Source organism: Schistocerca americana, chromosome 2 (assembly GCF_021461395.2).
Source record: "Schistocerca americana isolate TAMUIC-IGC-003095 chromosome 2, iqSchAmer2.1, whole genome shotgun sequence".
In the NCBI taxonomy this organism is placed as follows: Eukaryota; Metazoa; Arthropoda; class Insecta; order Orthoptera; family Acrididae; genus Schistocerca; species Schistocerca americana.
Window position 1 is genome coordinate 256095672 of NC_060120.1, and position 144179 is coordinate 256239850.

The window sequence follows — 144179 nt, forward strand, 5'->3', positions numbered from 1 at the left end:
GCCTCAGCGATACAGATAGCCATACCGTGGGTGCAACCACAACGGAGGGATATCTGTTGAGAGGCCAGACAAACGTGTGGTTTCTGAAGAGGGGCAGCAGCCTTTTCAGTAGTTGCAGGAGCAACAGTCTGGATGATTGACTGATCTGGACTTGTAACACTAACCAAAACGGCCTTGCTGTGCTGGTACAGAGAACGGCTGAAAGCAAGGGGAAACTACAGCCGCAATTTTTCCCGAGGGCATGCAGCTTTACTGTATGATTAAATGATGATGGCGTCCTCTTGGGTAAAATATTCCAGAGGTAAAATAGTCCCCCATTCGGATCTCCGGGCGGGGACTACTCAAGAGGATGTCGTTATTAGGAGAAAGAAAACTGGCGTTCTACGGATCGGAGCGTGGAATGTTAGATCCTTTAATCGGGCAGGTAGGTTAGAAAATTTAAAAAAGGAAATGTATAGGTTAAAGTTAGATATAGTGGGAATTAGTGAAGTTCGGTGGCAGGAGGAAGAAGACTTCTGGTCAGGACACCACAGGGTTATAAACACAAAATCAAATAGGGGTAATGCAGGAGTAGGTTTAATAATGAATAGAAAAATAGGAATGCGAGTAAGCTACTACAAACAGCATAGTGAACGAATTATTGTGGCCAAGATAGATACGAAGCCCACGCCTACCACAGCAGTACAAGTTTATATGGCAACTAGCTCTGCAGATGACGAAGAAATTGAAGAAATGTATGATGAAATAAAAGAAATTATTCAGATAGTGAAGGGAGACGAAAATTTAATAGTGATGGGTGACTGGAATTCGTCGGTAGGAAAAGGGAGAGAGGGAAACATTGTAGGTGAATATGGATTGGGGATAAGAAATGAAAGAAGAAGCCGCCTGGTAGAATTTTGCACAGAGCGTAACTTAATCATAGCTAACACTTGGTTCAAGAATCATAAAAGAAGGTTGTATACATGGAAGAAGCCTGGAGATCCTGACAGGTTTCAGATAGATTATATAATGCTAAGACAGAGATTTAGGAACCAGGTTATAAACTGTAAGACATTTCCAGGGGCAGATGTGGACTCTGACCACAATCTATTAGTTATGAACTGTAGATTAAAACTGAAGAAACTACAAAAAGGTGGGATGTTAATGAGATGGGACCTGGATAAACTGACTAAACCAGAGGTTGTACAGAGTTTCGGGGAGAGCATAAGGGAACAACTGACAAGAATGGGGGAAAGAAATACAGTAGAAGAAGAATGGGTAGCTTTGAGGGATGAAGTAGTGAAGGCAGCAGAGCATCAAGTAGGTAAAAAGACGAGGGCTAGTAGAAATCCTTGGGTAACAGAAGAAATATTGAACTTAATTGATGAAAGGAGAAAATATAAGAATGCAGTAAATGAAGCAGGCAAAAAGGAATACAGACGTCTAAAAAATGAGATCGACAGGAAGTGCAAAATGGCTAAGCAGGGATGGCTAGAGGACAAATGTAAGGATGTAGAGGCTTATCTCACTAGGGGTAAGATAGATACTGCCTACAGGAAAATTAAAGAGACCTTTGGAGAAAAGAGAACCACTTGTATGAATATCAAGAGCTCAGATGGAAACCCAGTTCTAAGCAAAGAAGGGAAAGCAGAAAGGTGGAATGAATATATAGAGGGTCTATACAAGGACGATGTACTTGAGGACAATATTATGGAAATGGAAGAGGATGTAGATGAAGATGAAATGGGAGATACGATACTGCGTGAAGAGTTTGACAGAGCACTGAAAGACCTGAGTCGAAACAATGCCCCGGGAATAGACAACATTGCATTAGAACTACTGACGGCCTTGGGAGAGCCAATCCTGACAAAACTCTACCATCTGGTGAGCAAGATGTATGAGACAGGCGAAATACCCTCAGACTTCAAGAAGAATATAATAATTCCAATCCCAAAGTAAGCAGGTATTGACAGATGTGAAATTTACCGAACTACCAGTTTAATAAGTCACGGCTGCAAAACACTAACGCGAATTCTTTACAAACGAATGGAAAAACTAGTAGAAGCCGACCTCGGGGAAGATCAGTTTGGATTCCGTAGAAAGATCGGAACACGTGAGGCAATACTGACCCTACGACTTATGTTAGAAGCTAGATTAAGGAAAGGCAAACCTACGTTTCTAGCATTTGTAGACTTAGAGAAGGCTTTTGACAGTGTTGACTGGAATACTCTCTTTCAAATTCTGAAGGTGGCAGGGGTAAAATACAGGGAGCGAAAAGCCATTTACGATTTGTACAGAAACCAGATGGCAGTTATAAGAGTTGAGGGACATGAAAGGGAAGCATCGGTTGGGAAGGGAGTAAGACAGTGTTGTGGCCTCTCCCCGATGTTATTCAATCTGTGCATTGAGCAAGCAGTGAAGGAAACAAAAGAAAAATTCGGAGTAGGTATTAAAATCCATGGAGAAGAAATAAAAACTTTGAGGTTCGCCGATGACATTGTAATTCTGTCAGAGACAGCAAAGGACTTGGAAGAGCAGTTGAACGGAATGGATAGTGTCTTGAAAGGAGGATATAGGATGAACATCAACAAAAGCAAAATGAGGATAATGGAATGTAGTCGAATTAGGTCGGGTGATGCTGAGGAAATTAGATTAGGAAATGAGACACTTGAAGTAGTAAAGGAGTTTTGCTATTTGGGGAGCAAAATAACTGATGATGGTCAAAGTAGAGAGGATATCAAATGTACACTGGCAATGGCAAGGAAAGCGTTTCTGAAGAAGAGAAATTTGTTAACATCGAGTATAGATTTATGTGTCAGGAAGTCGTTTCTGAAGGTATTTGTATGAAGTGTAGCCATGTGTGGAAGTGAAACATGGATGATAAATAGTTTGGACAAGAAGAGAATAGAAGCTTTCGAAATGTGGTGCTACAGAAGAATGCTGAAGATTAGATGGGTAGATCACATAACTAATAAGGAAGTATTGAATGGGATTGGGGAGAACAGAAGTTTGTGGCACAACTTGACTAGAAGAAGGGATCAGTTGGTAGGACATGTTCTGAGGCATCAAGGGATGACCAATTTAGTATTGGAGGGCAGCGTGGAGGGTAAAAATTGTAGAGGGAGACCAAGAGATGAGTACACTAAGCAGATTCAGAAGGATGTAGGTTGCAGTTGGTACTGGGAGATGAAGCAGTTTGCACAGGATAGAGTAGCATGGAGAGCTGCATCAAACCAGTCTCAGGACTGAAGACCACAACAACAACAACAAAATTTTTAACACTGACAGTCATATCTTATGTCAGATAGCTGTCTGTGTGACATAATATGAGTGTCAGTATTCTGAGACAAATTGTTTGTACAAACAGCAGTCTTTTTGACGTAAGATATGACTGTCCATGTTCTAAGAGAAATTGTTTGCACAATTTCACTGGATATTTTCGGTATTGTCCAGCTTCAGAGGAATTTGGGATGCTTTTAACTAATCTGTTGTACCATACATTCTTGATGATTGTCAATAACCGAAACATAAATAACTAATGGAACAAATAAACAGTAGATTGTTAAAATGCATATTATAAAAAACTGAGATCGAATTCTGCCATAGCTGCAACCTCATTTCGATCGAGATCTCCCACTGGAATTCATTGGAATTTTTCAGTGTCTGTTCGTTTATTGCTGGAAATAACGGCAACATAAAAACCTAATTCGTGAGGATATTTTTGTTCTGTCGTTGCAACTACAAAAATGCGTGACTTTTTTTCACCAGACGCGTTTCGCTGTATCGAGGTAAAGCATCATTAGTGGTCTGTATTTAAGTTATTTACATTTTGATTAGATTTTAGATCGAAAAACAGTTCGTTAAGAATAAGTTAATTTGTACTTACGGTGATTTTCGGTTGGTTTCTCGCTTACATCGGGAAATGCCGTCCGCTAGCACATCGTTTCGTATGTACGTTAGACACTGATAATTTTGGTCTAATTGTTAGTTTTTCTGCAGCACTATGCGTTTCTTACGTTTTTCACCCCACACTTGTATGCACGCCACTGTATTCTGTTTGTTTTTGTACATCTAAGTATATGTTGTGGTTTGTAGTTTGTAGTGTTGCCAACTTCGCCTTTCCACAACTTTGTTTTTGACCTACAACTTTTTTAAAATTATATTATTGTATATGTGTAATTATATTTAATTATGTTTCTGTCTGTTTATGTACTGTGTAAGAGTAGGCAAGGATGAGCTAGCAGACGGCATTTCCCGATGTAAGCGAGAAGTCAACTGAAAATCACCGTAAGTACAAATTAACTTATTCTTAACGAACTGTTTTTCGATCTAAAAGCAAGTGAAAGTGTAAACAACTTAATTATAGACCACTGATTATGATTTACGTCAGCAAAGCGAAACGCGTCTGGTGAAAAAAAAAATCACGCGTTTTTGTAGTTGCAACGGCAGAACAAAAATACCCTCAGGAATTATAAAGCAACTACGGACACCGTGGCCACACAAATGAAGAATTTAAAAACTTATATTAGGTAATTTTGGAAGCCGGTTATTCTGAACAGTTTTTTTAAGTCAGGTTAAAGTGGAGACGAAAAAAAATTAACGGTATCACCGGAAACTCCAACTTTAAAGCGAGCAGTGCGCTTTCTCAGTGATGTGTCTCAAGTGTGAGGACGGGACAGGTTGTGGTAATGAGGAGAGTAGACGGCGGGTGGTTTTAGCAGTTTTATTGGAAACAGAGCTAGACGGGCCCCTTGGCGGGCGGCTTGTGCGGGCGGAAGCTCCAGTACTTCTCGTCGCTGCCGAACACCTGGGCGTCGCGCAGCGTCTCGGGCAGCTGGCAGTGCAGCGTCTCGGGCAGGAAGGACGCCAGCAGGCCCCCCACCACCAGCGTCGCCCCCAGCACCGCGTACGGCAGCCGCGGGTCGTACGCCGAGCCCTGCAAGCGCCAACAATCGACTCTCTCAAATCAATCGACTCAGTCGCATCTTGCAGCACAATTGACTCACTCGGTCGTAGTTTTACTACAGTCTAACACATACAGTCGAGACACTTCCCGCAGCGTGAGTTGTTAACGTCCGATAGTCGGAACGACACTAGCACCCCTAGCGGCTAGAAAGCAGCCGTGAGATTAATGTTTGTTTTTAATTATTTTTTCACTTAATTAACATAATGCTTACTATATTTTTGCATTCCAAGCATCAGTAAAATATCAAGGGAGATGAATTACCTACAGCAATAATAAAAGTATAAAAACCGATGTGTGTGTCTGCTTGAACACACTAATCTCCAGAACTACCAAACGAATTTTCACCAAGTGTTCACAGGTAACTTTAGCATAGTCTGAGGCAACGTATAGGCTTTATTTCATCAAAATTGGTTCACACGCAATTTTTTTTTATCTACAATCGTCTGTTCAGCTTAGTAATTCAGTTGTTTAGTCATAATAACGTAGTACACCACAAAACGAATAGATGGCGCTGTTACTTTCATAGTCACCAAAGAATGAATAGCTCTTTTTTAACTTAGTGACACATGTCAGTGACATATTTAAGTGCCGCAATCTTATCTTTACAAATTTTCAGCGAATTTACTTAGCTAGGATATATCGATTTATTGAATTTGCTTTCTATATTAATAACTTACCGACATTGCCTTGCTTCTTTCAACACGTTTTTTTAATGTTCGACTTGTTTCTCCGCATAGTGTTTAGACCTCAGTTACAGATATACACTCGGAAGTTTACATCAGTGACTGAAGTGCCATAATCTTATCTTTACCACTAAAACTATATTAAACTCCGTCCGAACAAGCCTTCGAAGACCCAACGGTACCGACCGGCCGCCGTGTCGCTTTGAGTCCACAGGCGTCACTGGATGCGGATATGGAGGGGCACGTGGTCACCACACCGCTCTCCCAGACTTATGTCAGTTTACGAGACCGGAGCCGCTACTTCTCGATCAAGCAGCTCCTCAGTTTGCCGCACAGGAGCTGAGTGCACCCCGCTTGCCAACAGCGCTCGGCAGACCGGCTGGTCACCCATCTGAGTGCTTGCCCAGCCCAACAGCGCCTAACTTCGGTGATCTGATGGGAGCCGGTGTTACCACTGTGGCAAGGCCGTTTGCTATCTTTACAACTACAAGCTAAAATTGAATTTAACTTGCTAGGGTATATGGATTTACTGATTCTGCTTTGTGTGGAAAGAACTTAACGAAATTTCTTTCGGTCTTGCGATAGATTTTATGCGTATTTGGTCTCTTGGCTAGGAGAAATGAATTTGAGTTTCCTTTTTAATTTGGGTGTCTAACTTATTACATTTTGATTTATGAATAAAATGCCTATAAAATGGAAGGGGCTTTCTAAGTACCCTACAATGGCTAAAAGACTGAGGACAATACGGTCTCAAAAATTCAATGAAGATCACGAGGGAAGATTAGTTGTGACTCAACCTCATCTCTCTCTTACTCACTCCTTGGAAACTCCGTGCGAAAGCGAGGCATAATGTAGCTCTGGTCGAGAGCGTCTTGCATTATCTCTCTCCCTCAGAACCCTTTACTCAAAGGAGCTTAAACTTACTTCTCTCCAAGGTAACATAAAAAATATGTTCAAATGTGTGTGAAATCTTATGGGACTTAACTGCTAAGGTCATCAGTCCCTAAGCTTACACACTACTTAACCTAAATTATCCGAAGGACAAACACACACACCCATGCCCGAGGGAGGACTCGAACCTCCGCCGAGACCAGCCGCACAGTCCATGACTGCAGCGACTTAGACCGCTCCGCTAATTCCGCGCGGCTAACATCACGGATGCAGAAGTTCTGATGGGAAGTGGCATAGGGTGCGAGTTTTTATACCCTGAACCCTGTTTATTCCTAACAATTTATCTTTTTACTTTAAACACGCACAATTCTCACTGAGTTTGTTACGCCATGATCGTAAATAAAGTACAAGGCCAGACACTGTGTCTTGTAGGCGTGAACCTTAGTTGCTTTACAAATAGCCAGCTCTACTTGGCTGTCTTTCGTGTTAGCAAAGCAAACAAGCTCTTCAGTCATGCTCTCAATCATACTACTTCGAACGGTGTGTACAAAGGAGCTTTATAAGTCAAAAATAAATCCCATATTTACAGCTACAAATAAATAACCAGGCAATGCTGAGTTTCTCAGCTAGTCATGAAATAAATGCAGAAACAGACGAATCTCACTACTTCAGTGGCATAAGCTACACGTTATTCACGAAGAACTGCTTTCGAATATGTGCATAATTGCAGCTAACTACGCTGAAAGCAAGAGAGCATGAAGTCATTGATCATGCACGAGAAGCATGTATTTCTGTTTCGTAACAGTTTTGTGAGGTAACTAATAATTCACACATTTTCACACCTCACTCGAATTTCCAATGCTCGAATTTTCTTGCAAAAGTAATTTCTTGTGCATCAACAAGGACGTTCTTGCCGCTTTGGCTCAGATGTAGCAACAAATGTGGAAATGATTTCTTCTCTGTTGGGAACAAGTTTTATTGCTTTCAACGTCTTACTGTCACATGTGAGTAGTTTTCCCTTGAGCTACAGTTGAGAGGCCTTATTTGGTACGAATAAAGTAGGTACTGCTTTCCATACAAGTTTCCTACGTTCCACATTCACTGATTTGACTGAAGTGTAGTGAAGAAAACTTCCCGTTATTGAGCCAATATACGATGTCTTTCTGCAGAAATTATGTCTTCTGATGTTAATTAGCTATTTTCTATTCTTAAGACAAAACTACATTCTTCAGTAAACGTCTGTTGTCTGCAAGAGAGTCGTAAATGGCTCAAATGGCTCTGAGCACTATGGGACTTAACACCTGAGGTCGTCAGTCCCCTAGAACTTACAACTACTTAAACGTAACTAACCTAAGGACATCACACACATCCATGCCCGAGGCAGGATTCGAACCTGCGATCGTAGCGGTCGCGCGGTTCCAGACTGAAGCGCTTAGAACCGCTCGGCCACACCGGCCGGCAGAGTCGTAAATAAAATGTCCTGTGATGTATCATTTCATACCTCTCAGGTTCCTTAGGAAAAAAAGAACAAAAAATCCGAATGTGGTGTCTTCTTCTTGTTGCTGCAGATTATTGCGCTACAGACGCTCACATTTGCATTAACAATTGTACGAACTAATATAAACAATTAAGATTCGCTTTCACTTTCACAAGACCTGCCGAACTCAAAAGAATACAACTCGTAGGCCGGCCGCGGTGGCTAAGCGGTTCTAGGCACTGCAGTCCGGAACCGCGCTGCTGCTACGTTCGCAGGTTCGAATCCTGCCTTGGGCATGGATGTGTGTGATGTCCTTCGGTTTAAGCAGTTCTAAGTCTAGGGGTCTGATGACCTAAGATGTTGAGTCCCATAGTGCTCAGAGCCATTTGAACAACTCGTAATTTTTTTCCATAGTGGGAGCGGGGAACCAGGACACAGATTTTCATTGTCATTTCATTATACAGCTGGTGCTGTCCATATTCGCAACTGCGAATACATTTAAGGTAAGTGAATTAGCGAAAGAGGAACCCTTACAGAGCAGGACGGAAACAAGACTAAAAAACTTGACATGGAGATGCGAAGGAAACGACCAAGAGGAAGACCAAGGGCGATGGCTGAAAAGTGTGGAGGAGTGTGTTGCAAAAAGAGCCAAGAACTGTACCAGAGTTGACATAGAAAGACGGTAAAAAATAAATGTTGTGTGACTAGGGCCTGCCGTCGGGTAGACCGTTCGCCGGGTGCAAGTCTTTCGATTTGACACCATTTTGGCGACTGGTGCGTGGATGAGGATGAAATGATGATGATTAGGACAAGACAACACCCAGTCGCTGAACGGAGAAATTCTCCGACCCAGCCGGGAATCGAACCCGGGCCCTGAGGATTGACATTCTGTCGCGCTGACCATTTTCTTTCTTTTTTTTTTGTTGATCTTATTTTGTTCTAGATAATTCGTTGAATTTGTTCGTGGCGGACGTCCGATGACACCCGTTCAGGTTCTGTGTTGAACTCAGTTTTTTATTACAGAGGGTAGCTAACCCTCTGACCAAGCACGCTGAGCTACCGCGCCGGCAGCATTCAGCTACCGGGGGCGGCAGAAAGACGGTGGGAAAACAGGACTAGATGACGAAGCTAATGTTCCAAACAGACCCAGCCAGGGGCTGGAAACTGTTCAAGATTATGATGACGATTATGATCGGCGATCAGATGGAGCTTAGGAGCCCAGCCCGTGAACTCTGTTCTGAGTCTGCAGGCAGTAACTGTGCTGTGTTTAGAGATGAACAGAATTTGCAACATTAGTCTGACGGTACAAAGAGCCGCCACAGAGGAGTACATACCCCTATTGAAGAATTTCAGCCATTTACACGGTGTCGCATTGCGGACCAGGGTAAGCTGGATGAACGTATCGACGGGTTGTTGCACATGTTGGGCACAGTGTGCTATTGGTGTGTCGCCCTTTCAGCGGTGGGTCTGTGGGACATTTCCACACTCGAAGATCGAGATCGGCTTATGGCTGTCGAGAAGTCGACAAGGAGGTCGCATTATCGCGAGAGGACAAGCATTTACAACCAAATAATTTTCCTGAGTACTACTTATAAAGCAGAATTAATAATACCTATACTGATGACATGACCAGCTGGCTGCTGTAAGTAACAAAACTCCTACTATTTTCATCACTGTCCTAAAGAAATTAATAACTCGATAAAATAAAAACATAGAGGAACTTAGAAAGATTTTGATTAGTCGATGATGTGTGTCACTCATTGGCTATGTTTGCATGTATTACAATGAGCAATTTTTAGAGAGCTATAAACATAGTTTTACCTGAATGAAATGTATTTTGTTGTATGTTGCCATGTTTTCATTATCAGTTGACTAAGAATATTTGCTATTTTTGGATTGGCGGAAGTTGGTTTTCGATCTGAGACATTGTACAGATCAATTGCTTTCTTTTATCACCACCGACCCTATAGCAAGTATTCCGTTACAATAGATCTTAATTTTCTAGAATTCCCCACAACTTTTGATACCTTAGTTGTCATGCTACTTTGTTCTCTGCCATTGGCTGAAAAATGTCAGATTTGATGTATGTGAAGAGATTTTAAATAAACTCTTCTTTGGGTATTGGGGGGAGAGTGATCACGACTTGTAGGACACATTCCTTGACCCCACACCTGGCCCACAGCCTACAGTGATAGTCTCCAATAGAGCACCTCTTCTAAAATGTCAAAAATTGAGTTGTAAGAACCTTCGCGAAAGCTTAGCTATGTCAAATAAATGACTGTTTACATACATATTAACTTCTGTGGCATCTTTCCCTACTTTGGAACATCTTTGGATAGATTTAAGTACTGGGAGACATGGACACCATTATGCCATTGTACCGATGGTCGGTAAATCAAGAAGAGTAAGCTAAGGGCAACGTTGGCACACATTGTAATAATATCTGGTGTGCTATAGTGGAGTGCCGTACTTTGGAACAACAGTATAAAGAAATATAAAATGCAACGAGTATACACAGTGTGTCCCAGTTCTGTTAGGACTCCAGCTACGAAAAATTAAAAGTGATGGATTATGATCACAAAATCACTGTATTTATTCAAAATAATCTACTTTTGAATGAAAACACAGCTGAAATCGTTTTAAAAGTGTTTTGAAACAATCGCTGCGGTCTTTTTTTGTGTTGTATTTAGTACTGCAGTACAGTTTTCTTGGATGTCCTTTATTGTCATAATGGTGTCCTTTCACTGGCAGCTTCAATTTGGGGAACAACCAGAAGTCTGCTGAGGCCAAATCCGGCGAATACGGTGGGTGATCCAGGACTGTGGTCAATTTGCTGCCCAAAAATTCGTGCAAAATCTTCGCTTTGTGGGCTGGGGTGTCGTCATGGCGTAGCATCCAGGAACCTGCTTCTCGGTATTCGGGTCGAATTCGACGGATTTTCACCCACAAACGTTGGAGGACTCAGAAACCTTGATGTTGCCTCACTGCTGCACTACCGTTTACCTGTGAGTGTCACACGTGTACTGTTGTAAGTAGGCTGTTTAGGTTTTTATGTTGGTAACGTCACGTAGCGCTCTGTGTGAAAATCACTGACTGTGCTGTGTGCAGTCTGTGGCTGGTTGGAATTGTTGGAATATTCGCTATTGTAGTGTTGGGCAGTTGGATGTGAACAGCGCGTAGCGTTGTGCAGTTGGGAGGTGAGCCGCCAGCAGTGGTGGATGTGGAGAGAGAGATGCCAGACTTTTGAGAACAGACGATCTGGACGTGTGTCAGCCAGAAATAAGAAATTTGTAAAGATGGATGTCATGAATTGGTAGATATATGTATGATGACTTTTGAACACTATTAAGGTAAATACATTGTTTGTTATCCATCAAAATCTTTCATACGCTAACTATGCCTATCAGTAGTTAGTGCCTTCAGTAGTTAGAATCTTTTATTTAGCTGGCAGTATTGGCGCTCGCTGTATTGTAGTAGTTCGAGTAACGAAGATTTTTGTGAGGTAGGTGATTCATGAAAGGTATAGGTTATTGTTAGTCCGGCCCATTCTTTTGTGGGGATTATTGAAAGTCAGATTGCGTTGCGTTAAAAATATTGCGTGTCAGTTTAGTGATGATCAGAATAAGTAAAGAGAGAAATGTCTGAGTACGTTCAGTTTTGCTCAGCTGTTTGAAAAACAAATAACGTAAGAGATTTTCCAGCACAGTCGTGCTTAATTTTTCAAAGGGGACGCTTGCACAGCTAAAACTTCAAGGATCATAACGCCGCAATTCGCCATGAGATAGCACTGCAGTTTGGAATTTCTCACAAGGAGTGCTACCGAGCGAGGCGGTGCAGTGATTAGCACACTGGTCTCGCATTCGGGAGGACGACGGTTCAAATCCGCATCCGGTCATCCTGATGTAGTATGTTTTCCGTGATGTCCCTAAATCGCTTCAGGCAAATGCCGGGATGGTACCTTTGAAAGGGCACGGCCGACTTCCTTCCAACATCCTTCTTCCTTTCCAATGGGACCGATGACCTCGCTGTTTGGTCCCCTTTCCCAAAACCAACCAACAAAGCAGTGCTAACGGAACTGGGACGCACTGCGTATAGTCTCAGTTGTGGGTAAAGGAAATGGCAGCCTGGAATTCATTGGTTACGTACTTGGAAACTACGGCTTGACTACAAATGAGATTGCAAACAGAACAATTTTTCGGCCCATACCTGAATAGTTCTCAGGTATGTGACATCCATATGAGGTCACACTAACAGGGGAAATGGAGCGTGTACATACACAGCGGTGTGAAAATTCTCCGCTTCTCTGACTGGTGAGAGAGCGTAACAGTAATGGGGGCACTCGAAGAGAGATACAGTACACCTCGCGAGAAAACTTCATATCAAAATTTCGAATCAAGAACAGCTGCCAACGTAGAAGCAGATATGCACGGAGTAGTGAAGCAACTTAAATCATTTAATAAAAGCAAATCTTCTGGTCCAGATTGTATACCAATTAGGTTCCTTTCAGCGTATGCTGGTGTAATAACTCCATACTTAACAGTCATACACAACCGTTCGCTCTACGAATGATCCGTATCCAAAAACTGGAAAGTTGCACAGGTCAGATCAATGTTCAAGAAAAATAGTAAGTGTAATCCACTAAATTACAGGCCCATATCATTAATGTCCATATGCAGTAGGATTTTGGAACATATATTTGTTTTCGAACATGAATTACGTTGAAGAAAACGGTCTATTGGCGCACAGTTAACAAGGATTTAGAAAACATTGTTCTTGTGAAACACAATTAGCTCTTTATTCGCATGATGTGTTGAGTGCTATTGACAAGGAATTTCAAATTGATGCCGTATTTCTGGATTTCCAGAAGGCTTTTGACACTGTACCTCACAAGCGGCTTATAGTGAAATTGCGTGCTTATGGAATATCGTCTCAGTTATGCGACTGGATTCGTGATTTCTTATCACAGAGGTCCAGTTCGTAGTAACTGACGGAAAGTCATAGAGTAAAACAGAAGTGATTTCTGGCATTCCCCAACGTAGTGTTATAGGCAATTTGCTGTTCCTTATCTATATAAACGATTTGGGAGACAATCTGAGCAGCCGTCTTAGATTGTTTGCAGATGGCGCTGTCGTTTATCGACTAGAAAAGTCATCAAAAGATTTAGAAAAGAGAAATAACTCAAAAGCCAAGATCTCTTAAATGCTGTTTACTGGATAACCGGTTTCAACACATTAAAGGTGCCATAAACAGATCTGAATGTAGATTAACATTTATAAACCATTTGGATATAACGATACATGAGGCAGACCAGCTAATATAAAATCATTGTCACAAAAAATCAAAAAATAACTGCTCTCATGGTCATTCTTTTCCATAAAATATGTAAAACCGAAGTCACAAGATAAAACTATTTGGTACATGACCGCTGCTCGACTAACAACGGTCAGCATCACATATCCAGATGGTTTATAAATGTTAATCTACATTCAGATCCGATGATGGCATCTTTAGTGTGTTGAAACCGGCTTTCCAGTAAACAGTATTTAAGCGATCTTGGCTTTTGAATTATTTCTACAACGGAGTGATCGCCCCACTACGCACTATGTGTTCACTGCAAAATTTAGAAAAGATATCTGTACGGTGCAAAAATTGGCGATTGATCCTAAATAACGAAAAATGTGAGGTCATCCACATGAGTGCTAAAAGAAATCCGTTGTACTTCGGTTACAAGATAAATCAGTCAAATCTAAAGGCCGTAAATTCAACTAAATACCTAGGAATTACAATTACGAACAACTTAAATTGGAAGGAACACATGAAATGTTGTGGGGAAGGCTAACGAAAGACTACGCTTTATTGGCAGGACACTTGGAAAATGTAACAGATCTACTAAGGAGACTGCCTACACTACGCTTGTCCGTCCTCTTTTCGAATACTGCTAGGCGGCGTGGGATCCTTACCAGATAGGATTGACGGAGTACATCGAAAAAGTTCATAGAAGAGCAGCACGTTTTGTATTATCGCGAAATAGGGGAGAGCGTATCACTGAAATCATGCAAGATTTGGGATAGACATAATTAAAACAAAGGCGTTTTTCGTTGCGGAGTAATCTTCTCACGAAATTCCAATCACCAACTTTCTCCTCCGAAGGTGAAAATATTTTTTTGACGTCGACCTACATAGGGACAAACTATCACTATGATAAAGTAAGGGAGATCAGAGCTTGTACGGAAAGATATATGTGATCGTTCTTTCCGCGCGCTGTACGAGATTGAAATAATAGAGAATTGTGAAGCTGATAGAAACAGCTGCATTGTGTAGCCCCTTTAGTTTCTGCCCCGTAGGGATCGAACGGGTGAAACCGGACAAATAGCAGCTCGTCCAGGGGCGTACAAGCAGACATACTTCCCACGCTCAGCCCATGGATGGAACATGGACCACCCTTTTCTATAAGGTGCAATAGGAAGTACCCTCTGCCAAGTACTTCACTGTGGTTCACGGGTCGTATATGTAGAAGTAAATGTAAAAGAAGCGATAACGTAGCTCATTCGGCTTTTCAGTGACACAACTGTAGCCTTAGTGGTACACGAGGATTATCAAAGGTCGACTAGCAGATTGGCGCTGAGGGCTGGGGAGGGGCTGTTGTGATGTGAGTCGAGACCGCCTCCCAAACAACATTCTGCTAAAGGTATTTAATGTTTTACACATATTAATTTATAATTTTTTCAGCTTTCACAGAAGACAGATGCATGAAAAATGAGTGCCAAAAATGACAAGAATTGAAAAAAAATACTAGCTTCGTTTAACATGTACGCATACTGTAATATCGCTGCCTGTCCCTCATGAAGATATCGATAATCACCTCTCTGGTGAGTGCAGAGCGCTATTCAGGGAGAGGTGGCCAAGGCTTCCGTGGTGTGTGTGTGTGTGTGTGTGTGTGTGTGTGTGTGTGTGTGTTTCTTGCAGTGTCGGTGCCACGGTTGCAGATCTCAGTTTACGGTTTGTTGTCGATGTAATTAATATTCATGGCACGGACTTTTATCACTGTTGATGGTTCTAAATTGGTTATTTATTTCAGAAAGATAATTCCAACATCGAGTGCCGTGTCGGATTGACAACAATCAACGCCGCGCGGGATTAGCCGAGGGGTCTAAGTCGCTGCAGTCATGGACTGTGCGGCTGGTCCCGGCGGAGGTTCGAGTCCTCCCTCTGGCATGGGTGTGTGTGTTTGTCCTTAGGATAATTTAGGTTAAGTAGTGTGTAAGCTTAGGGACTGATGACCTTAGCAGTTAAGTCACATAAGATTTCACACACACACAATGATAAGGCGAGTGATTAACTGCTTGCATAAGGGCCAGAGATGGACCAACGCGTTGTTGAGTTGTTCAATTTGTGAAAATTTTTCTCTTGAATTATTAATCCAAGTTTTCTGAAACTGTAATCATTTGTTTGTCTGTCCATGTACATCACCTCTACCGATTTCCGTCCCATCCGGATAATTCCTTCGTGGTCCGTACTATTTTTGGCTTAGACTGTACTAAGAACTGATGTTAACAAATATTATTTGCTTATATGGATATGATGTCTGTTCTTTCGGACATGTCCGAAAGAACAGACACCACATCCATATAAGTATATAGTTCTGGCAATACCGGCCATAACCTTCTTCTTCTGTGCGGATGCACACATATTCCCCGAACTCTTACGGGACTTGGAAAGGATGTCTTCCACGAGTAATGAGTGTATTGGGGTGGGACACTACGAGTGTAGTGTGTGGACATACAAGGTGAGAATGTGGGTCTCGCGGGAGGCGTGCGCGAGATAGTCCCTGCAGTCACACTATCGTCTGTGCCCTCGGTGGCTCAGGTGGATAGAGTGTCTGCCATGTAAGCAGGAGATCCCGGGTTCGAGTCCCAGTCGGGCACAAAATTTCACCTGTCCCCGTTGATGTACACTACTGGCCATTAAAATTGCTACACCAAGAAGAAATGCAGATGATAAACGGGTATTCATTGGACAAATATATTATACTAGAACTGACATGTGATTACATTTTCACGCAATTTGGGTGCATAGATCGCGAGAAGTCAGTACCCAGAACAACCACTTCTGGCCGTAATAACGGCCTTGATACGCCTGGGCATTGAGACAAATAGAGCTTGGATGGCGTGTACAGGTACAGCTGCCCATGCAGCTTCAACACGATACCACAGTTCTTGTGGCGTATTGTGACGAGCCAGTTCCTCGGCCACCATTGACCAGACGTTTTCAGTTGGTGAGAGATCTGGAGAATGTGCTGGCCAGGGCAGCAGTCGAACATTTTCTGTATCCAGAAAGGCCCGTACAGGACCTGCAACATGCGGTCGTGCATTATCCTGCTGGAATGTAGGGTTTCGCAGGGATCGAATGAAGCGTAGAGCCACGGGTCGTAACACATCTGAAATGTAACGTCCACTGTTCAAAGTGCCATCAATGCGAACAAGAGGTGACCGAGACGTGTAACTAATGGCACTCCATAACATCACGCCAGGTGATACGCCAGTACGGGGATGACGAATACACGCTTCCAATGTACTTTCACCGCGATGTCGCCAAACACGGATGCGACCATCATGATGCTGTAAACAGAACCTGGATTCATCCGAAAAAATTACGTTTTGCCATTCGTGCACCCAGGTTCGTCGTAGAGTACACCATCGCAGGCGCTCCTGTCTGTGATGCAGTGTCAAGGGTAACCGCAGCCATAGTCTCCGAGCTGACAGTCCATGCTGCTGCAAAGTCGTCAAACTGTTCGTGTAGATGGTTGTTGTCTTGCAAACGTCCCGATCTGTTGATTCAGGGATCGAGACGTGACTGCACGATCCGTTACAGCCATGCGGATAAGATGCCTTTCATCTCGACTGCTAGTGATACGAGGCCGTCGGGATCCAGCACGGCGTTCCGTATTACCCTCCTGAACCCACCGATTCCATATTCTGCTAACAGTCATTGGATCTCGATCAACGCGAGCAGTAATGTCGCGATACTGTAAACCGCATTCGCGATAGGCTACAATCCGACCTTTATCAAAGTCGGAAACGTGATGGTACGCATTTCCCCTCCTTACACAAGGCATCACAACAACGTTTCACCGATTCATGCCAGCACGTTGTAGGTGTCGCCACCGGCGCCAACCTTGTGTGAATGCTCTGAAAAGGTAATCATTTGCATATCACAGCATCTTGTTCCTGTCGGCTAAATTTCGCGTCTGTAGCACGTGATCTTCGTGGTGTAGCAATTTTAATGGCCAGTAGTGTATATCAACGCCCGTCGACAGCTGAAGCTATTAACATAATTCTAATTTCTTTACAAATATTATTGTTCCAATATTAAAACGTGCTATATATTTTATTGTTATTGTTCAAAAGTGGCTCTGAGCACTATGGGACTTAATTGCTTAGGTCATCAGTCCCCTAGAACTTGGAACTACTTAAACCTAACTAACCTAAGGACATCACACACATCCATGCCCGAGGCAGTATTCGAACCTGCGACCGTTGCGGTCACGCGGTTCGAGACTGTAGCGCCTAGAACCGCTCGGCCACTCCGGCCGGCTATTGTTATTGTTATTAACGCCTTAGACACCTGTGACTCGTTAAATGTGGGGGTGACGATAGTTATATTTTGGAAAGAGACAGTAACAAACTGTGACTCCTTGACAACCGAGCCCTGGACCTCCACCTGGCGGTAAGAGGGCAACGGCAACACGACAGTAGCGGGTAGCTCGTTGGGAGAGCTGATGAGGAGGTCGCCACTCACCAGATGGACGACGTAGGGCGCGACGGCGGCCAGAGCTCCAGCCGCCAGCATGCCGAACGAGGTGCCCGTCTGCCGGATGCACGTGGGGTACAGCTCCATGCTCTGCAGGTAGGCGATGTAGTTGACGATCGTCGTGCCGAAGCGGATGAACACCACCAGCACCGTCGTCGGCCAGCTCACCGACGTGACTGCAAACGAGGCGAAAACTGTACTACGTGCTGTTTAGCGTTTCGTTACAACGTACTCACTGAACAGTGTAAATTATGAGGACAGTCTGGAAAGTAACCTTCATTTTCATATACCCACTGATCAGCCAAACCAGTATGACCACTGCCCAATGCAAGGTTGGATGCCTCCTGCTGGGATTGAGGGTGTGAGAGGTCCATGATTAAGGAATTTGTTGCTAGCGCACTCGAGCAGATGTAATTTCGATGGATTGCTCATGCACTGCCTGCGATATGTAAGGTATAAGAGAATCTCAGACCAGAGAGCGGTGTTGTATGCAGTAGGAACTGTGTGGCAGTAGAATTAAGTAGTAGCTAGCAGTCGTGTGTGTGGAGTTGGCTGGGCCGGTCGTGGGGGAGCGATGACGGTGCCTGAGCATTGTAGTATAAGGTAAAAGCAGCCTCGCGCATATGTAGTGTTGTTACATCAAGTCCCATGTAAATGTTTTTAAAAAGAAATCTCTTAGTAATAATGTTTCTTATAAAAATTATCTTTTTGACAATTATTCATCTCAATTTAAAGAATTTACTAATTTCTCCAAACCATGGTCATTCCGACTACTGTAAAGAAAAATCAGTTGTTTCCTTTTATACATGACAAATCTATCGGCCAACATTGCACTGGGCTGTGCCAGAAAAAATTCTTATAGGAGCAGATATATGCGCGTTATCCGGCGACCATATTGAGGTAAGAATTTTCAATTTATTCAGAATGAATTTTCAGGGCCATGACGCCGCACTGCTGACGTCTAAAATTTACTAGCTTAAATTCACAGTCAATTATTGAAAGGTCATAAGTGAACCACAATTTTATTGGGAGGTTAGTCACATTTTATTGTTCAAAGGTTACGGAATTTATCTGTTGGGTAGTTACACTGAATGTGAATTAGGCTATATAATTATACACTCCTGGAAATTGAAATAAGAACACTGTGAATTCATTGTCCCAGGAAGGGGAAACTTTATTGACACATTCCTGGGGTCAGATACATCACATGATCACACTGACAGAACCACAGGCACATAGACACAGGCAACAGAGCATGCACAATGTCGGCACTAGTACAGTGTATATCCACCTTTCGCAGCAATGCAGGCTGCTATTCTCCCATGGAGACGATCGTAGAGATGCTGGATGTAGTCCTGTGGAACGGCTTGCCATGCCATTTCCACCTGTCGCCTCAGTTGGACCAGCGTTCGTGCTGGACGTGCAGACCGCGTGAGACGACGCTTCATCCAGTCCCAAACATGCTCAATGGGGGACAGATCCGGAGATCTTGCTGGCCAGGGTAGTTGACTTACACCTTCTAGAGCACGTTGGGTGGCACGATGGAGCTCCGTATGCCACGGCAAACTGGCTGACACTGACGGCGGCGGTGCACAAATGCTGCGCAGCTAGCGCCATTCGACGGCCAACACCGCGGTTCCTGGTGTGTCCGCTGTGGCGTGCGTGTGATCATTGCTTGTACAGCCCTCTCGCAGTGCCCGGAGCAAGTATGGTGGGTCTGACACACCGGTGTCAATGTGTTCTTTTTTCCATTTCCAGGAGTGTATTTATCTGTTGGTAGGTTACGCTAAATGTGAATACAATATACATTATATTTTTTATCCTGGGGAGGTTACAAGGGAATGTGTGTGTAAGCCGAGCAGGGACAGATGGGCCAGTATCCTAGCGAAGATATGCGCTGCAAATGGAGAAATCCACTAAGATAAGCGACACTGACAAAGGGCAGATCATCATTACGCAGAGCCTGTGGACGAGTATCTATAAAACGGGGAAGCTGGTCGAATGTTCAAGTGCTATTGTCGAGAGCATCCATGGAAAGACGTAGAAAGGGAGTGCAACTAGCGCTACTCACTAAGTAGTTGGACGTCGACGACTACTCAGAGAACGTCGGGTTTAGAGGCTTTTCTACACTGTAAAGTAAGATAGGTGGTATATTTGCCGAAAGAGAACAATGGACAACCGCTTCGGCGCACAGCGTTCATCGTACATTGCTGGATAAGGAGCTCACCAGCAGACTACACCTGTGTGTTCACATGTTGACCCAACGACTTCGTCAGTTATGACTGCAGTGGGCACGGGACCCTCGGGATTCGACCATCGGCCAGTGGGAATGTGCCAGCTCTTCTTGTGATTCACATTTTTGCTGCACCAGGTCGATGGTCGTCTCCACAAACGCCGTCGTCGAGGTGAACGGCGGCTCGAAACGTGCAGCGCGCCAGGTACGCAGCCCGGTGGGAGCAGTATTATACTGTGGGAAACATTCTCCCGCGCTTACATGGGGCCCGTGGTAATAATCGAAGACACGCTGACAGCTGCGAACCATCTGCACCCCTTCGTGCTTGACGTCTTCCCCGACGGCGACGTCATTTTTCAGCAGTATAATTGCCGCTGTCTGGAGCCAGAACCGTGCTACACTGGTTTCAGGACCATTATAGTGAACTCACGTTGATGTCTCTGCGACCAAATTCGCCTAATGTAAATCGTATGGAACCCATTTGGATCGCTATGGTGCAACATCACGGCCTGCACAAATCAGTGGCCCGCTATTTACGCGAATTGCGTGGTCTGTGCGTATACATCTAATTCCACATACCTTCACAAGCTTACCAAAGAACTGTCGGATACCTGATACACAGAATCATTGATGTACTTCGTTCCAAACACGGACAAAGAATCTATTAAGCACGTGGTCATAATGTTTCGGCCCATCATTGTATACCATCCAACGATACCAAATTAGAATCTTGTCAACATAGTATATGGAGCGGAAATAATAGTTTGGCATCAACATATTTGCTTCATACAAATAAAACATGTATTTGCAAGAGACGGCATTTTTCTCATCGATATGATAAAGAATTATTAACGCGTCTCATTCATTGACAATACTGTAATTCTGAATCAACTCGACTTTCTCGGTCTTCATCTCTTTCAGTCCTTGGTGTCACCTTTCACTCGAGACAGAGGCAACGCTGTAACGTTTTGTCTCAGGCACATAGTGATGGAACCAGTTTCCGTCGCTTATCAGAATACTCATCGAAAACTCTTGGGCATCTTTTCGAAATCTGTAAGTTCCAATGAGCTGGGCAAGTTATGGACAACGGCTTCTGCTGTGGAGACATTTCTAATATTGTGATGGTTCTCCACTAAACTATGTGACCTTCAATCAATAAACGTGAAACCCATTGGGGACAAACTTGTAGACGTTCCAAGTGCAGAATAATATCCTACACTGGCCATCTGCGGCACCTCAGGCGAAGGAGCACAAAGCCTGGAGGGCGCACATGTGTTTTGGAGCACACCATTCAGAGCACACTGTTGAACGAGGGGCTCGGCAGCAGACGACCCCTGCTTCTTCACAGGTTGGCCCAACGACATCGTCAATTACGATTGGGCCGTTTATCACTGGAAACGTGTTGCCTCGTCGGATAAATCGTCGATGGTCGTCTCCTTCCTCGAGGCGGCTCGAAACGTGCACCGCGCCACGGACGCAGTCTGGTTTGAGCAGTATTATGTTACTACTTGTGGTAGTAATCGAAGACACCATGTCAGCTGTGGGCCATCTGCATCCCTTCATGTTTGATGTCTTCCCTGACGGCGATGAGATCTTTCAGCAATGTCACTGTCCTTGTCTCGAAGCCAGGGTCGGGCTACAGTGGTCTGAAGAGCATGACAGCGAAATCACGTTAATGTCTTGGCTACCAGATTCGCCTTATGTGAATCCGATGGTTCCAGTCTGGGTCGCTATCGAGCACCATCACCGGGTACACAGATCAAGGCGAGTTATTTACGGGTATCACATGACTTGTGCATAGGCACCTGGTGCCACAGAACTCCGTAAATCTATCAGCCAACAACAGAATCGATGATACGCAGAATCGGTGATATACTACGTTGCAAACATGGCCCAACAAGCTATTAACAGGTGGTCATAATGTTTTGGCTCGTCAGTGTACGGTACCTGAAGCAAACTTCCGATTATGTGAGTCAATACGAACGCGAGATTGCTTGGATAAGTCATAAAACACGACTAATCCCAAATACACATGTTTCTGCCACGATGTTGTACTTACTGTGTTTACAAAGTACGCTTCATGTCATCTTTGAAAACCCAGTGCTTCAGTTACCTAATGTATCATTTACGGGAAACTGGCAATTTGTTTACAAAATTGCACTTAAAACGCACTGTATTTCATGTCATTTACTTTAAGTTCACTTTCAGAAAATTACCATCCAATTCTGTTCATGTTTCTGCTTTTCATTCCGTTCTTTTTCCTGTCGAAGTTTATCGTTTCCGGGGATCAAACGAATTGTACGCTGAAGCTCCTAATCACAAATCAGTGCATTTCAGTAGCTCGGTGAGGATGCTGATGGAGTTGGCTTCTTCATCACAATTACTTACTAATAAGCTGATAAAATCTCGGTGTTTAAACACTCGCGGGTACTTTCCTCATATCTGCCTTAACAACCAGACATTTGTGTTCGAAAGTAAAATATCTTTTCTAAATATAACAATACTTTAGGTTTCGTTTCTCATTTATTTAATAAAAACGCCGAACTGTGCACCGCGTAATCCGTAGTAAGGATAACAGGGAGCTCTGCGTAATCTGACATCATGGAAGTCAAGCCGTGAGGCAGCAGCACTGTCGCTAGCGTCACGTTTAGTTCATCGTCGTTATCAGCAGGAGGGCAACTCGTAATCCCGCTGGTCGCAACGGCTGTACTGTTACGTTTCACACCGATTCGCGTACAAGCTGAGATTGCTTTGGTTCCAAGTTGTCATCGTAGCTCGTATTAGCAGTCTCTTTTTAACTATTCTGTCAAACACTGTAATCAATGCACGACAGTGCTCTGCCTCACTTAACCTGGCAAACATAGGACCTGCTAAGGGTGTTGAAATGAGGCGTTTTCGAACGTCCACCCGACAGTCCAGACTTGGCTGCACTGATTACCGCCTCCCCAAGCTCATGGATTAGGGGCTTGACTCCCAGTCTTTTTGTCTCTAGCCAAGAACTTCAACGTGTTCTCATGGTCTGGATGCAGTATTAGGCGGCACAAGTTTATGCAGCGGTATTGTTGATGCTCAACCTGGAAATTATGAAAGGTGATTATTCAAACGAATAATACATGAGCGCTGTTTTACAATTTTTCTAATACTTTTTTAAAGGGGCGATATCTTACCTCTTTATCGAAACACTGTCAGTTTCGGCTAAACATCAGACTATCCTCATGCCATAGGTGTCCGCAACGGGGACCAGAAGGGGTACTTGTTCACCAACGCTCAGATCTCGAGTACACAGTTTTTATTCATATACTGAGTCAACAACCATCTTTCAGGTATAGTAAGCCTTTAATATTCATACACTGAGTCGAGAACCATCTATTCTCTCAGGTATAATAAGTCTTAAATATATAAGAAAACAAAAGACGCACTACGACGGAATTATTCGAACGGAATGGAAATCGGTGGAAGTGGTGTACATATTCAGACAAGTAAATAATTGCAATTTTAGAAAAAATGGATGATTGATCCAAGAGAAAGAACTTCACAAATTGAGCAAGTAAATAACGCGTTGGTCTACCTCTGGCCCTTGTGCAAGCAGTTATTCGGCTTGGCATTAATTGATAGTGTAGTTGGATGTCCTCCTGAGTGGTATAGTGCCAAATTCCGCCAGACTGGCGTGTTCAAGCGTAAAAATTCAGATACGGTTGGAGGACAGTCTCCATAATGCTCAAAACTTTTTTAACTGGGAGGGATCCAGGGACCCTGCCGGTCAAGGTGGGGTTTAGCAACTACGAAGAAAAGATCAACTGAAATCGGGACTCATCTGACCAGGCCGCGGTTTTTCAGTCGTCTAGGGTCCAACCAATATGGTCACGAGCCCAAGAGAAGCGCTGCAGGCGATATCGTGCTGTTAGCAGAGGCTCTCGCGCCAGTATGGTCATCAGCCCCCTAGAACTTAGAACTACTTAAACCTAACTAACCTAAGGACATCACACAACACCCAGTCATCACGAGGCAGAGAAAATCCCTGACCCCGCCAGGAATCGAACCCGGGAACCCGGGCGTGGGAAGCGAGAACGCTACCGCACGACCACGAGCTGCGGACTCTCGCGCCAGTCGTCCGCTGTCATAGCCCATTAACTAATGCAAAATTTCACCGCACTGTCCTAACAGATAAGTTCGTTGTACGTCCCCCGTTGATTTCTGCGGTTATTTCACGTAGTGTTGCTCATTTGTTAGCACTCACAACTTGAAGCAAAACACCGCTCTCTCTGTCTTTAAGTGAAGGCTGTCGGCCACTGCGTTGTCCATGGTGAGAGGTAATGCCTGAAATCTGGTATTCTCGGCACTCTCTGCACATTGTGGATCTCGGAAAAATGAATCCCCTAAGAATTTTCAAAATGGGATGTCCCATGCATCTTACTCCAACTACTATTCCGCTTTCAAAGTCTTATTTCCCGCCATGCGGCCAGAATCGCGTCGCAAACCTTTTCACATGAATCACCTCAGTACAAACGATAGCTCCGCCAATGTACTGTCCTTTCGTACATTCTGTACATGACACTAACGCCATCTGTATAAGTGCATATGTTCCCACTTTCGTCACCTCATTGTATAAGCCCGGGATGGCATGCCACGAAAGGCAACAAAACGGGGTACAGAATACCGTCGACGTACCTGGGACATTACTGACTGTTCAAATGGTTCAAATAAATAGCTCTGACCACTGTGGGACTTAACATCTGAGGCCATCAGTCCCCTACACTTAGAACTACTTAAATCTAACTAACCTAAGGACATCAGACACATCCATGCCCGAGGCAGGATTCGGACCTGCGACCGTAGCAGTCGCGCGGTTCCAGACTGAAGCGCCTAGAACCGCTCGGCCACACCAGCCGACTCTCACTGACTGTAGCAGAACGGTCTTCAGTAATGAGTCTTACTTCGAACTGAGCCGCGATGACCAGCCACGCCTAGAGATGCCCCAGACAGTGGCGGGATACCAACCAGCCTGTCGCTAGCCATGCGACCCGACATGCAGGAGTGGTTGTCTCGGGTCTTGTGTCTTTTCATAACAGATCACTTTGGTTTTCATCCGCCTCACCTTTACGGCACAGCGGCACGTCCACAATATTCTAGGCCCCGTTCTGTTGCCCTTCAAGGCGAGCCATCCTGGGCTTACATTTCAGCAAGATAACGCCCGCCCGCACACAGCGACAATTTGTACCGCTTGGCATCGTGCTTGCCAAATCCTGCCTTGACCAGCGAGGTCGCCGGATCTCTTCGAAATTTAAAGCGTTTTGAACATTATGGGCAAAGACGTCCAACTAGCTTGGGATTTTGACGATCTAACGCACAAGTTGGACAGAATTTGTCACGGTATCCCTCAGGAGGACATTCAACAACTCTATCAATCAATGTCATCCGAATAACTGCTTGCATAAGGGACAGAGGTGGACCAACACGTTATTGATATGCTCATTTTATGAATCTCTTTCCCTTGATTACATCATCCAATTTTTCTGAAATTTTAATCATTTGTTTGACTGTACGTGAACACCACATCTACCGCTTTCCATCCCATTCGGATAATCATTTCGTGGTGCATCGTTTTTTTTCTTTTCTATCGTAGAGTGTATGTAATAGTGTGTCACCTATAACGTTTAGGTCTTATGACATGACACGCCTTGAAACTGGCCAACTCATCTTCATTAAACATGCCCTGCCCCCTTCCACCGCAAAACCTCTGTGGACTCTCATGCCACAGTCATCAGGGAGGTCGTCTCAGGTCATGCGTCCAGAAATGATAATTTGTATCATTGTTACCGATGTAGTGTATCAAGTTACGCATGAAGCAATATGTTCGCAGGGTGAAGCATAACGTCAGACTAATACAATGTGAAACGTGGAACTTAGGGAAAGCAGGAAAAGGTGTGAACGGGGCCTAATCAGTTACCGTTGGTTGCACAGTATACACGTACACCTTATTTAAGGAAGTAATTTTTTAAAAACAATCATTAAAAAAATCGACTGTAACACAAGCTACACTGACGGCTGAAGGCCTTATTAACAAAGAATTCGAATTATTTGTCGGCTGAAGGCCACGAGATATACTTCAGAACAACTAACGGCTGAAGGCCTGTATTACAAATGAGGAAGACAATTGCATGTTAAAAACAGCAAATAATTTTTTAAACAATCTTTAAAAAAATTGACTGCAACACAAGCTACACTGGCGGCTGAAGGCCTTATTAAGAAGAATTCAAATTATTGTCAGCTGAAGGCCTTATTAAGAAGAATTCAAATTATTGTCAGCTGAAGGCCTCAAGCAATAGGAATAATTTATACAAAATATTATTTTTAAGCAATTGACACAATCAGACCAAATAAAGAAGGGAGTGATCCACAGACGGTGCTCCAAGGATCGCCCTGAGAAAAAGTCCCTACAGCTGTGTAACCGGTGAGACAGGTAGCCAAGAGTTATGCTCACCTACCATTGTGGCAACTCAAACTAGGTAGAGTTTAAACACTGATCAATGCTCTTACCAAATCCACCTAACATGTGATAACCAGTACGAAAACAGAAAAATTCAACCGAGAATGAAGTGACAGACAGCACTGTGTTTTCAGAATCCAGTGTTTAAAATATCGAAAGGCAGAAGGAACCACTACAACCAAGGTAGACAAAAAAAAACCACAATCCTCACTGCAGTCAAGAAGGCTCTCAAACTACACATCATGCCGGACAGCATCGGCAAGACGAGGAAAAGTACACTGCCACAAAAATACGCTAACCTCCAAGGCATTAGCGGCCACTAGGCAGTAAAATACCGCTGGTTGCACTTCACCAATAATAACACAGAATTCAAAAACTAGTAACAGGCAGTAGAAGACGGCTAATAGATTCCGCCAACTTGACTCGCTCCACTTGTTGCTATTCGTCTCACGGCGACCTCGCGACCAGCAATGCACGAACAAACGGCGTGATCACAAAATAGTGGAAGTTTCACTACTGGATTAATGTTCACTCAACTCAACGTCCTGGGTCCGGTGGACAACGAGGTTGTGGCCCTCGCAACTACAGCCCCTCGATCTGGCAATGCCTGCGTGCCGCCAGCGGTCCCGGCATGTCCTTGTACTGCCGGACCTCTCTGCTGCTCCGTCCCAACCGAACTACCGACACACCCGACCCGGAAAACACTTCACGTCCTTCCAAAGATAGTACGGGTACTAGATATCGATAAACGCTGCTGCTGCCACTCGCGGACAGACAACACTAGCAAACGTATTGGCGCCAGTAAACAGAAGAAGAAAACGGGACGCCACGATCCCTATTACACGATGCCAACCTACCAACGGCACCAACACGAGCCGCACACGGCTCACAATGGTTTTGATTGTTCCAGTATTTTAAATATAGCCTAAACGGAGGTTTCACATTCCAGGCAACCGTCGTATACTGAGAAAGAACTTATGATCAATGAAAGTCAGACTGAAATAATAACTATTACTGTTTAACACAGATAAAGGGAAAAGAAGTAAGTTGTGAAATTTCCCTTAAAAAGAAGGCTTGCAATCTCTTCTACGTTTTCAATTCGACACTTTTTTCAGGTTTCAAATGATTACTGCAACTACAAAGTAACAGTCCCAAAATGGGACTAAGCTGGGAGAAGCAAGGAGATCATGTTGGCTGGTCTGTGGTTTTTCTGTGGACAAGCTGTGTCCTGTTTGTGAAAGAGTTTTGTCGTGTTGAAATGTGACATCAGGAGATTGTCTCGTGAGAGGCAGTACATGACGGCGCAGGATGCCTTGCGGGCCTGTCACTGTGGTGTGAGAGTTCCTTGAATCACTGCTAGGGATAACCTAAACTCACAAGTGACGGTTCCACACACCATGATGGTATTGGTAACAGTATTATGTCTCTCCAAAACGTTTGGAGTATGTATATTATGGCCTGGTTGCCGCCATACTTATATATGATGGTTACCTGAGGCAGTGTAAAACCCAGTTTATCACTGTAAATGATGTTATGCTACTTGTCAACAACCCGTTTTCCAGGTCTGGCATCACTCAAAGACAACATTTATGAGGATTATAAAGTTTAGCAACCAGTCACAAGCATAGCATAAAATGTTTGTTCACGTTTAATCATTACTTGATTTGGATTTTTAAACTACATCATCTGATGGCTCTTAAAACCTTCTATGGTGGAGCCTTGCTTTGTGCTGCTTGTTTCGTGCTCTAAGACAAACAATAATTCTCTGTTTTGTGTTGTGGTGATAACAGAAACGTCTTCTGCTAGACTTGTAACCGTATGCGATGACAAAAGCTGTTGTAGTGAATCAGTTACTTGTAACCAGACGCCAGGTGCAGATGTGAAGGGGTTATGATGTTACTTAGTGCACAATGGATGTGATGTGATCAGACTTGGTCGACTAGAAATTTAGTGATGTGTATAGTTCTCCTCAAATTTGGATACAGTCCAATACCTGGCCGTGGTCACATCTGGACGCCTAAAATGCCCAGATATTCCAAGAATTGTCCAGCCGACCACGCGCAGACCCACAATGGTGATCCTTTTCAACTCTGTCAGGTGCTGACTACATTAATGCATTGCACTCGCATTAGACCTGGTAATATGGAGACGTGTTAACAACACCAACCCAGTCCAATGGCCTATGCAGTCACTACATATGACTGCAACACCAATCATTTACATAGACATGGATGGTATGTATGTTAGTGGAGTTGTCTATAGCGGACAGTTCTTTCTAAGTGCTTAATGTTTCTTTTCACTGAGTGCAGTACAGATGAATAATGAGACAGATGACTATAATGATGTTTGCGAAGTTGTAGAGGGCCAGTAACACGTGCCGCCCTACGTACAGTATCAGCCCAACCACTTCTCACTTATTGATTCATGACGGAGCCAAACGACTATGGATGGGTAACGCAACTCACAGGTGAGGATGATGACGATGGTGAAGTTGGCGAGCGCCATGACCCACTGGCTGCCGGCCTGGGTCCAGCGCCGGCCCAGCCAGTCACCCAGGTAGCGTCCCATCACGAAGCCGGGCACCTCCACCAGCGCCTGGTACAGGAAGTTGAGGTACGGGTTCCCCGACATGTTGCTCACGTTCAGTACCAGCACGTAGAACGTCAGGAAGCCGCTGATCCTGTAGGCGGCAACACGCAAACACGGTCAGTCCGAGGCTTAGTTTCTGTTTAGCTGCTTTGATTTGCTGTAGTAAAGAGATGCCATAAATTTCAATAATCTCTTGTTTCATGTTGGTCTACTTGATCTAAGAATGAGTTTGTTTCTGGGGCTTTTAAAGCTATTGTACTGTGTGGGATTCGTTCGAACAGATGAAGTCGAAAGTTGTCCTATGATGAGATTCTTTGTTTAGGACAGTCGATCACCAACGGAAGGTCACCAAATGTTTGTAAATAAACGTATCACGAGAAAAGACTATGAAGGTAAAATTGGGGAGATTCGCACCCGTACAGGGTGTTAGCAACAATCGTTTTTCCCTCGCACCATTCGAAACTGGAACAGGAAAGGGGGAAGGGAGTGGTAGTGGTAGAAAAAGTACCTTCTGCCACACACCATAAGATAACCTGAAGAGTGTAGATGTAGATGGTAAAAAAAATGGCTCTGAGCACTATGGGACTCAACATCTTAGGTCATAAGTCCCCTAGAACTTAGAACTACTTAAACCTACCTAACCTAAGGACATCACACACACCCATGCCCGAGGCAGGATTCGAACCTGCGACCGTAGCAGTCCCGCGGTTCCGGACTGCAGCGCCAGAACCGCTATGTAGATGGTCAGTTAAGAATCTGCTCATTAACGTTCAACTACGTATTAAGAAATAGGGAGCTCGTTTGAAATGTGGCTGCATTTCTCTTGAAGATGGTCCACTTGAAGGACGTGTGGAACTTGCAAACACAGATGAGAACAATGAAAAAGTGGACTGCATAATATCGAACGATAAGCAAGTAGGGCTTGTTGTTTAGATTACACCACAGGTATGTAAGAAAAAACACCGTGTTACATTTTACGTGAAGATAGCAAATAAAATAATATAGGCGCAAAAGAACTGCAGAATTTTTTGAAAACTGTTTCAAAAATAAGAAATCGAATTTGTCAGGATTGTATGGATCGTTTTCATGCCGTAATTAATGACTGTGGATCAGACATGGATCCGTCGCATCACGCTACAAACAAAACGGCAACAGCTGGAAGTCAGTGATCCGGTAAGAAAAGAGGGGGAGTCAATTTCACCTTCAAGAAGCAAGGCCTGGGAGTCTGGTGGTAAAGCGAGTTTCTGGAAACCGAAACGTCCCAGGATCGAATGAAAATCGGACTGCAGAATATTTTAGTCTGGCTTTAACCTCGCTATCGTCTGTAAATCATGTCAAGATTCACGAGAAACGACACGTGGATCAGATTCCGCTTTACACTGTAGGTCACTTTTGCATCGTTGGCTTACTGAGGTAGGTCAGGGACACACAAGTAACCGAAATGGTGTCTAACTGAAAGACTTGCACCAGGCTGCAAAATATCCGAGATGATCCCAACCAGTTATACTATACGATTGTTTTATTAGCTACTGCTGTCTGTGGCCTCATATGCGTTGACGTGGTACGTGGGACGCATTTATAAAGCAGGTAGGAGTACTGGATCATGTCTTAGGATTACCTCAGGAGATTTTTGGACGTTTGGCAGCCGAAATATCGGAAGAAAATAAGACTTAGTTACGGCTGCACTCCCGTAACTTCATCAGTCGAGAAATACATGGTAAAACATTAAGATACTCCTTTAGATAATTACTGATAATTTTAAGTAAAGGACAATACTGTGGCCGGAAATCAGTACCTGCTGAGGTTTGGGCCAATCGCACTCTGCCTCATCTGTTACGTAGAAGTAGATACCACGCATGCTGATCCACCCTTCAGCCCTTTCTCGCAGTGTATCACACGCTCTTTCAACTACATCTGGCTCCATTCCCTTTGTGTCATATACATTGGTTACACGCTCCTGTAACGTCTGTACATCGTCAATGGGTTGGTGGTACATCAATGCTTTTAAACATCCCTTAGCCAGAAATACAGCAGATGTAGGTCTGGTAAACGAGGAGGCCGTGCCACAAGACTTTCTTGGTAAATCCATCGTCCGTGAAACGTGGTGAGGCACTGTTGTACGATCCGTAAAACAGTGTGTTTGCCCATCCTGTATAAACCACAGTCGTTGACTTTCTGCAAGGGTAACGTTCTACAATACCGCAGGTAATTCATCGTGCATAAATCGGTGATACACAGCACCTGTTAATCTCTTTGGTAAAGTCTGTGACCCTGCGAGTTTTTCGCTGGCAATTCCTGCAAATACGTTGATAGTGAAACGATCCTGCTGTCTCAGGTCCATGACTCTCAAAGATTTGCGTCCGTCCGCATGTGCGTATTGTAGCAATTTGCTATGCCCTCAATTGTGGCCATCCACGTGACCGATTACTATACATTACTCGTCACATGTAAAACGTCCCAAATGTCAACATGTATTGATTTCTTAACATATAGCTATGGAAGTTTTCTCCTTGTCTTCACCAATACTACCTTCTGTTGTAATATGTTATACTTTTTCTTAAAAATCCTGTATATAGAGTTGTGGAATGACTGTCTCTCTCTTTTCCAACTGTTACAGTCTTCAGCCATTTCCATCAGTGTTGCTTCATGTTGTTCCTTGATTCATGTTCGTATTTCTCCTAGTAATTCCCTTCTCCATCTCTCTGGTATAGTGGTTAATGTTATTGCATACTAATGGAAAGGTTCCAGGCTTGATTTCTGGATTCCCCAGACCAACTCAGACTGTACTGTACTGGAAACATATGGAATGTCAGCTCGGCATTGTGAAGTCAAATGAGAAGCTACATGAAAAATTAAGCAATGGAAATGGCAGAAGCTGCCGAAGTACCATGACATCAAGGAGAGAAAATTTTAATGACCGGAGAGGAATCATGAAGGTTCAATTTTGGGTCCACTCCTTTCCTTAGATACGTAACTTTCCACTAATATTCAACAAGCAAAGTTGTGATTTTTTGCAGACCATGCTAACATTATAATAAATAAGTTTAGAGATAAAGGTTCAGAAGAAATTGTAGTGATATTTTTAAAGGATTCTGAAGCGGTCCTCTAGAAATGGTCTGTCCTAAATTTAGGAAAAACACACTATACTCAAATAGTCATACCAACAACTGATGTATAACGGGCAGCCAAATGAAAACCGAACACCCACCATAGTGGAACCATCGAATGACTCCATTCAGAAGTAATCACCACAAACATTAACACATTTACCCCACTGGGAGAGGAGACGGTCAATTCATGGTTCGTAGAACGTGGTCGGCCACTGGCGGACCACCACTCTTGCACTTCCTCGTCCGACTGAAACTGACGTCCACGCATGTCTTTCTTTGGGTCGCCAAAGATGTGAAAATCACGCGGTGAAAGGTCCAGGCTGTACAGAGGATTCTGCAGAGTTTCCCAACAAAATTGCTGAAGCGTAGCCTTCGTCCGATTGGCAGTGTGGGGGCGGGTGTTATGGTGCAACAGGATGATTCCGTCCGATATCATTCCGGCAGCTCGAGGGCAAACGGCGAAGTCTACAGTGGAAACATCTCACATCTCCCCCACCGAAGAAATCAAAAGCTGTTCATACAAGTTCCAGTAGTCATGATGACCTTCTTCTTCGACTGCAGGGGCCCTCTGCGCGTCGAGATCCTCAAGCGTGGAACTACAGTCAATGTGTAGCGCTATCAAGACACTTCGCTTAAACTGCAACATGCCATAAAGTCAAAACGCACAGGAAAGCTGGCTGATAACGCCCTGCCAATCAGACGAAGGCTACACATCAGCGATACGGTTGGGAAATACCACAACATCCTCCATACTGCTCGGATCCTCCAACATTTGATTTTAACACCCTTTCCGACGTGAAGAAATACATACGTGGACGTCGGTCTCAGTCGGACCAGGAAGTGCAAGACGTGGTGGGGTTGTGGGTCCTTCAGTGGCCGACCGCGTTCTACGAAACAGGAATTGATCGTCTCGTCTCCCAGTGGGATAAATGTGTTGATGCTTGTGGTGAGAACTTCTGAATGGAACCATTCCATGGTCCCGTTGTGGCGGGAGTTCGGTTTTCATTTGATTGGGTGAAGTACGAGCGTTTATATTGAAACAATGTATAGAGAGTATACAAGCTACTTTAACAAACACAATAAACTAATCCTGCACATCAGCAAAATTTCCAGAGTATTTAAAACAGGGAAGAGTCGTACCTGTGCTAAAGAAAGATCAAGCAGAGGACACAGAAAATCACTGGCTCATTTTCCCACTGTCACCGTTCTAAAAAAAAGTAGAATCAGTTATGAGACACAGGTAATTGAGTTAATTAGATAAATACACTCCTGGAAATTGAAATAAGAACACCGTGAATTCATTGTCCCAGGAAGGGGAAACTTTATTGATACATTCCTGTGGTCAGATACATCACATGATCACACTGACAGAACCACAGGCACATAGACACAGGCAACAGAGCATGCACAATGTCGGCACTAGTACAGTGTATATCCACCTTTCCCAGCAATGCAGGCTGCTATTCTCCCATGGAGACGATCGTAGAGATGCTGGATGTAGTCCTGTGGAACGGCTTGCCATGCCATTTCCACCTGGCGCCTCAGTTGGCCCAGCGTTCGTGCTGGACGTGCAGACCGCGTGAGACGACGCTTCATCCAGTCCCAAACATGCTCAATGGGGGACAGATCCGGAGATCTTGCTGGCCAGGGTAGTTGACTTACACCTTCTAGAGCACGTTGGGTGGCACGGGATACATGCGGACGTGCATTGTCCTGTTGGAACAGCAAGTTCCCTTGCCGGTCTAGGAATGGTAGAACGATGGGTTCGATGACGGTTTGGATGTACCGTGCACTATTCAGTGTCCCCTCGACGGTCACCAGTGGTGTACGGCCAGTGTAGGAGATCGCTCCCCACACCATGATGCCGGGTGTTGGCCCTGTGTGCCTCGGTCGTATGCAGTCCTGATTGTGGCGCTCACCTGCACGGCGCCAAACACGCATACGACCATCATTGGCACCAAGGCAGAAGCGACTCTCATCGCTGAAGACGACACGTCTCCATTCGTCCCTCCATTCACGCCTGTCGCGACACCACTGGAGGCGGGCTGCACGATGTTGGGGCGTGAGCGGTAGACGGCCTAACGGTGTGCGGGACCGTAGCCCAGCTTCATGGAGACGGTTGCGAATGGTCCTCGCCGATACCCCAGGAGCAACAGTGTCCCTAATTTGCTGGGAAGTGGCGGTGCGGTCCCCTACGGCACTGCGTAGGATCCTACGGTCTTGGCGTGCATCCGTGCGTCGCTGCGGTCCGGTCCCAGGTCGACGGGCACGTGCACCTTCCGCCGACCACTGGCGACAACATCGATGTACTGTGGAGACCTCACGCCCCACGTGTTGAGCAATTCGGCGGTACGTCCACCCGGCCTCCCGCATGCCCACTATACGCCCTCGCTCAAAGTCCGTCAACTGCACATACGGTTCACGTCCACGCTGTCGCGGCATGCTGCCAGTGTTAAAGACTGCGATGGAGCTCCGTATGCCACGGCAAACTGGCTGACACTGACGGCGGCGGTGCACAAATGCTGCGCAGCTAGCGCCATTCGACGGCCAACACCGCGGTTCCTGGTGTGTCCGCTGTGCCGTGCGTGTGATCATTGCTTGTACAGCCCTCTCGCAGTGTCCGGAGCAAGTATGGTGGGTCTGACACACCGGTGTCAATGTGTTCTTTTTTCCATTTCCAGGAGTGTACAACCTTTTAAGTGAATCACAGTTTGGATTTCGAAGTGGTAGAAGTACTGAATCAGTCACAGCGCAATTCACGAAAGTGGTTCTTGATGTTCTTGACGAAGATGAGTATGTCACAGGCACATTTAGAGATCTTACTATGGCTGTTGATACGGTTCAACGTAAGATTCTATCAAATAAACTTCGTGGAAGCATTAGGAACCAGCGAAAAAAAATGCTCCTATCAGAATACAAAAAATGCGAATATGTTCGTGTTTGTTTAAAAGATTCTGACTGAAAAGTGGCGTACCAGCTGCCTCATTGTAACTCCCTCAGCACCTTTAAAACTATTCCTAAAAATTTTGGCATGCGAACAAATTCGAGCTCTTTGTAACATGCAGTTCAATTCTCACTCGCACAAGTTTCCCTAACTGTAACTCGCTCAGTTTCACTTATCCATCGCTGTAAGTCGCTCACACCCATCCACTTCCACTTGGTCATTCTCACTTGCTCATTCGGCTCAAATTATTGTCATTCTCTTTCTCTGTCACTATCCCTGTATCGCAGCCACAGTCTCCTTCGTTCTCTCATACTACTACCGTTTCCTCTCACTGTCACTCTCTCCCCCTTGCTCTCTCTTACTGCTACTATCTCATGTATTCCTTCCCACTGCCGCTGTCTCTTCTCATTATCACTATTCCTCTCTTTCTCGTTATCACCATCATACTCTATGTCTGTCATTATCACTGGCTCTAACCCACTTCTGTTTTCTCTGTATTTCTCCCTCACTCTTTTCCTAGCAGTGTTTTGTCACTGTCAGTTATGTTTCACAACCGATGTCTCCCCTCTTCCTCTCACACTACCTTTGTGTCCTTCGCTCTTTCTGTAACACAACCACTGTCTGCTGTCTTCCAGTATTTTTTACTTTTATGACTGCCACTGTCTCCTTCTCTCTCTCGGCATAAAGAAGCACGAATATTTCGCATGCCGAAATTTTTGTGAAAACTTTTAAAGATGCTGAGGAAGGAACAATGAGACACCTGGTACGCAACTTTTCAGTCAGAGTCTTTGAATCAGGAGCATATTCGCCTTTCTCTTGTTCCGACAGGAGCATTTTTCCGCGGATTCCCTTCTTTTCCACACCACATCAGGGCATGTCACTCTTGTGAAAAGAACTTTATGGGCCAGTAAACTTTTCATACTTTACTTGTGTGAAATTGAAATAGCGCAGAACTATAATTTTGCACCTCAGACCGGATTTAATGTACAAAAAACATTTTGCATCTGCTTCAGTACTACATCATCATAGGGTTTCCAGAACCCTTCTGATGATAACTAACACACTTAGGGCATATTTCTCTGTGTTACGTCACTTTATAAACTACGTTTTCGCTCCGTATCGTATTATATGTGTACAAGTAGGGTATCTCGGAAACGGATAAAGATATCAAAAAATGTCCAAGGGTATCCGACATCGGGATCTTAGGAACATATCGTAACAATTTCAGTCATTTTCTGTGCATAGCCACCTCGGAATCCGAGACTCGGTTTTTCTAAGGAACCATCCATGAACTAGTGGTGCCTCCATAAACACCCTACGGCCCAGCGACGACCACATCAAATGCAAAAAGAACCAAACGATTTGCTCAAGTTGTCTAAGCTAGAGGAAGTAATTCGACCATAATTTGAGCCTGTACTGTGCGATAGTGAAACTAAGACGAGGGGGAGGAGGAGGAGATTAATGTTTAATGACCGTCAACAATGAGATCATTTGAGACGGAGCGAAAGCTCGGAGTAGGGAAGGATGCAGAAGGAACTGGGCTGCGCCCTTTCAAAGGAACCATCCCGGAATTTGCTTGAAGCGATTTAGGGAAATCACGGTAATCCTAAATCAGGATGGCTTGGGTTTGAACCGTCGTCCTCCCGGAAGCGAGTGCAGTGTGCTGACCACTGGGGCACCTAGCTCGGTGAAACTAAGACGATCGTTCTGTTGGTATATAAATGGTCTCTAGCTCAAGGGCATCCAAAATACTTGACAGTACTTTTCTATCACCAACAGAACCCGAGATACGAGCCACGGAAAAATCACGTTTTTATGCGTGACGTTTTGGAACATACTGGAAAGAATGCTGTTGCGTCCGTAGCGAGATATATCTAATGATTGGTTCTGATCACACATAGCAGATAGGGTACAAATATTAAAGATAACACACACCTCAAATAAGTCTAAAGTTTTAGTAAATTTTCTTTTCTTTATTGAAGTTCTTCAGGGTAGCATTTTGTGACCAGTACTGTTCCTGATATACATCAGTGATAGAAGGGAAAAATTCATGCAAGTCCGAAGGAACAGGTGGTGCGGCGGCTACAGCCACCATGAAATACATGAAATGTATTCGCAGTTGCGAATACGGACAACCATTAGCTGTATAAGGATACGACGACAATGAAAATCCGTGCCGGATCGGGATTCGAACCCGAATTATCTGCTTATCACGAGTGACCGCCTTACCACTTGGAAGGAATCGTCGTAGAACTGTTGCTGGAGAGAATAATGAAACTGCGATATTAGCTACAGTGAATCAATACCCCCATATTAGCACTCGGCATCAAAGTTGTAAGTTGGGCATTAGTCGGACTACTGTTTGCCGAATTTTGAACCATAGAAAATATCATCCGTCTAATATTTCCCTCCATCAGGGACTTCATGGCTATGATTTTCAGAACCGAATAACATTTTGCCCCTGGTCGCTTCCGTAAATACAGAAAGATCCAAATTTTTTCTGGAGTATTGTTCTCTGACGAGTGACCTCCAGGAATGTGAAAAACTCACATTGATTACTCCAAGTTGATTGTCAGCGCCTGTGAAAGACGAATGTTTGGATGGAACAATTTTTGTCAAAGTCAGTGGTCCATTCCTTATCGGTGGCACCTTAAGTGTTGATAAATATCGAAAATTCTTGGAGGACAAACTTTCAGTATTACATGCAAACCTTCCGCAGACCTTCCTTTGGACTTGCGAGAAACAATGTAATTTCAACATGATGGTTGCCCATCACATTATTCTGTAGCACCTTCAGAAGTATTAGATTGGGTGTACAATTGTCGGTGGGTTAGAAGAGATAATCTAATGTCTTGGCCTCCAAGATCGTCACATCTTACTTTTCCTGCATTTTGTATGGTAGATTACTTGAACAGTGAAGTGCCAACAATACGCGACAACCTACTTTAGCATACAATAATGTCGAATGATTCCGTCTGCAGATAAATTATTGCATCGAAGTGGGCAGCCACATTTCTGAGCACTTACTGTGAAACAGTTCTCAGAAACAAGCATCCTGTTAGCAAGATGCAAGAAGACATACCTAAAAAGAGCACCCCGTTGGTGAGAGGCGAGAGAACACATGACAAAAAAACTTTTTTCACTATTACTGAACTTATCTGCGTTTCTTTTTTTTATTCAAAGCATTTTTTTCGAGATAACACAATTCGGGAACTCAACTGTGTTATTTGGCGCTTACAGCGCCACCTATCATACAACGACAAGAATGTTACATGCAAAAGTTACGTATTTTTTCCCACTGAGTCCGAGTCTACAACAAAAATGGTATTTTCCTATTTAAGATTTGGAAGTTGCCCCAAACCCAAAATCCTGGGGGTGGGGCATCAGGTCAACATTGGTGTTGCCAGATAGCATTTTTAAAGATATCGAACCTGTATTTTTCGTGTTTTAGTCTGAGATTTTTGTGATATTTTTGTTCTCTCAAGGTGAAAAACTCACCCTGTATACGCAAAATTTAATAATCTAATAAACATAGCATTGTTGTTACAATGAACAATATCCACATCAATCTGAACTCTAAATGGTGAGTGATCAGACAAAGATACAAGTCAAATTGCAAACTGAATCAGCGAACAAGCCAATACAGCACAAGGAGAAACAGTGAGTGAGTGAAGAGCGCAAAAAGCAGGGTGACTCCTGAGTCGCCTTGCGATCCACTCTGCACGAACTCGGGGGCAGTGAATGGTTGCCTGGAGCTGTGAGCCAGGAGTGCACTGACTCATGAGTCAACAGCAATCTGCTCCACACTGAGTCAGGAGTGTTAGGGGAGCCAAGTGCTTCCACTTTGTAGATCATTACATCTTGTGGTGAAGCACTGAATGGGCTACCATGGCAGTTTTTTGGAAGCTGTCTTTTCAAATCAAAAGCAGAAATAAAAAGGCGATAAAGTGCTTTATGCATTAATGAAGTGTTTCTTTGCTTTCTATTATGTTTGTGGCTGATAAAGCTGTTCAAAACAGTAAGATGTACAGTCACATGTAGAACGCATTATACAGGGTGGTCCATTGATAGTGACTGTGCCAAATATCTCACGAAATAAGCATCAAACGAAAAAACTACAAAGAACGAAACTCGTCTAGCTTGAAGGGGGAAACCAGATGGCGCTATGGTTGTCCCGCTAGATGGCGCTGCCATAGGTCAGGGGATATCAACTGCGTTTTTTTTAAAAATAGGAACCCCCATGTTTTATTACATATTCGTGTAGTACGTAAAGAAATATGAATGTTTTCGTTGGACCACTTTTTTCGCTGTATGACAGATGCCGCTGTAATAGACACAAACGTAGAAGTACGTGCATAACGTAACACTCCGCCAGTCTGGACAGTATTTGCTTCGTGATACATTACCTGTGATAAAATGGACCGTTTACCAATTGCGGATAAGGTCGATATCGTGTTGATGTATGGCTATTGTGATCAAAATGCCCAACGGGCGTGTGCTATGTATGCTGCTCGGTATCCTGGACGACATCATCCAAGTGTCCGGACCGTTCGCCGGATAGTTACATTATTTAAGGAAACAGGAAGTAGGTGTTTTAGCTGCTGTAGTGGCTAATCCGCACATCAGTAGCAGACGAATTGCGCGAGAATCGGGAATCTCAAAAACGTCGGTGTTGAGAATGCTACATCAACATCGACTGCACCCGTACCATATTTCTATGCACCAGGAATTGCGTGGAGACGACTTTGAACGTCATGTACAGTTCTGCCACTGAGCACAAGAGAAATTACGGGACGATGACAGATTTTTTGCACGATTTCTATTTAGCGACGAAGCGTCATTCACCAACAGCGGTAACGTAAACCGCCATAATATGCACTATTGGGCAGCGGAAAATTCACGATGGCTGCGACAAGTGGAACATTAGCGACCTTGGCGGGTTAATGTATGGTGCGGCATTATGGGAGGAAGGATAATTGGCCGCCATTATATCGATGGAAATCTAAATGGTGCAATTTATGCTGATTTCCTACGTAGTGTTCTACCGATGTTACTATAAGATGTTTCACTGCATGACAGAATGGCGATGTGCTTCCAACATGATGGATGTCCGGCACATAGCTCGCGTGCGGTTGAAATGGAGTTGAATAGCATATTTCATGACAGGTGGATTGGTCGTCGAAGCACCATACCATGGCCCGCACGTCCCCGGATTCCTTTCTGTGGGGAAAGTTGAAGGATATTTGCTATCGTCATCCACCGACAAAGCCTGACAACATGCGTCAGCGCATTGTCAATGCATGTGCGAACATTACGGAAGGCGAACTACTCGCTGTTGAGAGGAATGTCGTTACACGTATTGCCAAATGCATTGAGGTTGACGGACATCATTTTGAGCATTTCTTGCATTAATGTGGTATTTACACGCCGGCCGGTGTGGCCGTGCGGTTCTAGGCGCTTCAGTCTGGAACTGCGTGACCGCTACGGTCGCAGGTTCGAATCCTGCCTCGGGCATGGATGTGTGTGATGTTCTTAGGTTAGTTAGGTTTAAGTAGTTCTAAGTTCTAGGGGACTGATGGCCATAGATATTAAGTCCTATAGTGCTCAGAGCCATTTTTTTGTGGTATTTACAGGTAATCACGCTGTAATAGCATGCGATCTCAGAAATGATAAGTTCAGAAAGGTACATGTAACATATTGGAACAACCGAACTAAAATGTTCAAACATACTTGCGTTCTGTATTTTAATTTAAAAAACCTAGCTGTTACCAACTGTTGGTGTAAAATTGTGATCCATGTGTTTGTGACTATTACAGCGCCATCTATCACAAAGGGAAAAAAGTGGTCCAACTAAAATATTCATACTTCTCTACGTACTATTCGAATATGTAATAAAAATGGGAGTTCCTATTAAAAAAAACACACAGTTGATATCCGTTTGACCTATGGCAGCGCCATCTAGTGGGCCAACCATAGCGCCATCTGGTTTCCCCCTTCAAGCTAGACGAGTTTCGTTCTTTGCAGTTTTTTCGTTTGATGCTTATTTCGTGAGATAATTGGACCGGTCACTATCAATGGACCATCCTGTATGGTGTATTTTTTGCAGTGTAGTCTATGTCATAGTGACCAATTCAGCATACTGGATGGGATGCCATTGTGGCACCCTGTCCTAGAATCTGTGTTCCGCACGCTGATGTCACTGGAGACACCTTTAGTATCAAAGTGATACTACTCCTTTTTTCTTAGGCACCAATCGCTCACTCCATGAAAGGATCAGTTCAAGAGTGGATCGCACATCACTAGGGCAGATCGCATACTGTTAGATGGGCGAGCTGGGTGTGGATGGCATATGGAACACCAAACACAGGAAGGCGGTGGGTACAGGTGAAGAGCATGTGTGGAGGGAAGACAGTCCCCCTGACATTTCAGCATGGAAGGGAGCACCTGATGATGACGACGAGCTATACTGTCGAAATATTGTGCCAAGAAAATGCAACAATCTAGCAGCATACCTGCAAGAATGTTACGATTTTTCAATGCCGACAAGACGCGAGATCTTCACCTACAGTCGATGTTAATAAACTAAACGACGCAGAGAGAGCTGGGGCAGTACCTGCAGAGTGAGATCATGACGGTGTTGCGGATGATGCGGGCGCTGCTGAAGAGGCCCGCAATGCCGAAGTGTCGCTCCTTGGCGGCGGCGATGCGCTCCAGCACCTCCATGGCGCCGTGCGGCACCGACCGGCCATTCACCTTGGCGATGTGGCGCAGCACCGACAGGCACTGGTGCGTGCGCCCCTTCGCCGCCAGCCACCGCGGGGACTCGGGGAACATCCTGTACAAAACAGCCAGCACGTCGCTCTGCTACTATAGCTCACAGCTGCACAGCACACTCTCTGCTCGGCTGTTATCGAATCATTGTTAGCGTTCAGAGGCTAGCGCAGCTGTGGAGGGAGGAGACAGTTTAACTCGAAGCTTACTGGACACAGGCGTCAAGATGACGTGACTTGTTCAGCGTCTTGTCGACTGCTATGGAGTGTTGTCATCACATCTAGCCGCGCGGGATTAGCCTAGCGGTCTAGGGCGCTGCAGTCATGGCATGTGCGGTTGATCCCGGCGGGGGTTCGAGTCCTCCCTCGGTCATGGGTGTGTGTGTGTTTGTCCTTAGGATAATTTAGGTTAGGTAGTGTGTAAGCTTAGGGACTGATGACCTTAGCAGTTAAGTCCCATAAGATTTCACACCACATTTCTGAACATCACATCGAGTGAGGTGTGTGAGTGGATCCTCGGGAATCGTGATATATTACGAAATAAGCAGCCGAATATTTGTAATAAGCGAGAATACAAATTTCATCGTTACTCATTTCACTGACAACATTTTTTAATCAGACGGAAGTCACGAAATCGAAAAAACTCACTCCTGAGGGAGAGAGTCTTTACATGTAAATAACATCGAAACTGCTGAATATTGTTCTATTGCATTAACAAGAAAGTCCTATAATCTTTTACAAACACGAAGATGTGTAAGAAATATTCGGACATAACAGCACACAAACCTACTTCTTCCGGCTCCATAACTCCACGTTTCTAACTATTACACGGAGGTGAACTCATACAACATTCAACAACAGTGTCTTTCATCATTGGTATTCTGAAAGCTTTAACTGCTGATGAATCATTCACTGACATTTAATTGTGGCACATTGTGCCAAGAGTTACGTGTCTGTGATAAATCTTCAGTGTCTCATTGCCTTGAAACGGTGTAGTGTCATAACACACAAGCGTAGCACGAAAACAACGAAAAACGAGGAAATCCAATATGGCGTCTCACAAGGTCTTCATTTATCGACTGATATTGAATTTCATGTTTCCTTCGAGTTCTGTGGAAGATGCGTCATTTTGACGCCACTTCAATGTTAGTTTCGAGCGACACTAGCACCTCCCAGTTGCGGGCATCTTCGCCCACCACTAGCCTAGGGCAACTAGTTGAGGCGCTTGTGACGTCACTGCTGGTATCGCTAGTAGCCAGAGGATTCTATTCTCTATTTAAGGATATCAGTGGTAATGACAGTATAAGTTTTCTGTCATCTTTAAATGTCAAATTCTTCAACTTTTCCAATTGTTTGGGTACATTAAAAAGATGTAACGTGAATAAACACAGAACTACAAAAGTTTATTTGAACGGAAGAAAAGTTAGTCTACAAACAGCGGTAATTATTCATAAATGTTATTCCAAATAAAAGACGGTCTCTGTGCTCTTAGCGCAACATCAGGTTAACATGAAAAGACAGCATTGGTCATTATTAGAAGCCATGACGGCAGCCATCTTAGTTTCCATCTGATGTTCAAGAAAGCACTGATGATGCACTAAGAACGCGAACCGCGTTATTGGCCAATAAATCTTGCCACAAAGCCTGTCTTTTATTTCGAACGTGGAACCACTGTTGGTGCACTAGGACAGAATAGAATGGAGTAATTTGTCTTAGATATTACTTTATTTTTCGCAAAATTATCTATAATTTTGAAGATTGATTATTGATAGTTAATAACTACAGCAACAAGCAGTAAAGATAAATAAAAACAAACCAAGTAAGTATTTGAACATTCTATTTACAAGGCAAGAAACAATACATTTCTATGAGTTAAAATGCAGTATATTATTTGGTATTTACACATTTATTAAAAATATCAGCACAGTTGTATAAGTAATGTGACTAGTGTCATAAACATTGTGTTGTATTAGAAAAGCTATTGAAAGATTTTGGGGACTAGAGCACATGTTGAAGTCCTGGATAACATTCATAAGCCTGATGGAAGTCTCATTAACCAGGTGTTGTTAATTTGACAATGAATCTGTTAAACTAAATTTGGATAAATATTGTTTTATAATGTAATTCATGTGATTTCTTCCTCGTAGTTAATTCATCCTTGTGGTTGCTTTGCATGTTTGCATATAGTTTGTTGTGATCAATCTCGCCCAATTGATAATCTTTCTTAATTACACCAATACAAGAAACAATGGTTCAAATGGCTCTGAGCACTACGTGACTTAACTTCTGAGGTCATCAGTCACCTAGAACTCAGAACTAATTAAACCTAACCAACCTAAGGAAATCCTACACATCCATTCCCGAGGCAGGATTCGAACCTGCGACAGTAGCGGTCGCTCGGTTCCAGACTGCAGCGCCTAGAACCGCACGGCCACTCCGGCCGGTCAGGAAACAATCACCGATCTTCTAGACTGAAGTACTCTGAGAGCGCAAGACTGTCTTGGATGCTACTAGCCTTCACTTGGCAGGATTTTAAATACGAGGTGGGTCTTCTGTGGAGCAAGCGAATTCGCAGTCTGATTATTTATATGTCTAGTGAGGCCTACATAAATAGTGTCTCGGCGAGAGGAAGTGATGGAGAGACAATATGAAACGGGAACGAAAAGGTAGGTTACAATGTTGTAGAGATATTTGCAGTTTCACTTAGGACAATTTGTTTCCGTCTGATGTTCAAGAAAGCCGATATTTGTATCTTTTCGAGCCAATTACGATGATGAAAGTTTTCTCTATGATAACTCTCCAGTAAAGTTGCAAGTAAATGGTGTTGCTATCATCTCAGTATCTTTGGCCTCGGAAGGGAAGCGGGAGAAAGTCAAAGGGGAGAGGAGACTTCCACCAAGTGGATTCTACAGCGACAGCGTGGTGAGACTTGCGGGATGTGTCGACGCCCGGCAGTGGAGTGCGCAGTGCTGCAGGCTACTGTACTGTACCTGAAGAAGAAGACGACGCCGAGCGAGGGCAGCGAGGTGATGAGCATGAAGGGCACCCAGTCGCGGCACGCCCACGCCACCAGCGGCACGATGCACATGCCCGTGGACCAGCCCACCAGCTGCATCATGGCGATGTGGCCGCGCCGCTCGCTGTCCGACACCTCCATGCCTGCCGCACACAGCGTCCCACTCAGCCGAGTGTCCACACGGAAGGAGCCTGCTCCACGTTCCTGCTGTACTGCTTCTTTACTCCCCCACAACTATCTTCAGTAACTGCTTGACACGCAGACTGAATGGTGTCCGACTATTATAGCTTTGCAGTGAAGTAACATACATGTTTCGGCTTATGCAATTCACTAATTCACTAAGTTTCAATATGTTCTTAAATGGAATATACAGGGTGTCCGAAAAGACTTTCCCTGATTGCATAAATTGATAAATCAGGCTAGATGTAAGATACAAATATGAAACTTGTGTCGAATTGTTTACAACTATCAAAGTTTTTTTCTGTTTTAGGTTCGCAGTACGTAAGTAGTGGATGAGGTGCAGTGCCCAAGAAGCCATGTTAACCAATCAGGAGAAGGCACAGTGTGTCCTGTGGTACCATGAGACACAATCACCAACCACAGTGCAGAGACACTTCCAGACAACATTTGGAAGGAATCCACCTGATGTCAAGAGCAATAAAGCCTGGTATGAGAAGTTCAAGAACACAGGATCGGTTGCTGACCTTCCGAGGTCTGGTCGACCAAGAACCTCAGCAGACAGGGTGGAAGCTGTAAGGCAGTCTTTTCTGCGAAGTCCGAAGAAATCGGTGCGCAGGGCCTCACGTGAATTACAGATGCCAAAAAGCTCTCTCCATGACATTCTACACAAACGTTTATTGTTTCGTTCATACAAAGTGCAAATCGTTCAGGCCTTGTTGCCCAATGACAGTACACGTCGATATGACTTTGCAGTCGAAATGGTATCACGTATTGAGGACGATGATGGTTATCTCAGACGAATTGCCTTTTCCGACGGAGTGACCTTTTTTGTTAGTGAAGTAATGAATCACCATAATGTGCGTATTTGGGGTTCACAACCTCCTGGTGAGGTCATGGAGTGCACTAGAGGCAGTCCAAAGGTGAATGTTTGGAGCGCGCTATTGCACGATCGAATTATCGGGCCAGTCTTCTTCGCTGAGGCTACCATCACATCTGCAGTGTATCTGGACATGTTGCAACTGTGTGCTGTTCCTCAACTGCTTCAGTATCACCCCGATGTCTTGTTTCAGCAAGACGGTGCACCGCCTCATTGGGGTTTGGCCCGTCTGTGCCTATCTCGATATGACCTTTCCTGGGCGATGGATTGGTCGTGATGGGCCAACGGTTTGGCCTCCACGCTCTCCTGGCATAAATCCATTAGACTTCTTTTTATGGGGTTATGTCAAGGACGAGGTCTACCGAACACGTGTACCAGATCTTGAAACCCTGCGGCAACGGATAACCACAGTTGTGGAATCGATCCCTCCAGTGATGTTGGCTAATGTGTGGACGGAAATTGAATATCGCCTAGATGTGCTACGTGCTACCAAGGGTGCTCATGTGGAAGTTTACTGATGTATGAAAAAAACTTTGATAGTTTGTAAACAATTAGACACCAGTTTCATATTTTTATCTTACTTCTAGCCTGAGTTATCAATTTATGTAATCAGGGAAAACTTTTCGGACACCCTGTATTATATCTAATCGTTATTCCAGCTCCAACTAAACTCGACGCAGCACGTTTTCGTCGGTTTTGGCGCTACTGTCAGTGATCTGAGTATTGAAGTCATTGATGTCTTCTATGTGCATTTACAGAATTTAATCATTGAGAAACCCCAGTAGAAAAAGTCCAAGAGCATAACGTCAGGTGATGTAGAAGCCCAGACAATGTCTGCCAATCCCATAACTAAGCCGCTACTGCCTTTCCAAAAATAGATCCACCTCTGACAATCCAAGCATTCAATCATTTGGTCATCTCTGACAATCCCAGCATTCGGGCTGCCTCTAACATTTCAACAATTAGGCCACTTCCGCCAATCTAAAATTTGGGCCACCTCTGCGAGTCCGTCAACAGGGCAGATTTGCAACATTTGAGTCACCTTTAGAAATTGACTGGCTGATTCAGAACGTTTTTCCAAGTGTGGTCATACCATGCACGACCCAATTGTGGTAGAAAGCTTTAGCGTAAAAACAGAAATGGGTCAATAATGTAAGCATTAAACAACACCACACATTTATTTTACGAGTGTTACAAACAAATAGCCTCCAATATGCGTTAGTTGTTCCTTAAAAAGGAACGTTATACACTGTCCAGTCATATTAATGTGACCATCTGTCAAAAATCCAAATGACCACCTTTTGCACTCTGGCCTACTGTGAGACGCGCAGGAGGGGAGTGAGTGAGGCCCTGGAAGGAACGGACAGGCACGTGGACTCCAGGGTGGTGGCCACATGCGCTACGTTTCTCAGTTGACTATCCATGGTACGGACAGCCCTATCGTGCTGGACTCACAAATTCTCAAGTGGGTTTAAATATGTGGAGTTTGGTTGCCAGGGAAGAACGGTAAACTTATCCTGGTGCTCTTTGAGCCAGGAAAGGCACAATGCAAGCTGTGCGAGACATTGCATTGTCCTGCTGGTAGATACCACTATTCCATGAGTCAACTCATGGAACACAAACATGTCATTTCAAAGAGCATTGTTACTGAAATTTTAAAGTCATTATATGAGTTCATGTAACTTTTAACATTCTGATGAAGATAGTCTTAGAACTGTCGAAACCTGGTTAATGCGTTTTTTTAAAAACAATTGTGTGTAAACAGTTGGCTGACTATTACATTTTACATAATTGCATAGATGGTTGCTAAGATCACAGCCAGAAAATGTTTACAATATCAAAATTTTTCGAATATAAAAATAAATAAAGATTCAGGTGTCGTTCACGTATTCCAGAGAATGCACATGTGCAGCTCCTTTGCTTGTTGAAAAATTTCCATCAATGGTTGAATTGGAATGTCAGACACCCAATCTGCTCCCAGTTTGTTGGGATTCTGCCTCCATTATATTCCATTCTGTTCATTGTTTATCGTGTTCCGTAAATCACATCATGAAGGGACAGCTTTCAAGGATGTGAACCGAATCAAGACACACATTAATAGGCGCAAGCAGCCACTGCACAGCACTTGTGTAAAATCTACTAACAAACCATGGCTAGTGTCAATCTACTCACAGCTATAAGTATGGCAATTACTTTTAAATAACTTTAACACACACACGCACACACACACATGTTAATTGCAGAGATACGCCACTACTAAAGGAGTGAAGTGGTTGAATGAGCAAGAGGCTACCTACAAATCCGAGGTAAAGGAAATTTGTGGTAAGTTCCTATGGGACTAAACTGCTGAGGCCATCGGTCCCTAGGGTTACGCACTGCTTAATCAAACTTAAACTAATTTACGCTAAGAACAACACACACACCCATGCCCGAGGGAGGACTCGAACCTTCGACGGGGAGAGCCGCGCGAACCGTGGCAAGACGCCCAAGACCGCACGGCTACCCCGCGCATCTCAAATCCGAAGCCTGAGGTTCAAACTTCAGTCGGTCCTAAGATTTGTTCTGCATTTTGTCCCTTATTTCAACTCTGACATTATGTTGTTAAAGTGGAAAATGCCAATTTGGAGCGTGGTTTCGAGTCCACATCAAACTATAGGTCCCTTATGGGTGGCTGAGTATGTCAGTCAAAAGTTCACAGGAAGAGAAGGGCTTATCACATCCAATAGGACTATGCCTAGTATGGGGCGAACAAGTATACGTGTTTTATAGAGAGGTACCGACAACTCTGTTATGCCTGTATCATTCTGAAATAGAACTGAGAGTGAGCTCATTGGAGGGAAGTCGATGGGTCTGCTGCTTTACCATGTATAGCCTGTGGTATGTAGACATAAGAATGAATTTAAACGTATTCAGTAGATCTTCTGCAGTTTTGGAAAGTATGAGCGAGATACTAGGAGATTGAACCTCACTCGGATGTATCCACTGGCACCAGTTCAAAAATGGTTCAAATGGCTCTGAGCACTATGGGACTTAACAGCTGAGGTCATCAGTCCCCTAGAACTTAGAACTACTTAAACCTAACTAACCTAAGGACATCACACACATCCATGCCCGAGGCAGGATTCGAACCCGCGACCGTAGCAGTCGCGCGGTTCCAAACTGTAGCGCCTAGAACCGCTCGGCCACCCCGGCCGGCCTGGTACCAGTGTTACCCTCTACATGTAAGGATAAATGTTTAAGAGCAGATCTGGCCGCCGGTTAACAATGTATATGGAAGTTTCCTTGTATGGTTTTCTGCGCACTATTTCCCGACTTCCTGCAAAAAACCGCTGGGGCACAGTACTCCTCGCGCTCGTGTCGCACAGTGTGGCTTTCTGTAGGCGTGGTGCGAGGTTTTATACTTACTGAGGGCTAACGGCGCCTCGAAGACAGCGCCGATGGGCGCGCCGCCCAGGATGGAGACGACGAGAAAGAGCGGGTAGATGGATGACGTCGCGACGAGCAGGCTGCGCGCCAGGCTGGCCAACACCATGGACAGGAAGAACTGCGGCCGCCGGCCCAGGCTGCGGGCACACAACAGCCACAGGGCAAAAACCTCCACGCAGGGCAGCCAGTGCTGAGCACTCTAGCACGACTCCAGTACACCACCACCACCAGACACCAGCACAATTATCACAGTGTGCGTCTCGTCGGAGGACAGAGCGACAGAAAGAGAGAGAGAGAGAAACAATGAGCGACGAGGAGGTATGGAAGCATAAAGAAGCATAAAGATCCCTGCGATTGCGGTTTATCGTATCGCGACATTGCTGCTCGCGTTGGTCGAGATCCAATGACTGTTAGCAGAATATGGAATAGGTGGGTTCAGGAGAGTAATACGGAACGTCGTGCTGGATCCCAACGGCCTCGTATCACTAACAGTCGAGATGACAGGCATCTTATCCGCATGGCTGTAACTTATCGTGCAACCACGTCTCGATCCCTGAGTCAACAGATGGGGACGTTTGCAGGACAACAACCATCTGCACGAACAGTTCGACGACGTTTTCAGCAGCATGGACTATCAGCTCGGAGACCATGGCTGCGATTACCCTTGGCGCTGCATCACAGACAGGAGCACCTGCGATGGTGTACTCAACGACGAACCTGGGTGCACGAATGGCAAAACGTCATTTCTTCGGATGAATCTAGGTTCTGTTTACAGTATCACGATGGTCGCATCCGTGGTTGGCGACATCGCGGTGAACGCACATTGGAACCATGTATTCGTCATCGTCACACTGGCGTATCACCCGGCGTGATGGTATGGGGTGCCATTGGTTACACGTCTCGGTCACCTCTTGTTCGCATTGACGGCACTTTGAACAGTCGATGTTACATTTCAGATGTGTTACGACCCGTGGCTCTACCCTTCATTCGATCCCTGCGAAACCCTACCTTTCAGCAAGGATAATGCACGACTGCATGTTGCAGGTCCTGCACGGGCCTTTCTGGATACAGAAAATGTTCGACTGCTGCCCTGGCCAGCATATTCTCCAGATCTCTCACCAATTGAAAACGTCTGGTCAATGGTGGCCGAGCAACTGGCTCGTCGCAATACGCCAGTCACTACTCTTGATGAACTGTGGTATCGTGTTGAAGCTGCATTGGCAGCTGTACTTGTACATGCCATCCAAGCTGTGTTTGACTCAATGCCCAGGCGTATCAAGTCCGTTATTACTGCCAGAGGTGGTTGTTCTGAGTACTGATTTCTCAGGATCTATGCACCCAAATTGCGTGAAAATGTAATCACATGTCAGTTCTAGTATAATACATTTGTCCAATGAATACCCGTTATCATCTGCAGTTCTTCTTGGTGTAGCAATTGTAATGGCCAGTAGCGTAAGTCACATTCTGACAATGTATTCTTAATTTTGCTTCTCATTTAGCACCCAAAGGAAAAAGAGAAAGTCAGCAGCGACTTTAACTCCAAGTATGCATTGAATGTCGTGCTTTCTGCAAAAAACGGCCTCGGAAAGACCAAAAAGAATCCACTTCTTGAGGGAGAGAAATGTTAGCGATAAATTAAGAAAAAGCTCTCTGCTCGTGAAGCACCTATCTCTGGTTTTAGCGATTAACGTTTTCCAGTATTTTCTCCATATTAATTCAATATTGTTTCAGTATCTGTACTGAATTAGTACAAGTCATGGAATATAAACTAACGCAGGTGTCATTTCTGATAAGAGTTATACATCGGACCTGAGGCGCTGTATGCAGCAGAATGATTCACGATGAACAGGAAATGTTCTCTCAACTAGAAGTTAAAGGACAACAAGAGGAAGCTCTCAGACCCGATAAGAGAAATGGAAAGTGTTGCGAATGGTATAATAACGATCTGGATCCGCTTGTCGGAAAGGTGATAGATACCACGAGGCAAAGGGACCCAGAAGAGTGACCAACGGGGTTTGGACCCATTTTCACGATAAAAGTCTCAGGTGGGCCCAATTCATTGTATTTGAATAGGCTCTTCAAGAAGTGGAGATAACAAATGAAAACATCCAGAAATGTGACATTATCAAAATGAAACATCAACCACGTCAGCGCTTAAAAGAAGAGTCAAAGTAGAAACGACATTATCCGCAGCTTGAAGAAATGAAAGAAGTCTCACAAACATCACACTACATTCTCCGTTAAGAAGGTTCTGCGTGACACTCCATTTCACAACTACTTTTTCCCAAGACCCACGCCCTTCGATATGGGATTAGGCCTGTCATTACAAAATTCTCAGGTATTCCTTCATGTCCACGTCGGCTGACCAGGAACTATAATCCGGTGTTCTGGTTCCCGTAGTGAATGATCTCCAGAGCTCTTCCGCAAGTACAATTTGGATATTAAGGTGTGATGATCGTAATTTTTATAATTAACTGCGTCGTTCCTTATGTTCTGAGTCTGCAGAAACGTGACAGTATTAGTAATATTTGCAATTATTTGCACCTATTCACGTTCGGTGTCTTCCGAATCAGAAACAGACTTCATCGGTACGAGATTTGCCGACAGCACTAGACGTTAGCCGTGCTACACTTGCATGAGCTAGATCACGATGATGAATTACAGTTCATATGCTGAACCGCAAATTCACTGGATGTCAGCTATGGTACTCTACCATAGCAAAGTTTGTTAACCACCCCTTGAAAATTGTGTGATCTTTGTATAGGCAACTGTCTACTGCCAGTAAAGGAAGAAGTATTTGCAAAATTCATGTAACGACCAATCATGGCGATTCTACATGGCTAATATTGGTCGATGCAATACTGGCGGTTCGTCATGTGCCCTGAATGACGAGTTTATACTAACTCGACATATGCATTTGGATATGAGAGGCACCGAAAAAAAATAATGTGGAGGGAAGAGATCTTTGGAAAATTTCTTCCAAATAGGCATCAACCTGAAGGAAAACGAAGAAATTTGCTGCGAACTTCATTGAGTACGGTGTATATTGCAATTAAAAGTGAGTTCCATACTCATTACAAAACCGCTGCATTGTTACTTTTGGGGAAAGCCTAGAAGTTGTTGTGCGCCGTTGCAAAAATTGTTGGTCGGGTGTTCGTATTGTGATGTTGGCTCTGACTTACGCTTCTGCATTTTGCTTATACTTCCATGCTCTGCATATCACTGTAACATATGTGGCAGAGGTAGCTCTCTGCCCTGATGCATGATAGTAACCACTGCACCACTGATCCGCCCTACTCCTTGGCAATACGGATTGGTAGGCACTAACTACTGCACGTTTTAGCACTTCCAGATATGGAGGAAGCGCGTGTAAGCTGTGAGGGTTGCATATGGCTCTCGGTAGAGTACAGTGTATGTTCATGAGAGACATGGGTGTAGTCAGAAGCGTTCCAGGGAAGTGTGATAGGACCATTCTAGTTTTCTATATACATAAATCATCTGACGGATAGGGTGAGTGGCCGAAACGCTATTGAAAAAGTTTAGAGAATCGTCGTTTACAGCTGACTGCGGGACGATCCTACTGCCGGCAACGTACATTTCGCGGAAGGACAACGAAGACAAAATAAGAGAATTTAGGGCTTGTACGGAGGCAAAAGGATGGTGGTTTTTCCCTCGCTTCATTTGGGACTGGAATAGGAAAGGAAATGACTAGCATTTGTGGGGGAGACCGAGGTTCGTCGGCACGAGGAGTTAGTTGGCACACACCTTCTATTTCCTGCCGCCGTGGTGCTAGAGCGCTGTCATCGCACTAATGGTGAGTGTATGTAAAGGTGCTTGTTTATTCTTTCAATAAGTGTTTTAATTACTATTCCAAATTTGATTAGAATTTTATTGAGATGGTTTCGGTTTGGTTTCTTATTGTTTAGTTATTATCAAAATGTGTTTTCTGTTTAGTGCAATCGAATTGGTGATGTTGCTATTTTCATTGCGACTGCTTGAATATTAACTTTGGTGGTTGACATTACATTTATTATTATTATATCATCTCAAATTCTTTTGAGACAAGCTTATTACTACGTTAATTGTTTTAGTAACTTAGGTGTGCCTGGAAACGTCACTAAGACAGGACCCCTGTTTAATCGTTTTTCTGACTGGTAAGTAAATTCGTTGATCGTAATTCTTTTTATTCTGGTGAATCTATAGATCACGATGGAAAAGTTTCGAAAGAGAGGTTAACTGTGGTTGCATGCATGTGTCATTTTGTGCCTGCTGTGATTGTGTGGTTTCCATTTTGCTTTTGATGTCCCTTTGTGGCTAACTAGCATAGTTCGGTATGGGGTCAGTTGGCATAACTATGACAACATGGCCTCATCGAAGGCAGAATCGCTGCTTCTTGGGGCTAATATGAAGAAAAAGCCATGAACAATCAAAAAGGGCGACCCGGCTACGGTTGACAAATCGAAGAAGAAAAAACTACCTGTAAGACGGCCAATTTCAACTTTTTTGTACGATTCCCATGATAGTGTGTAAGACATAAGCAATGTCGAAGGTGAGGACGGCGTGGCCTTCCTAATGATAGTTCATAGGCTGAAGAACTTCTCTATGGCAAAGACCTTTCACTTATAACCTGCTGCCAAGATAATGGCGAAGTATCTCTTTCGACAGTCCCCAAGAACCCTAGTGAACCTGAAGAAATACAAAGAGGTCACATGGAACAAAATCAACAACGAATGCCCCACATTCTGCAGGGCCTTTTGATCACCATGAATATATTTAAACTGTTGCGACCAGGTGAAACTACTTTCGTCTGGCCATAAGTGTGGATTCTTTCGCTACTCTGGGAGAGAGCTCATCATACTAGAACGCATTAAATATTAGTTCATTTTTAAACGAATAAAAGATTTACTTAACTCTGACGTACTTCTTTGCCAAAGGAGTACTTGATAATTTACAACTGTCATGGACTAGTAAAGCATCACTCGATGCACTGATTAAAAAACTGTTCTCTTGAGATACAAAACGCAACATTTATGAAGTACATTTCATCATAAACTTTATCTGTTTCTGTCCTACCCGATCATATCGACTGCTGTAGATGTCTCGAACCGGGCGAGCTCTGTCAGTCTCGACGCTATATTGACCTCAGTGTGAGGGCGCTGCAAGACTGATAGGGAAGGTGTGGTCTGTAGAAGCGCCTCTCATTGGTCGTTGCGGATTCCAGCGAACCCTCGCTAACGTCTGTGGTAAGTTGGCAACGCGATCTCTGCACGCTACCACATAAATGACTTTGTTTTGTTGAAATATCAGACCTATCAGAATGCTTGCAATATTCTCGAAACCGATGACAACGAGATTTGCGTGTCCACCAGGGATAAAAGGAGGAAAGCTAGAGATGGCCAGTTGAAGATGATTCAGTTTGGTACGACCAAAGTAAAAATGTGCGAATATTGAACCCTTCAGTTCAAATAAATGAGCGCTCAACTCCAAAATTCGTGGTCAACTCAAAACATTGTACTAACTCTTTTTGAATAAGTACAGGTAGCTATAATTACAAACAGAACTTATTTTCTTGAAGAATTCATTGGTTGTTCATTTAAGATAATACTGCTGTTTATACATCTAAGCATAAATTATTTTTGTTCAAGTATTATTTCTTCCTGACTAATTTATTTTCTGAAACTTTACTCTTTGAAACTGAAGCTACATGAAGTCTTGATAACATAAAATGTTTCTTCCTAGAAAACTGTTGTGTTCTGCAAGTACTCCAATCCATATCAGGTTATGCCACCTCCCCCTAAGGGTGTCTTAACTAACCTCCAACCTGCAGTTAACTGGCATAATTGCAAGCTTTTACCAAAATTGTTTTTGGGATTACCTAAATATATATTTAATTAATAGGGCATACATCATTTTGCAGTCAAAAAGTTTAGTTATCCGCCAGATTCACCAGAATGCCACCAAGTGCTGCACAAAAACAGAGAAATCAAAAACCAAAATTTATGCCAACTAGCCCCTATCTCCCCTACACGGTACCCTAAACTACATGGTGGCTTGCTTAGACGCAGTTGTAGATGTACTCAGTAGTCGCCGAGCTGGCAAAACATACAGATGTACTCATTAGCCGCCCAGCTGGCAGAATATGAAGATGTAGTAACTAGTCGCCCAATTGGCAGAACATGAAGATGTACTCACTAGTCACCCAATTGGCAGAACATGAAGCCGCCGACGACGTGGCCGACCTGGTGGACGGCGAAGGCGTTGGCCACCTTGAGGCGCTCGCCGCATACCCAGCGCTCCTGCGAGGGCACCGTGCGCGTGTACCACGTGTCGTCGAACTGGACCCCGTGCTGGCACTCCACCACCGCCGACTCGTTGCCCGTGCCCGGCGTCGCGAGCCCGTCCACGTACTCCCAGCTCACGTTGTACTGCAGGCAGTGCTCGAACGCCGACTCGCCCTTCACCCTTTAAACCAAGCAACAGCGACCTTCGTAAGGCAGGAGGCTGGGAAGAGGTCGCACAGTCAGCAAGTTTCTAACAAATGGAAAAGGGTCTTGCTGGGGCTGTTGTTGTTGTTGTGGTCTCCAGTCCAAATACCTGTTTGGTGCAGCTCGCCTTCAACCCCGAATAACGGCTGCAACCTACATCCTTCATAACCTGCTTACAGTATTCATCTCTTGGTCTCCCTCTAAAAGTTTTGCACCCCATACTTCCCTCCAGTACTAAACTGGCGATCCCTTGATGTCTCAGTATGCATCCTGTAAACCTATCCCTTTTTTTAATCAAGTTATGCCACAAATTTAGTTCTCTCAAATTCTATTCAGCACCTCTTCACTAGTTACGCGATTTACCCGTTTAATCTTCACCATTCTTCTGCAGTACCATTGAATCTTGATTTGAATTGGAATTCTTAAGGATAGATTGGATATATACAATCCAGAGCGTGTATAATGAAAAGTTCAAAACATGGAGGCTGTTTCACTTGCTGCTACCCATTGGTTTTATGCAACCCACAACGTCTTCAAAAACAACGAGCGAGATTTCCATTTTCTCTAGTTCACTTCCTGTAAACTACTAGTCCTACATAAAAACGTGCGAGAAGGTCACTTTCGTTTGTTATAAGCTTGTAATATAATCCTGGTCGCCATACCTTATCAAAAGCTCTTTCTATATCCAGATATAAGGCTGATCCACAATCTGTGATATTTAAGGCCTTGGTAATACTAATATATATTCTAATAATCGGATCTATAGTTGAATGTTACTGTCTAAAACCTGCTTGTATGTCAGGTATAAGCCTTTGGTCTTCTGCAAATTTATGTAATCGTCTGTTTAATATGGACTCAAAAGATTTTCCAGTAGTTTATAATAGTGTTATAGGGTGATAGGATGTTGGAATATTTAATGGTTTTCCAGGTTTTGGTATCATAATTACTAACGCTGTTTTCCATTGTTTCGGTATCTGTTTTAATTTTAAAACATTGTTGTACAGACAGTGTAAAGTTCTAATTATTTTCTCCCTTGGTGCTGCTCTAAGATGTAGTCTGCTAATTGCATCCATTCCAGGTGAGGTGTTTTTGCCATTATATATTGCTTTATCTATTTCCTCTTCTGTAATTTCTTGAATCAGTGCTGACTATTCCTCGTTTAAAACCTCTGGGGATGTTAATTGATTGGAATTTCTTCTTCGACTTTTTGTTTGTGTGTGTTATTAAAAAGTGGATCCTTAGGTATTTTATGAGTTTCTATTAAAACTTCTCTAAAATTTGTGCTTTTTCTTGACTATCTGTTATTATATTCCCATTATATTGTAGTGGAGCATCAAAGTTTATTTTATCTCCTGTAATACGTTAAAAAGTCTTCCAGAACTTGTTTGATTGATTGTGACCTAATAATACACACGTTTTTGCCCATCTTTGTGAGTGAAAATCTGCTAATTGTCTTTTAACAAGCATATTCAACCTGTTCCATACTATTCTCAATTCTTCAGATTGAAATCTTTTTAACTGTCGATTTATCCTACGTTTTTGTTTTATAGTTTCCAAAATATTTTCGGGTATCCTTTCTAGATTCTCTTTTATTCTTTTTACTGTGGCACTTTCATATTTCGCTTGTTTTATAGCTGCTACAATGGCATCGTTATATTGGTTTAATTCTTCAGTTGTTGTTATATCAATCACTTCTGGTATATTTTCATCAAGCAATGTTTGATATTTTTCTTGATCCATGTATTTTAAATCGTATATTACTTTTGCACTTTGTTGGCTTTTGATAGAATGGTACATTGTAGTTCTTACTAATAGTGGTAGATGATCACTAACAATACTTTTGCTTATCCAGTGAGCAGTGAAATGTCGATACGTATTGTTACTGTATAAAATATGGTCGGGTGTTAATGTACCTCTGTGGTTTATAAGAGTAGGCTCTTCACTGTCGACTCGTCAAATATTAAAATTTGTAAGGATAGACTCTAGTATTCTGCCATTTGTATTCGTTCCAGAATCTCCAAAAGTATTTGATCTTGCATTTAGATCACCCATAATAATGAAAGGACCCAGACTTGTCATATATTCAAAAAATTCTGTAGGTAATCTGTCCTTTGGAGGGACATATATTATTGTTAAAAAACATGAATTTCTTAGTTCTTGTTTGTGTCTTCAACACCACAGGTTGTACATTTTGCAAATTTTCTTGCAAATCAATCCTAAATGCTGGAAAGTTTTTGCTATGTAATATTGCTACTCCTCCACTAACATTCCTTCCACTGGTATTAGTATCATATCTATGGCATATAAAATCCTTGATCTTTATTGGATACTCAGATGCCTTTGTCTGTGAAATACCAATCACACTGACGTTTTCTGAGCCTATTAGATGTTCTATTAAATTAATTTTCGATCGTATACCGTTTGCATTGAGAAAGGCAATAATAGTTTCTCTAGCAATTACATTTTACATTATTTTCTCGAGGATCCATTTTTGTATGCTATCTTCAAAATTAGGGCTGGTTTCTATTCGTTACGGTATTTGTTTTAAGTACTGTCAGCTTTTGGAGAAGGCGTTTCTTCTACTTGCATATTTCTCTGTGGACTATTCTTTTCTAAAGGTGGCCATTGCTTTGGTGCCAACTGTAGTGGTTCTTGTATTGTACGTAATCGGTCCTCAAGATTGTTTATGGGGAAATGCATGGAGTTTAAGCTCTGTGTAATAGCAATTTTCCTGATGAAAAATTTCTTCGCTACATTTTCAGTGGCTGTTTCTATTTTTTTCTTCCTATCAGGTAGTATATTGATCAGAGCTGTAATAACTGCTCTAAGCAGATCATCTACTTGAACATGTTTTTCGTCAATGTCAGCTTCCTTTGTAACTGGTGTATTAATGCAGTGTACTTTGGCCTCTTTTGGTCTCTTGGGATATCTAACATCGGTTGCTAGGTGGTCTTCTCCGCATGTCTGACATTTTGATTTTACGTTTTTAGCTGTGCGGCTACTTGTAAAATGTTGACTTGCACATTTACCGCATTTTGGTGGCTTTGTGCAGTTTTTAGTAGAATGTTCGAAGCTATAACATTTTACACATTGTACTGGCTGTGGAGGAGGAAGCTCTGATGTTTCTACTATATGTACTTTGCAAAACATCTTCAAATGATTTTTTATAAGATAATCTACTATATGTTGATCACGCGTTATCACGCGCATTTTTGCAATTTTCTTTCCCGTTTCTTTGGATTTCATTCTAACTACCGTGACAAAATTGAGGTCTAGTTTCTTGAGAACTGCTTCAACGCCATTAATTGTAACATCAAAGTCAACCTTTGTTACGACTACACTCAAACTTGGAACAAAATTCCCGAAATTTCTTTGCTGTTGTTGTCTAGGAAACTAATAGGGTCTCATTGCTTCAACTTTCACTTCTCGTCGGCAATTTGCCTTTCGTTTTTTGACAATTAGTTCCTCAATATTTAGGCTTTTACTAATGAGAATTACACTACCATTTCGACTTTCTTGTGCCAGAGTTCCTTTTTTTAATTTTGTGTAAAATGTCTTTGTTGTTTCATCTTTTTCTAGATTTTAAACGCGAACTGCATGCTCACGATCAGTATAATTTTTTGAGATTGTCTCTTCGTTGTCAGGCTCAATGTCTGTTAAATGGCTTTTTTCTTCAGTTTCATTTGGGTAGTGTAGCCCTGTTCTTCACTACCTTGAATAACTATGTTATATGTGTGTTGATAGTCCTCATGAATGGAGTCTGTAACATTTGGGTGTTGCTCTCCATTTTGGTCAGTATCTAACACAGTTATATCTTGCTGTATATTTTCAGTTGGCTGTTATGTTGGTGTTTCTTCATTAGTTGTCTCATTTTCAACTAACTTGTGTTTGCGTTTTGGTTTTTGCGTGTATATTTTCTTTGTCATACTAGCATGAGCTGAAATGCTATGTTTGTTTGGTTCTACTCGCGGATTATTCTTTGCCCTGTTCTGCGCCTTGCCCTGTGCAAACGCGGGCTGATCCGACATGAACGGGGACCTGGTTTGCCAATACCCTATCTAACTTCCCTATTTCCGGCTGTCCGGAAAACTCGTCTACTGAATAACGTATATCAACACAGAACACGATAGTTTTGCTTAGCAAATAAATATGCTGATTTGCTTCAACTGACTTTGCGAGTCTGCCTTGCTGCCGTGACTGCTACTGCCTTGACAGAGCTGTTGATAAAATATCAATATATACAATTTTGAACATGGCCGATAGTGCAGCAACCGTAGACGAAATTTATAATATTACTTGAAAATACAGCTCTTCGGTTGCACAGGTAAAAATTTTCAACTTTACCTATGTTTCAACTGCTCTAAAGGCAGCCTTCATCAGAAGCAAAAAATTTTTACATTACATAGAGTAAATAGTTATGAAATGGTTTAGAGCAACAGTGCTCACGTTAAAGATAAAAATATATTAGTACATTATAAAATATTCCTAGGAATGCACAACTTGATTAAGACGCGCCGCTAAGCGTCGCGAGTGCGGCCGGCACTGTAAGCAGTATCTGACGGGGCACCCAGAAACTACAACGTTTAACTCCACCACGCAATTTCGACACTACAACTGCCGAGTCGATGGCGTTAGCAGAAATGAAATAAAAATAGGGAAGTCGACATGAAGTGTTCCAGACTTATCCAACAGGTGACGAAACCGAACGCGGGAGTCCTTTTATTGTGCCACTTACAAACAGTTGCCATTGTTAAGCGGTTATCACCAAGCAAGAGCGTGCATCGTTTTCCTTTCAATTCTTGCTGAAGGAGGATAGGCTTGATGTACAGAATAACTAGTAATAAATCAATACATAAAAATATAGCTCTAAAACCGGCATTACATTTGCATGTTGGAGCTAATATTTTTATAGGTCAGTACGTCGGTACTTCTTCCTTCGATATATCAATTTCTTCGTTGTGTAGAGTGCTGTTAACTATCGATATATCGGATTCCAGATATTTTAACAAGTATCAACAGTCCTAGTGGGAAGACCAGTTGAGCGGCTGGAGTGGTGGAGTTCTCGATGGTGTCATACTACTTGCTGTGATTTTGGATGCAGAAGAGGAAAAACGAGTGAAAATCGGAAGTTGGTTCATCAGGCCTGGAAAAATGAGCAACTCTATACCGTGAATTGATGGACGTAGAGCAAAGTTTTACGAATGTTTACAAATGTCCGAAAATTATTCATCTTTCTAGTGAACAAATTGGAAGTTCATCTGAAGAAGTGGTAGACATACGGGGGAAAAGCCTTCGCACCAAGAGAACAGCTCGCTGTTGGCTTGAGGTTTGTTAGTATATAATAAAATTAACACACAGTTGGACAATTTATTGTTAATTGAGTATATGAAATCAACATTCATCATTATTGGCTTCTGTTGTATAGTCTTGTGTGTTTTCTTCTGATTCGCGCGATACTGATTACTTACAGCAAAGACTACATTTGTTTTTATATCCCTCTACCCACCTTTTTCAGATATTTGCCTACTGAAGATGCGCTAAAACTATTTCATTTAGTAATCGCGTGGGGGATAGTATGGTTGAGATAACTGTACCAGAAACCCACAAGATAATGCAGGTTATATGATGGACGCATTGATGCGTACTACAACAGAAGGAATGTGGAAGAACATCGCTAAGGGTTTTTCTGAAATGTTGCATTTTTCTGACTATAGGAGCTTTGGATGGAAAACACGTTTCTATTCAGGCTCCATCGAGTAACGGAATACTATTCTTTACTTACAGAAACACATTCTCCATAACTTTGTTGCCTCTTGTCAAGTTTCAGTGTAGCTATATTAGTACTGATGTCGGGGCACATGGAAAGAAAATGTTATAGTATCAGCCGTCACTCTTAAACAATAATATTTTACCTAACAGGTTGTATTCATTGAGGCAAAATTAGAAATATACGCGTATGTACTTGTATTGTTTTGTACACTCCTGGAAATTGAAATAAGAACACCGTGAATTCATTGTCCCAGGAAGGGGAAACTCTATTGACACATTCCTGGGGTCAGATACATCACATGATCACACTGACAGAACCACAGGCACATAGACACAGGCAACAGAACATGCACAATGTCGACACTAGTACAGTGTATATCCACCTTTCGCAGCAATGCAGGCTGCTATTCTCCCATGGAGACGATCGTAGAGATGCTGGATGTAGTCCTGTGGAAGCAGCGTTCGTGCTGGACGTGCAGACCGCGTGAGACGACGCTTCATCCAGTCCCAAACATGCTCAATGGGGGACAGATCCGGAGATCTTGCTGGCCAGGGTAGTTGACTTACACCTTCTAGAGCACGTTGGGTGGCACGGGATACATGCGGACGTGCATTGTCCTGTTGGAACAGCAAGTTGCCTTGCCGGTCTAGCAATGGTAGAACGATGGGTTCGATGACGGTTTGGATGTACCGTGCACTATTCAGTGTCCCCTCGACGATCACCAGTGGTGTACGGCCAGTGTAGGAGATCGCTCCCCACACCATGATGCCGGGTGTTGGCCCTGTGTGCCTCGGTCGTATGCAGTCCTGATTGTGGCGCTCACCTGCACGGCGCCAAACACGCATACGACCATCATTGGCACCAAGGCAGAAGCGACTCTCATCGCTGAAGACGACACGTCTCCATTCGTCCCTCCATTCACGCCTGTCGCGACACCACTGGAGGCGGGCTGCACGATGTTGGGGCGTGAGCGGAAGACGGCCTAACGGTGTGCGGGACCGTAGCCCAGCTTCATGGAGACGGTTGCGAATGGTCCTCGCCGATACCCCAGGAGCAACAGTGTCCCTAATTTGCTGGGAAGTGGCGGTGCGGTCCCCTACGGCACTGCGTAGGATCCTACGGTCTTGGCGTGCATCCGTGCGTCGCTGCGGTCCGGTCCCAGGTCGACGGGCACGTGCACCTTCCGCCGACCACTGGCGACAACATCGATGTACTGTGGAGACCTCACGCCCCACGTGTTGAGCAATTCGGCGGTACGTCCACCCGGCCTCCCGCATGCCCACTATACGCCCTCGCTCAAAGTCCGTCAACTGCACATACGGTTCACGTCCACGCTGTCGCGGCATGCCACCAGTGTTAAAGACTGCGATGGAGCTTCGTATGCCACGGCAAACTGGCTGACACTGACGGCGGCGGTGCACAAATGCTGCGCAGGTAGCGCCATTCGACGGCCAACACCGCGGTTCCTGGTGTGTCCGCTATGCCGTGCGTGTGATCATTGCTTGTACAGCCCTCTCGCAGTGTCCGGAGCAAGTATGGTGGGTCTGACACACCGGTGTCAATGTGTTCTTTTTTCCATTTCCAGGAGTGTATGTTAACTGGGGGGCTAGAAACGACGGAGAGGCTCCGTCACCGCCGCAGCCGCAGTGGTCCACAACCCCACGACGACTACCGCAGTCCACTTCACTCCTCCGCCGCCCCGCACTGAGCCCAGGGTTATTTTGCGGTTCGGCCCCCGGTGGATCCCCCCCGGGGACGTCTCACAACAGAGGAGTGTAACCCCTATGTTGGCGTGGTGCACGCGTACTTGGAGAACTTGCTTGCGCAGCAATCGCCGACATAGTGTAGCTGAGGCGGAATAGGGGGAACCAGCCCACATTCGCCGAGGCGGGTGGAAAAACCGCCTAAAAGCCATCCACATACTGGCCGGCTCACCGGACCTCGACCCAAGTCCGCCGGGCGGATTCGTGCCGGGGACCAGGCGCTCCTTCCCGCCCGGAAAGCCGTGCGTTAGACCGCACGTACTTACAAGGGAACCTCCCCATCGCAACCCCCCCCCCCCCCCCCCCCCGCCCTCATATTTAGCTACAAGTTGGCACAGTGGATAGGCTTTGAAAGACTGAACACAGATCAATCGAGAAAACAGGAAGAAGATGTGTGGAACTATGAAAAAAATAAGCAAAATATACAAACTGAGTAGTCCATGCGCAAGATAGGCAACATCAAGGAGAGGGCGAGCTCAGGAGCGCCGTGGTCCCGTGGTTAGCGTGAGCAGCTGCGGAACGAGAGGTCCTTGATTCAAGTTTTCCCTCGAGTGAAAAGTTTAATTTTTTATTTTCAGACAATTATTATCTGTCCGTCCGATGCGAGGTAACTGCGTCGTAGTATGGGGACGCTACACCTAAACGGAAAAAGTTAAAAACGTTAAAAACATATGCTTTGACAGAGCACAGGGAAAAGTGTGCGACTGTGAAACTGTTTCATTCATTTGTTGCAAGTTTATGTGACAAACTCTTATGTTTTCATCACTTTTTTGGGAGTGATTATCACATCCACAAGAAAACCTAAATCGCGCAACGTAGAAGAATCTTTTTACCCATTCGCCAAGTGTACGAGTTGGGTGGGTCGACAACATATTCCTGTCATGTGACGCACGTACCGTCACCAGTGTCGTATAGAATATATCAGACGTGTTTTCGTGTGGAGGAATCGGTTGACCTATGACCTCGCGATCAAATGTTTTCGGTTCCCATTGGAGAGGCACGTCCTTTCGTCTACTAATCGCACGGTTTTGCGGTGCGGTCGCAAAACACAGACACTTAACTTATCACAGTGAACAGAGACGTCAATGAACGAACGGACAGATCATAACTTTGCAAAACTAAAGAAAGTAAACTTTTCACTCGAGGGAAGACTTGAACCAAGGACCTCTTGTTCCAGAGCTGCTCACGCTAACCACGGGACCACGGCGCTCCTGAGCTCAGACTATCCTTGATGTTGCCTATCTTGCGCATGGACTACTCAGTTTGTATATTTTGCTTATTTTTTCATAGTTCCACACAATTCCTTCCTGTTTTCTCGATTGATCTGTGTTCAGTTTTTCAAGGCCTATCCACTGTGCCAACTTATAACTAAATCTGAGGGGGGTGCGATGGGAAGGTTCCCTTGTTAGTAATGGTTTTTATTCCTGCACCTATTTTATTGAGCGTCACTGACCTGGGTATGGTGAGCGCCTTCCACTCGTCGAGCGAGTAGTTGGTGAGCTCGCGGCCGGGCACGTGGCACCAGTGGTCGGGCACGCTCATGGCGATCATGTAGTTGAGCGGCGGCATGGCGGCCAGCACCAGGAAGCACAGGTTGAAGATGAGGTTGAAACGCGTCTGGAAGCGGCCCCTGGAGCCGATGGCGGCGATCAGCCCGTCCAGCAGCGCGCCCGCCTCCTGGAGGCGCTGCGTCGCGCTGGACCGACGCCGCGCGTCACCGGCGCCCACGTCTGGCTCGGGCACCTTCAGCCCCATGGCGCCCTCTCAGCGCGCTGCGCTCCCACCTGCAGGCGGTAGAGTGGAGGCTACAGCGACTTGGAGGAACACTGACACATCCACAGGGTTCGATCGTTATTTGATAAGGAAGCAAAATTAGTCCTGTTTGCAGATCATACCTTATTGTCCAGCAAACAGAGCAATATGCGACAGAAAATAGTAAACGACATTTTCGCTAAAGTTATTAGCTAATTTTGCAAAAAATGAACTATCTTCAATCCTTGAAGAAATACAGCTCATCCAATTTCGTACTTGTAAAAATACCGCACTTATTATTAATTTTGAAAGGTATATGCTAAGGTCTGATCAGGGTAGATCCAGAAAATAAAGTCGATAGTTGCTAACCGCAAGGTGGAATGAGTATAATATCTTTGAGTAGGAGGTTCTTTGATGGTTAAGAGTGCCGAGCGCACGCAGTGAAAAACTGGGGCCCGCATCTCGTGGTCGTGCGGTAGCGTTCTCGCTTCCCACGCCCGGGTTCCCGGGTTCGATTCCCGGCGGGGTCAGGGATTTTCTCTGCCTCGTGATGGCTGGGTGTTGTGTGATGTCCTTAGGTTAGTTAGGTTTAAGTAGTTCTAAGTTCTAGGGGACTTATGACCACAGCAGTTGAGTCCCATAGTGCTCAGAGCCATTTGAACCATTTTTGAAAAACTGGGTGGTCGCAGCTAGGTGCCCGGAGGAAGCAGACGTGTGGTGACAGCTTTAAGGTAGGATTCGCCCTTTGCAGTTTTCAGGTTGTACGCTGAGCAAATTTCAGCACGTTAATGGGAGAAGCTATAAAATGATTTCAAAATGGCTTTGTTAGATAATGGTCAGAGTTAGGATTTGTACGTCCAAGTTTTGACGCAGTAAGCGTTTTGTAAAATTTTTTGTAAGAGTGATTCGTGCCACAAAAACTTTGGAAATGTTAGCTTTCGTATATGACTTAAATTTTTAACAATATATATATATAGAGGGGGAGGGAGAGAGAGAGAGAGAGAGAGAGGGAGAGAGAGAGAGAAAGATCAACATTGTGTTTAAATCTAACAACCTGAATCATAATCAACATCCTTTGCTTGTACTGAATATGAAAATGAGTAGCAAAGTGAAAGAACGTAAAGAAAATGAGGCCTCTATGAAATATATATGTGTGGTTCATAGTTTGAAATCGATAACTAAAGTTATCAGAGCAAAGTTATTTCAAATAACTAATTTTATGCAATTGCACAACTGGCATTATTCGAGTCAAGATATAATTTCATTACGTAAACATCAGGGCCAAAAGTTAATTTTTCAGTACCATGTTAATGCCATTGCACAAACGGCATTATTTTCTTAATCTTGATTGCTGAGTCAAATACATGTTTCATTACTGGCAAAATGGAGGAGTGCACGAAACAAGTTCACAGACGCAGTGAGATGCAGGTTTGTTGAATAATTATTTTGGAACAATTTTATCTTTGCTACTTCCACTAATTAAAAAGGAAACAATTTTGGGTTAGATACTTTCACTTTTAAAGATAATTTTGGACATGATACTTTCAGTGTAAGAGGGCCATTCAGTAAGTAAAGCAATCCATTTTATTCTGAAAAAAGAGTGGTTTTATTCAGGATTCCAATACATCATATTATTCCCAAATCTTTTCGCAACAAAATAATATTTTTCAAAATAGTCTCCCCACAGGGAAGGCCGGTATGCTCGCATGGCCAACTTCGGAGACCATGTCTTGCTGCATCAATAACTTTACCATCAACCAGGTATTGTTTCCCGCTGAGTGCATCCTTCATTCGGTCAAATGATTGGAATTTGGAAGGTGCGAGATATAGGCTGTAGGATGAATGTGGAAGGACAGTCCAATGAAGTTCCTTGAGCTCCTATCTGATGTGCAGATTTACGTGATGGCCGGCCGGAGTGGCCGAGCGGTTCTTAGGCGCTTCAGTCTGGAACCGCACGACCGCTACGGTCGCAGGTTCGAATCCTGCCTCGGGCATGGATGTGTGTGATGTCCTTAGGTTAGTTAGGTTTAAGTAGTTCTAAGTTCTAGGGGACTGATGACCTCAGAAGTTACATCCCATAGTGCTCAGAGCCATTTGAACCATTTACGTGATGCCTTATGTTGTCATGGAGAAGGAGAAGTTCGTTTCCACTTCTGTGGCGGCGAACACGCTGGAGTTGCTTCTTCCATTTTCTGAGGGCAGCACAATCCTTTTTAGAATTGGTTGATTCGGGGGAGGGGACCAAACAGCGAGGTCCTCAATCCAATCGTGTTTGGGAAGGGTGGGGAAAGAAGTCGGCCGTGCCCTTTCAAAGGAACCATCCTGGCATTTGCCTGAAGTGATTTAGGGAAATCACGGAGAACCTAAATCAGGATGGCCAGACACAGGTTTGAACCGTCGACCTCCCAATGTGAGTCCAGTGTGCAAACTGCTGTGCTACCTCACTCAGTCTTCAGAGTTGATCGTTGCACCGCGAGAGAGGACATCAAGCAGAATAATCCCTTCAGAGTCTCAGAAGACCGTCGCCTTGACTTTAACGGTTGTGGGTGGGACTTTGAACTTTTCCTTAGGAGGAGAGGTGGTGTGGTGCTACTCCATGGATTGCCGTTTTGTTTCTGATTCGAAGTGATGAACCCATCTTGCATCGCCTGTGACGATGCTCGACAAAAAATTGTGTCGCTTCGTCTGATAACGAGCATGTAATTAGCACAGATGTTCCTTCGTTGCTCTTTATGGTCTTCTGTTAGACGGCGGGGAACTCAGAGGGCACGCACCTTCGAGTGCTTCAACTGGTGGATGAGTGTATCAGTACTACGAACAGAGACGTCCAGTTGAGCAGCGAGGTTGTTGACTGTGAGCCGTCGGTCACCTCGAATGAGAGTGTCCGGACGTTCTAGCATAGCAGTATTCACAGACGTGTGCTGCCGGCCGGTAAGTGGGAGATTCTATTGGTTTGCGCGGCCTTGTTGCGATAATGATGGACGCTAAATAATTTTTCATAATGCGGGGCCACAGTCATAATATATTTCTTTAAAGTCAGTACCGCCATTAGACTGTTGTTTATTTACAGTGTTATATTCACACTTTCACAATCATGATTTCGGCTTCAAAGTGCCATTATCAAGTTTTTTAATTGTTGTACATTGCGTAAGATGGCATACTGTCGTATTAAAATACAATGTGCCTAATAGTATGTTTTAATACGACAGTATGCCATCTTAGCCAATGTATAACAATTAAAAAACTTGATAATGGCACTTTGAAGCCGAAATCATGATTGTGAAAGTGTGAATGTAACACTGTAAATATACAACAGTCTAATGGCGGTACTGACTTTAAAGAAGTAAAAAAAAAAAAAAAAAAAAAAAAGAATGATAGACGCCTCGCACAACGAGCCATCGTGCTTTTGTTCACTGCCAGGTCTCCCTAGACATTCTCCAAGCGCCTACGAATATCGGCGGTGCTCTGTTTTTCGGCCGAAAGAAACTCAGTATCGGCTCTCTGCTTGGAACGCACCTCCATTACAGATGACTTTTTGAAGGTAACGTACAGTACCGTTACCAAGCGGAAATATTCCACGATGTCCCGAAAGATGTTTCACATTTTCCAATGAAACTAGCCAAGAAAAAATGTATTGCATTACTTACTGAACGTCCCTCGTAGTTTATAATTATGGAAATGTGATTTCTCTTAATATTAAACTGCAAACATCTTGATGTTCTGCAAAATTGTTCACGGTGTATAACAATTGCTGGCGGAAACGTATACGGTTGGAAGCATACAACGCTAGAAGCAACAGTAACGCTCAGTAAACATAGGTCCTGGAGGTGTATTTTCTCGATCACCACACACACTCATCTACTAGCGACACTGGAAATCGCCACTGAAGTTGCCTCATAAATAAAAGAAGCGAAACCCACAGGGAAAAAATATGCTGCTTCTCATTTAGTTCAAATGGTTCAAATGGCTCTGAGCACTATGCGACTTAACTTCTGAGGTCATCAGTCGCCTAGAACTTAGAACTAATTAGACCTAACTAACCTAAGGACATCACACACATCCATGCCCGAGGCAGGATTCGAACCTGCGACCGTAGCGGTCGCGCGGTTCCAGACTGTAGCGCCTAGAACCGCTCGGCCACACCGGCCGGCTGTTTCTTCACAAATTGTAAAATTTTCCATTCTAAGTGATAGAAGTGGTTTTCTGTTGAAGATTTTTTTCATGCCACTACAGGTTATGTAAACTGTTCTTCCTAACACGCATTGTGTCACTGAAACATGTTTGGGTGTTAATCAAGAAAAAATTGTGTTTGCTCAAGGCAGAACCATGTTTCCATAAAAATATATTAGGAAGCAAACAAGGACAAAAAGACATGTTGTCTTCTTTGTTTTCCGGCGTCTTTCTTCCCCAGTCACAGTTATACAAGTTACACAGGTTAAATACAGTCTTTTGGACATTAATGATGTCATACTAAGACATTGGTTTTAATATGAATTTATTACAGTGGCAGAAGAGGGTATTTGACCCATATAGCAAAAAGAGAGCTTCAATGACGGGATGAATTAAGGTATTTTAATTAGTGGATATTAGGTTCCTGTTATGTAAATTCTGTTTTTTCACATCGATCCAAATAGGTTTCATCAACTTTGTGCCATAGTCAGTGGGTTTTCTTTATTCACTCTGTGAAATGTGAAATGTAACTGACGATCTCCAAAAAATAGGCCTACAACAGTTATTGTTTGTTATTCTTAATACTTTAGCCTTATGATATCGCCCGCATCTCGTGGTCGTGCGGTAGCGTTCTCGCTTCCCACGCCCGGGTTCCCGGGTTCGATTCCCGGCGGGGTCAGGGATTTTCTCTGCCTCGTGATGGCTGGGTGTTGTGTGATGTCCTTAGGTTAGTTAGGTTTAAGTAGTTCTAAGTTCTAGGGGACTGATGACCTAAGATGTTAAGTCCCATAGTGCTCAGAGCCATTTTTTGAACTTATGATATAGGGTTATAATAAACTAGGTAGAAAGTTCTAATTTCTAGGGTGTGCATATCGATGAAAACTTACATTGAAAAAAAGTAGTAGACCTGCTAAAACGTTTACGTTCCTCTACTTGTGTATCAAGGATATTAACAACGTCGGGGGCATAGAAATCAACAATTTAATATTTTTTGCAATATTTTCATTCACTGATGTACTACGGGATAATATTCTATGGTAATTCTTCACTTAGGAAGAAAATATTCATTGCTTAAAAGAAACCAATTAAATTATGTGTGGAGACTACACATGTGGAAATTTCTTCCACCATTCGAATTCGAAGCGACTTATCCTCGAGTCAGACGCTACTGCACAGACATGATTTAGCGACCTCCGCAGCGAAGAGAGATTACGCTGCGACAAATAAAGAAGCCACAAGTGGCCCATCGGGACCATCCGACCGCCGTGTCATCCTCAGTCACCGCTCTCCCGGTCGTTATGATGTTTTTTTGACCGGAGCCGCTACTATTCGGTCGAGTAGCTCTTCAGTTGGCATCACGAGGCTGAGTGCACCCCGAAAAACGGCAACAGCACATGGCGGCGGATGGTCACCCACGACCGACAGCGCTTAACTTCGCTGATCTCATGGGAACCGGTGTATCCACTGCGGCAAGGCCGTTGCCGCCTGCCAGAAATAGCTCCTTAGTAAATCAAATATTCTCCTCCCTTGCTTGTCATATCTTCTTGGTTTCACGTAACAATCGATATCAAATGTGAAGCCTTTATGGGCTGAGGATTCGCTCGAGGAAACTGATCGTACTTGAAGCAACATGTATGTCAGAAGTGATGTGAGCGCTGCAGGCGTGTTGTTCTGTCGAAGATATTTAATTTCCTTCTCGAGAATGAGAATGGCTGGTGCTGTTAGTAAGTTGTTTGCCAACAGTGACATTGCAATAGTACGGTTTACTATGAACCTCTCGTGATTGCAGCGATTAACGGTTTACGCAGGATTCTGAGGCTCAGGAGGATCTAACGCGATTTTCATTCTGTCTATAGCACACACGATAAGCGGCACCAAGCGATAAGAAAAGGTCTTATCTCAGTCCCATCGCAATATACCGGAATAGTTTATTACACTGTATGATATGTAAAGCCTCCTGTGTTGCGGTTATGAACATGTGGTTTAAATGTTATCTGTCACATTACGTCAATGAACTGTCATATATTTTCAACAATAGTACTGCGGTAAATCATTTATACTGTAAGTGTATTATAGCTTTAACCTGTTGATGATTGAGACAAGGTATGGGCAACCTGTGGCAACACGATTTCCTATCTCCGTGTCAGGATTGATATGTGATTTATCTGAGCAATGAAGGCTACAGTCAAGCAGCAATCTTTTGGGATCCCCAACTCCATCTGCTACGTCACAGTCATACTAAGAGGTGTGCAGGAGAGGTATCTCCTGAGAATGATAGAAGATATATTGTCGTAACGTACTGGTTACTGCGAAATAAGTCAGATAAAGTACATTAAATGACAGACTCCACAATAAAGACAGATGTTCGAAACTGGACGTTTGACAAATGGCACCGGGATTGGGACAGTGGGAATACAACACGCCAATTACACAGTCTTCTTCCAAGCAACAGAGAAAGACTACCCCAGTGGAGATACAGTTCAGTTTATAACAGAATCCGGACCATAGTTCCAATGCAGAGACAAAGGAGGAAAGAGGCCATCAGCGTCGTGCGAAATGGTTCAAATGGCTCTAAGCACTATGGGACTTAACATCTGAGGTCATCAGTCCCCTACACTTAGAACTACTTAAACCTAACTAACCTAAGAATATCACACATAGCCATGCCAGAGGCATGATTCGAAACTGCGGCCGCAGCAGTAGCGCGGTTCCGGAGTGAAGCGCCTAGAACCGCTTGGCCATAGCGGCCGGCGCGTCGTGTGAATGTGGCGGTTTACGACCGCCTGATGTTGTTTTCGTATGCCCTCTCCAACGACGAGCTGGGATGAATAAGCTCCTTTAGGGCGGAAAGCTGTTAATTAGAAGCACCGATATCTCTGTGTTACTAAATCTTGTACCAAATAACATACCTAGAAATGAACTAAATAAGTTCAGGATAGACATTAATAATAGAGACGGAGTTGCGGGTCTGGCAGGTCTTAACAGGAGAGAAGGGGTGAATCGCATTGAACACGCCAATGAAGGGTGTGGGATTTGACCACATCTCAGTAGCGCCGATGGTGAGTGAGTTTCTGTCGCGATGCACAAGTGAGAATGACCACGAATAAATGCTTCAGTAGAAACGCTGAAGTGCGTCAACTGTATGTACTATGTGCACAATACTGTCGGACGTAACTGTGATTTGTTTACTGTGTGTTGTGCGTATTAAACCGGAGACCTAGAAACGACGGAGAGGCTTCGACCCGCCGCAGCCCTCAGTGCTTCACAAGCCCACAACAGGCTACAGCACTCCACCCACCCCACCGCCGCCCCACACCGAACGCAGGTTTACTGCGCGGTTCGTTTGTGTGGTAGAGTAATTATGGTGTACGCGTACGTGGAGACAGTGTTTTCGCAGCAATCGCCGACATAATGTAACTGGGACGGAATTAGAGGAACCAGCCCGCATTCGCCGAGGTAGGTGGAAAACCGCCTTAAAAACCATCCACAGACTGGTCGGCACACCGGACCTCGACACTAATCCGCCGGGCGGATTCGGGCCGGTGATTGCCACGCCTTCCAGCTCGGAAAGCAGTGCGTTAGACAGCGCGGTTAGTCGGGCGGGCTTATCGTATGTAACTGTAATTTAGTTTAATATGAATACATCACTAACTAGTAACGTAATGGGTCGCTTATCTGCAGCGTAGTGTGATGTTTCGATATTATACCGAATCGCACCATAAACTAACAGTGAATTGTAATTACAGCGCTAAATGTCACTTAGGTAAGTAGTTTCAAGTAGTTAATACACCTAAGCGCCAAAGAAACTGTTATAGGCATGCATATTCAAATAAAGAAATATGTAAACAGGCAGAATACGGCACTGCGGTAGGCAATGTCTATATAAGACAAGTGTTCAAAATGGTTCAAATGGCTCTGAGCACTATGGGACTCAACTGCTGAGGTCGTAAGTCCCCTAGAACTTAGAACTACTTAAACCTAACTAACCTAAGGACACCACACACATCCATGCCCGAGGCAGGATTCGAACCTGCGACCGTAGCGGTCGCGTGGTTCCAGACTGCAGCGCCAAGAACCGCTCGGCCACTCTGGCCAGCTAAGACAAGTGTCCGGAGCAGTTGTTAGAAGTTGTTAGATCGGTTACTGCTGCTACATTGGCAGGTTTGAACGTGGTGTTATTGTCGACGCACGAGTGATGGGACACAGCATCCAAAATGGTTCAAATGGCTCTGAGCACTATGCGACTTAACTTCTGAGGTCATCAATCGCCTAGAACTTAGAACTAATTAAACCTAACTAACCTAAGGACATCACACACATCCATGCCCGAGGCAGGATTCGAACCTGCGACCGTAGTGGTCGCTCGGCTCCAGACTGTAGCGCCCAGAACCGCACGGCCACTCCGGCCGGCCGACACAGCATCTCCGGGGTAGCGACGAAGAGGGGATTCTCCCGTACGACCATTTCACGAGTGATCCTGCATATCAGAAATCCGATAAAACGTCAAATCTCCGACATCGCTGTGGCCGGAAAAAGATCTTGCAAGAACGGGATCAACGACGGCTGAAGAGAATCGTTCAACGTGACAGAAGAACAACCCTTCCACAAATTGCTGCAGATTTCAAAGTTGGGCCAAAAACAAGTGTCAGCGTGCGAACCACGCAGTGAAACATCATCGTAATGCGCTTTCGGAGCCAAAGGCCTACTCGTGTACCCTTGATGACTGCACGATACAAAGCTTTACGCCTCGCTTGGACCCGTCAACACCGACATTGGGCTGCTGATGCATGGAAACATGTTGCCTGGTCGGACGAGTCTCATTTCAGATTGTATTGAGAGGATGGACATGTATGGGTATAGAGACAACCTCATGAATCCGTGGACCCTGTATGTCAGCAGGGGACTGTTCAAGCTGCTAGAGGCTCTGTAATGGTGTGGGGCGTGTGCTGTTGAATATGGGACCCCTGATACGTGTAGATACGACTCTGACAGGCGACGCTTATGTAAGCATACTGTATGATCACCTGCATCCATTCATGTGCTTTGTGCACTCCGATGCACGTGGGCAATTCCAGCGGGACAATGCGGCACCCTATACGTCCAGAATTGCTAAAGAGTGTCTCCAGGACCACTCTTCTGAGTTTAAACACTTCCGTTGGCCACCAAACTCCCCAAACATGAACATTATTTTGTATATCTAGTATGCCCTGCAATGTGCTGTTCAGAAGAGATCTCCATCCCCTCGTACTCTAATGATTTATGGACAGCCTTGCAGGATTCGTGGTGTCGGTTCCCTCCAGCACTACTTCAGACATTAGTCGAGTCCACGCCACGTCGTGTTGCGGCACTGCTGCGTGCTCGCGGGGCCGTATACGATATTAGGCAGGCCTACCAGTTTCTTTGGCTCTTCAGTGTATATGAAACCCGTACGGAGCTGTGCTGGCTGGACATCTACCAAGCCACACACTTACCAGAGATACTAGAATACACATGGTCTGTTAGGAGATAATATTTGTGGGAAATACTAATATGATTACACAAGATTTTTCAGCCCGGTGTAGGTGTAAACCGAAGACATACTGAGGTAGCTACAATTTGAAGTACATCAAAAGAATTGCACATAGCTGCAAAAGTAATACGTTTATTTTTGTTTTTTATTTGGTTATTGTCATGTCAAATTCTTCCTAAGTAAATTGGATATTTATGTAATTATTGTAATATTTTATGAACTGCCATGTCCAGTATTACATTATTATTGATAAGAGCTTAGAAAACTAGAATTGTGTAAGGCATATTAAATATACCGAACGTAGCTAACATACGAAGTGCTGTAGACGGACAACAATGCAAGTTTTCGAAGAAGAATAAAGAAATGTTAAATATAGTCAAGCTTCGTAACAGGGTGTTTCTGTGTTCATATTACAGAATCTCAAGAATGATAGAGAAGGGGAAATGTGTCAATTTGAGTTGAGGAATCGTTGCCTGGAGGCAATTTAGCTCAAAGTTATAAGCGAAAACGAAGAAAAATAAATTCAGTTTTACTATTGATCATCTGGCAATGATAAAAATTGGTGGAACCGCATTTTTGTACTAACAACTAGTTCGAGGTGACACATTCACAACAGTTGTTCAATGTGGTGGCTCCCACCCTGCATGCAGGCATGGTAACGTCGCACAAAATTCTCTAGTACGTGTTCGAACAACTCCGATACCGCTCGACCAGTGGAGTGGCTGTAGAAACTAGTGCCAAGAAAACCAATTGAGTGTGTGAAAGATATGCACTGAGCGTCGCTAACGAGTTTACTAAGTTGTTTCCCGATTTGACTGATAGTGCGTATTTATGTGTTTCTGACTCGAGCATAAATAAAGTGCTCTTAAGGTGTAACGTCAGTTGCGCGTGCGTTCGCACAGTCAGCGGTCCCATTAATACGAAAATTAGCATAACTATCACACGAAAAGTACGCCTCATGTGTGGATAGTTACGTTAGTTGAGAATAGTGAAACACTTTACTGTGACAAACCACACGCTATTGACGAAATAATTGTTTCCTTATTTACTTCTGTAAAAATTTTTCTACTACGAGAGTGGAACGGTAGAGGAACACCTTGAAAGTGGTTCATTGAACCCTCTGCCAGGCACTTTATTGTGAACAGCAGTGTAATCACGTAGATGTAGATGGTTCAAATGGCTCTGAGCACTATGGGACTTAACAGCTGAGGTCACCAGTCCCGTAGAACTTAGAACTACTTAAACCTAACTAACCTAAGGACATCACACACATCCAAGCCCGTGAGAGGATTCGAACCTGCGACCGTAGCAGTCACGCGGTTCCGGACTGAAGCGCCTAGAAACACTCGGCCACCACGGCCGGCAGATGTAGATGAATACTGTAGTATAGTAGAATAAGATTAAAGGAATATGCGAATGCACAAGCCTAAATTCCCTGATATTCGAGTATTTAATGATCGTAGACTAAAGAAAAATCAAGGCAGGATTTGTCGAACTTGGAAAAAGCGTTCGACAATGTAAAATGGTGCAAGATGTTCGAAATTCGTCCGCAGCTCGTGGTCGTGCGGTAGCGTTCTTGCTTCCCGCGCCCGGGTTCCCAGGTTCGATTCCCGGCGGGGTCAGGGATTTTCTCTGCCTCGTGATGACTGGGTGTTGTGTGATGTCCTTAGGTTAGTTAGGTTTAAGTAGTTCTAAGTTCTAGGGGACTGATGACCATAGCTGTTAAATCCCATAGTGCTCAGAGCCATTTGTTCGAAATTCTGAGAAAAATAGGGGTAAGCAATAAGAAAACAGCGGAAATATACAATACGTACAACAACCAAGGGAGAATAATAAGAGTGGAAGAGCTAATACGAAGTGCGCTGATTAAATAGGCTGTAAGACAGGGATGTAGTCTTTCGCCCCTACTGTTCAATCTGTATATCGAAGAAACAATGATGCAAATGAAGGAAAGGTTCAGCAGTGGGATTAAAATTCATGGTGAAAGTGTATCAATGACATGACTCGCTGATAAAAAAAAAATGTCGTGTGACTAGGGCCTCCCGTCGGGTAGACCGTTAGCCGGGTGCAAGTCTTTCGGTTTGACGCCACTTCGGCGACTTGCGCGTCGATGGGGATGAAATGATGATGATTAGGGCAACACAGCACCCGGTCCTTAAGCGGAGAAATTCTCCGACCCAGCCGAGAATCGAACCCGGGCCCTTTTTTTTAAAAAAAAAATCTTATTTTGTTCGCTATCGTTCGTTGTATCTGCTCGGGGAGGATGTCTTAAGACACTCATTTTATTTAGTTGTTGATCGGTGAACACAGTTTATTTTATATATATATTTTTTATTACAGAGGGCAGCTAAACCTCTGACCGAACACGCTGAGCTACCGTGCCGGCAACCCTTAGGATTGACGTTCTGTCGCGCTGACCACTCAGCTACTGGGGCGGACGAATCGCTGATGACATTGCTATGCTGAGTGAAAGTGGAGAAGAATGAAATGATATGCTGAATGGAATGATCAGTCTAATGAGTACAGAATATCGATTGAGATTAAATCGAAGAAAGACGAAAGTAATGAGAAATAGCAAAAACGAGAACAGCGAGAAACTTAACATTAGGATTAATGGTCATGAAGTTAAGGAATTCAACTACCTAGACAGCAAAATAACCCATGACGGACGGAGCAAAGAGGACATCAAAAGCAGACTAGCACTGGCGAAACCGCGTTCCTAGCCAAGAGAAGTCTACTAGCATCGGACATAGATCTTAGTTCAAGGAAGAAATTTCTGTGAATGTACGTCTGGAGTACAGCTTTGTTTGCTAATGAAACATGGACTGTGGGGAAACCAGAAAAAAAGAGACTCGAAGTATCTGAGATACGGAGCTACAGAAGAATGCTGAGAATTTGGTGACTGATAAGGTAAGGATTGAGGAGGTCTCAGCAGAATTGGTGAGGAAAGCAATACACAGGAAACACCGACGAGAAAAAGGGACGGGATGGTAGGACATCAGTTAAGACATCAAACCAGTCATAAGACTGATGACTCAAAAAAAGAAAAAGACCATTGAGCCATGTTTCTGTCGCTAACGTTTTTTTGCTAGTGCTGGAGAAATATTCAGAAGCTATAAACATTTCGTTAGTTGATTTTCGAACTCAAACAGCAGTTCGGCTCACTGTTGCTGTTCTTATTTGAGTTTGTAAACTTGCCTGACGAACTATTTAGAGAGGGATTGGACAAAATTATGTAAGCACCGCTAGAAATACATGCTTGAGCATAAATGCAGATGCTAGCCAAGTTTATCGTTGCACTATTGTAAATGACCGCGAACAGCATCTACGCAGCGTCCTCAATGCGTTGCAAGTGTTTCATTCATGGTCATAACAGTGTTCCGTGTAGTTGTGAGCGCATTACGTCGGAGATACGTGCATTCTACCGAGCCAAATTGTTGGCGCTTATATGGTGGGTGCTTCCGAAACCAATGGAGCTGAAGTGTTTTGTGTGTCAAAAGGCAACGTATCGAAGATGTATACCCCATACAGGGAAAGCGGAATGACATTATACGGTAAGTCACAACGTAAACGAAAATGTGTGTTGATTGACTGTGAAAAACGGTTGATGAAGAAGACTGTGAAGAAGAATAAGGGCACGAGAATTGAAAACCTCATTGCAGAGCTGAATGTCGCACTCGCGATCCCTGTCAGCACGAAATTGCACGCCGAGCTGGAATTCGAAAACCACTCACCAGTTATGCAAATGCCCGTAACAGGAAAACGTGGTGCCGAAACCATAAAAACTGCACTGTGGAACAACAGGAGAAAGTCATTTGGTCGAATGCGTCCTTTTTTTACACTGATTCCAACTTCTGGTCGAGGGTGCGTCTGAGGAGTGCAGTATGGCGGGAGGTTCTGTGATGATTTTGGCAGCCGTTTCGTGGTATTCGACGCGTCGCATGGTTGCTTTGCAAGGTCATATTATTTCTGCTAAGGATTATGTGTCTGAGGATACTACGTACCGCCGGCCGGTGTGGCCGTGGAATTCTAGGCGCTTCAGTCTGGAACCGCGTGACCGCTACGGTCGCAGGTTCGAATCCGGCCTCGGGCATGGATGTGTGTGATGTCCTTAGGTTAGTTAGGTTTATGTAGTTCTAAGTCTAGGGGGCTGATGATCTCAGATGTTAAGTCCCATAGTGCTCAGAGCCATTTGAACTTGTTGTCTTATTTAGGCGTTGTCGACCGCAGCGCCGTATTCTGCCTGTTTGCATTTCTCTGTATTTGAATACGCATGCCTATACCGGTTTCTTTGGCGCTCGAGTGTAAATGCATGCTATGTTTTACAAAAATAATGTGCCAGAAAGAGTTGAATATAAAATTGAAGTCATATTGTATGTCCCTCTAGAAATGCAAATTCCCCCATGTCGTAGAAGCTGTCAAAAGTCATCGCCGATTTTGTTTCAGGATGCAAGCAAGGCCTGCCTGCTTCCAGAAGTGCACGGAGAGTGTAGAGAGCCACACGCGTTCTCCACGAGACAGCAGCCTGCCCACAAATGGCAGCGCTGAGTCAGCAGGCAGCCGCAGCGGCCCAGTGCGCGAGCTATAGTGCACGCCATTTTTTCATTGGCTGCCTCAGAAGGCTTTAAAGCCTTACATGACCGACTGGACTCCCTTCAAGTGTCTCTGCACCTGCCAATACGTGTCCCACTACCACTGCTAGCATGGCGCAAGAACTCTACGTAAGCAGCCAACGATGAGACTGCAGCCGACAAAAGCTCTCAGATCTCCAACAGCATTTTTAGATTGCTAACACTATCGGATATGCTTGTGTCCGTGCAAGTAGTGCACGGGAATAACGATTGTTCGTATCCCTGCGAGCTAACTCTAATCCCATTAATTGTACCTTCACAGTCTTTTCGCGAGATATACATGAGAGGGAGCAATGTATCGGTTGACTCTTCTAGAAAAGTACGCTCTCGGAATTATACATTGCTTGACAATTGCTAAGGAACAACTAACACTTGGTGTGGTACAACTGACAGTTGCTGCAGGACACCCAATCAATGACAGTAGAAGGAAATACAGAGGGCGGGAAGTGTTAACTGCAGCCAACCCTGTGCACCATCGCTCTGTATGTTTTCAACAGTTCAGGCAGTACAGATGAAGGTTGTTATGGAATTGATTAGTGCAACATTCCGTAGGGTACGGCAATATGTCTTCAGGACATCATTTGAGACCGAACGAGGTGGCGCAGTGGTTAGCACACTGGAACTCGCATTCGGGAGGACGACGGTTCAATGCCACGTCTGGTCATCCTGATTTAGGTTTTCCGTGATTTCCCTAAACTACTCCAGGCAGATCTCGGGATGGTTCCTTTGAAAGGGCACGGCCGACTTCCTTCCCAGTCCTTCCCTAATCCGATGAGATCGATGACTTCGCAGTTTGGTCTCTTCCCTCAATCAACCCAACCCAACATCATTTGAGTGCTTACGATCGCGAAAAACAGTTGGGCCGCTCGAATGCGGTCAAAGTGTCACTAGTGTGACCACAGTAATGGGAGTGTCCAAAACTGTCATCTCGCGACTGAGAAAGGCGCTGAAGGTGGGAATGCTATTCGAAAGCATGCCGCTCATCGTAGACGGACCACCGTTCTGCAAGGGGATCGATACGTAGCCCCCAGTGGCGAAAAGGGAAAGACACCTCACCCTTAGACAGACCGCTGCAGACCTTGCAACCACTACCTATACACGCATCTCTGCCAGAACAATTTCTCGTCGTTTAAGTAAGGCTGACTTGTATTCTCAGAAGCCTCAGAATGCATCCCACTTCAGCCGCCCTATCGTCGAGAAAAAGTTCGTTGGTGTAGGGAGCATGTTGCTTGGGATCAACTATAGTGGTCCAGAGCGATGTTTTCCGAAGGAACCCCGCTCCACTGTGGCAACTAATTCTGGCCACCAGTTACCGTGGAGAGAGAGTGAGGAACACGTTACACGCCACAAAATGCTTACGAACGTCATCTGTGTGGCCTAGGCGTTATCATGTGGGCAGGCATTATGCACAATGACCAATTACCGCTACATATCTTTGTGCGATGTGCCATTACAGGGCAGCGGTAATACAGGGAGATTCTTCCGGATCATGTCACACTCTTTAAGAGTAGGTAGGCCCTGCTTTTCTACTTATGGACGACAATGTCTGTTCAAACAGGACTACTGATGTGTCAGACAGACTGGAAAGCGGCGATATTGAAAGTATGGAAGGCCTGAATACTCTCCAGACGCATGCCTGGGATGTTTTTCGGTGAACACCCCTCCCTTAACCGCGCAAGAGCTGAAATTCGCCTTGAGAGAGGAGTGGGACAGTATTCCGCTAGGAATCCTCAATCCTCAACAGTTTGGTAGCTAGCATGAATAACAGGTGCAAAATGTGCATTACTGTGCGCGACTGCTACGGTCGCAGGTTCGAATCCTGCCTTGGGCATGGATGTGTGTGATGTCCTTAGGTTAGTTAGGTTTAAGTAGTTCTAAGTTCTAGGGGACTGATGACCTCAGATGTTAAGTCCCATAGTGCTCAGAGATATTTTTTTGTTACCATTTCATGGTGTGCTAACGGTACTAAATCCAATGATGATTCTCAATTCTTTTGAAATACCGCCAGGTGTTGTTCACGCACATGACACGGGTTGGAAGGACGAGGCTGGCATGACATTATGGATTAATAGAGTGTAGGAGAAAAGAAAAGGCGCATTATTGAAGAAGAGTTCTCTTCTTGTGCAAGATCAGTTTAGTATTTATTTGAAAAATTCTGTCAGAGAGAAACTGAGACAGAGAATTATAGAGCTTGTGTTATCCCGCGAGAACTTACTTCACAATTGCAACCTCTTGATGTGTCGATAAATAAACCATTTGGAGTGTATATCAGACAGAAATGAAAGAAATGGATAGTGAATGAAACCCAACATGAAGTTACGCAGAAGGGAGCTTTAAAACGACCTACAATGAAACAAGTGAGTCAATGGATAAAACACTCGTGGTCTAGAGTGAGAGAAGACATTATTATTAAATCTTTTCATGAAGAGCGGCGTAAGTAACTCTCTACACGGCAGTGAAGACCATCTTATATATGAAGACAACAGCGATGAGGAAAAGGAAGAGGATATAGAAGAAGTTCAGATGACGATTTTCAGGAATTTTACAGGTAAGTTTGGTTTTATAAAAAAAATTTTTTTTGGTCTGATTTAAAAAAAAACTGGTTAAAAATTAAGGTGCGTTTTATTGACCCTAGCTTCTTATAGTCCGTAAACTACGGTACTGGGTCTTGCTGCCTATTTAGGAGTATTACGTTAAGTTGGTTTATGTTGACAGTCAACTGCACCTAGCCTCGATCTTTTGCAGGTCTTCCCGCGTTTCGCTACGTTCACACATTCGTAGTTCGTCCACTCCTATGACTCCCTTTTTCCCCGACAAGCGCACACGGACTCCTCCTCTCGGGCGCTACCATACCTGAATGACCTCTGCCTGGCTCCTGCTTCTCCGTGGCTGTCCCTGGACACTCACGGAGCCCGCTGCAGCTGACAATGTCGGTCGTAGTGTGCAGTGTCGCAGTTTTAAGGGTGAATATCGCTCTGCCGCCTTGTACTGATAAGCGGATCCCGAAATCTCGCCGGCGCTAGAGCGCTAATTGTGTCGTGACGAGTACAAACACGGCGAACGCTTTGAGCCCCGGTCTGTCGGTGTGTTTATCTCTTTCGACACCTTACGCAACTAGATAATGCGCGTGTCATACAATTCACAAATCTGCCTTCGGCCTCTGGAGTTACTGTGTGTCCAAATAGCGTTACATCACAGTTTCCAGAAAGGAAATAGTACTAGATAGCAGCATAAGTGTTCGCGGTGGCTTTTTCATGACATTATGATTTCGAATAGCACAAAGAGTGGCAGTTTTATGCCCTCATACGACGGACGGACGACCATGTGCACTTTCGCTTGAAAGGAAGTGGAGGTTGAGGATTAAAGTCTCAGCGCCGACGACGTGTCTAGAGACGGCGCACAAGTTCCTGTGGTGACACGTATCTTCAGTCGTCAAGACAAAGAATAAAGGCTCTACAGCGTATCTAGATATTCCCTCACAGCAGTCTTATTAAAACATGCCGTCTGTCGCATCATCGACCGTGTATTTAAATATCTGAAAGACGAGAGTTCATCTACTGCGATTTTTGCTATCGGTCTAAGACATTCGACTGCTAAAATCACAACTTACTTTCTAGAAAAAGTTTGTGGTTTACAAGCAACAATGCGTAACTTCTTGACTTCATATTTACCTGATAGAAATCGAAGGGTCATGTTCGATAGCTCATGGAGTTTTCATTTCGAAAATTCCTCTGACAAGGAAAGAAATTAATACTGACGTCCCACAGGGTTCAACATTGTGACTACAGCTGTTCTTGCTATGCACAGAGTGAAGAAAAAATGCCGCACTTGGTCAGCATGCGATTCCTCGTCAAGAGTATCCAGCAAAACCTAGTCCCGCCCCAAGGTTTAATAGAAACGTAATGCAAAAACATAAGGCTCTGACAAATCTGTAACTGCATACAGCGTGGTCAAGAACAAGCAGCATGAACTTATGTCCTGTGCCAGAGCTGTCCCCTTAGCTCAAACAGCCGAGATAATGCCGTCAGGAGCCAGTGTGCAGACTCGCTGATGTTCGAGTCACGTTCGCGCCAAACTTTTTTCTCAGATAATTCTCATTTATTGTTCCGCCTCAGTTGCGCATTTTTAGCTACGTTACATGTTTCGATCACTCTGAATTTTCTTAAGATCTAATACAAAGTAAAACTAAATATACTACTGGCCATTAAAATTGCTACACCACGAAGATGACGTGCTACAGACGCGAAATTTAACCGACAGGAAGACGATGCTGTGATATGCAAATGATTAGCTTTCCAGAGCATTCACACAAGGTTGGCGCCGGTGGCGACACCTACAACGTGCTGACATGACGAAAGTTTCCAATCGATTTCTCATACACAAACAGCAGTTGACCGGCGTTGCCTGGTGAAATGTTGTTGTGATGCCTAGTGTAAGGAGGAGAAATGCGTACCATCACGTTTCCGACTATTAAAAAGGTCGGATTGTAGCCTATCGCAATTGCGGTTTATCGTATCGCGACATTGCTGCTCGCGTTGGTCGAGATCCAATGACTGTTACCAGAATATGGAAACGGTGGGTTCAGGAGGGTAAGACGGAACGCTGTGCTGGATCCCAACGGCCTCGTATCACTAGCAGTCGAGATGACAGGCATCTTATCCGCATGGCTGTAACGGATCGAGCAGACACGTCTCGATCCTTGAGTCAACAAATGGGGACGTTTGAAAGACAACAACCATCTGCACGAATAGTTAGGCGACGTTTCCAGCAGCATGGACTATCAGCTCGGAGACTATAGCTGCGGTTACCCTTGACGCTGGATCACAGACAGGACCGCCTGCGATGGTGTACTCAACGACGAACCTGGGTGCACGAATGGTAGAACGTAATTTTTTCTGATGAACGCAGGTTTTGTTTACAGCATCGTGATGGTCGCATCCGTGTTTGGCGACATCGCGGTGAACGCAAATTGGAAGCGTGTGTTCGTCATCGCCATACTGGCATTTCACCCGGCGCTATGGTATGGGCTGCCATTATTTACATGTCTCGGTCACCTCTTGCTCGCATTGACGGCACTCTGAACAGTGGTCGTTACATTTCAGATGTGTTACGACCCGTGGCTCTACCCTTCATTCGATCCCTGCGAAACCCTACATTTCAGCAGGATAATGCACAACCGCATGTTGCAGGTCCAGTACGGGCCTTTCTGGATACAGAAAATGTTCGACTGCTGCCCTGGCCAGCACATTCTCCAGATCTCTGACCAATTGAAAACGTCTGGTCAATGGTGGCCGGGCAACTGGCTCGTCACAATACGCCAGTCACTACTCTTGATGAACTGTGGTATCGTGTTGAAGCTGCATGGGCATCTGTACCTGTACACGCCATCCAAGCTCTGTTTGACTCAATGCCCAGGCGTATCAAGGCCGTTACAACGGCCAGAGGTGGTTGTTCTGGGTACTGATTTCTCAGCATTTATGCACCAAAATTGCGTGAAATTGTATTCACATGTCAGTTCTAGTATAGTATATTTGTCCAATGAATACCCGTTGATCATCTGAATTTCTTCTTGGTGTAGCAATTTTAATGGCCAGTAGTGTATGTACTATAGAACATTTTACAATAAGTAGAAAAGAAAATAATTGTATATGGAAATAGAGTTTACGTAATAGACGCAGTTAGAAGATACATATTTAGTTTTGCTTTGTGTCAGATCTTAAGATGATCTAGAGTGACCGAAACATTAAATTCACACCCACACAATGTGGTATCTTGCGATTTCTTTCTGTTACTGTTATTTTCTATAAACATTAATGCATAACGTGAAGTTCTTACAGACGTAAACGACCACTTTGTTTCGCCCATGTCACAAATAAGGCCAATAGAAAATATCGGTGGACACAGTAACATCGTCTGTATCTAGTGACGTACAAAAAACACAACAGGTAAGCTGCAGTAGATTGCGCATTATGCTTCGTACGCTAATTCCATTCCGTATGTTTGACGTCCAGGCTTATCTTCACAGAGCCGGAACGTACACGTACGAGCAACGTTCGCTTTAGAGAAGATGTTGAGAGCGACCATCTTGCATTTGCAAACACTTCACCACTAACTGGATCGTACTTTGTAGAGGCCTACGCAACACATGTGCATCCGCCACTGTAGAAGAGGCACGCAGGCGAGCTATTAAGTCCGTGGGTGGAAAACCATAAACTTATTCCTTTAAGTGTCCCACAAATTAAAAAAATCTAGTGGATTAAGGTCTGGGGAACGTGGGGACCAGAACATTGGGCCTCTAGATGAATAAATTTCCCTTCAAACGGTCCATTTAAACAGTTACGTACATTCATTCAAGTTGTGGCGGTGCGCCATCCTGCTGAAACCGTAGCTGTCGCTGAACACCGAATAGAATGTATTCTAATGCGTCAGGTAAAGTACAGCAAAGAAAAGTCCGATACAGGGGCGCATTCAACTTTTCCGACCATAGTTAAAGGCCCAAAATCAGTCTTCCCACTGAAACTTCCTGGCAGATTAAAACTGTGTGCCCGACCGAGACTCGAACTCGGGACCTTTGCCTTTCGCGGGCAAGTGCTCTACCATCTGAGCTACCGAAGCACGACTCACGCCCCGTCCTCACAGCTTTACTTCTGCCAGTATCTCGTCTCCTACCTTCCAAACTCCACAGAAGCTCTCCTGCGAAGCTTGCAGAACTAGCACTCCTGAAAGAAAGGATATTGCGGAGACATGGCTTAGCCACAGCCTGGGGGATGTTTCCAGAATGAGGTTTTCACTTTGCAGCGGAGTGAGGGCTGGTATGAAACTTCCTGGCAGTTTAAAACTGTTTTAATCTGCCAGGAAGTTTCATATCAGCGCACACTCCGCTGCAGAGTGAAAATCTCATTCTGGAGTCTCCGCACTATTCAAACCACAGGTTTATGCCAAAGCATGCCTGAAAGCCACGTTCACGGATGACATGTGGGTTGTGTTCTGGTCAATAACAGCTGTTATGAATGTTAAAAATACCTTCTTGAATGAAGCTAGATTTGTCAGTACATATGACGTGACTTACAATGCTCGCTATCTTCCACTTGGTGCAAAATCCAGTCACAAAATTATACTCGTCGAATGCTTTCTTCTGGTCGCTCGTGTTGAGTTAGCACCTAACGATTGCGTTTCTTCTATTAAATATTACTGTAGATTGAGACAGAAGTAAAATACAGTTACGTAAATGGCTAGCATGCGTCAGCTTTGTACAGAGACAACGTGTAATGTTTATAAACCTACTGACACATTGTATGTCATAACAAACTGCCGCAAGTATGATCCAAGAAACACTCAAAAAGCGCAAGTAAACTAAATGGTTAACACTCATTGCCGGCCAAACAGCGTCGATAAAAACGTGATACGTCTCTTGGGTTCAAACAAGTCACATCTCGGTTGAACAAAGGTCGAATTTTCTGCTGAATACACTTTTGAGAAAACTGTAACACCTAGGAAGCACATCCAGTATCAGTCTAATTTTCGAAGAAGTTTACCAGCTGTCAAATGAAGTAAAAACATGGAGCAATTTCCCGGGGGCGCAATATTTAGTATGAAAATTTCAAATGGGGCAGAAGATCGGTCTTTGCAAATGGTTTTGTCATATTGCGAGGCTTGGACCTATTTAGGATTAGTTGCTGTGACAGTGATGAATATGCACTGAAGCGTCAGAGAAACCGGTATAGGCACACGTATTCAAATACAGAGATATGCAACCAAGCAGAATACGACACTGAGGTCGGCAACGCCTGTATAACACAACAAAGGTCTGGTGCAGTTCTTAGACCGGTTACTGCTGCCACAATCCGCCCCCGGTAGCTGAGTGGTCAGCGCGATAGAATGTCAATCCTAAGGGCCCGGGTTCGATTCCCGGCTGGGTCGGAGATTTTCTCCGCTCAAGGACTGGGTGTTGTGTTGTCCTAATCATCATCATTTCATCCCCATCGACGCACAAGTCGCCGAAGTGGTGCCGAATCGAAAGACTTGAGCTTAGCGAACGGTCTACCCGACGGGAGGCTCTAGTCACACGACATTTACATTTACTGCTGCTACAATGGCAGGTTATACGATTTAAGTGAGTTTGAATTTGATGTTATAGCCGGCACACGAGCGATGGGGCACAGCATATTTGAGGTTGCGATGAAACGGGGATTTTCCCATACGACCATTTCGCGAGTGTACCGTGAATATCAGGAATCCCTAAAACATCAAATGTCCGACATTGCTGCCCCCGGAGAAAGATCCTGCAATAATGGAACCAACGACGACTGAAAAGAATCGTTCAACGTGACAGAAGTGCAATACTGAGCCATGTTGCGGCTCGCGTTGGTGCTTTGTAGGTTTCCGCTTCTGTTGGGGGCCAGACTGTATCGTTTAGTTGGCATGGTTGCGGTTGTTTCTCTTCTTCTCGTGTTGACTGGCGCCACACCGTTTCGCAAGCGTTAACTGTCCGCTAGTGGCAGCAGCGGTGGTTATCGATATGCAGTAACTGTTGCCCTATCTTTGGGGCGATGTCATTGTTTTTCCGGGTCGTGTGAGTGTGGAATCGGTTGGGGACTCAGGAGGAGCCAGATTCGCGCAGTGCTAGAACACGCCGGGACTACGGGACTACCGGCAGCGCTCATGGACTGCTGGATCGAGGGCTGTGGTCACGAGGGTGCACGACCTCGTCGTATACCGAATCCTGCAAGCTTTAAGGTGAGTGCGCTTGAATTCAAATAGAGAAACCTCCACCATTGTGATACTCGCGATTTTCCAGTTACTTGGGTCGTGTTGCTGCTCGTAGTATCGCCGAGGCGAAGAGCAGCGAGTGGAGTGCTTGCGGAAGGCGGATCTGATTAGCTTTCCCCGACTTCTTATTACTATTTACTGCTTTCAGCTTGTTACAATTTGTTAAGTTCAATCGGCGTTATTTTTCCTGCCTGGTGGCCGCTAACGCCCCAGTTAGCTGCCCTGGGGGTTAGTGTATGTAACGGCTGTGTACGTTTCCTCGCCTTGCCGTTGCTGTCCGGTAAGGCGAGTAGTTTTGACAGCTTTCTTGATTCTAGGACGGTTGTTGATTTTTTCTACTCTGGTGGTAATGATTCCTTTCTCGTTCCGGGCGCTCTGAACACTGTATTCTGGGGACGTAGTGCAGACCACCGGTCCCGGCTTTGGCGTATTGTTCCATCATTGCATTTGGTTTGTCGGCTTCAGCAAGTTATCATAAGTCATTCATTGGACTGCCACTAGTCTGAGTTACCATCTTGTGAAGTGAATACAACTCTTGGCTGCCTGTCTCATCGCTCGCGAAAGTGTTTGTTCTCGGAGGTCAATTCCTGGAGCAACGTCTGTGACTGGTCCTTGTGTTTTATTATTGTATTATTTATTATTGTACCTTGTAATGCCTACATTAAAGATTATGTATGCCTACTTAATAGTTGTGGTCGACTTTTGGAATAAATCTAGCAGTGTAAGGGTTGTCTTACAAGGTTTACCATCATTTTATTTCACCCGTTTGGTGATCGGTTGCTTGTTCTTTTAAAATTAACCTTCGTTATTGTATTTGCTGTTTTACGGCAGGATGTTAAATTTTTTTATATAATTGCCGTTCATGACGTGTAAGGCCTTCAGCTGTAATTGCGGTTATTTGCCTTAATATTCTAATATGGTATTGGTATTTTCAGCAGTAAGCCTTAAAACCTTATTTACTGCCATGTCTGGCGTCTGATGCCTTTTGCTGTGTTTGTGGCTACTTATCTGTAATATTTTAATATTTGTAAGTTGTAAATTGCAGCGAGTTCTTAAAAATTCTTAATTTATTGCCATTCTTGGCGTGTAAGGCCTTCAGCCGTGATCACAGTGGCTTGTTTTTAAAACATTATCTGCCGTATCTGTATTTTATGGTGTTTTGCTGAATTTTTACGCAATGAAAACACTATTATTTTACACTATTGTTCATTCCTTCGTTAATAACGTGTGGTTTTTATTTATTGTTGAGTCTGGAATTACAGCTTCAAAATGAATGTGCATAACTATAAAAGGCAACCAATAGTAACTGACTACGGCCCCGTCCACAACAGTAACCGAATCCTGCCTTCCCCTGACCACCAGGTCTCATATCCTACCTCAAATTGCTGCAGATTTCAGTGCTGGGCCATCAACAACTGTCAGCGTGCGAACCATTCAACGAAACTTCATCGATATGGGCTTTCGTAGGCGAAGGCCCACTCGTGTACCCTTGATGACTGCACGAAACGAAGCTTTAAGCCTCTCCTGGGCCCGTCAACACCGACATTGGACTGTTGATGACTGGAAACATCTTGCCTGTTCGGACGAGTCTCGTTTCAGATAGTATCGAGCGAATGGACGTGTACGGGTATGGAGACAACCTCGTGAATCCATGGAGCCTGCATGGCGGTAGGGGACTGATGAAACTAGTAGAGCCTCTGTAATTGTGTTGGGCGCGTGCAGTTGGAGAGATATGAGACCCCTGATACGTCTAGATACGACTCTGACAAGTGACACGTACGTAAGCATACTGTCTGATCACCTGCATCCATTCATGTCCATTGTGTATTCCGACGGACTTTGGCTATTCCAGCAGGACAATGCGACAGACCACACGTCCAGAAATCCTACAGAGTGGCTCCAGGAACATTATTCTAACGCTTCCGATGGCCACAAAACTCCCCCGACATGAACTTTATTGTGCATATCTGGGACGCCTTGCAAGGTGCTGTTCGGAAGAGATATCCACCTCCTCGTACCCATACGGATTTATGGACAATCCTACAGGATTCGTGGTGTCAGTTCCTTCCAGCACTACTTCAGACATTAGTCGAGTCCATGACACGTCGTGTTGCGACACTTCTGCGTGCTCGCGGGGATCCTACACGATATTAGGCAGGTGTACCAGTTTCTTAAGCCTTTCAGTGAACATTCAATATCGTTTTCCTCTTTTCTATTTGATAGGGTTTCGTGAAAAAAAAAGATTATTGGGGCCCTTTTGTAACGTTACTTACTATTGTCATTGTGGTACTTAAGCGAGGTATATTTTGCATGAAGGAGCGTGTTTCAGGAGTTATTTAGAAATTCTGTAAGACTCTCCGTGATGCACAACGTCTTTCACCTAATCTCTCACCCATTACTGTTTTTAGAGCATATAGGTGACTGTCTCTCGCTGTGTAAATAAATCCATGATGAGCCGTGTTGCTCTTCTTTGAATCTTTGTTTTCATTTTGTGGGGAAGCAAGCCGAGTCTAGGGAGGCGAGTAAAGTACTGGTATTTTTCCCAGTCGCTTCGCCCAGCGCAGTCTCACAGAGCGCGTGCCATAAGCCGTGAGTTGCTAACATAGAGATTGCACCATATACTTCTATAAAGTTAAATATTGCTCCAAAACTTGGTCAGAGTATGTAAGGTTAAATGTTGTGAATCTCGACATGGTTCGCTAGTTAGTTACTTCTGAAACCCAATTTTTGTAAATTGCGAAGAGGCATCTAATATTCAAGCTAGAAAGTTCTACTTTTCGAGTTAAATTCATTTTATCATAAAAAAAATATGTTAGAAGCTTCTATGAAGATGCTTCATCCACTTTTTGAATCATTAAGAAAAAAAAAACAATATTCCTATCTAAATTTTGTAAAACGAGTAAAATTAACTAATCCTTGTTATTAAGCTACAAAACCAAGATGGCAGCGCTGTATTCGTTATACGTAACAATGGAGCTATACTAAGTTTCAAGATAATATTGTAAATATTAAAAATGTACGAAATGAAAACAGAGACAGTTCAGAGGCCACCATCTACCGTTGTTTCCGTTTGGAAGATTTTGTAGTTAACAATTTAAAATTTATCTGGATACGAATTTTGAGAAACATAACTAGACTTACTTACAGTATTAAAATAACGACGATGTAAATAATTTTGTAGTCACAGACGGTGCTGGCTGGGCGCCATTGCCTGAGCTGGAAGCAGTGTTGGTGCAGATGTTGCCCTTGCCGTCCTCGACGTGCTTATACAAAAAACGAGATGTCCGCACCTGAAAAGTTATTCGATCGTTGTCAGTCAGACGGGAACATGGTACTCACCGCTACGAATCTGTTCGCGTCCGCTTGAGTCTCGGATGGCGTTAATAATGGCTGACATTATTGTGTTTCGGTCGAATGATGTATCACGCGTAACTGGTGAAACTGTGTAAACGCCAACTTGGTTGGATTAAGAGTTTATCTGGAAAGCCTGTGTTTCGTGCAAAGTGCTCTGTTTTGTGTGCTGTCCGCTATGTTATAAGGACGCAGATTACAAGTCTATGAGATTATTCTCTACTTTTAAGGCAAGCATTTAACTTTTCGTAAATGGGAACAAAGAGTAGAAGTAATCTCTGAACTGTTTAGAGTGCTGAGAATGATAGACAAGCTTTAATGATTTTTATACTTATTCTTGTTGGTATGAATACCGATCATAATACGCAGTTTCCTTAAGCGACAACAGACATATTTATCGTTGTGCCTGCCGACTACTCTGCATTACTCTTACAGAGATAGAACATATTATTTCATTTCAGGCAGCTGAGAAGTAGACCTGTGGAATGAAGACTCTGGACAGAACGTTCTCCATCACTGTCTGATTGTTCACTCAAATACTTTTAAGGCTCTTGCAAAAAACTGTGGCATTCAAAAATTACACAAGACTACCAAACATCTCTACTTATAAAATAGAGAACAATCACAAGAAAATTTTTAACCAGGTACATCACAATTTGGTAGGGATCGGAGGCCGACGAAGATCGCTAAAAATTGGTACAACGACAGTTTTGTAGTCAATCTCCTTGCGTGTATTACACATCTCGACTATTCTTCTGATAAATCTGAGCGTGTTTTCTGCCTTTCCCATGGTTGAAATATTTATGGGTAATTTGATAGTCCGAAGATTGGTTTGGTGCAGTTCTCCACTCACTCTGTGCAAACCTGCTCATCTCTGAATATCCACTGCAGCCTACAGTTAGTTAGTCTAAACAGGCCTTGGTACTCCTTTACATCTTTTACCTCCATACGATTTTCTCCACAACCCAGCTAAGTATTTCTTGATTCCTTAGCACGTGCGCTATCAACCCACCCCTTCTTTTAGCCAAGTTCTGTCGTAAGTTTATTTTTTCGCCAATTCGATTCAGTGCCATTTCATTCGTTATCCAATCTACCCCTGTAATCGTAGTCATTCCACTTTAAATCGCTCTGGACGGAAACACGTAGATACTTGAGAGTCTTGGCTGATTAGGGTGACTGATCGTCGACCATGCAATCAAACGATATCGGATGGTTTCGTACGTTTACGAGTATCACATTAAATTCACGCTGAGGGTCAACTGCCGGTCGTTGCATCTGGCATGGCTCACCCAAAAGTTCCCTTGTATTTCGCAGCGTGCGTGGAACCAGAAGAGAATCATACTCAGCTACAAGCGGTCAAGTGGTGCTTCACTCAGGGTGAACTTAGTATGCGATGACTAGCATCTTGTCCGCATATCAGTAATGCACGAAAGAGCTTTGTCCACAGTGTCAGTTCTAAGCTAGAGGAGCTGTATGGATGGTGGAACAGGGACACATCACATTTCACATAATAATATGAACAAAGATTATGACAGATACAGAAAGTGCATGCAAATTGGAAATTGTCCAATGATATTATTCGTCTATGGTGCCAAAGATGCAGTTTCATACATTTAATTTGCATATAACCGAGTACATAGTTCAAAAAGTCACTAGAGGAAGAGATATACTTTGTAAAGACCACTAGGTACTGGTAGCTGCCAGTCACATTACAGCACGGTGAGACAGAGATTCTGAAGTGAGATATGGGATTGGAAGGTGTGCTCTGGAGCAGATATAAATTCACATCTCAATAGCGTAATGGTTCAGAGTAGGCTCAAGCTTCATGGAATGACCAGGAAGAATCTTTCTGTAGTGAATTGCGATTACTGGGCCACCAATTTTATAAAAGCCATAGTACTGTTCTAGGAAAGGTGACAGTTGAGTTAGAATGGCTGTGTAAAGATTCAAACAACAAAGACGCCGTGGTTGTAGCGGGTGGGCCAAGCAACAGTACTTACAGAGATCCTGGATACAATACAGGATTGAATCTGTATGTGTTCCGAGACTCCACGACCGACCTCAAATGAACTCTTTTGCTACCAGAGTGAATTTGCGGTTGGAATGACTGCTTACGTCGGGTGGAGGGACACGCATTGGAGTCGTTCCTGTTTATTCTGTCAGTAGATGGAATTATACTAAACATGGTCATCTGCTCAACAGGTTCACTTTAACAGGAAAAGGGAGGCTAAACTGGCTGGGCTAATATCAGAAAACCGAAGGAGGGAGGGACTATCAAGAGTGGTAAAGTGATTACAGATGTCACAGCAGCACATTCGTATGATAGGAAACGGGCGGGAAGAAAGAGAAAGCAACCACGTTTTAAGATATGTATAACTGAAGTAAACATTCAATTTGAGGAAGAAAAGCGTAATTTGTGAATGTTGCACCTCTACAAAGGACTGTTTGATGCAAACGGCAATCGCTAGAATTTTTCCCTTACTATTGTATTTCTGTCTGTGAAAAATTTCAGCTATCCTTGTTCTATCGCAATATTCAAGTACTGAGGTATAAAATTAATGAACCTCCCATCTGCATCGATGAGTTGGAGGCGTCAAACCTAGTTGATGTAAGCTGCCTTTCTAAGCATTATATGACCACTGATTTAGCAGTACAGCATTCAAGTAAGCATCAACATTTCTGTAGAGCACAAAAGGAGCAAGGAGGAATTGCTACATTCATCAGCAATTGGCATATAGTTGTGAACGTAGACATTAATAAAATTTCGTTAGAGCATTATCTCAAACGATCCGAAAAAGGTACAGAATATCACTGCAATTGTTTTAAATAAGTAAGTGTATGCGGAGTGGCAGCAAGGGATTTTAATCTGTTTGTATATCGTTTTAAAGTAATAGAATAAAAAAGCAAAGAAGCAGAGGTTACTGGTGATTTCACTATAGTTCTTTTTAAAATTTCTTGCAGTACGAATTCATTACAGTCAGTAACACTATCATTCATCTTAAGTATTACTGTAAACTTGCCAACTAAGACAGTTAAGTGCTCAAAACCAGCTGTTAATAACGTCTTTATTGATAAGTTTACTGAACAAAATCACAATGCGAATCCATTAGTTAACGGCCCCTCAGGATACGTATAATCTGGTTTAATTAAGTGTTTCCCAAAATTAAGGAATAAAAAATACAATATTCCAACTCCGATGTTATACTTGTTCAAGGAATTTCACAGTGTAATCACAAGATTTTGTTCGACTAACTGGCGTTGTATACAATTAACAAAATAACCAACAAATTATTCACATCACAAAGATTCTAGAAAGTTGTTCAACGTAACTCTGTAACTGTGGATGGGAATAGTTTTGTGATTTTGTGGAAAGTCAATAATGACGTTCCACAAGGGTCAATATTATGGCTACTGTGTTTCCATGTGATGCTCATCCCCTACTTTTGTAGAGAATTAGGTAATATGTATTTGCGGTATCTGCATTTTCAAGAAGAAGCTACTCTGCTAGCTAATTACCTAACTGCATCATGTATAGATAAAGGGATCTGCTCTTCAGTATCAAAATCCAATGAAACGATAATTTCAATTATACTCATAGTATATATTCATTCAACTAATGTTAGCGGTCAAACGTTTTGCACCTACAACTGGATCCCAAACGCATCAGATGAATTAATATTAACAGAATGTTGATATCAATATTAAATTATTCATAACTTTGGAAATATGATTGTTTCCCAAAATCTAATCAGCATAGCAAATCGTTTACGACAAGACACTTCCCATAAAACTTTAGAGTCGGTTAAATTTCGTAAAAGTTACATTTATTTTATCTCGCTAAGATGGCAGAACGAATTGTGGAAGGACTAAAAAATGGTTGCTACCACATTTCTGTATATTCCGACTGATTTTTAAATATGCGAGTGGCAATGTTTTTTGTGTTGAAAGTAATATAAATTAATATATTGCCCGCGAACAGGCGGCTTACTTCTTCTATGAAGTACATATTTTACTTTGTTTTTGTAGTCTAATATCGCCTAAAGTGGTAGGGCGAAGCATGTCTATGTATAGATTTTTAAGGAATGCCGCAGGCAGTTCAGGGTGAGGTGACATTGGGGTACTTCTTGGGGCTGTCTGCCAAAATTAAATTGGTCTCAATAAAATATATTGCTGATGTTAATCATGGTGCATTTTGTGAATCGTGATTTTTCTGATCTGTGTTTACTAATAAACCATTAGATGTGATTCTTCAATTTCTCCAGGCGTATTTTATGACGAAATAAATCTCGGGTGAACAGCCTGGTGTGAATGTGCATAGGACACAATATTTCGGCAATCGACCACGTTGCCATCATCATGTGCGCTGATGTACTGACAGTCAGTACATCAGTTACAACGATGAAGTATTCTGACTGCAGGCCAATCCAAGAGACTGGTACCTGGATTCACTTGTACTAAAGGTTTCCGTGTATTAATAAATAAGTAGAAACATTAATTCACAGAAAATGGTTTATTACGAAATAAATCTCGCGCGAACAGCCTTGTATGAGTGTGCATAGGGCACAATATTTCGGCAATCGACGACGTTGCCATCATCATGTGCGCTGATGTACTTATATTTAACTTATGGGAACTGAGGCTTTATCTAGGTCCGGACATCCAGTGATAGGTAACGTCACAAGCGCAAGGCTCTAAACAACTTCGAGGGCCTTCTGTACAGTACAAAAGGACTATGCCAAGCGGACGACCTTCAATTTGTATTTGAAAATAAAGCTTTTATCATTCAAAGTTTTCATTTCTGGGGGAAGACTATTGAGCACGATACCCGCAGAAATACGCGCACATTTCTGTACGATAGTTCAAAAAGTGTTATGCACGTGTAACGTATTCTTCTCTTTTACCTTCGCGGGCTAATGTAATAGTTCCGTTTGGATGAGTGCATATTATTAATCAAAAATACCACGGGAATATTTATGTAGAGGGATGGGAAATTAGATTTCCACACTGGACCTACGGCCTGCACGTAGGTCACGAAGTTACTCTGCAGCTCTATCTGACTGCCGTTTTCTGGACTAAGAGTGTTCTTAGTTGCTTCAAAATATGATATTCCAGAGTGTGACAGAGTAAATTTATGGAAAGTGTACGAAGGTGCTCTACATTGTTCTTAGTAGACAGCAGCATTTAGTTTCTGTACAATATCCTGAATGTGATATGTACAGGAGAGCTTTTCATCAGCCTCTAGTCCTAAGAATTAAAGATGTTCGATTTCACTGATCATCTGATCAAATTGTGACAACACAACTGCTGTGCTACAAGACTTAGGGTCTGTATTCCAGAAAGTGTATTCTCTACATTTTGTTCCAGTTAAGCATCAAATGTTTTTCTATAAGTCATGAGGTAACTATGTTTCTTACCCTAGCTGTAAATCTTCCACAAAGGCACTTGTGTATCCACAAGTAGATAAAGAGCAACACCTACCATGTTTAGTGGGACATCATTGATGTACGATTACAGGGTGATTTTGCTACATGGGGACAGCTTGGAGAGAGCAAAGGTCATATGGACACATGGCCAGAGATGCTTTTCAAGAGAGGTACACCCACTTGGAGGTGGAGATAAAAGACCTATGACAGTATAGGTTTCAATGACTGAAACCACACAGGATAATACTCGAGGAAAGTAGGAATCTTCTGCCTGAGCTAATGTTTCAGCTCCACACCCCTCTTCAGGTGTACTGTTAAGTACCTTCACTGCCGGTGTAGTTGGAGTCCTGACAGCAGTTACACACATCAGCAGCGCCTGTTAATCATGGGAAATTTTACACATATTGTAGCAAATTCTTTTCTTCCAAGAGCTCAGAACTGAAGGCTCCGCCTCTGGAATTCAGTGGTCAGCATTCTACCATGTGGAGGACCTGTGTTCAGTTCCCGGTACACGGGTTTTTCCTTGCTGGGAGGACTGGAACTTGGTGCACTCACCCCATGACGCCAACTGAGGAGCTATTTGAGAGACAAGTAGCGGCTCCAATATCGAGAAAGCCGACAAAGGCCAGGAGAGCCGTGTGCTTACCACACGCCCCACCATATCGCAACCAAACGACGCCATTGGCAGAGGATGACAAGGTGGTCAGTCGAACACGGAGCTTTGGTTGCCTCTGTTTCTGAATTGATGCATTGTCAGAAGTGTTTTCGGTTCCTCGAGATAGTTTAGAGGAACATGGTGTGGTATTCGCCATGTCTCAGGATTGATGGCGAGTAGGGACTTTCTTCTTCTGTGGATTTCTTGCGCTGTGCTCATAACTCCTACTGTACAGAGTGAGTCGTCTAAGACGTGACGCAGCTTTTGTTTCGTGAACGTTTCAAGATACTTAACCGAGGTTCTCTGCAAGTGACAGCACAGAGAGGGACAGATAATTTTGTTGCGCCGTCTTAGATCTATCAGTATAGTCATTTAAGCAAGTGTGGTTTTAATGGACCGACATACTTTTATAAGACTTGACATGGTCACCTTTGTGGAGCACGCCATCTTAATTTTTGGAATGAAATTTGTTTGTCTTGCTTCCACATTTATAAAGTGATGACTGCTTTCGACAGTCGAAGCAGTCTTGTTTATATCAAATTTCATTACGGTCAGTAACTCGTCACGTGTGGTCCAAAGACATCCTGTGATCCTGTGTCACTAAAACTCTTACTGGAGGTTCAAATGGCTCTGAGCACTATGAGACTTAACATCTGAGGTCATCAGTCCCCTAGCGCTTAGAACTACTTAAACCTAACTAACCTAAGGACATCAGACATATCTATATCCGAGGCAGGATTCGAACCTGCGACCATAGCAGCAGCGAGGGTCTGGTCTGAAGCGCCTAGAACCGCTAGGCCACAGCAGCCGGCTCGCTGGTGTTTAAACGACACACTACTGTCTGTACTACGTATGACAAGTTACTCGATGCAACCAAATTTTAATGATACTGTATGAATAAGACTGCTTGAAACGTCGAAACCGGTCATCATTTTATATTGAAGGTTATATAACACTGACGGAATGCCAAAGCCACTGAAAAGACGAGCACAGTGATACAAAGCTTGTTAATATTGTCATTGAAACTTTTACTAAAAATTTTTTTTTGACAAATGTGCTAATATTGAAAGGCAAATGCAGATAATTATAGGGCTATATCGCTGACGTCAGTCTATTGTAGAATTATGGAATATGCTTTATGCTCTTGTATTATGACGTTATTGGAAAATGAAAATCTCCTCCTTAAAAATCAACAAGGATTCCGCAAATAGGATTCTTGGGAAATTCGGCTCGCTCTGTTCCTCCATGAGATCCACAGCACTGTAGACAACGGCGCTCAGGTTGATGCCGAGTTCCTTGACTTCGGGAGGTCGTTTGACACCGTCCTGAACTTTCGTTTAGTGAAAAAGAATAGTAGTTTATCGAGTACCGGAGGAGATTTGCGACTGGATTCAGGACTTCCTTGCAGACAGAACTCAACACGTCGTTCTTAATGGAACGAAATCGACAGACGTAAATGTAAGTTTGGGACTACCCCAAGGAAGTAAGACGAGACCGTTACTGTTTACAATGTATACTCATGTTCAGAAAAAGCAGAACGCTTTGAACGACTAGAGATAGAATGTTCATATTCACAGTGAAACCGCCCGTTAAACCCGTTGGACGGAACAGGTAATTAGGATTGTGGAAAGGGCCAAATAAGGTTGGGGTCAGTTTCACCTTTTAATTGTAATTTATTGTAATTTAGTAACACATTCACAACCAAAGCGGCACATAGCCGACCTTTACCAGATGCAACTCCTTCACGGCCGAAGGCTTCCAAACAAGAAATCTTAAAAAAATTCAACAAGATAAAATCTAATTAAAATAGCAATAAAATAATTAAAAAGCAACATCTATGACAGCTAGGCGGAAAGCCTCAAGGCAAGGTAGATAGAACATACATTTGCAAGGTACAATACAAATTGTTGAAGGCCACAATTAACTTTCAAAATTTTAAAATACGTTACCATGACCTTTTAAAGGCAGAAGGCCGCACTGTTTAAGCTTGAAAGATAATTTTAAGAATACAGTTGCAAGGCTGAAAGCCCACAGTTAATTTTCCAAATATTTAAAAAAATATAACCATAAGCCTTAAATTTTAAATAGCTGAAAGCGGATAATTAAACACCGGTGGGAAAGACAATAAAGACAACGGCACTCAGAAGCCTCCAGGGAGGTCGGTCTGCCCTCGTTCATTTAGGTGAGACAGGTGGTGAGCCCAACTACACTTGATCCGTCGGAACCCAACCAGGGGACAGCCACGGACCGACCGACAGAACGACTTGCTTGTCACCAACCGGTACATGAGAAGTCAAACACCAGAATGTTACGGACGTAATTATCCACAACCAAATATGTATATGTATTAAGCTATCAAAACCTTGAGTACTTGAAAGCACTGCTCAACCTTGACGTCCTAGGTCGGTGAGCCTCGAAGCTCGTAGCGATCGGACAGCTCCACACACTCTTCGACACTGCGCAGGGACCGCCAGCGGACCCAGCCGGCCGCGCCGCTCGGAGATATCCTCCCTGGTCGCACTAACCGACCGACTCCTCTCAGAATGCCGACAACATCTCAAATAGTCATCAGTGGAAATAACGCTAACTACACACACAACCTGACAAACACTTGCACGAGGACCTGAACGATACCCAACAGTAACTAAGCACACACGAAGACAAATCGGGAGTCGATGCACACACACACACACACGCACACACACACACACACACACACACACACACAGCCGACTCATGAACGATCGGCCAGCCAAAATGCTTCGTCCGTTAAGACGATCGACCGACGATCCACGAAGACCGTGGCCCGGCTCAAGTGATGCGTGGTGGCAATGGTCGGGCGAGCCATGTCGACGCAGACCTCACTGCTGCTCCACCCGACCGCACTAGTGCCGCATTACAACTCCCCGACTGGCAGGTTCGGACTGAGCTCCAGACGCGTTCCAACTGACTGGCAGACCCGAACTCGGGACCCGAACTCCCTTACGACAAGACAACGACCGGGAAGTACTAGCAGCCGAGCAAAGATACTATGAGAGGGGATATATCGATACACGATGCTAACGCAGGTCATCGTCAGGCAAAGCAGCAACTCAGTGACAGTAGTAATTTAAATTAACGTAGTGAGGTGGAAGTACGTTAAAAACAGGGTATAAAATACATGATGGCGGGAACACGAGCCACGCACGGCTCACACAGTATATGCACATTACTATGTTCTGCAGAAATGATCATCATTTGAACCGTGTCGGCCCGCGGGTTCAAGGACAATATCGATATCGCGGCACAAAGGCGCCTACCGGTAAAATGTGTCTGCTGGTCTCGTTGTCGCTATAAACCGAAGATAATGGATCCGTGTGACTTGAGCAGACGTACAGGATGCCTCGCAGACATACGCGCATACCGTTCCGTCAAATCAGTGAGTTTCGAAGAGGGCGCATTATTAGCGTGAGAAAATGTGATGCATCCATCCAGGAAACTGCTGCTCGTTTGGGATGAAGTGTTTCGGCAGTGCAACGGGTGCGTGCAGAATGGTTCACGGAAGGCCGTAGAACACGACGACGAGATGGGTCAGGTCGCACCACCCAGACCACCACCCGAGAGGATCGATACCTCATTCAGTGGGATGGCAGGACAAATATGCGTCCTCCTCGGCTCTGGCACGGCAGTGTAACACATCGTACGCTATCAGTGGTGGCAGTCGGTCGCCGTTTATCACGGCACGGGTTACGTGCGCGTCGTCCACTTCTCCGCCTACCTTTGACGAATGTACAGAAACGTGCTAAACGGCAGTGGTGTATGGAACGACGTCACTGGGGACAGGAATGACATCAGATAGTGTTTTCGAGCGAGTTCAGGTTATGTTGGTTTGAAAATAATGGCCACATTTTGGTTCGCTACAGACGGGGGGAGCGGCACCACAGTGACTGCGTTCACAGACATACAGCGTCAGCTCGAGGCCTTATGGTGTTGGGTGCTACTGGGTACAACCACATATCACAGTCAGCGAGACCAGGGCACTGTGACCGTTGTGCCCTACGCGAATGACATGCTGTGACCCATAGCCATACCCTTTGTGCACAATACTCCAGATGGCATTTTTCAGCAAGACCACATGTTGGTGCACCAACACGTTCGTTCCTGGTGTCACAGGATGTCAACCTTTGGCCCTGACCCGCCAGATCACCAGACTTATCGCCAATCGACAATGTATGGGACATGGTGTAACGACGGATGCAGCGCCGTGACCCAGTGCCGAAAGCCACAGGAGAACTTTGGAACCAGGTGAATGCAGTATGGATGGCTGCGCCACAGGACGCTATTCGTGCCTTATATGCGTCGATGCCATATCGCATGGAACGAGTTATCAGGGCCTATGGCGGACCCTGTGTCTACTAGCAACAGGACACAAGCTGAACCGAGGTGACTGAAATGCTAATCATTTCTGCAGAACACACTAATGTACAAGCCCTTGAGTATGAACGTCCTGTCTCCAGTCGTTCAGGGTGTTCTGTTTTTTCTGAACGTGAGTGTATATAAATGATCTAGTAGAAAGCGTCGGATGCTTTTTAAGACTGTTCGCAGATGACGGGGTTGCCTGTAAGAACGTAGCAACGCCAGAAGACAGCATAGACTTGTAGAATGACCTACACAGGTTGACGAATGGTACAGGTTCTGGCAGTTGATCCTGAACGTAAATAAATGTAACATATTTTGATCATAAAAAGTAAAAGAAATCCGTTACTGTATAACGACACCATTGATGATAAATCTCTGGAAACAGTATCTACGGTAAAATAAAGAGGAATAGTTATCCGGAGCAACCTTAAATGGAAAGCCCACATCAAGCAAGTACCAGGAAAAACACATACCAGAGATATTGATAGACAGAATCATAAGAAAATGTAAGTCATCCACTAAAGAAATTGCTTACAAAGCATTAGTACGGCCGATTATGTAGTATTCTTCATCAGTACTGGACCCTCGCCAGGTAGGAGTGATAGAAGACGTAGAGAAGATCCAAGGAAGAGCGACGCGCTTCGTCACGACAACGTTTAACCGGCGCGAGTGTGTTATAGGGAGGCTCGACAAACTCCAGTGGCAAACGCTGTTAGAGAGACGTTGTGAATCACGAAGAGGTTCTCTATTGAAGTTCTGAGAGAGTAGTTTCCGAGATGAGTCGGACAACGTATACCTTCCTACCACATAAGCCTCATGAAATGACGACAACGAGAAAATTTGACAAATTAGAGCTAATACAGAGGCTTGCCGACTACTAGTCTTCCCACTCGCCGTTCGCGAATGGAAGAGGCAAGGAGGGATCAGTTAGCGGTACCAGAGGTACTCTCCACAACACAGCGTCAGGTGGCTTGCGCAGTATTGATGTAAGCTATGCGGACGGAATCGGCTATTGCTGTGTAAACACAGTGAAGTGGTGCTCTCGTGTCTGGCTCCGCCGTTACCTGTCCACTGTTTATTTGTTTGCACAAAGCGCGTAGACTTAATAAACAAGAGTACGTACACACACTCGACACACTTCTCTTGAGCCTCTTGCGATACGCTTGAAATTAACATTCAGTTCCATTTCGGACAGTCATAAATGACGATGTATCTGTGGCGACAAGAGAAAATAAGTTTTATCTTACAAGGGAACCTTCCCATCGCACCCCCCTCAGATTTAGTTATAAGTTGGCACAGTAGGTAGACCTTCAAAAACTGAACACAGATCAATCGAGAAAACAGGAAGAAGTTGTGTGGAACTATGAAAAAATAAGCAAAATATACAAACTGAGTAGTCCATGCGCAAGGTAGGCAACATCAAGGACAGTCTGAGCTCAGGAGCGCCGTTGTCCCGTGGGTAGCGTGAGCAGCTGCGGAACGAGAGGTCCGTGGTGCAAGTCTTCCCTCGAGTGAAAAGTTTAATTTTTTATTTTCAGACAATTATTATCTGTTCGTCCGTCCATCCGATGCGAGGTAACTGCGCCGTAGTATGGGGACGCTACACCTAAACAAACATCGAAACACACGACGTCAGTCGACTATATGCGCAAAAACGTTAAAAACATATGTTTTGTCAGAGCACAGGGAAAACTGTGCGACTGTGAAACTGTTGCATTCATTTGTTGCAGTTTATGTGACAAACTCTTATGTTTTCATCACTTTTTTGGGAGTGATTATCACATCCACAAGAAAACCCAAATCGGGCAAGGTAGAGGAATCTTTTTACCCATTCGCCAAGTGTACAAGTTAGGTGGGTCGACAACGTATTCCTGTCATGTGACGCACATACCGTCACCAGTGTTGTATAGAATATATCAGACGTGTTTTCGTGTGGAGGAATCGGTTGACCTATGACCTTGCGATCAAATGTTTTCGGTTCCCATTGGAGAGGCACGTCCTTTCGTCTACTAATCGCACGGTTTTGCGGTGCGGTATACACAGACACTAAACTTATTACAGTGAACAAAGACGTCAATGAACGAACGGACAGATCATACCTTTGCGAAAGTAAAGAAAGTAAACTTTTCACTCGAGGGAAGACTTGCACCACGGACCTCGCGTTCCGCAGCTGCTCACTCTAACCACGGGACCACGGCGCTCCTGAGCTCAGACTATCCTTGATGTTGCCTATCCTGCGCATGGACTACTCAGTTTGTATATTTTGCTTATTTTTTTCATAGTTCCACACAACTTCTTTCTGTTTTCTCGATTGATCTGTGTTCAGTTTTTCAAGGCCTATCCACTGTGCCAAATTATAACTAAACCTGAGGGGGGCGCGATGGGGAGGTTCCTTTGTTAGTACCATAGGCCTGCCCGTCCGGGAAGGCGTTCCGGTTCCCGGCAAAAATCCGGCCAGCCTGTGGATGCTTTTTAAGGCGGCTTTCCAACTGCCTCGGCGAATGCGGGCTAGTCCCCCTCAGTCCGCCTCAGTTTCACCGTGTCGGCAATTGCTACGCAAATACTGTCTCCACGTACGCGTACATCATTATTACTTTACCAAGCAAACATTTGGGGTTACACTCTACGCTCGTCTGATATGAGACATTCCCAGGGGGGAAAGGGGGGGGGGCACTGGGGGCCGAACCGCACAATAAACTTGGGTTCGGTGTGGGGAGACGGTGGAGTGGGTGGACTGCTGTGGCCTGTAGTGGGTTTGTGAACCACTGAGGGCTACTCCGGGACGAAGCATCTCCGTCGTTTCTAGGTCCGCAGATTAATACATACATACATACCGTAGGCCTATCTTCCAGCGACTTACTACAACAGAACCTAACGTGGCAGCTCCATTTGCGTTTCAACTATAGTACATTTCTTGAAAATGATTTTGGAGAAGTTTCAATGCCAATATCACCGAACGTTGTATTACTGTACTTATCTTTTCAAGTGTTTTCCTAGGCCATTGAACTATATAGATACATTAAAGAAATCCATATATATATCTCGACTGACACTAGAGTTAAGCGTATTTACCTTGAAACAAAACTACGCGATCCTCAGCATGCTCTAATTTGCCTAAAACCTCGTTCCGATCTCTTGAACTATTCACGAAATAAAATATGCATTAACGTCTTACGTGACCTACTCTATGTAGCCTACGCATTTCATTCCACCCTTCGCCCTTATTTAATTCGTGTCAGCGATCACGTGTGGAACACTCCCGCAGTACTGACCTAATATGTATCCCGCAATAAAACTGACTCTGTCGAATACGTTCAGCGTTTTCTCTGTCGCCAGTCACACACAATAATTCTTCACTACAATGTATACTAGTTATGAGCGGTCGACAGTGTACTGGAAGAACAGAGATGCCGGTTGGACAGTGGATACCGTTGTAAGGTGACATGTCATTTTGATTTTTGTGAGTTATCGACGCGCAAGACACAGAGAGAGCAAGTTATGTCACTGTTAAATAATCTTTGGTCTTGTTGTGGCACAGTTTTTGCCTCTGGACAGTTTGAAACATTCTTAGTTGAAGTGTAGTAGGTGATGGACGTATTCAGTAGTGCTGTGTTGACTTGAGATTGTATATGTTGGATGCAGAAAGATTTATCGTAAAGGACAGCAAGGATGAATATGATGCGTATATTGAAAGGCGAAAAGAAAATAAATTTTGAGTATATTATTTTTTTAAAGAGAAGAAGTTTGAGTAAGAGTGCAGCACTGCGCAGCTACTTTGTCGGAATAATTATTGTCAGCTAAAGTCATGCATTAACATATCATTTGATTAAATTGTTTGGTTTGTACAGAATTCTCTGTTAACGCTGTAACCTTTTTAAATCATTGTTCACTTTTTTAAGCACAGTACTGTTCTGACCAATGTTATGTGTGAAACTCACGCAAAATTTTGTCTTTTTGGATACATACTTCATTCTAAAACCGTTGCCTTGGAATATCATTTCATAGGATCAGTTACTATCCTCATCCCACTATTTAAAGAATATTTATTATTACATATTACCACATTGCACCATGTGGCATGTAGCAGGTTCAATACTGTTTCGAAATTTTATTTAAAAATTCAAATCTAGCTTAGGCACTGCCTGCTTGCTATTTGCTGCTGTGCTGTCGAGACATGCATGCATGCATCATGTTGCGCATTTAACATAAAGAGAATCTTTATTCACACCACTTACAGTTCAATTCAAATTACGTTCTGTTTAGTCAAGGGCTAACATACAAGTTTAACTTAGATAATAGTTTGTGGGTACGTAGTTTTTGGTAATATATTGACTCTTTATAGAGTGTGAGATAAATTTGGGCTAAATTTCGTACAGAAACACATAGCAAGTAACTTACACCGTATCTGTGCTGCAAGTGCGATAAGCAGAGACGATGCGAACACGTGGACGGTGCCTCGCCGTAGCGGGGGCGGGGATTGGGGGATTCACCTGAAAGGGCCGCACCGAGGATCCGTGATCTAGCTCTGCGCCTCTCGTGTGAAACGAAGCGTAGCATTCAGTGTAGAGCAATGGCTCCCAAGCTGGGCGTAATTACCGCTGAGGGGTAAAATTTAATAATACTGAGGGACAAAAACAGAAGGGTGCAATTGTGTTTCGGTCACAAAACTAAATTATTTTTAAAACATTAGTATATTATCACTGTTCCGTAAGATTGTACTTCTGAGCACTTAAGTTACAAATAATTACATTTTTTTTCAAACACTAGCATCAACTCATGAAGTGTTGTTGTGGTTACAACTTGTTACATGACTGTATGAAGATCTTCCTCACATAGTCCACCAACTACACACATACTTGGTACCATGCATCTGCAACAGTAAAACTGAGCACATACATCAGATATGGTAAAATGTATCGTGAAAATCATTCTCCGAATTCCTCTGCAGTTTCCACAGAAATTGCTTCATTATTTAATTCGGTACAATATACGAACTACACTCCTGGAAATGGAAAAAAGAACACATTGACACCGGTGTGTCAGACCCACCATACTTGCTCCGGACACTGCGAGAGGGCTGTACAAGCAATGATCACACGCACGGCACAGCGGACACACCAGGAACCGCGGTGTTGGCCGTCGAATGGCGCTACCTGCGCGGCATTTGTGCACCGCCGCCGTCAGTGTCAGCCAGTTTGCCGCGGCATACGGAGCTCCATCGCAGTCTTTAACACTGGTAGCATGCCGCGACAGCGTGGACGTGAACCTTATGTGCAGTTGACGGACTTTGAGCGAGGGCGTATAGTGGGCATGCGGGAGGCCTGGTGGACGTACCGCCGAATTGCTCAACACGTGGGGCGTGAGGTCTCCACAGTACATCGATGTTGTCGCCAGTGGTCGGCGGAAGGTGCACGTGCCCGTCGACCTGGGACCGGACCGCAGCGACGCACGGATGCACGCCAAGACCGTAGGATCCTACGCAGTGCCATAGGGGACCGCACCGCCACTTCCCAGCAAATTAGGGACACTGTTGCTCCTGGGGTATCGGCGAGGACCATTCGCAACCGTCTCCATGAAGCTGGGCTACGGTCCCGCACACCGTTAGGCCGTCTTCCGCTCACGCCCCAACATCGTGCAGCCCGCCTCCAGTGGTGTCGCGACAGGCGTGAATGGAGGGACGAATGGAGACGTGTCGACTTCAGCGATGAGAGTCGCTTCTGCCTTGGTGCCAATGATGGTCGTATGCGTGTTTGGCGCCGTGCAGGTGAGCGCCACAATCAGGACTGCATACGACCGAGGCACACAGGGCCAACACCCGGCATCATGGTGTGGGGAGCGATCTCCTACACTGGCCGTACACCACTGGTGATCGTCGAGGGGACACTGAATAGTGCACGGTACATCCAAACCGTCATCGAACCCATAGTTCTACCATTCCTAGACCGGCAAGGCAACTTGCTGTTCCAACAGGACAATGCACGTCCGCATGTATCCCGTGCCACCCAACGTGCTCTAGAAGGTGTAAGTCAACTACCCTGGCCAGCAAGATCTCCGGATCTGTCCCCCATTGAGCATGTTTGGGACTGGATGAAGCGTCGTCTCACGCGGTCTGCACGTCCAGCACGAACGCTGGGCCAACTGAGGCGCCAGGTGGAAATGGCATGGCAAGCCGTTCCACAGGACTACATCCAGCATCTCTACGATCGTCTCCATGGGAGAATAGCAGCCTGCATTGCTGCGAAAGGTGGATATACACTGTACTAGTGCCTACATTGTGCATGCTCTGTTGCCTATGTCTATGTGCCTGTGGTTCTGTCAGTGTGATCATGTGATGTATCTGACCCCAGGAATGTGTCAATAAAGTTTCCCCTTCCTGGGACAATGAATTCACGGTGTTCGTATTTCAATTTCCAGGAGTGTAATTCACAGCACAACAGCAATTGTGTGATGGCGACTACACTGCTGTAGGGCCAACGCTTTATTATTATTATTATTAATATTAATTAGTGGTAGTAGTAGTTGCAGTGATCAGACACAAAGCGTTAGTAGAATGAAGTCTTCCAGTTTCTATCAGTTCAGAAGTAGGAAGTCCAGCAATCAAATGATTTACATACAGTAGGTCTAAGTGTAGGGTGTTTCAAAATGAATATATGGGTTATAAGGCTTTATATTATTTATAACAGCACCCCCTCCCCCCCCCCCCCCCCCCCCGTCCCATCACCAGCGAGTCATTAGGTGAGTTGTTCTGAAACATTGATCAGCATATCTAGAGTAATTCTTGCAACAACGCTGTTCCTAAAGTCGGGAAGATCAGCTGGTAACTGAGGCACATACACTTAATCCTTCAGGAACCCGGAAAGGTAAACATCACATGACGTCAGATCGTGTGTGAAGGTGGAGGTCACACAAAACAAGCTCTGTCATTCGACTTCTTGTGGCCAATCCAACGGTCAGATACAATCACGTACGGAGTAAGGCCAGTGAGGCAGCGTACCGTCTTTCTTCCAAATAAAGTTCTGTGGTTCAGCTTCTTCCAATCGAGGAAAGAGCCATAGTTCTAGCGCATTAAAGTAAGAAATACTAGTTACAGTTCCTTCACTGAAAAATAAAGGCTCATAAACTTTCCACCAGAGCATGACACAAAAAACATTCAGTTTGGTGAAATGTCGATCCGTCACTGAAGACGATACAACCCAGAAAATCTTCATCCTCACGCAGCAACATTTCGTTTGCACAGCTCGCACGTAATCTGTGGTCTGCAGGCTTTGGAGCTTCGTACAAGTATACAAACAAAACTGTTCGAGTTGCGCTATTATTTGATGTATTATTTACATTTTAAAGTTGCATGTAATAAACGCTACAAAGATTTAATACTCGTATTTTCGTAGTGAGACATCCTTTGTAGTGCACACATTTTAATTTGGTTGATTTGAAGTTATAGAGCAGGCTGTGGGTAAACCAAGTGTCACTAGGGTGCAGAGGAAACATGTTTTGTGATTGGTGTCCACCCTCACTAGGGATAGTTAGCTTCCTTTTCCGAGAAGCAGTTTTTACGTAACACTTGTAATAATCTGATAACTGCTTCATCCTTCTATAAAAGGAGCCTTTTGAGAAATAAGCCTCATCAGTTGTCTCTCTGACTCATTGGCTCGTGTTGTAAGAAAATACCAAATGAAACCTAAGCATCATCTATCTTTTATCGTTTTAAAAAAGAAATTGTTCAAAAAATAATTCTTTTTCATTACAGATTTTGTTTAGGTACTGATGATGGTGGATGGAGGGGTCGGGGTACTAGCTAATATCTGACTGCACTCAGGGGTAACGGTCTAAGAAAGGTTGGAAACCACTGCTGTAGAGCAAATCGCTTCATATCTCTTCATCTGAATGCGTGGCTTCCCGTGTGGAAGGGTCTTTATCCAGAAGCTACTGCTGCCGCGATAGAGATAAAAGACACACGGCGGCTCGGAATGTTAGACCACACATACGTACAGAGAGTGCACGACTCAATTTCCTCTGTGCTAACGTTTGAAACCATCATCAAAGTTATGTAACGGAAGACAAACAGACGCTCTATGCCAAGCGAAATTGACAGTCACCGTTTCCGTCATTTACTGCTGAAATGAAGCAACGCGCGCCAAGACAGGTCCGGCTTCGTGATTGTTGCGGGTGAGTCCAGGTACAAATACGAGCAGCGTCGCTGGAAATGGGTCAGTCCCAAAGCTGGGAACCTTGACGGCTGTTGCTCTCATGGGGTTTGTGCAGCAGATGTGGCGAAAAAGGAGGAGTGTCAGAACAAGCTGAAAGCTGGCTTCTTACAGCTCTTACAGAATCTATAATAATTTACAGTCAAGTATTAAAGCAAATCTGAATACAATTGCTACTCAAAAAAACGAGGTGCATTCACTGACACAACATTTTCAATATATTTAAAACTACAGAAGTTAATATTTCACAGTGAGTAAAACTTTACATGATGAACCTCTAAATTAATAACTTTTAAACGCTTAAAGCGATTTCGAAAAACGATGTCTCATATGATAGTACTGAAGAACACCTATCATCTCGGAAAGCCACTCATCTGTATATATTTTATTTACTGACTTATCATCTATTTATATCTTTCTTATTACTCAAATATTTGTCAGGACATTGTATTCTCCACAATCACACAGCATATGAATACCTCATATTATGATATATTTGTGTCGTTATTTAATGACCAGTTTACTACTTTGCCAGTAACTTTTTTTAATGTTCATTGCAATTGATATTAAAAAAATGATAATTTATAAGCGGTCAATCGCATGTGCTGCCGCACAACACAACTGAAAAGAGACCCAAAAGACGCTTCTGTCAAGAAGATATCAATAATTGTTTTAACAATATTTAACGACAATTCATCGTCATTTAAAATGAATGCGCTAGCGCGATAATACTAGCTTATTGTCCGCGGCGGGTGGTCTTACGGTAGCGTTCTCGCTTTCCACGCACGGGGTCCCGGGTTCGATTGCCGGCGGGGTCAGGGATTTTCTCTGCCTCGAAATGACTGGCTGTTGTGTGTCTTTCATCATCATTTCATCCGCATTCACCCGCAAGTCACCGAAGTGGTGCGGCGGCCGAACCGCCTCGCGAGGGGTCTCCCGGCCACCAATGCCATACGCTGATTATTATTACTAGTTTATTAATTTCTGAAGAAACATTTATCTCTAATTATTGTGAATGAGCTATGCGTGACTGAATATTTATAATATTTCTTTATTTAAATATTGTTGCAATACATTAGCTTAGTCTGGGAAGTTGTCGAGCCAAATTATGTCCATAGAACTTAAGAACAATGCTTTTTCGTGGGGATGGCCTTCAGCCTATGGGAAAGCAGACAGTAGCAGAACACTAAGGGAGCTGTAGAGGGCAAAAACTGTAGAGGAAGACAGAGATTGGAATACGTCAAGCAAATAATTGAGGACGTAGGTTGCAAGTGCTACTCCGAGATGAAGAGGTTAGCACAGGAAAGAAATTCGTGGCGGGCCGCATCAAACCAGTCAGTAGACTGATGCCGAAAAAAAAAAAAAAAAAAAAAAAAAAAAAAAAAAAAAAAAAAAAAAAAAAGGGAGACAACTGAAGACTGGAACCTTTCCACTGAAGAGCTCAAGGGAGCGTTTCTGGATTCTGGATACTTTTACGTTTGTGCTTGGAGTAGGTAGACCTGCCTGTAGCAATGAGTGATATTCAACCGTGTAGGTGATTGATTCTGGTTGGTGGACGACAGCTACAACACTCTACCTTTTGAAAGGAATGTGCTCCTGGAGAAGAAAAAATGGCTCTGAGCACTATGGGACTTAACATCTGAGGTCATCAGTCTCCTAGAACTTAGAACTATTTAAACCTAACTAACCTAAGGACATCACACACATCCTGCTCGAGGAAGGATTCGACCCTGCGACCGTAGCAGCAGCGCGGTTCCGGACTGAAGCGCCTAGAACCGCTCGGCCACTCCGGCCGGCTCCTGGAGAAGACTCTGACTTTTTCTGCTTGTACTGCGGAGCTTAGGTTAGACATTATGTGAGTTTCTACTCATCATGTTGCATGTGGTAATTTGCAAATCATCATATCGAACTCTGAACTGTTTTGAGCTGGTGAATATTTTGTGTATTGTGATTACGAAATTGGGTTAGCTTTTTTATATCTTTGATCACTATTTAGTTTCGGGGTTTTGCTACCATTCTCTCAATGTAGCTTCATTGCATTTGATAAGGGTATTTTCTGTCTGTATTTTCACTGAATATCGTAGGACAGCTACCTGTTAATCTGCGATGTCATTTCTTGAATAAACATTATTCAACATAATTCTCTGTCATCCACATCAGTAGAAAGGAGATGGGGTTACGGGTGCAATGTTGATATCAAATTAATATGCAAAATAATTAAACTGATCAATCAAGCACCCCCCAACCCCTACAACACCCACCCCCGCCCCCGACCACGCCCATCCCGGACCCCGGATGACCACACGCGTTTTTCTTAGCGCGCATGTGTGCCTCAGGCCCCTCCTCCCTTCCCCGTCTTCACCTTCCCCCTCTCCTAACCTACCGTATTGCTGGGAATATCGAATTTTGGTGGGAATTTCTTTGTCCCAGGGCTGTGCTGACGCGCCATCTCACCCTCCACTCAGGAATTGGCGGGAAATTAAAATTGGCTTTGCCCTTTCCCGGACTTGAACCTTTGTCCTCCTGGTTGGAAAGCCGAAGTTCACCCCCCTTAAAACAATTATGTTACAAGGGGCACTTGGCACTGATGGGAAATTAAAATTGGTGGTACACTTTCCTCGACTCGAAGCCTGATTCTATTGGATGGAAAGCCCAAGTGCACCCCCTAACACATGGAAATTGTCCGGAGAAGCTTAGAATTAACGGGAAATTAAAAATGGTGGTGCCCTCTCTGGGACTCGAACCTTGATTCTACTGGATGGAAAGCACAAGTGCACCCCTCCCCGCGCTCCCTCCAACACATGGAAACTGCCCAATTGCAGGAGAGGAAGAGAGACACACTCGAAATCTACCCTTCACCTACAAGCTGGCGGGAAAAAGGCAGAGGTGTAAGGTACTATCTTTATTCTTTTTGGTGGGAAATACATTCAACTGATGCGATGCTGGTGTTGGACAGAGAAGAGTTTAATAAGTGTGTTACCTGTAAGCATACACTATCTATCGCTACAGCCGCCTACTCAAAAGCCATCCTGCAGCCCAGGAAATCAAAGACAATACACTTTATCACAACTGATGAAAAAAATGCGTCACAGTTCTAATTACACTTCGAAAATGTGAAAAAAAGGAAACCAGCACTTGTCATGAACGAGTCATAATGCAACACATGTACTGGGAAAATTGTCGTCCTAAAGGACTGCAGAGGGGGCGGTAGTTGGACGTGCGTTCTCCTCGATGTACAATCACAAACTGCTGAAAACCAGGGCCCTCTCACCTCCCCCCACGCCTCCCCCTCCCCCTCAACCATGCCTCCCTCCATCCACCGACAGGGAGGACACATGCATCTTCAAACAACCAGATGCTCCGCAGAACGTCTCGTTCCCCCACTGCCCGCCCGCTGCTGTTTTTCTGAGGCTCAACTTCCTACCTGTCTACTGCCGTAGGCCCAACCAGGCCCTCCACTGTCACTCGCGATACGCGGCATGCCTTGAGGCAACGGTCCTAGACAACACAAAAGGGAAATTTACCAGCATAACTCCATCCATCCGGAGAACGTTCCAGATGGTCCGCAGCATTCGGCTGTCCACTGTCTGGCTGCCGCCTTAAAGCGACACTCCTATGCCAACACAATAGCGTGTATAGTCAACTAAATAATAGGAGATAATAGGACGGGCACCTAAAGTGCAACTTGTTCATCTAAAGTACAGTGACACAGCCGCTCCTAATGGTTAGTGAGCACACCTGCAACGGCGACCTTACACAGACTAGGTAGGCCTCAACGCATCCAATAGGCCTCTCGTTCTACTATGGAAAACACTTTCATTTGATGTCAATGCATCTGTAATCAAGTGCGTATTAAAAAAAAGGAAAATATAATTGCAACGATAATAATTGTCCAATTTCTTTTAGTCGTATGGGCTAAATCGGTATAGTTTTTACGTTCGACTGCAGGATACAATTTGCATCTCATTATTTTGTGATGTCCAAGAAAGTGCACAGTCACCGATCATAAATGATAAGCAGAGACATATCCACTATGTGTAAACTCAGGAAAAAATGAACTTTGACTATGTTCCTGCGAAAATTACCGATCACCGCAGAATCTTTTCGTTATCCCGAAATATATTAAAACTGTATATTTTGAATGTCATTTTCCATGTACCAATTGCGTCGCTTTACAACAGTCTTAATTTAATTTCATATTCCTTGCTAGAAATATGTACGTCATTTGAAGATGACCGTCTCTACAATGCGCATCCGTGAATACATGTAACTTCCTTGTCAGAATTTGTACCATAGCGGCTGACCCATGCTAATCTCTCTCGCTCGTGAGTTGTCATCACTGGACGACAAATAAACATTCCGCCTCTCACATCCTTTACCCCCACAGTGTCCGTGCTATTTAACTCCTCTGCCGCTGACGTAAGCGGCCAATGTTACTCAGATCACGGCCGACTTCACAAACAGGAACTAAAATTAAGCGCACCTTGAAATATTATTGCCGCGCTGAGTGGCCGCGCGGTTAGAGGCGCTCTTATTGATATTTTACAAAATCGACTGTTAGTTGATAGGTGTACCCATACATATTATAAAAATGTATGTACAGTTACTTCCACAATAAAGTGTTCGCTATAATGTCAAATGTAACGTCCGCAGGGATATCTCTGGTAGTGGTCTCGAATCTGTAACCAATGCGCTTTTGCACAGTGTATAGATTAACAGCGTGAGAGTTTAATGTTTTCTTTTGTCGGTTGCAGTTTTGGCTGTTTGCACTTATTTACAGCCAGTTTAAACGCTAAAAAATGTGTAATATTTATCAAAAATGCCTTCTGTGGTCCGTTAAGGATCTATTTGGTTCAAGCGAGTCAAACTGGGTGCTCCAAGAGGATAATGATCCGAAGCATCGCAGCCATCTCTGTACAGAGTGGAAACAAGAGAGTGGGGTGTCCACGATGGATTGGCCTGCAACGTCTCCGGATGCAAATCCGATCGCAATTTTTGGTCATATATTGAGATAAAGTTTAAAGGAAAGCAGCTGTCTTATAACATGAGGACGATATGGAGATCGTTAACGAGAGAATATACAGAAAATCTCGTGAAAAGCTTGCCAAAAAGGCGCCAAGCTATAATCGATAACGGCGGTGATTGGATTAAGTATTAGGTAATTGTGCAATTAGTAATAACATGTATTTTCTTTTAAACACGTATTTATAATAGTGTCTTTTATTTCATACTGATAACGGCGTACAGTGTCTTGTGGAACTGACTATATGTATGTGTGCGTAATTTCGACATCTCCTTCAAAACCAATGGACCAATTGCAACCGAACTTGGTACACATAACGCTTACTGTCAGGCAACAATCGCTGTGGGGGTAAGAGCCACTAACCTAACTTAGTTCAAGAAATATAACGTCATAAACAATGCGATGCGTAAAAAAATCTGCATCGAGAATGGCGTTCAAATTTATTGCTTCTGTGCTAGTGACTCTATTCGCAATAAATTTTGCAGACAGTACCCAAATACGTCGCTAAACGCACCTGCAAAATTATATCATAGTACCAGAGGTAGTTCAGCAGATTCGACGTCATAAACACTGAAAAACTGTCTCATTGTGCACGACGTTTTAATTTTTTACTTTTGTACTAGTTACTCTATTCGCAACACGTTTTACAGACAATATTCACATACGCCGCTGAAAGTATCAACAAAATTATATCATTGTATGACACATAGATTAGGGGATATGACGTCATAAACCAGAGATGTGCGAAAAAACGTTGCATCATTCATGACGTTTAAAAGTTATTACATCTTTGCTACTAACTCTATTCACAACATATTTGTCAAAGAATACGCACATATACCGCTGAACGTATCTACACAAATATGACATTCTACGAGACACATTTTAAGAGATATGACATCATAAATAAAGAGACGCATGAAAAAGTGCCATATACACTACTGGCCATTAAAATTGCTACATACGAAGATGACGTGCTACAGACGCGAAATTTAACCGACAGGAAGAAGATGCTGTGATATGCAAATGATTAGCTTCTCAGAGCATTCACACAAGGTTGTTTGACATGAGGAAAGTTTCCAACCGATTTCTCATACACTAAACAGCAGTTCACCGGCGTTGCTGGTGAAAAGTTGTTGTGATGCCTCGTGTAAGGAGGAGAAATGCATACCATCACGTTTCCAACTTTGATAAAGGTCGGATTGTAGCCTATCGTGATTGCGGTTTATTGTATCGCGACATTGCTGCTCGCGTTGGTCGAGATCCAATGACTGTTAGCAGGATATGGAATCGGTGGGTTCAGGAGGGTAATACGGAACACCGTACTGGATCCCAACGGCCTCGTATCGCTAGCAGTCGAGATGACAGGCATCTTATCCGCATGGCTGTAACGGATCGTGCAGCCACGTCTCGATCCCTGAGTCAACAGATGGGGACGTTTGCAAAACAACAACCATCTTCACGAACAGTTCGACGACGTTTGCAGCATCATGGACTATCTGCTCGGAGACCGTGGCTGAGGTAACCCTTGACGCTGCATCACAGACAGGAGCGCCTGCGATGGTGTACTCAGCGACGAACCTGGGTGCACGATTGGCAAAACGTCATTTTTCGGATGAATCCAGGTTCTGTTTACAGCATCATGATGGTCGCATCCGTGTTTGGCGACATCGTGGTGAATGCACATTGGAAGCGTGTATTCGTCGTCGCCATACTGGCGTATCACCTGGCATGATGGTATGGTGTGCCATTGGTTACACATCTCGGTCACCTCTTGTTCTCATTGACGGCACTTTGAACAGTGGGCGTTACATTTCAGATGTGTTACGACCCGTGGCTCTACCCTTCATTGAATCCCTGCGAAACCCTACATTTCAGCAGGATAATGCACGACCGCATGTTGCAGGTCATGTACGGGCCTTTCTGGATACAGAAAATGTTCGACTGCTGCCCTGGACAGCACATTCTCCAGATCTCTCACCAACTGAAAACGTCTGGTCAATGGTGGCCGAGCAACTGGCTCGTCACAATACGAAAGTCACTACTCTTGACGAACTGTGGTATTGCGTTGAAGCTGGATGGGCAGCTGTACCTGTACACGCAATCGAAGCTCTGTTTGACTCAATGCCCAGGCGTATCAAGGCCGTTATTACGGAAAGAGGTGGTTGTTCTACGTACTGATTTCTCAGGATGTATACACCCAAATTGCGTGAAAATGTAATCACACGTCAGTTCTGGTATAATATATTTGTCCAATGAATTCCCATTTATCATCTGCATTTCTTCTTGATGTAAGAATTTTAATGGCCAGTAGTGTATTTATCTTTACCATTAAGATGCTCCTATAGTCGCCTCAACTAAACGAAATCCCTAACACCTGGCAGCGCTTTTGATGGCTTTCAACTGCGTAGCGCAAACTGCTGTAGGCAAAGAGAATGGATATCTGTAGAGCTATGAAGAGGCGTTATATTGAGACGTTTTCCAAATTTCGTTGTAGACATGCGAAGCACCTGCGCCCAGCGTATTGAAATACACTGCTCCTTAATTTGGATAATGTACTTACACACTCAATTGATAATTACGATACACAGACAAATGAATAAACAAATTGTAACCATACAGGATCGCTGGATTAGCTGTCAATCGTAGCTGTCAAACCCACAACAGTATGTCCAAGAGATAAAAGACCTAGCTTACATCTGCGAACAACAGCAATTAATAGAGATTAAGAGGAATATTTAAGAACTTAGCTGAAGCTGGAAACTGTTGCGAAACAAGCGCTGTATCATTGGAGGGATACAGAGGCGAGCGAGTGTGCCAGGATTTACCCCATTTCACTGCTAGTAGCGCCACGGCAGCACAACGCGTCTGTGCGTATCACACAAGTATTGCACCATAATTTAGTAATGGAATTAAAAGTTACAGTTGCTTTTCCAAACTTTGTTAGCATGTGATTTAGTATATTAATTTGTAAACTGTCAAATCTCAGAATGATCAGGTCAATATTTTCCCCTGAATACATCGTTTTAAGAAAATAATAAGTGGCGCTAAATAATAAGGCTGGAAACCCAATAACTGGTTATAATGTGCAGACGTATGTCAAAATTAACTGGTGCAAGTCTCAAAGTGGTGAAACAAATATTTTGGTCAGAATGCGCGTTTTTAAGAAAAATTGAAGGAGTTAAATATTAGACGTAGAAATATGAAAATTTGTATGCAGCTTCAGTTCAACATAAAAACATTAATTATGTAACCTCACTGAGCCACCTCTAATAGTTTTCGAGTAATCTGCAGAAAACTAAATTTGGAACTAAAACGTCCATATTTGTAGTAGATTAAGTTCAAATGTTCAAATGTGTGTGAAATCTTATGGGACTTAACTGCTAAGGTCATCAGTCCCTAAGCTTACACACTACTTAACCTAAATTATCCTAAGGAAAAACACACATACCCATGCCCGAGGGAGGACTCGAATCTCCGCCGGGACCAGCCGCACAGTCCATGACTGCAGCGCCTAAAACCGCTCGGCTAATCCCGCGCGGCGCTAGATTAAGTATCTGTTATATTAATGCTAGAAAGTTTGGTTAAAGCAGGTGATGAAACCTATTAAATAGCAGAGCTATAACTGGTTTCAAGGCTTGGATGAAAATAATATCAAATACAACGTCTCTTAAAGTTGTAGTTCAGAGGTCAGGCTCTACTGTCAGTTCCGTTCTGAAAATTCTAGACGGCAAAGTTTAAATGCTGGCGAGCTAAAGCTTTTACTGTGATTTTAACAAATTTAACTAAATGCATACAAAAATTACGAAGATACTAAATTAATACACAACTGTGTACGAGAAAGCGGCCGTTTAGAGGCCGCTACCGTGGGCATAGGGCGGACAAGAGCAGGTGTTCCATTGGCCGTCCGCTGCGCCGTATATATACGAGTAAATACAGCCCGAGAGCCAAGACTAGTCTTCACTTCGCACCCAGCCATTCGACAATATTCTAATACTTCAAATATTTTCTCCTATTACTTATGAATGATAATATATTATTATTAGTAACCCGCCGCCCCACAAAACGACCTATACAACAGCAAGATAATAAGACAGCCACAGCGCCACGATGCTATATGAAAGTAAGTACTAGCCCACAGTAAAACAAAATTGTTGTTTGTTATAATGTTATAACTTTCAACAAAGCGTATTTGGTTGCAGATAGCCTGAAGATGGCAACAATGCTGAAATAGAACTACTGCTAATGTAAAACGTTTAGCAAGTAACAATTATAGCAGCATTATACTACGTTACCGTCTTTTATTTTATTGCTGTCTTTTATTTTATTATACATTTGTACATTTTGTACAATTTCACAGGTGTTTTGACGAAGGCATGTAAAAGAAATTTTTTCGATATTACATTTCAAACAAAGCTCATTTTTTGTTTTCGTTTTTAACAGAAAATTGACGAAATGAATACCCCTGTAATGCCGAGTTTGGTCAGCTAGTCTTATCATAAAATATGGCTGAGAATCGCGGGCCGCATGAACTCTTGAGGCGGGCGGAAGTTTGACGACCAGTGATGTGGGCCTATGTGGTCTGAGCTGGAACTCACCGCCTCGGCGCAGGTAGCCAGCCGAACCCCCCAGAGCGCTTGACTGGAGAGGACTGGAGCGTCCAGCGACCGCCACAGCGCGGAGCCTCATTGGATAACTGCCGCCACTTTGCAGGACACGCGCGACCTTCGCACGGTCCGGGCTGCACATTAAACACTTGAGCAAACTACGGACAGTTGCTCCGCAGCCGGCGGTCACTTGAACGCTGGCACAACGCAACAAGGCGTGGGGCCGTCACGTGAGGGGAGTAGGGCAGCGGCGGAGGGAGAGGGCGGGACAAACAGCAAGTCATGTCTGCCGGGAAGGGACCTTCCAACGCGCTCCCGTGGGGCATCCTGCTCTACCGCCAACCTGCATTCGGTGTTCCTTAGCAGCTGATCTGCCTTTAGAAACGGGGTCCACACCCCGTGTCTGCGGCATTGCGTTGCAAATTCACTTCTGATCACAACGAATCTGTAAACGTGAATACGCCATTGTTGCTCTACTGCAGTCCCATTCGTTATACACTGAAGCGCCGAAGAAATTGGTATAGCCAAGCTTATTCAAATATAGAGGTATGTAAACAGGCAGGATACGGCGCTGCGGTCGACAACGTCTATATAAGACAACAAGTGTCTGGCGCAGTTGTTAATGCTGCTACAATGGCAGGTTATCAAGATTTAAGCGAGTTTGAAAGTGGTGTTATGGGACACAGTATCTCCGAGGTAGAGATGAAGTGCGGATTTTCCCGTACCACGATACCAAGCGTGTACCGTGAATTTCAGGAATCCGGTAAAACATCAAGTCTCTGACATCGCTGCGATCGGAAAAAAGATACTGCAAGAACGCGACCAACAGCGACTGAAGAGAATCTTTCAACGTGACAGAAATACAGCCCTTCCGAAAATTGCTGCAGATTTCAATGCCGAGGCATCAAAAAGTATCAGAGTGCGAACCATCCAACGAAACATGATCGATATTGGCTTTCGGAGCCAAAGGCCCACTGCGTCTCGCCTGGGTCCGTCAACACCGACATTGGACTGTTGATGACTAAAAACATGTTGCCTGGTCGGACGAGTCTCGTTTCAAACTGTATCGAGCCGATGGACGTGTACGGGTATGGAGACAACCTCATGAATCCATAGACCCTGCATGTTAGCAGAGGACTGTTCAAGCTGGTGGAGGCTCTGTAACGGTGTAGGCCGTAGGGCGTGCGCAGATGGAGTGATATGAGATCCCTGATAGGTCTAGATACTACTCTGACAACCGATCTAACAACTCTGACAGGTGACACTTTCGTAAGCATCCTGTCTGATCATCTGCATCCATTCATGTGCACTGTGCATTCCGACGGACTTCGGCAATTCCAGCAGGACAATGCGGCATCCTACACGTCCAGAAGCACTTTTCTGAGTTTAAAGACTTCCGCTGGCCACCAAACTCCCCAGACATGAACATTATTTTGCATATCTGGGATGCCTTGCAACCTGCTGTTTAGAAGAGATCTCCATCCCCTCGTACTCTCACGGATTTATGGACAGCCCTGTAGGATTCATGATGTCAGTTCTCTCCAGCACTACTTCAGACGTTAGTCGAGTCTACGCCAAGTCGTGCTGTGGCACTTCTGCATGCTCACGGGGGCCCTACACAATATTAGGCAGGTGTACCAGTGTCTTTCCCTCTTCAGTGTATTTGAGTCTTGGACCTGTTTGAAGGTCCTTTCCTGTACTGGTAACACAATTCAAGATTTCGATAGTTAATGTTGTGGATCTTGCACGCTAATTGTCCAACTTTCTCTTTTCTGTCTTTCTAATGTTACATGACCACATTGTTACCGAACTGGTGCTTTGGAGATTGGCTTTCGATAACGGCTGACGCACGTAAGGTGGTACTTGCTTCTGTTGTTACCTCAGTATGGTAATCAAACCACTACTAGGCTTACAGAGTAATGATCACTACAGTTCAGTGGTTCCCAACATTTCTTATCCCATTACCCCTGTGTGCAATTAGATATTACTCCCCCACGTTATCACCAACTTTAGCACATAACTAAATTGTAGAAGTAAAGACTTTTCTTGGAACACTTGAGTTTTTAAAATGATGAAAGATGAACTGTATTTAGATTGTGTGTGTATGTGTGTTAGAATGACGAAGGAATCCGTAGTGCATCGGAATTGCTACTCACAACTCCGCAGATACACGTATGTGTGTTAGAATGACCAAGGAATCCGTAGTGCATCGGAATTGCTACTCACAACTCCGTAGATACACGTTAGAAAACATACTTCCCCTACACTACTCCTCTCGATTGCGGTACTTGTTTGACCTGCACACTGCAACCGCTTTCAAAATCAACCAAATTAAAAAGTGTGCACTATACTTACTGTTCGTAAATCATTTTATTGTTGTACTCCTTGCTTCTGAAATGGCAGAAATTGGCAGATTTCAGGATGTTAATGCTTTCGGTCTAACCACAACTACTAATAGTAATAGTAATACTACTAATAATAATACTAATAATACTGTACACAGTCCGCAGCTCGTGGTCGTGCGGTAGCGTTCTCGCTTCCCGCGCCCAGGTTCCCGGGTTCGATTCCCGGCGGTGTCAGGGATTTTCTCTGCCTCGTGATGACTGGGTGTTGTGTGCTGTCCTTAGGTTAGGTAGTTCTAAGTTCTAGGGGACCGAGGATCATAGATGTTAAGTCCCATAGTGCTCAGAGCCATTTGAACCATACTGTACACAACACTATAGTAGGCCTTATGTAGTTACTGCTGTGTCGTGCTATCAATTTATTTATCTGCTTCGGACCGAGTAATGAAGTAATTTCTGGACTAGTGCAGATACTATCTACAACTTTGAGAAGGCGTTTTCTTGAAGTATTTAGCATTTGTTAACTATATGTCTCACTTTTATCAACAGCGATGTAAGGGACTAAGTACAACATATGTGTGTAGTGGGTGGACTACGTGAGGAACCTGTAACCTCCACCACATTAATGCCAGTAATTGAGAAGAAGTAATTATTGATAACTTGTATAATCAGTATGAAAGTGTTCCAAAATTGTGATAATACTAATGATCTTTTGAAAATAATTTTGGTTCGTGACTGAAACCGAATCGAATCATTTAGTTTTTACCCCTCAGAAAATTTCATCTTCCCCTCAGGGGGCAACTGCCCCCAGTTTGGGAACCACTGCTCTAGTTCACCTAAAGAGCTTTTTGTGGGACCTGAGTCGGATCCTTGAACAGGTCGGTCAAGCAATTCCTTCTATTCTTCTCCTAGATTAGTAAACTGCAGCATTATCAGGCTTACACAGAAAACGTCAGGAACCAATGCGTTGTCGTTGAGTGGAAGGTGTTCTAATGTGACTCATCCTACAGAATACCGTCTGTCTGCAGCTCAGCGGTTCTTAACAGGCCAGCTGCAGGGTAGCACACGAATAGTTTGAAATATAACAGGGCTCTTTCTGGGTGTAGCAGTTAGTAGAAAATACCCGTCTCCTGTTTTATGGTGTTTCCCGATACTGCAGTAGCTGTAAAAGAATTTGTAAGTATCTGCTCCATCAAAATGTGTTGCAACTTCCTAAGCTATTCATAGTGTAGCTAACGATTTGGTTGCCAAGAGAAATTTTAAGTAAACAGTTTGACACGAAGTTTGACACACACAATTGTATGCTCACTGCGCAAAACTGTAACAGGATTGACTCGCAAAATCTGTCACAATCTGCCACCCCGATGCCCGGTTCACCACAGCTTGTAAATCAATTCAGCAATTACATGTTACGTCATCCGTCATTACAGAAAGAAAATTTAAGAACTAAAGTCAAAAACATGTGTCCGTTTACAGACTGACATTACAGAATTAAATATTAACTCGCTCCTCCCATGCTGCGACAGCAAGTTTTAGTTAGATATTAGTTCTGAGTACCGAAATTCGTAAAATATGTCCGATAGCAGTGCTTTTTACAGAAACGGTTGTTGCTGTTGTGGTCTTCCGTACAGAGACTGTTTGATGCAGCTCTCCAAGCCACTAATCTACCCTGTGCAAGCCTCTTCATCTCCGAGTAACTACTGCAGTCTACATCCTTCTTAATCTGCTTAGTGTATTCATCTCTTGGTCTCTCTCTACAATTTTTACCCCCCCCCCCCCCCCCACGCTTCCCTTTAATAATAAATTGGTGTCCCACCAATCGATCCCTTCTTCTAGTAGTTTGTACCATAAATTTCTCTTCTCGCCAATTCTAGTCATTACTTCCTCATTAGTTACGTGATATACTCATCTAATCTTCAGCGTTCTTCTGTAGCACCACATTTCGAAAGCTTCTACTCTCTCCTTGTCTAAACTATTTGTCGTCCATGTTTCACTGCCATACTTTCAGAAAAAAGACTTCGTAACACTTAAATGGACATTCGATGTTAACAAATTTCTCTTCTTCAGAAAGTTTTCCTTGCCATAGCCGGTTTACATTTTATATCCTCTCTACTTCTACCATCATCAGTTATTTTGCTTTCCAAATACCAGAACTCATCTACTACTGTAAGTGTCTCATTTTCTAATCTAATTCCCTCAGCATCACCTGATTTAATTCGACAACATTCCATTATCCTCGTTTTGTTTTTGTTTATGTTCATCTTATATCTTCCTTTAGAGATACTGTCCACTCCGTTCAACTGCTCTTCCAGGTCCTTTGTTGCCTCGGACAGAATTACACTGTCGTCGGCAAACCTCGAAGTTTTATTTATTCTCCATGGAGTTTTATTCCTACTCCTAATTTTTATTTTGTTTCCTCTACTGCTTGCTCAATATACAGATTGAATAACATCAGGGATAGGCTACAGCCTGTCTAACTCTCTTCTTAACGACTGCTTCCCCTTTCGTGCTCCTCGACTCTTATATATGCCATAACATAAGAAACGCTTATATCTTGAAAATTATTAGCCGGAAAATGTTCCGAACATGTACGTAAATTCCTAGTTTCACTTCTTGTGAAAAGTATTCTGGACTTACAACATAAGAATTGTTTATGATTTATGTTCAAGTATTCATAGTAACTGTCAAACTAGAGCAGAAATATATTTATGCTTGCTAACTTCGAAATGAAATTAATGACAGCATAATAAACTCGGTTTTAAAATGACGAGATAAATGAAATAAGATGTAACACAATTTATATGAGCCTCAAAATGTGTCAGCTTGACATTTGATGTCTACACTTCTCGTCATACTTAACCTAACACTCACATACTGGTACATTGTTGTATACATGGAAGAACCCTGGAGATACTAGAAGGTTTCAGATAGATTATATAATGGTAAGACAGAGATTTAGGAACCAGGTTTTAAATTTAAATTGTAAGACACTTCCAGGGGCAAATGTGGACTCTGACCACAATCTATTGGTTATGCACTGTAGATTAAAATTGAAGAAACTGCAAAAAGGTGGGAATTTAAGGAGATGGGACCTGGATAAACTGAAAGAACCAGAGGTTGTACAGAGTTTCAGGGAGAGCATAAGGGAACAATTGACAGGAATGGGGGAAAGAAATACAGCAGAAGGAGAATGGATAGCTTTGAGGGATGAAATAGTGAGGGCAGCAAAGAATCAAGTAGGTAAAAAGACGAAGGCTAGTAGAAATTATTGGGTAACAGAAGAGATACTGAAATTAATTGATGAAAGGAGAAAATATAAAAAAGCAGCAAATGAAGCAAGCAAAAAGGATTACAAACATCTCAAATATGAGAGTCACAGGAAGTGTAAAATGGCTAAGCAGGGATCTCTAGAGGACAAATGTAAGGATGTAGAGGCTTATCTCACTAGGGGTAAGATAGATACCGCCTACAGGAAAATTAAAGAGATCTTTGGAGAAAAGAGAACCACTAGCATGAATATCAAGAGCTCAGATGGAAACCCAGTTCTAAGCAAAGAAGGGAAAGCAGGAAGGTGGAAGGAGTATATAGAGGGTCTATACAGGGGCGATGTTCTTGAGGGCAATATTATGGAAATGGAAGAGGATGTAGATGAAGATGAAATGGGAGATATGATACTGCGTGAAGAGTTTGACAGAGCACTGAAAGACCTAAGTCGAAACAAGGCCCGGGAGTGGACAACATTCCATTAGAACTACTGACAGCCTCGGGAGAGCCAGTCCTGACAAAACTCTACCATCTGGAGAGCAAAATGTATGAGACAGGCGAAATTCCCTCAGACTGTAAGAAGAATATAATAATTCCAATCCCAAAGAATGCAGGTGTTGAGAGATGTGAAAATTACCGAACTATCAGTTTAATAAGTCACAGTTTCAAAATACTGACTCGAATTCTTTACAGACGAATAGAAAAACTGGTAGAAGCCGACCTCGAAGAAGATCAGTTTGGATTCCGTAGAAATGTTGGAACACGTGAGGCAATACTGACCCTACGACTTATCTTAGAAGAAAGATTAAGGAAAGGCAAACCTACATTTCTAGCATTTGTAGACTTAGAGAAAGCTTTTGACAATGTTGACTGGAATACTCTCATACAAATTCTGAAGGTGGCAGGGGTAAAATACAGGGAGCGAAAGGCTATTTACAATTTGTACAGAAACCAGATGGCAGTTATAGAGTCGAGGGGCATGAAAGGGAAGCAGTGGTTGGGAAGGGAGTGAGACAGGCTTGTAGCCTCTCCCCGATGCTATTCAATCTGTATATTGAGCAAGCAGTAAAGGAAACAAAAGAAAAGTTCGGAGTAGGTACTAAAATCCATGGGGAAGAAATAAAAACTTTGAGGTTTGCCGATGACATTGTAATTCTGTCTGAGACAGCAAAGGACTTGGGAGAGCAGTTGAGCGGAATGGACAGTGTCTTGAAAGGAGGGTATAAGATGAACATCAACAACAGCAAAACGAGGATAACGGAATGTAGTCGAATTCAGTCGGGTGATGCTGAGGGAATTAGATTAGGAAATGAGACATTTAAAGTAGGAAAGGAGTTTCGCTATTTGGGGAGCAAAATAACTGATGATGGTCGAAGTAGAGTGGATATAAAATGTAGACTGGCAATGGCAAGGAAAGCATTTCTGAAGAAGAGAAATTTGTTAACATAGAGTATAGTTTTAAGTGTCAGGAAGTCGTTTCTGAAAGTATTTGTATAGAGTGTAGCCATGTATGGAAGTGAAACATGGACGACAAATAGTTTAGACAAGAAGAGAATAGAAGCCTTCGAAATGTGGTGCTACAGAATAATGCTGAAGATTAGATGGGTAGATCACATAACTAATGAGGAGGTATTGAATAGGTATGGGGAGAAGAGGAGTTTGTGGCACAACTTGACTAGAAGAAGGGATCGGTTGGTAGGACATGTTCTGAGGCATCAAGGGATCACCAATTTAGTATTGGAGGGCAGCGTGGAGGGTAAAAATCTTGGAGGGGGACCAAGAGATGAATACACTAAGCAGATTCAGAAGGATGTAGGCTGCAGTAGGTACTGGGAGATGAAGCTTGCACAGGATAGAGTAGCATGGAGAGCTGCATCAAACCAGTCTCAGAACTGAAGACGACAACAACAACAAGAACTACTGGTACATTTCAAGTTACACTCTTGATATCACAACACGTTTATTCCCGAAATGAAACTTTTCAAATTTTAGACACATGTAGCATGGTACAAGGAAATGCATTTCACTTCATCACGTGTTCAATATTCGCTCCCTTGCAGCAGACTACTTCGCGGAGGCAACGACACAAATTACAACCTTGTGGCTTGAGTGTTCATTTATCTCTTTGCACAACTGGACTACACCGGCGTGCTTTTCTATAACATTCTGTAGTCTCAAAGAGGACAGTTCCTCTGTCCAATACTCCCCAAAATAAATCACACGGGTTTAAACATGGACTTGAAGGAGTCCAAAAGATCTCCAATGATGAGCCTGCGGGTAACGATGGGACATCAACGCATGACTGCCGCATATTTCCTGCAGAAGATTCAGTGCAGCATTAGTCGTATGAGGTGTTGCGCCATCTTTCATAAACCAGTGTGTGTTCATTCGAAGATTTGGCGCAAAGTCAATTTCCAAAGTTATCTTGTATCTGTCAGCATTGACAGTTTCATTGAAAAACACTAGTCCGATTCGACGAAAAACACTAGTCCGATTAGGCCATGACTGGATAGAGCTACCTATCTATACTGTCATTTTTCCCCCATTCATCTTTTTATTTCATGAACATTTTGCTGTTTTTCTCCACCCCAAAATCGAACATTTGATTTGTTTACTGAGGTGGACATAAGCCTTGTCCGAGAACCATGTTTTGAACATTGTTTCATCTTTTCCTTCTGTCCATAATTAGTAGTGAAGCGGTATCTGTTCGTTCTGCTCAGTGAGCTTCTTTACACAATCATTTTGTAAGAGAAGAGCTTGAGGTCATCCTGCAAAATCTTTTGTGCAGAACGACCATTTATCTCCATTTATCTAGCTGCCCTCGGGATGACTTATTTGGACTTCATTGTACGGCGACCTTATGCGATGTTTTGCGGGGAACGAGCAGTCGGTGGTGGCTCTGAGCACTATGGGACTTAACATCTGAGGTCATCAGTCCCCTACACTTACAACTGCTTAAACCTAACTAACCTAAGGACATCATCACACACATCCATGCCGGAGCCACAATTCGAACCTACGACCGTAGCAGCAGCGCGGTTCCAGACTGTAGCGCCTAGAACCGCTCGGCCACAGCGGCAGGTGAAGATGACAGAGAACCTGATCAATCAGGATGCAGCATAGTAGCTCAGTACGACGTGGAATACGGCTTTAGAATTACTAAAGAAACAGCGGAAAAAGTTCCCTTCTGCAATAACGGACCTCGGACAAGCAGGGGCGTAATTAACGGGATGGAAACTCTAATGGAGCACCATGCAGCCTGGTTGTCTGAGGTCCGTTATCGGAGAAGGGAACTTTTACCGTTGTTTCTTTAGTAATTCTAAAGCCGGATTCCACGCCGTACTGAGCTAATATCCTGCATCCCGATAGATCAGGTTCTCTGTCATTTTCAGCGGCCGCTGTGGCCGAGCGGTTTTAGGCACTTCAGTTCGGAAACGCGCTGCTCCTGCTGTCGCAGGTTCGAATCCTGCCTCGGGCATGGATGTGTGTGATGTCCTTAGGTTAGTTAGGTTTAAGTAGTTCTAAGTGTAGGGGACCGATGACCTCAGATGTTAAGTCCCATTGTGCTTAGAGCCATTTGAACCATTTTTTAGCAGTCGGTACCGGAGGTGCTTTCCATTCCAGCAGACTGTTTCCTTCTTAAAATTCTCTCGTTAATCGGAGTATTGTGTTCCTTAATGAAGCCCAACGCGTGTGCAGCATTGCCATTTTCAATTCAACGTAAACGAGAACTTCCTTAACACGATTCTGTATAGGTAAACGTTCGTGCTCGGCCATGGAGAAACACCAACCGCGAAACAAGGAACTGCCGAAATTGCCGCAACACGACCTTTACCGACTTTTTCACGAACCAACACACTTTGGAGCGACATTTGAATGTAATACTGCTAGAGGTATAATTTTTATCCAGTATTAAAATTGTCAACTATTCGTGTGCCAGCCTGTCCCAAGGTGGATCAGTGAGTAAAACGAAGTACGCTTTTTCGGATAGACTGTGTTAAAAATTCGCACCCGATTTTTATGCAAATATAGCTAAAGCCAGTTAAGTTTATTTCTGTTTCTTGTCCGTCCTGTAGTCTTCAGTCTACCCTAGATACACATTTCCCTTAAAATTCCAACACAGAGAGCGGTAGTAAATGGTGAAACTTTAATTATTGTTAATTAGTTAGTTACATGTTACAAAGATCATTTGAACGGCTCTTTCATCGAAATGATGGGGTACGAAGCAGTTTACAGAGTATGTATACAAAATTATTGTTAAAATTATTGAACACTTTTTTGTTATGTTAGTCCTACTCACGCAGCTACACTTAAAAAGAAGATTTTTTTATTACTGGCTTCCAGTTTTTAAGTAGAAGTTCGTCAATGGGATATAAGTAGTTGTTCAGAAAAATAATTTTAAGTTGGATATAAAACTTGCTTCTCTACCTGTCAGACATATAACGCTTTTGGGCTAATGATGAAAAATTTTTGTTGCTCATGCTGCATATTAAACTCCTTTCTGAGCCACTGACCCCTTTAATTATGGGTACCAAAGATCATTTTTTCTCTCTAGTTTGTAGGTATGTTCATTATCGTCCTCAAATTGTGATTGATTATTTATGACGAATTTCATCAGCGAAAATATGTGTTGTGACGGCGCAGCTAAAATGAATAGGCACTTCAAGATGTACCTACATGACTTCCGTGGGTGAACACCACATATTATACTTAATGGTCACTTTTATGCAATCAATACTTTCTTTGTAAGTGATGAGTTATGCCTGAAATATTCCATAAGACATTACTCAGTGGAAATATGAAAAATATGCGAACAGTTTGATTTGTTTGTTTCCAATATTAGCAATCATACGAAGAGCAAAAGAAACTGAACTTAATTGTTTGAGAAGCTCATAATGTGCTTCTTACAGCTCAAATTTTCATCAATATCTACAACAAAAACTTGGAGCGTTCCACCCCTGACTGCTGCTGATGTGCTACATCAGTCTTGCTATGACTATTTGTTGTACAGAAATGAATATAGAACTTTTTTTCAAAATCTAGGCTGAGTTCATATTTCGAGAACCACTTGATAATTGTTTGGAAAATATCATTACCATTTCTTCTGTTCCTTTCTCTCTAATGGCGTTTATTTCAACACTAGTGTCGTCTGGAAAAGGTACAAAGTCTGAGCAAGTTTGTATTTTGTTAGTATACAGTGTGCAAAGCTGCCTGTCACCTATGGCTGCAGCAAATGGCCTAACACGACTGGCCATTGAGTGATTTTGAACTTGCATCACAGATACTGGTAGGTCACTCCACGCTGCTTCAGCTCTATGCCACAGTTCAACAATCTTGGTGGAGTGTCAGTCTTTCAGCAACCCGTGACTAAACGTTTTTTGAAACTGAGACATCTGTAGAACTTGCTGGCAAAGACAACAGTCCAACGTCCTCTGTATGGTGCTACGTCAGGACAGTACTGGCAACTTTGGGTCTTGGGTTATCATGTTGAAAGATAACGTCACAGAGATCTCGACTAGCCTTAACACGTGAGAAATGTAACTGCTCCTGTATACAAATTACCAACTATGTGAAACATCGGTGATTGATGTACCAAATGGCACCTGCATGCCGCCATGCTGTAGGTGCTGGACCTGTACCGCAGTGATGAGTCGATCGGGCAGTGTTTGTTCAACTCAGAGCCTCCTGCCACGGCTGTGTACGTTCGTTCTGATGCTGCAGACAGAGGGGGACTATTCTGTAAAGACGCCGTGTCCAGAGTTGTCGTTGGGCGCAACACTTTCAGTGGGCCGCTCTCTGCTGTCTCGTAAGGGAAGCTCCAGTGCTGGTCGCCGTATTGGTATCCTGTGCTGCTGAGGAGGTCACGCTGTCCTTACGGATACCTGGCTCGCTGGAAACAAACCGATTTCCTGACTCAAGGTGTATTATGTGCCTGTAAGATCTAGCGAGGCAAAACGAACAATACGACTACCCTCTCAGGCGCTAGTCGCGTGCAGCCATTGAGATCCTATGTGGTGCTGAGTATCGCTCTTCTCAAGTCGTAGATTCCATATATACATGGCAATCGTGGGATGTCAACCAACATGAGCAGCTCTATAGTGAAATCATAAGCCGCAGTGTTGACAGGCCACTATCCTGCCAGTTCCGAATTGTATGTGCTGGTACCCGGTATTTTCTATTTGCACGAGGGGCAACACGATCTTCTTACAAAGAATCATCATACCAATACGATTCCTGAATGGCCGGTCGCTTTGACCGAGCGGTTCTTGGTGCTTAAGTCCGGAACCGCGCTGCTGCTACGGTCGCAGGTTCGAATCCTGCCTCGGGCATGGATGTGTGTGATGTCCTTAGGTTAGTTAGGTTTAAGTAGTTCTAAGTCTAGGGGACTGATGACCTCAGATGTTAAGTCCCATACTGCTTAGAGCCATTTGAACCATGTTGATTCCTGAATTAAAAGTGTTCCACAATCTTTCCTTATGTGCGGAAAGTACTATTCTATGCAGTAGCACTAAGAGCTGATCACTTTCACATCCGAGAATGTGGTATATTTCATGCTAGTATGACGTTTCTCGCACGCCTTCTTCACGGTTTTGCAATTTTTATTCCGGGGAGTGCGTTAGCACGTCTCTGAATTATTTTGATACCTCTGTTTAATCTGACCTGGCGGGAATCCCATAAACTTACCAATGATGCTTTAAGAGTGATTGATACAGTATTAACATTTAAAATCTCCTATTATTATTTCTCGTTCGATCTGCCAGATACATTTTACAAAGAACAGATAAGATTAATATAAATCACAATAAACGTTTGGAACTTACAATGTGGAAACAAATTATATCAGTTATTACATCACAATTATGTTAGGGAAACTACATTATTACATTAAATGGAATAAAAATCACATAAATTGAAGGCAAATAATTACACAGTAACATTAAGATTATGGAGCCATTTCCTGGCATTGTCCTTGAACTTGTGGAGCGACATCAGAGAACCGTCTCTGAAACCATGAATGTTACAAACCAGAAGATGGGCCATTGTTTGTACCTCGCCACAGTCACAACACGAAACGTCTGTATAGCCCCATTTGGTTGTTTGCTGTCTGCATCGTCCAACTCCCGTGGGAATCCTGTTTAGAGCCGACCAGTGTTTCCTGTTGAGATTGAAGCCTTCAACCCTTTTGGTTGGGTCATGGATTAGGTGATGGTCTTCCATGACGCCTCTTCTCAGACCCTGCCATGCATTCTTCCATTCAGAATCGAGGCCCTCTGTGCCCAATGTTCTACTCCAGACAATACGTTTCCTGGACTTGAGTCACGTGGGTCCTCCCATGTCGGCATGTATGGGTAGCCTTGGGTTTGCTTCAATTTTTTCTACTATGTCCTGGGTTGCTTTCTCTCTACGTATGGAAGCAGGAGCGATGTTTACCAGCACCGGAAGCCACTCGACGGGGGTTGGCCTGAGAGTGCCGGTGACGGTTCTCAGAGTGGCGTTTAGTTGTACATCCACTTTTTTGGCGTGCGGGCTTCTGCTCCAGACTGGGGCACAGTATTCTGCAGCGCTATACACCAGTGCCAGTGCAGCAGTTCGTAGAGTGGCAGCATCACAACCGCAGGTGGTGCCTGCCAGTCTGTTGAGCAGGTTATTTCTCGTCTTTAGCTTTTGGGCAGTATCAGTTAGGTGTTGTCTGAAAGTCATGCTGCGCTCTGGCTTAATACCGAGATATTTTGGGAAATTCTCATGGCTGACAGCTTTACCATTTATAACCAGGCGCAGTTCCCTGGCTTAATACCGAGATATTTTGGGAAATTCTCATGGCTGACAGCTTTACCATTTATAACCAGGCGCAGTTCCCTTCTCGCTTCCTTGTTTAGATGCATGACTGTGCTTACTGTTTTTGTCACATTGATTTTTAGATGCCGTGTGTCATAGTATTTTTTCAGTGTAGCTCGATCTTCATTTAGTGTTGATTCCAGGTTTTCAAACGAGTTACGGAGGTGAGCTGGTTGGTCCTCGTCCTGCTCTGGATTACTATTCAAGGTGTGAATAGTAAACTGAACGCCAGCACATAGCAATGGCCGAACGCCTCTGTGCCTCCTGGCCTAGCCAGATACGCAAGAAGAAGAAAAACCACTAAAATGACGTAGATGATACAGAGACAAGTAATTTGATGCAGGATACATGGGGCCGCAAATGCCCGGAAATACGTGAAAAGTGTGTGAGAGATGTTGAACACATGACGTCACCAAATGACGTACCTCACCGCACGTGCAGCGTTTGGGCGTGTCGATCCTCCCCTCGCCGGCAGGGGGCAGCGCTACACACCGTTCCGCTAGGCTACTCGATTTTCGTTCTTGTATTATCCGAAGGAATCCTTTAGTGCTAGCGGCAGTAGTAATACAACACTACAAATAATCGATTAGCATTTAACGAGCTTTCAGACATGCATCTAGTCATAGTGCTACTAACTGCAATGCATTTGCAGCAAGACGTACTTTCGCAGAACATTTCCCATGTTGTGTTTTACCTTCTCGTGCATGGCTCGCTACTTTGGATCGTCGAATGCATGCAACAGGGACCCCATGAAACAGGGACCCTGCACGTAAGCAAACACTGAAGGCAAAAAATGTTTTGAGGAAAGGTAACACAGTGGTTGGAATGCCGTGTTCTGAAATGAAGATTGATTATCAGATAAAATCTAACGTGTGAAATGTTTTCTACTTTGTTGATATTTGCGAGCACTACCCTATCACATCGGATGATGTAAGAACGAGAACAGAGTAACTTAGTGGGGTGACAAGCCCAACCGCTGCACATACTGCGAGGGGTGACGTCACATCTTCAACATTTGTCATCCATGTTGGGGTGTTTCCCAATATTCGCGGTCCCATGTGTCTTGCACTAAATTACTTGTCTGAGCGCCACCTACGTCGCTTGACGGATTTTCAAATGTTAATAAGAATCACTCTTTATAGAGAGAAGTAATAAATCCTTCTAGCGAAATGCAGCAAAACCTGTGGATGATCGACGCTTTGTGAAGCGATCGGTACGTGATCCTCAACATAACCAAATGCTACGTACTGCGCATAAATAGACGGACCGAGTCAGTATTGTTTGATTACATTATCGCTGAACAATCACCGGAAGCAGTCACATCCACTAAACGTCTAGGAGTACGCGTGATGAGCGATTTAAAGTGGAACGACCACTTGAAAGTAATCGTAGGAAAGGCGGATGCCAGACACAAACCGCAAACAGAGTAATAGACCGACATAGAAAGTTGCTAATGAATTGTCGTTCGACGGAAATATGGCTCGGTCTCTAATGAGTTCGTTGTCGAAAGGACGTTAAAAATCCTTCATAACGAAACACGAAAAATTGCACCTAAGTCTGGGACGCTTACCGTCAAGGAATGATAAAGGAAATAGTGAAGGTACACAGAAAAGCAACGCTTAATCCAACACCCAGTGGCAGACACTACGAGACGGCTGTTGTCCATCACGGCGTGGTTTACTGTTAACATTCCAAGAGCGTATGTTTGCTGAAAAGTCTATCAACATATAACTTTCCCCTACGCGGATCTTGTGAACAAGTGGAGGTACTGTCTTTCATGTTATGTATCGGCCGTAGGCCGTCTACATACACTGCCAGTCCGACGTATTCGATATGCGGGTTTGCCTACCCGTCGCCCGCAGGCGTCTCCACTGCGGAGAATATTTGATTGGGAATGTTGAGAAAGCCACATATCCGTTTTTTGACAAAATTGAGTTACCTGTGATTTTGTACTTTGAACGTATAGGCCTCTCATAATGTATAGAAACCTGATAAGTTCTGGCATTTTCTGTGTTGTTATGCGGCCATTGTATTACCTAAACTGAAGAGAAGCCCCTCATGTACAAAAGATGCTGGCATTCTCAAAATTTTAAGTTGCCAGCGCTGTTATAAACAGAGAGAATAATCAGTATTGCCACTTACCCTTTCGTTTAATCGATTTCTATCATTGTTGGTGGTAAAATGTCAGACAATGGTGATGTTAGCGACAAATGTCAGGAAATAATAAAAAAGAAACAATGCTGTGGAGTTTCTTAAACATGCAGCCATAAAACGAGCAAGGGTGAAAAAAGAAGCCTGTATAAATTGGAAATAGGATACATCTATTACTGCAGGTAAGTATTAGTTCAAAATTAATGTTTAATTATCGCAGTGAACATAGTAATATAGAACAGTAAATTCAACTGAATATGTAGTTCTATTTCCAGTTTCCAGATGAAATGAATGACAACTAAAGTTATGCAGGGCAGCAAAATAGAATTACATACAAAATTTATTGCCTTCCAAACTAATAACGTTGGACAACACGTTAAACACTTTCTCCTGTTGTCCGACTCTTGTAGAGGCCAAAATAGAAATCATTCTTCGGTGACATATTGTTTAATGCTTGCGGCACGAGGAAGATTACAGTTCTGCACGCATAACTTTCCAATAAGAGGCAACTTTTACATTCCGTGTGATAGAGACTTCAGCATAATAAAAATGAAAATCAGAAAGGTGGATAGGATATATTTGCTGAAAGAAAATACACAACTAATATTGGAATCCAGCAAGAAGATGAATTTTGAAGAGAAACAAAAGAAGTGCTCAGTTTTAAGGAATTGAAAAAAAACGGTGTTTCCGTTGAAACTCAAAGAAGGGTTGCACAAATGAAGACAAATCATGCAGTTTCTGATATTTACATAAAGGTCTTAGTGGTGTTAAAATTAGACCATTCACTGATGGAGCAGAAGAACACACCTTCCAACTGGGCTGATCCATCTGTAATTTCACCACATCCTGTAAGTCAGGCTAATCAAGATCACGTGCCTTTAAATGTTTTTTTTACCATTCCTACCGAAAGAAGAAATCCTCCAGAACTTCTAATATGACATACGCAATTGACTAACATGCGTCACAGGATGAATTACGTGTGGAGTATAGTGCAAAAGAGAACGGAAAATAGACATAACGATTTTGGTTTTTGTGCATTTTTACAATAAATTATAAGTAATGACTGATGATTATTTGTTATAAAATATTGAGAAAGCTCTTATGTTCACGACACAAATTTTTACGTAATGTCAAAAAAATTAATCAAGATTGTCTACCGTGCAGTGGTATTCTTCCCTCTATATTTATTTTAACGAAAGATGAGACGTAAAGCGGAATTTCAACATAATTTTAAAATCTAGAATGTTTTTTGTATCTCTTGAAAAGTTTAACGATTTTGGTTTTTGTGCATTTTTACAATAAATTATAAGTAATGACTGATGATTATTTGTTATAAAATATTGAGAAAGCTCTTATATTCACGACATAAATTTTTACGTAATGTCAAAAAAATTAATCAAGATTGTCTACCGTGCAGTGGTATTCTTCCCTCTATATTTATTTTAACGAAAGATGAGACGTAAAGCGGAATTTCAACATAATTTTAAAATCTAGAATGTTTTTTGTATCTCTTGAAAAGTTTAGTTTTTTGGTCATGTGGGGTTTCTCATTATTTCCATTCATTTAGTGATACAACACAGGCATCACATGTTATGGAAACAATACTGTACACACTGTCACCGGTGCCGCTAGAGAGCACCTGCCATTTTATGATAAGTGCGCACATCAGGAAACCGGCGGTGCTGCCATCAAGGAGCAAGTATCGTCTGCACTCCACGTAGTCGCGGACCTACTTCCATCTGCTGGATACTTAAGGCCGAGCATAGTCTCCGCCATGATCCGTGACTGGCGAGTCATACGCGATCCTGCGCCGCCAGACACTGCCCGCCCTGGTAGACGTTAGCAACCGTCGATGGTGAGACGAGGTCGCCAACTTGAAGCCTGACGCCACATCCTGGGACATGGGGTGCACGCACACGCCTCCCACCTCTTTAGACGCCGACTGGCCCTGTCTACAAACCACAGGACTAGGTCAAGACTCTTGCGTACGTATTTAAAGTCAACTTCAGCCCTATGGACGAGCCACAGTATGTTTCACACGTACATATAGTTGAGGGCAGGCTCAGCACGTACCTTGCTGCAGCAGAAGCAGCCGACGCTGTCACTGGGGACCCCATCCCGGCTGTTAGTCTAAAGGAAGTTCGCTTCTGTCTTGGGCTTCTGCCTGTCTCCAGGGCCCCGGGACATGATTATTGAGTCAGGCCCTGAGGGCGCTACCGAAGGAGGCTGAAGCAGTACTTGAGAATATCTTCGCCTGCATCATTCGCAGCAGTCACGCTGTCGCTGTTGTTATTCCAAAGCCAGGCAAAAGCAGAGCCGATCCGAAGAATTATTAATTCTGAGCAGGTCTTTCAACGAATCCAACTGCTACGGATCTCTCAGAGAATTACCGATGATGGACTTCTACCATCGGAACAATTTGAGTTCAGAGGAAGGACACTCAGCCACACTCGATCGCCTTCGAGTGGTTAACAGATCACGATCGCCTTCATTTAAAGGGATATTGTGGTGCCCTCTTTATTGGATGTGAATCGATGCATTTGACAGCGTTTGGCACCCAGGCGTACTGTACAAAGTTTCCGCCTTTGGATTTCTTACCCACTGCGTTCAGCTGATGAAAAGTTATCTGCAAGGGAGGACGTTCGTAGCCCAAGCGGATGAGACCACTTCTACTGTCCGACTCGTTGAGTCAGGTGTCCCACATGGCACCGTCCTTGAGCCGGCCCTCTACTCAATGTACACCTCGGACCAACCCAGGACGCTTCACATTACTAGAGTGCTTTACGTGGACACACTGCCTTCCTTAGGAGAAGTCGATAGTTGCTGGCCGTACACCGACGCTTGCAGGAGGCGTGATTAGACATGGAGGACTGGGCAGCGAATTGGAGGATAGGCTTCAGTCCGACCAAGAGCCAAGGTGTACCATTCGCCAAGATAAGTCGTCCAGTGATGCCGCAACTGCAGTTCTTCGGCGAGCCCATACAACGGACAAATGACGCGAAGCACCTTGGTGTCACTCTTGACCCTAAGCTCAACTGTCAAAAACACGTGTGCGATGTTAAACGGAAGATGCAGCAACGGCATGGCGCACGTTATCCATTCCTGCATGAAGAATCCACCTAGCTGGACGACTGTGGCCTCACGTTCTTCTGGCCTTGTGCCCACCTCATCATGGAGTAGGCGTGCGAGGCATGGGGCACAGCTCCTAGCTACCACCTATGAAACGTCCCCTTAGAAAAAGTAGTGAATTACTGTGCTCGTAAACCTCTACGTTATTTGATTTTCAAACAGCTGACCAAAACTGAAGGTACTCAGTCATTACTCTCTTTACTTATTCTGATCAACACTAAACTGACACACAATATTTTTAGCGCAACGCAATCTGACTTTGAAAAATCCCTACAAAAGAATGGCCCTGACTAACAATATCAAATACCTTTCATGAATCACTTACCTCACAAAAATCTTCGTTACTCGAACTACTGCAATACAGCGAGCGCCACTACTGCCAGCTAAATAAAAGATTCAGACTACTGAAGTCACTAACTACTGATAGGCATAGTTAGCAAATGGAAGATTTTGATAGAGAACAAACAATGTATTTACCTTAATAGTGTTCAACAGTCATTATATATATATATATATATATATATATATATATATATATATATATATATATATATATCAGTTCATGACATCCAGTCTTACAAATTTACTGTCTCTGATGGACACACGTCCAGATCATCCGCTTTCAAAACTCCGCCATCTCTCTCCCACATCCACCACTGCTGGCGGCTCACCTCCAACTGCGCAGCGCTACGTGCTGTTCACATCCAACTGCCCAACACTACAATGGTAAATATTCCAACAATGCAAACCAGCCACAGACTGCACACAGCACAGTCAGTGATTTTCATACAGAGCGCTACGTGACGTTACCAACATAAAAACCTAAACAGCCTACTTACACCTATACCCAGAACGTCGCACTACACAGGATATTTCATATACCTCGATGGTTTCCGGTACAGCCCCTGCACGACGCAGGACAAGAAATGGAAGTCCTTGCCCGCTTCCAACATCAAGTCCGCAAGACGTACGAAATGGCGAGAGAATCCCCCAGCCCAATCATCCGCCAACTCGGCCGACGAAGTGACGACAGAGATTGCTTTCGGCGACCAGTGACGTCACTTAACAGATGGCAAGGTCACTTAACTACGACCCTGCAGTCCATCGCTCACGAGATGACACATCAGTACACTGAAGAAAGAAATGGATAGTAATACACACTGTTGTTGCGGTAAATGCCCAAGGGTAAACACTGCCTTGCATCCTTCGCCCCAAGAAAGAGAAGATAGCGACAGCGCAGCGGACAGCCAGTTGCTCAGTCAGTTCTGGGCCAGGAGCCGGCTACACTCGTAGCTCACCATTAGGAACTCGCCGAGACCAGCCAGCTCTGCTCCACACCTTCTCCACACAGCTGCACGTCATGTCACGTCACGCCACGCCACACGGCGCTGTCCCCGCGGACGCCGCCCTACACACACTGAGGTTGAGGCTTCCTGCGAGCTTGCTATTGCAACATGGAACGTTGTTTCTGTTATTGTCAACTGATCACGGACGATTTTTCAGTTGTTCTTGGAACTAACTTATTTGCGAACTTGTGTTGTGGGTAAAATGTTCTTACATCAACTACGAAATCATCATAACAGAGTACATCACCAAGAAACACGACACTAAGGTTTGGCAACAATTTTTCTTCACCTGCACCACTCGCGTCTGGAACAGGAAAAGATGGAAAGTAACAGTGGTATGAGACCTAATCAATGCCATTAATCGTTGACGGCTCATCGAGTGCACTCAAGAATGGTTCGTACAAGCCTCACGTATGCACGGTCTCTTATGGGTATGTTACAGCTTCCCTAAAGTCTCCAAAAACCGTAGTCCTCCTATATCAGCTAGATCCACGACATTTCGCAATGCTTCGCCTAGATATTTAACTGAAGTGACTGGGCCAAACAGGATACAGTTAGTACTGTTTTCGATCATCACAGAAATATTTATCCTAGCTCTCCAAATTAACTTTTATTGTCATTTAAAGCAAGCTGCCACTTATTGTGCAACTGCGCAGTTATCTGTGACTTTCTACCTACAGAAAACTGTCCACTCACCTTTTGGTGATTTCTTCTCCTGCGGTCCGATCACACGCCTGCCTGTTAGTAAACGAAAAATATATTTCGACTGGAAAAGCTGTAGTGGAACCAGCCGCATTATCCGTGTTTAGAGAGACCAGTAAATGTTTCCTAGTTGCAGTGTAGGGTAGCCAGCGCGGTAGCTCAGCATGTTCGGTCAGAGGGTTAGCTGCCATCTGCAATAAAAAAAAAAAATTAAAAAAAACTGAGTGAATAGATCATCGATCAACTTGAACGTGTGTTATGGGACATCCGCCTCGAAAAAATGCAACGAACAGCATCGAACAAAATGAGATTTAAAAAAAGGGGGTACCAGCTTTGATTAGTAGTCAAAACATCATCTGTCTCGGGTTCAAAACCAATCACCGTTTAAATTTTGATTAATAATCAGCATTGGTGACCGAAGAATTCCGGCATAAGAAGTCAGCCTCATTCTGCCAACGGGTTTGTAAAAGAGGGAGGAGGAGCGGACAGAGGTTCAGGGCACCCTCCTCTCCTTGGGGTGAGAAACCGCTCCTAATGGCAGAAGAATCAGCAATGACCAACGGCATGGGGAGCCAGAAGGCAATGGAAACCACTGCATCCACGGGACATGTGGCCTATAACTGAAAAACTGTCATGATGATCTCTCCATTAGCAAAAGATTCCGAAATAGTCCCCCATTCGGGTCTCCAGGAAGGGTCTGTCAAGGGGTACGCCACCATGGGAAAAAGGTTCAATAACCAACGAAAGGCGTGGCGTGGAATGTCAGAAGCTCGAAGGCGGCAGGGAAGCTTGAAATTCTGAAAAGGAAAATGCAAAGGCTCAAGCTTGATATAGTAGGGGGTCAGTAAAGTATAATGGAAAGAAGACAAGGATTTCTGTTCAGATGAGTATAGGGTGATATCAACAGCAGCAGAAAATGGTGTAATGGGAGTAGGATTCGTTATGAATAGGAAGGTAGGGCAGAGAGTGTGTTACTGTGAACAGTTCAGTGATAGGGTTGTTCTTATCAGAAGCGACAGCAAAGTGACAACGATAGTTCAGGTATACATGCCGACGTCGCAAGCTGAAGACTAGGAGATAGACAAAGTATATGAGGATATTAAAAGGATAATACAATACGTAAAAGGAGACGAAAATCTGATAGTCATAGGGGACTGGAATGCAGTTGTAAGGGAAGAAGCAGAAGAAAAGGTTACAAGAGAATATGGGCTTGGGACAAGGAATGAGAGCGAAGAAAGAGTAATTGAGTGCTGCAACAAATTTCATCTGGTAATAGCGAATACTCTGTGCAAGAATCACAAGAAGAAGAGAGGTATATTTGGAGAAGGCCAGGTGATACGGGAAGATTTCAGTTAGATTACATCTTGGTGAGACAGAGATTCCGAAATCAGATACTGGATTGTAAGGCGTACCCAGGAGAGATACAGACTCAGATCACTATATAGTAGTGATGAAGAGTAGGCTGAAGTTTGAGAGATTAGTCAGGAAGAATCAATATGCAAAAAAGGGGGGTACGGAAGTGCTAAGGAATGACAAGATACTCTTGAAGTTCTCTAAGACTATAAATACAGCAATAAGGAGTAGCTCAGCAGGCAGTACAGTCCAAGAAAAATGGACATCTCTAAAAAGGACCATCACAGAAGCTGGAAAGAAAACATAGGTACAAAGAAGGTAAGGGCGAAGAAACCGTGGGTAACAGAAGACATACTTCACTTGATTGATGAAAGAAGGAAATACAAAAATGTTCAGGGAAATTCAGAAATAGAGAAATAGAGGCCGCTGAGGAATGAAATAAATTGAAAATGTAGGGAAGCTAAGTGGCTGCATGATAAATGCGAAGATATAGAAAAAGAAATGACTTTCGAAAGGAATGACTCAGCATATAGGGAAGTCAAAACAACCTTCTGTGAAATTAAAAGCAACGGTGGTAACATTGAGAGTACAACGGGAATTCCACTAGTAAATGCAGAGGAGAGAGCGGATTGATGGAAGACATTGAAGGCCTTTATGAAATGGAAGATTTGTCTGATGTGATAGAAGAATAAACAGGAGTCGATTTTGCCGAGATATGTGATCCAGTATTAGAATCAGAATTTAAGAGGCCTTTGGAGGACTTAAGATCAAATAAGGTAGAAGGGACAGATAACATTCCATCAGAATTTCTAAAATCATGGGGGGAAGTGGCAACGAAACAACTGTTCACGTTGGTGTGTAGAATGTATACGTCTGGCGACTTACCATCTGACTTAAGGAAAAATATCATCCACACAATTCCGAAGACTTCAAGAGCTCAAAAGTGCGAGAACTATCGCACAATCAGCTGAACAGCCCAAGCATCCAAGTTGCTGACAACAATATTATACAGAAGGACAGAAAAGAAAGTTTAGGATATGTTAGATAACGACCAGCTTGGTTTTTTTAAAAAAAGTAAGGTCACCAGAGGGCGATTCTGACGTTGCGGTTGATAATGGAAACAAGACTAAAGAAAAATTCAGACACATTCATAGGATTTGTTGACCTAGAAAAGGCGTTAGACGATGTACAATGGTGCAAGATGTTCGAAATTCTGAGAAAAGTAGGGGTAAACTAAAGGGAGAGAAAGGTAATATACAGCACGTACAGGAGCCACGAGGGAATAATAAGAGTGGACGACCATGAACGAAGTGCTCATGTTAAAAAGGGTGTAAGACAGGTAAGTAGTCGTTCGGCCCTACTGGTCAATCTGTACATCGAAGAAGCAATGATGGAAGTAAAAGAAAGGTTCAGCAGTGGAATTAAAATTCAGGGTGAAAAGACAGGATATCAGTGATACGATTCGTTGATGACATTGCTATCCTGAGCGAAAGTGAAGCAGAATTACATGATCCGCAGAATGGAATGAACAGTCTAAAGAGTACAGAGTAAGGGGTGAGAGTAAATCGAAAGTAATGAGAAGTAGCGTAAATGAGTACAGCGAGAAACTTAACATCAGGATTGATGGTAAAGTACACTCTTTGACATAAAACTCGACCGGCGGCCGGCCGCTTCAGAGGCTAAGTTCGCGCCGATCGCGACATGGGACAATAAAACTGGCCAACTCGCTAATTCTCTATGTCCGGTTATCTGCACAATCTGGCAACACTGCAGACTGCGGCGCTTCCTGGAGGAAAACTTGTCCCATGATAGAGAAACACTAAGGCTGATTACGCCTGTGGTCTAGCGGTAGCGTGCGTTGTTTCTGTTCGTTATGTCGGTGGATCGAGAGCAGCTGGCATAAAATATTTTTATAGCCTCTTCTGTCTGAATGCTGAAGACGTGAATGTAATGGTAGCGCAGATTCAATCTATTTCGCTTTCTGACACACCGATATCAAAATTTTATCCAGTAACGATTTTGCGGCAGAGTTCCTGCAGACTGTCCTCCTCTGGACGCCGTATGCGGCAAAGCTCCGGGATCCATTTGCTGGCTACCGGCAGCGGCCG

At 43.8% G+C, this 144179-nt stretch overlaps 1 protein-coding gene across 1 annotated transcript; it reads right to left on the reverse strand.

The window, feature by feature from the left end:
* Positions 1-4688: 4688 nt before the first annotated feature.
* On the reverse strand, positions 4689-120053 carry LOC124595471 (carcinine transporter). The gene is made up of 9 exons (XM_047134227.1): positions 119940-120053; positions 64910-65240; positions 55631-55900; positions 49418-49575; positions 44930-45098; positions 41783-42004; positions 28992-29206; positions 17795-17982; positions 4689-4915 (listed from the first exon to the last, which is right to left on the reverse strand). Exons 2-9 carry the CDS (start codon positions 65209-65211, stop codon positions 4718-4720), a joined length of 1722 nt encoding a protein of 573 aa, XP_046990183.1. The 5' UTR covers positions 65212-65240; positions 119940-120053; the 3' UTR covers positions 4689-4717.
* Positions 120054-144179: the final 24126 nt, after the last annotated feature.

What these genes read in the sequence shown, in the direction of transcription:
- LOC124595471 (XM_047134227.1), bottom strand. Translation starts at nt 65,211, where the DNA reads ATGGGGCTGAAGGTGCCCGAGCCAGACGTGGGCGCCGGTGACGCGCGG. An exon ending in GTCATGATCTCACTCTGCAG is followed by an intron (nt 29,207 to 41,782) that starts GTACTGCCCCAG and finishes TGCCGCCTACAG; the next exon opens with GATCAGCGGCTTCCTGACGT. An exon ending in CGCCCTACGTCGTCCATCTG is followed by an intron (nt 4,916 to 17,794) that starts GTGAGTGGCGAC and finishes TGGCGCTTGCAG; the next exon opens with GGCTCGGCGTACGACCCGCG.